The sequence below is a fragment of the Ambystoma mexicanum genome, chromosome 6p (genome assembly GCF_040938575.1).
Source record: "Ambystoma mexicanum isolate Mex_15411 chromosome 6p, UKY_AmexF1_1, whole genome shotgun sequence".
NCBI classification, from domain to species: domain Eukaryota; kingdom Metazoa; phylum Chordata; class Amphibia; order Caudata; family Ambystomatidae; genus Ambystoma; species Ambystoma mexicanum.
Genome location: NC_090935.1, coordinates 782764588 through 782908766, shown reverse-complemented (window position 1 = coordinate 782908766; position 144179 = coordinate 782764588). Strand labels below are relative to the sequence as shown.

Here is a 144179-nt window from a genome sequence, read left to right as displayed (position 1 = left end):
GTGGCAGGCCCACCCGCACAATGAACGCAGACACGAGTTGCCACTTCCTGGGGCTCTGCTGCTCTGCCCTCGCAGCGCCAGCAGAGCCTGTTTTATTAACTGGGCACGTGAGCGTCATGACACAGTCACGGCGCTCACGTTGCCCACAACAACTAGACCCCCACACAACACTTGTTGTAAATAGTTACTCAGTTCATATATTTGCATAGCTTTCATCAGTGGCCAAAGGTGGGTCATTTGGAGTAAACCCTAATAAAGGAGCACAGCTCTGCAGAATGCTGGGAGTAGTAACCAGAGATGCGCTCCTACTTACCGGATAAGCTTCATGAAGTCAGAGTGATAAAGCGAAGGCAGTCTGCACATGGATGTGCAGTCATTTGCATACATGGACCAAGTAGTGTGATTCAGATTATGTTGCCATGTAACACATCGTGTGACCTTTTATTGTCCTCTGCCCAGATCTGTTGAAGCAATCCGCTGGTGTAGTAGCTAGTGGAGCGCTTGTGAATCATGTCAATTCACTGCAAAGAGGCTCGATCTCTTTACTGTAAATTGTAAACCCTGCCTTAGGCTTTCCATGAAACACAGGCTTACGAGGTCAACTTTTGAACTGATGTATCTGTTGTAAACCTACAGCCAACCTTTTTTTCCCAGTTGTCCTGGTAGGTATTCAGTACCCTACGCATGATGCCACAAATCGAATTTGGGTCATGCGCTCTGTGCTGCTTTGGTCATTAATTTCAGGATATTCGCCTAATCAAACCCTGTAAAGGGAATTAACTGGATCCAGGGCTTCGGGACATTCTTGGACGGCGCTTGTTCAAGCACATGTTTAATCGCCCATGGTAAGAGAACAGATGGTCTGACCGAAAGCAACATTGTTTAAAATGGCCGCGACCTCATGCGAGAGTTCCCTGAGTTGGCTGGACATCAGAGCCGAAACGCACGTCTCGTGCGATGTTGAAGGGCAGCCTATCGCTTGTTTAAGCTCATGATGAGTGGCATGAAAAAGGAACATTTAAAGCAAGCTTGTGAGTATTGAGAAATCCAATCTTCCGTTTAATGTAAAAAAAGTATTTTCTGTAGATTTTGAATCGGTCAGAGAGGTGCAGGGGGGCCCCCTTTGCACATTTGGCCCAGCAGCTTCCCATGCAGCATTCCTAACGGAGACTGCATTCTATGGAAGCAAAACACACCCAGGCTTGTATAGCTCATTGGGCATGCGTGCTGGTTTACTACTGCCAAATGCGAAACCACATATCCAAAGTACAGTAAAACCAACCCAGGCGCTGAACCTCAGCTGCTTGCTGCACTGGGCTGGCTTTGCTCCTCCATAATGGGTGGGGGGTCAGCGCCACAGTGTCTCTCCTAATGGACAAGCCGCCCCTGGGACATAATACCTGGTCAAAATTCGACTCCATTTATTCACTATGGAAAAAGGCCAGAGGGAGAAAGAAGTGCAGAGTCAGTGCAGGAGGTGTAGTGGAAAGAAAGGCAACAGAAAACAACCAGGGCAAGGTTGGGGAGGAAGGGCAGAGGTGGAAAACTGTTGCTACAAGCATTGGAGAGGTGTATAAATTGCAGAGGCACAAATGCCCTGTTACCTCATATCGAGCTGAGTATGTATTGGATAATGGAAAAAAGGACTAACTGAGACTAGTGAGCAATATTGTTGAATCCTTACAAGTACAAGGAAAAGAAATCAAACTCTCCTATAAAATTATTAAGAATTGCATTTTAATTTATGTTTTGGGTTCCTGGATAGGTAGAGAGTGTGCCTGGGAGCAAAGTTTATTTGCCACTTTAGAAGAGTCTAACCATGAATTACAGGATCACTTATGTGTTTCATTTCCGGTGGTAAAACGTCCTCTTTCATTGTTCATATATTGCACAAAAATAAATATAGCCTCTCCCTTTTAATGATTTTTCCAGTTGTGCTTTGAAATATATAGCCAGTGTACATTAATCCTATGCCAAAGCCCAGCTTTCACCAATAGCAAAACATTGCAACCGCTTGCTCTCCTATATCTCCCGATGCTGTAACCCATCAACTGATTAGTCAAGCTTCCCCATCAAAATGGCACCAGACGTCCAGTTTGACAGTTTCCACATGGTGGCCACGTGCTTTTCATTCTCCATCATATGGCGACATGGAGCACTATGCAAAACATCTGGCCATATAAAAGGCCCCGTACATTTCCCCTTTCTTTAGGGAATGCGCTTGGCTGCTAGAGGGCTGATACAGACTAGGAGAGAGCAGGTGCCCCTTTCCTTTTGGGGTGCAGTACTGGGAGCTTTTATCTTACTTCGGAAACCACAGCTGTGTGCCCCTCCTCCATTCCAGAATACTTTTCCAGGTCCTGCGCTATAATGATATTGCAGCAGCAAGGGATGCTGTCAGGGGAGTACCATTTAGTGGTGCGTAGTTCAGCAGCCCCAATCCGCATTTCAAAGTCCACATCCACAGTTCAAATTGTTTATCCTAATTTGCGCACATTTTCATATTGAGGGTCATCTGGGGAGTCTGGGATTGGAAGCAAGTTCCCTGGCTTCCAAAAGACATATCACCTCCTACAATAGTTTGACAAACAAAAAAAAATTGCTAGATAAATATATCTCACTTCCAACGTTGCCACCCCAAAATCCCGAATGTATTGTGCTTTGTGTAAAACTTATTGAAATAACTGCCCTTGTTTGATCTGAGGACAGGGGGATAAATGCTTTTAGTAAATTGCGTTCTCTCTTTACCATTTCTATGGCTCACAAATGAAGTTGCCTTTAGTGGGCTAAGAAAGAAGTGCATCTCCTTTGAGCCTGCTACAAGCTCGTCCTGCTACCCACAATACCATTGCTCATCCAGCTCCCCCACGCCACCTCCGGCACAGCAGGCACTCGGCAATTGGACACAAATAATACACAGGAGACCAGAAGTGGAGAGAAATGGGCTGTCATGCAAACACACACCAGTGCATTGGAGGGCGGCATTCTGCTGTGCTCCTCCCAGGCCTGGCTCATCCTTACGTACAAATGAGGTAGCTGAACCCATTTTCTACCCATGACACAGCATGTATAATGCACCTATGATTAAAAAAAAACATGTCGCTTTCGCAGAACAGGAGGAACAGGAGCAAAGTACATTATGCAAATGCAGACGGTTTCTGCTAGGCAGGCTCTGGCAGCCTTGGGATTTGAGCCAGCAGCTTCATTTCTGTGTACATTGTCAGAAGGGGCTTGGGCCTGAGGCATCACACATTACACAGCTGAACTCTGCTCTGCAACCTCGCTTGGCAGGGGTGTTCAGCTGTTAGGCCAGTCTCTTCTGCAAGTCTGTAGGCCAGTCCCATTGCATCCGATGCATCTCAAAGAACCCAAAAGAAAGTAAAGTATCAAAAATGTTAACATATGCCAAGTTTTTCCCCTCTCTTCTCATTTGATTTATGAACCACTATAATGGCTGTCCAAAACCTTTCACTACTTCTACATAAAGCACACTGCAATACAACTATTCTGATATATACATACCCAATAAGGAAGCAAAAATAAAAAAAATAAACATGATCAAAACAAGACAACTAATTTATGTCTTAATTCTTCTAAAACCAATCATTCACTGTACTGTATTGCATAGACACCTGTAGGGTATTTTGTTTAGATTTGGGGCCTGGCGGTATTTTCTTACCGCCAAAAATAATGTTAATTTGGCAATGACTACTCCTTGCATTTAGATTGGGTTTGGCCTTATTTCCTTCTAGGGGCCATTCCTTATTTCAGTACAGAGAATCATTTAGTGATATACATTTTGTTGGTGGTATTTTGGTGAGCATAATTTTTCTGTTTTATTTGTGGCCCCAATATACAAACCCCCTTCTTTTTGCTTAGACTGTTCGTGTGATCTCTAGAGGCCTCGGACCTACATTCAGAAATACCACAGTTTTCACATATAACATTCTCAATCACCTGTGGTATTATCACTAATTTATTTACATTAGCGAATTATGTTTCCATAGGCCTCTTTTGCTGATTCATGTACGCTCAGCAAGAACTATTGTATTATATTCCACTCAGAAACCACACTCACACACTGAGTGGAATCACGCACACAGTTATTTATAATCAGTAAGTCTTATTTTTAGACAACTTATTCTTTCTGTTGTTTTATCTACATGGGAAAAATGAAAAATGCACTACGTAAAAATCTTCCCCGTATTTTATCTACATGGGAAAAATGACAAATGCACTACCTAAAAATCTTCCCCGTATCACAAGTGCTATTGCAGATGCACTAAGAAAAGAGAAAAACAAAAACACTACAGGTCTGCTTTTATGTATTTTTGTGTATTATAAACAGTTGCATTTCAAAACACCATCTTACCCTTTTGTTTTACAGGAACAAACAGAAAAATGTACAGCAGCAGAACGATATTCACTTTGCATCATCTGTAACAAAAAGAGAAAAAAGAAAACATGCAGCAAAAGAACAATATTCACTTTGCAATATTACAGCGTGTGAATTAAACACAGGGGATTCCCTATTTCTATGCTTCCTGCCTGAGAAACATTTCATCCGTGCAGCATACCCTCAATCTACTTTATAATTACCAGCTATTTGTAGCTCTCCAGCACGCGAAATCCCTTGGCTTGCCGCCCCCAAGAAATGACCCAGGGTTGCCCTCGTAAACTTGCAATTTGAAAGGCACAGCGAAAACACACAGTTTTCAAGCCGGTGCCAAGTGAGACCAGAAATACCCAGTCTCTGAAGGTCAGCAGCCCAGCTGAAACAAATTCCTCACAGCAGCTCAGCCAAAGCGATCTCTTCCCAGCAGCTCAGCAAAAGCGATCTGAACTTAATTCTGTCAGAGCTCGTCCAGCAAAACTCTGTTGCTTACGCAGTCTGTCTGCAGATATACTTCCCTCCAATCATATTAGCAGAAAGAGCATTAGGTTGCCAACCATGTGTCACAAACAATGGGATCTTCATACCGTAATAACTGTTTCTGTTTGATTTCCTGTTGCCTTTCCGTCCTTCACATTTCAGCGCAGCCAGAGAAAATCAGAGAAAAATGCACGTTTAAACTGAATCTCAGAACAGGTCTTTCATGCCTGGTTTTCCACATGGAGAGAACATTACAATGTTATTTAGTTAGTACTAGTGTTAGTATTTGTTAATTAAGTCAGTCAATTAGACAACTAATGTAGTCTCCTGTAAATGAGGCATTTCAAATGAGAGAAAAAGAAAAAATATATATTCTGGTGCTTTTAAATTTGCAACATGTCTCCATTTGCATACCCATATGTTACACTGGCGACATATGGCTGGCTATATATGTACCACATTATAGCAACATGTGATCACATGCAGTGGCGCTGTACTCCAAAACACAATAAATTAAACTACATACCCTCCTTTTTCTGAGAATTTGGCCATGGTCCAAGCCACAATTGGAAGAAACCCAACTTGATCCTTTTCTTCTTTTAAATCATAGCAATTCAATAAAATGAATATTCACCCATTTTACAATAACTCACTGTTCATCCACAGTAATATCAAAATTCATCTCTGAGTCCATCAGTCCTCATAAAATATTTTACATATTTGTTCCCAATTGAAGTGTTTATAGTTCATTGTCCTGTTCTTATACTTGAAGTCAATTATAAAACAGTAAAATAAAATAAATAATTAAAATAAAGAGTTAAAATAACAGATTAAAATAATTAATTAAAATAATAAATATGTGGAACTCCATACTCCAGGATACATCGGAATTCATGCACCAACAATGCTGCAAGTTCATTGTTCTTCTACTGTTGCCTGCCCCTGAGACGTCCCGATCAGCAACATCCCATCATCTGGTTCACTTGGAGCACTCTTTCATCCTGGAACTCTTGGATGCTTTTTCCATAGGAGTCATCATTTTGGCATCCCGGTTACTTTGTCTTCACCTCCACCTGAAGGCAGGTGTCATTTGATCTTCATCCAGGGGACTCCAGGACTCCATCGTCCCCCGTGTTCTCCGGTCCCGTGACCTCCGACTAAATGTATGTTAGTATTCTAAATTAAATAGAAAAGAAACAAATTAAGTATATAGCACAATACTTATTTCCCCCATTTCCCAAAAAAATGTGTATGTATATATATATATATATATATATATATATATATATGTTCATGCACTTTATAAATCACTTCGCCCTCTTCCTCTCGCCTTCTGAAATTAAGCACATGTTAGAGAGAAAACAAACATACATAAAATAGCATTCAACATTTAACACATTTTAATTTTGTAAAATAACTCCATTAGTTCCAGCCCCCATTTTTTTTAAATATATATTTATAAGTCACAGCATTTGTGTTCCATTACAATAATCAATCACATCTATTTTATTTCTCCGTCACTACCCTATGACTAGACTCATTTATTTTCTTTCATGTATTTAAATGGCTTTATCTTTTGCTACACGCTCAAGCCTCTTTACCTCCCGTTTTAGGGTGCCATGGTTTGATTTGGTTTACGTGAACAAACAATTCTGTTGCTGTTTCACCTTCAGTTTTCAAAATTTTGTACACTACGGGAGAAATCTTATCTATAATTTGAAATGGCCCCTGCCAGGCTGCCAGAAATTTAGAATTTTTCTGTTTACCTTTTCCAAAATGAAATTTATACACCTGATCCCCCACACAATACTCTTTCACTGATGTCTTTTTTATCATAATATGACTTTGCACTGTCAGTAGCCCTTTCTAGATTTCGCTGCACAAAAGCAAATGCATGTTGTCAATGCTTCCTCAGCTCATCCATGTATTCATGAACTGTAGATGCGCTTACAAGTGTCTGCTCATGTGATCTGTATAGGAGGTGTTGCGGCTACACCATCTTCCTATCTGTCAAAACTTCATGGGGGCTAATACCTTTTGCCTTGGCAGGAGTTGATCTGATTGCCATTAAAACCAAAGGTAAACGTAAATCCCAGCTGGAACCTGCTTCTGCTACAAACTTCTTTAATGTGTCCACAACAGACCTATTACAGCATTCAACTCCCCCAGAAGAAGCAGCTCGATATGCAATATGTAATTTTCTTTTCACTCCGAGTATTTGCCATACTTTACTCATTAGAGCGCTTGTGAAATGACTTCCCCAGTCTGATTCTATTCTTTGTGGTAGCCCAAACCTTGAAAACACATGATTCACTTGTAATGTAGCTGCTGTTTGCACACTACAATCTGGTGCAGGAATAGACTCAATCCATTTTGACATCAAACATACCACACTCAAAATATACCAGTTCCCCCTGCTCGACCTCTTTACAGGCCCTACATATTCTAATTGCAAATCTGACCATGGAAGAGTTAAGCCTATTTTCATTAATGGGGCTCTATGCATTGGCGGAGCAGGTTTAAAATGGGCACATGCTAGACATCCTCTAGTATAAATTCCACATCTTGGGACATATGTGGCCAGTAAGCATAATCTTTCAGTATCTCCAATGTTTTTTGTGAACCTCTGTGGCCTGCAGTTATTACATCATGCGCATGGTGTAGCATTAGCCCTCTGAATTAAAGGGGTACCACCCACTGTATCTGTCCTGTTATGGACTCTCTAATCATGAGTCCATCCTGTAGTCTAATTCATTTTTTATTCTTTAATAGCACCCTCAACTCTTCTTTTCCCATACAATCATTTTCTGTTAAAGGATTTTGTTCAGGGTCTATCAAATGATTATAATAGATTCCCAAAATTGGAACATCCTTTTGTGCCTTAATCAGATCTTGATCTGGTGTATCGTAACTCCATTGTACCACTGGTTGTTCTACCTCTTTTGGCGCTTTAGAGTGTGTTACTGCATCAATTTGTATTTCACCAAGTAAATGTTCAATAGGTAGCAACTCTCCCATCACAACCCCAATTTTAGCCAGGTGATCTGCCTTATCATTCCCCTCCTTTTCCTCTCCTGGAGTTTTTAAATGTCCACAAATTTTTCTTCAGTATATTGTCAAATCATTCTCTGACACCAATGTGTCTATGGCTTGTATCATTTTTCCATGTTTAAGGGGCTTCTTGTTGTATGTTATCATTCCTCTCGCTTTCCAGCTAGGTAAATATTCCACAAAGCTATTTCGTGCATAATCAGAATCAGTTACCAGGACAATTTCACTAAATTTATTATCAACTGCAGTAGTAATTGCTTTATAAATGGCTGCCAATTCCGCTACTTGACTGCTCCTAGCTCCAATTCTCATCCCTATACTGGGGACGCCTTCACATTTCAACCAGACATTTCCTATTCCTGACACTAATTGTTTATTACTGTCATTTTCAATGTGGAAAGCACAACCATCAACATATACAGTTGGCAAATCCTTGCATGTCTTTTCATCAAAAGCTTTGTGTGGTGATTTCCCAAATTCCTGTAAACTAGATTCTACTTCTACTTCGTTTGATACATGTTCAGCTGCACAGTCATGTAGATCTGCCAAACCTTGAGCAACTGGGCTCTTTTTATTTTGGCCATACCTCACTTCTTCAGGAAAACCCTGCAATGCGGGCGTCCATGAAGTGATTCTGGACTGTGCTAGGTTACCTGACCTAATTCTTTTACTCTCTAAAAACTGCAAAGGTTGATGATTTGTCTCAATAATCACCTTTTCTCCCTGAACAATGGGGCAGAAATGCTGTAGCACCCACACAGTGGTCAAAAGGGCCTTTTCACATTCACTGAATTTAATTTCTACTTGGGAAAATGCCTTGCTTGTATAGGCAATGGTTTTGTGATTCAAATCATGGTTTTGTGATAACACTGCTGACATACAATGTTCAGAGAAACCTATTTCTATAAAGAAATCCCTATCCTTTATGGGGTATGCTAAGCATGGCGCCTCTGCAAGACATTCCTTTAATTTAGCCACTGCCTCAGACTGCTCTTTTTCCCATTTCCAGGGTGTATTCAACTTTAGCAGTTTAGTCAATGGTTGAGTAATTTCAGCATAATTTTCAATGAATTTCCTGTTATAGCCTGTCATTCCTAATAAACTTTTTACCCCTTTCACATTTTTATGGTCTTTTAGTTTTTGTATGGCCTCTATTTTCTTCTTTTGTGTGTTTAATCCATGTTCAGTCACTTCATGGCCTAGAAAATTCACTTTTTTCTTTCACCATTGTGCTTTCTGTAAAGATACTTTGGCGCCTGCTTTCTGCAATTGTCCAAGAACATGTCTTATTTCATCAAAATGGTTTTTCAATCTCTCATTTTTTATCAGTACATCATCCACATAATCTATGGTACCTCGTTCCGCTGCATCAGGCATGGCCTTTCTCAAAAATATTCCAAATTCACTCCCACTATTGACATACCCAAATGGAACTCTAACCCATGCGTATTGAGTCTTATCAAATGAAAATGAAAATAAATTCTGAATCTCCTCTGCCAATGGCACGCACCAATATCCAGAGGTGAGATCTAACGTGGTAAACACTTTTGAACCATGTACCTGAGCTAGGCCTTGATCAATGAATGGCAGTGGCCATCTGGATACTGGCACTCTTTTATTTAATTCTCTTAAATCTGCAATCTGACCATTTGACTTTAACACACCTAAAATAGGTGTGTTGGAGGTGTGTTGGATGTTCTATGAATGGACCTGATGATTCCCCGAGACTCCAAATTTTATATTATCTCTGCCAATGACTCTAAACATGCCAGTGCTAATCTATACTGGCGCACAAATACTGGGCTTCTACTACACCCTTCCGGTAGCGTGGCTACATGTAAATTAGTTAGACCGCAATCATAAGCGTCTCTAGCAAATACATCTTTAAACTCCATAAATATTTTTCTCAATTCATTTCTATCCTCATCGCTGTTGCATGCATCTGCTGATAGAATCTGCTCTTCTACCATTTTTGAAAATTCTGGAAAAGCTTCCAGTAGAGGAATCTCTGTGCTTTCCTCTAACTGTGTGGCTGTGTCTCTCTGTAAAGCTGCCACTTTTAAATATTTTGGCATATCAGCTTCCACTTCAATGGGCTGATTTTCTGTTTAATTTTCATTTAAGTTAAATGTTATGCAATCCTCTTGATGACAGCACACTGTCTCATTTGAATCATAAGGGTACACAGAATGTATTTTAAATATTCCTTTGGGCTGAGAGTTCAGGTATTCTGGCAACTCACCTTTGGCATCTACATACTTTTCAGGTATGTTTCCAATCACCATGTTATTTAGATCTGCAGTATAATGTGATTTTTGTATGGCCATTCCTAATGAATAATTTTCCTCTAAATGAACATCTTGACAACCTTTATTATTCACCATAATTTTTACAGACCCTTCACCAACATCTATCAATGGAATGTATTCATTACCAGGCCTTGCTGTTTATGGATTAATTTAAGCACACAAAGGCATCAGAATCCTTCATCTGCTGTCCATTTTTGCACTTCAGCGTTATTGCAAACTGCTTGGTGAATGCAGGGATAATCGTACCCTTCCTCAGTTGTAATTCAATTGCATATGGTACCAGCTGTGCGCAATGATAAGCCCTTCTTTTGTCTTCAAATTCAGGTGCCGGCCCACCTAGACGTGACCATATCTTTTGATTAAGGAAATCTAACACCATACACATTCTGTGCATGATATCATTGCCCATGTAAAAGTCATTTTGTGTCCCACTCACTATCCAAACATTATGGACAATTGTTTTTTTTCCAATACTAATTTTCAGCATGCATCTGCCTGCAATTCGGTTTTCAAAGTCTGGACTATCCAAACCAGAGACATATTGGTTTTTAATTCTAAATTTCGGGATGTCCTCCCTCTCCATTATTTTTTGCAACAATTTCTCATTAATGAAACTCCTTTCCTGTTCAAGTGCTAAAATGGCTTTTGTTGTTTTAGAATAGTCATTTATACCAATGTGAACCCATGGTTGCTCATCTTCCATGTGTATTTCAGCAAGAGTGGTGATGTGTTTTTCTGTGTTTGTTTTAGGAGCAGTATTCTGTTTGCATGTTTTCTCTTTTAAATAAAAACATAATGTGTGCTCATCTATGGCAGTTTGCCACTTTTTCCTTGGGTCCAAGTATATTTTTTCAGATTGTTTCTCATCTTCACTCTGCATTTTGTCTTGACGCATTAAGATAACAGTGACGCTAGGTATGCAGCTATTCTGGAGATATACCTCCACTGCATCATTTGTTTTGGAAATGGTGTGACATTCATTTATATTGCTGTTTTGTGATTTTAGTTTAGTTCTTAGGTCTCAATGGTTTTTTGGTTAAGGACCACAGTACTCCATTCACCCCATCTATGAGAGGAGACAATCTTTTCAGGCAATCTGTTCCCATCAGAAATGGAATTTCACAAATAGATGTGATCAATACCTCCTGTTTCATTCTGTTCTTTCCTATCTTTATGTCAACCTCGGCAACACCTATAATAGGCACCTCCTCCCCGTTAAAATTATGCACTGGACCTTGATTTTCCTTTACTGTGATCTGATTCTGTGGGGATCTCCCTTCATTAATACTCTTTACCAATTCCTTAGACTTAATTGTGGCCTGTGCGCCAGTGTCAATCAATGCAAATGTATTGCATTTTTCTTCTACAGTGATGGGAGCATAATACCTGTCTTCAACTTCCTCTAACACACATAAGAAATGCAAATTCTTGCTGATTTCAGGGCTCACCTTTCTCAGGCCTTTTTCACTATTAGCTAAGCACATTGGTAAATGGAAAGAGATTTTTCCCTCCTTTTTGCACATTTCTGTGTGAGAGACTTTATTCATTTCTCCATGTTCAGAGGTTTTTTGGAGTGTGGCCACTGTTCGCCCATCCATCCAGGTATCATCAGAGGTCACATTACAATCCTCCAACTGAACATGTGTAACAACATCACTTAGCAATTTGTCATTGTCTAATTATGTGCATTTGTGATAATTTAGTGTTGTACTAATAAACAAGGGGGTTTTACACTTTGGGGAACACGTCATCTTTACCTTCAAGTGTTTACCCCCATGATTATATATGGTCTCGAGTCCCTACTTTCATTTGATCTAACTTGGCTCCAGGTGATGGAGGGCAAATTTTGGCATCGGATATTGGGATTGTGTCCGGGAGTGCCAATGGCACTAATAAGACTTGAATTGGGCCTTCCTTCACTGAGAGCCACGGTACTTAAAAGGAGGGCAGGGCTATATCTCAAGATGCTCAGCAAGCCAACTAATCCCTGATTGATGGTGATCCTCCAGGAAACAGCCAAAAAGTATACCACCTCGCCTTTAATCAAAGAGATGGAAATGTTTTGGGCAGATATAGGCTGGACGCACAGAGGGACAGCCTTTACTAAGGAAGCTCAAAATGCTCTTGGGAAAAGGGTAGACCTGTGGGACTGGCTTGAGAACTTTGCACATTTGAGCACACTAAAGTCCTATCATTTCATAAAATATAGACTATATACTTTTATGAAACCTCAAGCGTATCTTAATCTCTGCCCCACAAAACTGCTCAGACGTTTCATCATCCTGTTTAGATTAGAACAGCTGCCAACTTGGAGCAATGTGGGAGTTGGGGATAATATCCTGGCCCTAGAATGAGTTTGTCGCTTATGCAAAGTTACAAAATGCCTGGAAACAGCCAAACATCTCCTGACGGAATGCCATTAATTAAATCACATAATATTATCATACCTCTCGGAATTTACACATAATCCTTCAACTATATGTGAAATTCCATTCTGGCTTTATTGCACAAATTCTTGTAATATGCATCTCCTTATTGCACTCTATAACATCTGGCAACAGATCAAAGTAAGATTGGGATCTCTGATCTGAATAAAGTGAGAACGGCAAAGCTCAGAAAATGTATGTTGATATGGACCTGGTATAGGTCCTGTGTTAAATCGCTGGCTCCTTAAAAATTCGATCTAAACAATTTTGTGAAGTGTTGTGTATTTTCCTTGTCTTCTCAACGTTCAATTGTTATCCCTATTAGTACATGTCTTCAAGTGTGTACAGAATTGTGGGAAAATTGGCAAGATTCACACTCTTTCTGATGTAATGTGAGATCTTGTATTAACGGTATATTTAAATATTTGATTGTTTTTTATTTCCTTATGCATGACATTCTTTTAGGGTTTGTTTTTGCCTGATTTAGTTTTAATGTACTAATATATATATATATATATATATTGTTTCTTCTTTTTAATATGTGTAAAGTTTGAATTTATTTTCAACCTATATCACATTAAAGAATAATAATAAGTGTGGTACCAGCCCTTTTAACCTCTTAAAACATATGTGGCTCAAATAATTCTTCAGGTGATTGACCTGTACCCTCCTTTTGAGTATTCCTTTTTTCTGCCTGCGTTTGGTTATTGTTCTGATTGCCCAGGGAAGGAGGTATAGCATTGTCACTTACTCCCTGTTCACTGGTATTCCCCATGCATGAGTCATTTTCCTAAATCTGTCTCTTTATTCTTTTGGAATTTCAGGTTTTCCTGTTTCATTTGTATACATCTTCAATGTTTTATTTTGCTCTAGGTTAAACCCAACTTCTTTCATGAGGGTCTTTGCACTCTCTGTTACATGTTCTTTTACCGGTCTCTTTATTTTTGAATCTTTTGACATCTCAGAGTCATTATGGAAAATCACATCAGAGCAATCTGTTTTCTTGGCACTGCAGGTATTATAAGTACTTAGTCACTTTTCAGAAACCACCCGGTCATTCCTATGGCCTTCTGCCCCCTCCTTTGATGACTGTTTTTGAGCTGCACAGAGCTTTCCTATTTGCTCAGCTAACATTTTCACTTGGGCCTCGAGACACTGGAATCTTTCCATCTCTCTAGAATCCTCTCTCTGTGGCCTAGATCGATATTGGTTGTTTTCCCCCTGATTGGATCTATTCTGGTACCTCTCAAGGGAATGATTTCTATTGGGGTTGTTCCTGAACTCTTGATTCATATGTGGAGGGGATCGGGGTGCACCCATCCTTTGCTTGTAGTCCCCTGGTGGGTAATCATTGTACTGACGTGGAGCGTAATTCATATTCTGCCTCATGTCCTGTCTCTCATTTTGTGGGTACTGTCCCCTATGCTGATTCCCATTATCAGTAAACCGATCCACATATCGGGGCCTGTCCTGATTGCCATATATCATGGTATTAGGATCAAGTCTACTTTGTGTCCCCAATGTCTGGTAGGGACCATTATTTCTTTGATCCTGACTTTGTCTCTGATTATTATTCATTCCTGACATATCAGGCCGATATCCTGCCTGGGGCCTGTCTCCATAGTACCTAGGGCTAATGTAAATCTCCCTGTTACTAGGATCATGTGATTGAAACATTGGTTCAGGGTGTGATGACTTTTGTTGATTAACCCTTTGTTCAGGTGCCAAATTATTTTTACCTGGACTTTGAGCAGACTCAAGGGACATTTTGGCTGACCTGATTTCCATCACTGTTGCTGAGGGTTCTTTAGATTTAGGTGTAGTATATTTCATTTTATCACTTTCTCTACCCTGATGATAGAGTACCTCATATAGTTTTGTGTTTTGGTGTACAATCCATTCAAGGGATTTGTCACGGTCAAATTCACGGACCAATTGGGATATTATGTCTTCCTGTAGCCCATAGAAGTAGGCAGTTTTAAACTCATTGGAATTGGGGTCAAAAGATACATCAAAGTGAGAAAAAGCTCTTTTTAAGTCTTGTAAAAACTGGCGAGGGGATGTATTAGGCCCAGCAGTGATTGTGTAAGCAACTTTCTTTGCCTCCTGTAATGACTGGAAAGGAGAAAAATGATGCCTAATCTCTTTTTCAAACTCTGCCCATGCCATATTCTGCTGTTCATTTAATCCTCTTATGATACTGGCTGTGGGAGCATCTAGGGTTAAATGAAAATACTTTAGTTTAGATTTGGAGTTTGGCGGTATTTTCTTACCGCCAAAAATAATGGTAATTTGGCAATGACTACTCCTTGCATTTAGATTGGGTTTGGCCTTATTTCCTTTTAGGAGCCATTCCTTATTTCAGTACACACAATCATTTAGTGATATACATGTTGTTGGTGGTATTTTGGTGAGCATAATGTTTCTGTTTTATTAGTGGCCCCAATATACAAAACCCCTTCTTTTTGCTTAGACTGTTCGTGTGATCTCTAGAGGCCTTGGACCTACATTCAGAAATACCACAGTTTTCACATATAGCATTCTCAATCCCCTGTGGTATTATCACTAATTTATTTACATTAGAAAATTATGTTTCCATAGGCCTATTTTGCTGATTCATGTACACTCAGCAAGAACTATTGTATTATATTCCACTCAGAAACCACACTCACACACTGAGTGAATCACGCACACAGTTATTTATAATCACTAAGTCTTATTTTTAGACAACTTATTCTTTCTGTTGTTTTATCTACATGGGAAAAATGACAAATGCACTACCTAAACATCTTCCCTGTACCACAAGTGCTATTCCAGATGCACTAAGAAAAGAGAAAAACGAAAACACTACAGGTCTGATTTCATGTATTTTTGTGTATTATAAACAGTTGCATTTCAAAACACCATCTTACCCTTTTGTTTTACAGAAACAAACAGAAAACTGTACAGCAGCAGAACGATATTCACTTTGCATCATCTGTAACAAAAAGAGAAAAAAGAAAACATGCAGCAAAAGAACAATATTCACTTTGCAATATTACAGCGTGTGAATTAAACACAGGGGATTCCCTATTTCTATCCTTCCTGCCTGAGAAACATTTCATCCGTGCGGCATACCCTCAATTTACTTTACATTTACCAGCTATTTGTAGCTCTCCGGCATGCAAAATCCCTTGGCTTGCCGCCTCCGATAAATGACCCAGGGATGCCCTGGTAAACTTGCAATTTGAAAGGCACAGCGAAAACACACAGTTTTCAAGCCGGTGCCAAGTGAGACCAGAAATGCCCAGTCTCTGAAGGTCAGCAGCCCTGCTGAAACAAACTCCTCACAGCAGCTCAGCCAAAGCGATCTCTTCCAAGCAGCTCAGCAAAAGCGATCTGAACTTAATTCTGTCAGAGCTCGTCCAGCAAAACTCTGTTGCTTACGCAGTCTGTCTGCAGATATACTTCCCTCCAATCATAGTAGCAGAAAGAGCATTAGGTTGCCACCCCTGTGTCACAAACAATGGCATCTTCATACCGTAATAACTGTTTCTGTTTGATTTCCTGTTGCCTTTCCGTCCTTCACATTTCAGCGCAGCCAGAGAAAATTAGAAAAAAATGCACATTTAAACTGTATCTCAGAACAGGTCTCTCCTGCCTCTTTTTTCACATGGAGAGCACATTATAATGTTATTTAGTTAGTACTAGTGTTAGTATTTGTTAATTAAGTCAGTCAATTAGACAACTAATGTAGTCTCCTGTAAATGAGGCATTTCAAATGAGAGAAAAAGAAAAAAATATATATTCTGGTGCTTTTAAATTTGCAACCTGTCTCTATTTGCATACTCATATGTTACACTGGTGACATATGGCTGGCTATATGTGTGCCACATTATAGCAAAATGTGATCACATACAGTGGCGCTGTACTCCAAAACACAATAAATGATACTACATACCCCAACCATCATCAGCCATTATCCAGGGTGCATCTAAAATAGCAACAACAGTTATAACTACATGTCCCTCCTTTCTAGCTCTGAGCATCCCTGTCACTCTAACATCCAGCACCATCTCCTTCATATGTCTGTCATATTTGTGTGCACTGTCCAAGTCAGCGTTTGTCTTACTTTCCAGTATATAGTCAGCCTTTAGTGCCTCCCAGCCCCTATGTGCACCCGCAGTCAGTGTCAGCAACAACGTGTCAGTGCTTGTTATATTTCTCCCAAATAACATCTTGCATGGTGAATACCGGGTCACTACCCGCTCCACCACTTATAGGCCATGGAGAACAAACGACAGCCAGTCATCACACTCTGTGCCTTTCAAATCCATCTGCTTGCACTGCTCCTTCGTTGGCTCCACTTTCTGTTTTTTCTTCGAACAAGTAACAGAAAGGTCCATGTGCTCCTGCCAGCCCTCTTTGGCCATCGGCCAACAGGTCATCTCTGTTGGGCACTGAAATGCACTGTCTTGCTCTTTCTCTGCATTGATATATGCATCATCTGTTCATCCTCCCCTTTCCGATCGGCCAGGAGCCGCTCACATTTCCTTTGACCCTCCTTCTTGCTCTTCTGTAGGATAATCTTCACCACTTCAAGCTCTGGGCCCGCCGCCACATGCCACCACTTATCTTCTTTGGATGCTATTAGCTGTGGCTGTAGGTCATTGTCAGGTGTCATTGGCCACTCTCGCTCAGATGAATTTATCTTCTTTCTTCTTAGAGCCAACACCACTGATTGCAATTCACCCTTCTCTGCTCTTTCCCCCAAACACTATCGAGTCATCTTGCCACGGACCACCTTCTTTAAACATGGCCCTGTCAATGTTCTTCTCTGGTGCACATGCCCTCAAAATGTCCTGTTGTCTTTTAACAGTCTCTGACATGCAGTCATGTAGTTTCCCTGACACTACCCCTTCCACTGGCATTTTGTTCACTGCCCTGTATAAGGTGCAAACTGCACAGTCACCCGTCCTTCCAAAATACAAATTATTTCTTGCTCGTCTGTCTGGGTATATCTCCCCACATACTGTCAGGACCTTGTTTGTGTGTCCCAGAATGTGGATTGTACTCTTATCAGTGGTTGTCACCACAACCATTGGAACTACCAGTAACCTGCCTCTCTCTCCCTGCAGCCAATTATTTGCCAAATGTGTCATTGCTCCCCTTTTTCCTAAAATGTCCTCCTTCCCCTTTGTTGCACATAGTTGCCTCCCCCGGTAACCAGCCAGCCTGAAATATATAGAGCCACCCCCCACAGCATTCTGCATCAACCATCCCACTGCTTTTTTCACTATCAGCCATGCATCATCAGCCATATTCAGAACGTACACCCACCCTTGGGTGGATCCTAACTTTTCCTCCACATCCACCTTCCCTTCCACCACCCTCTGGCATCAGCCGCCATATTGTGACGCTCATGAAAGAGTCTCTGATCCCTCCCTATCATCATCCCCTTTGTGATATCTTTGTACTCTGTTTGTAGTTCAGCACTATGTCCTCAATCCTTCCCTGCAGTACCATTTGTAACTGCTGTTCCTGGGCGACCCCCACCTCCTTATTCTTTTGTACCAACTGGGGGACCACATCCCAGTTATCCACCATTCTCCTCAACCTCTCCAGCACTACTCTCAACCGTAAGTTATATGACAGATCAGCCCCCTCCTCTTGCCTGGTCACTGTACCGGCATCTGCCATATTGTAACAGAAAGTGTAATCTGTAACTGTATCTGTAACTAATCTGTAACTGGTATCTGCCCTACTGCGGGTTTACTCAGGCTTCTGACCTCAAACTCCTACTCCCTGCCATTTTACAGCATCGACCGTACACCATATCTCCACGACAGGTGCTCTGACTGTATCACAGATACCCATGAATGCTCTGACCTGATTGCAGTCCTGTAGTTGCCCATGCAACCCTGTACTGTATCACTGTAGCACTCTGAGGCACTGTCTCTGTATTATTCCTAGAGTCCCTAAAGTCACCAGACTCCCTTAGTCAAGCGTGAAACAGGTCACACCAATGTAAAATGTTTCCTGCTTAGCTGTCGTTAAAGGGCAAGTCTAATTAAGCAATAAACTCTGATGGGTGGGGGCATTTCCTGGTCAGGTAATTCCCAGGGGCTGAGTTACGGTGAGTCTCAGGGCTTTACCTGATCCTGTAATGCCCCCATCTAGAGGGGTGTGTAGGACGGGGCATTTTGATCACTGTAACCAAAAGCAGGCCCACCCTTAAAGAGTACATACACGATTTGTCCGTAAAGCAAGTTTATTGTACAAATGGCCAGGAGGGTTTAGATGACATCAAAGAGTCAAACTAATCTGTCTCCCCGAACCACACAAAGAAAACACATTTTATACAATTTGTAACAGTTAAAACACTCAACGCCCCACGCAATATTGGTTAAACCTATACAATGTAACCATATTCCATTTAGTTCCCACACTTCTTATTGGATGCATTAATTTAAGCAACATCCTCTGTAATTTATAATTGCATGTTTCATATTTACACTACACCCCTCTCTGGGGCCTTTCCATATGTGTTCATAGCCTCATCTCCTAGTTTCACATTTCACACAACTTACAAACAATTTAAATGATCACATGTTCCATCTGGTTAGAAACCTCTATCCCTACCTGTGGCGCACACAGCTATTCTATGAAAATACCATGGATGTGAAGAGGAGGGGAATGAACATGTTTCCTTTTGATCTATTGTTGTTGGTTTTATCGCCCAAACATGTTAGTGTCCAGATCTCACTCCAAAGTATGCGACTTACCATTCCAGCCCACATGCCTCCAACCCACACCTTGAGAACTCTATTGAAAATCCATGATCTATCGGTGCTCCTTTCCACGCAATCAGCCTGCAACATGTTTAATTGTCCAGCCTTAAAATCCAGCACTACCAGGTGGCCGGAATCCACCTGTTATTCAGTAACAGACATATATATATTTGCAAAGATTGCATCTCCCCTTCACAATGCATCTAGGCCATAAGAAAGGCCTGCTTGAAACCGACCATCACATATTCATCACAACTGCTGCTGTCCTTCCCAAACCTTGTAAAACTAGTTTCTTAGTCACACAGAGTTCAATTGCCCAACCCAGGTTTTCAGCCAGTCAAATTCCTAACTTGTCAGAGAACTCTGCTGCAAAACAGATCTGTGTATTCACACTGTCCAAAACCTATTTCCCTAGAGACCCTTCTGTATGTGTACCTATACATGTATGTTCAGGACTACCACATCCCCTTACAGTGATTTTTCCCATTGAAAATCTCCTACCTTGCCTGCATTTGTCCCTTGCATCATGTGTCCCTTGACCCCAGAGACAACTTTCCCTTTGTCTCTGCCTGCCCAGCTCTTGCCGTAGTACGATTGGTCCCTGGTCTGTACTTATGGGCCAATCCCACGCCGGCAGGTGGACGCCGGCCCTCCTCCCCAAGGCCCGCCTTCTAAAGCCCTGTTTGTTTTCCCTGTGTGCCCACTCTACTTCCTACTCTCACTGAGCCTGCATCTCCCCCTCCTCTGGGGACCCGGACACTCTCTCGAGGCTGCGCTCGACATGGGGAACTACTGCAGATTTATGGACCCTGCATACATGCGTGAGAGCATGCTGCACCAACAACAATCGAAGTTCGTTTTTTCTGCAGTGTGCACATTCCGTGAGGACACAGGCTGAAAACATCCTGCCTGGTGAGTGCACCTCCCGGATCACTGTGACTTTTGCCTTTGTTGTGTTTCAGCCATACTATGGCTGATGCTAGTTACCACCTTCCAAGATGGCAGTCAATACCAACTTTCCCTTTGTCTCTGCCTGCCCAGCTCTTGCCATAGTACGATTGGTCCCTGGCCTGTACTTATGGGCCAATCCCACGCCGGCAGGTGGACGCCGGCCCTCCTCCCCAAGGCCCGCCTTCTAAGGCCCTGTTTGTTTTCCCTGTTCATTTTACCGGTGAGGCCCTCCCTTTTCATTTTCCTGCTCCATATTCCTCCCCTGCCCCCGCTTTGCTCCTTTGTTTCTCTGTGTTGCTCCCCTGTCCCCCCACTCCCCTCCACGCTCCGTGTTGCTCCCCTGTCCCCCAACCCCCCTCCATGCTCTGTGTTCTCCCCTGTCCCCCCACCCCCCTCCATGCTCCGTGCTGCTCCCCTGTCCCCCCAACCCCCTCTCCATGCTCTGTGTGCTCCTCTGTCCCCCCACCCTCCCTCCATGCTCCGTGTTGCTCCCCTGTCCCCCCACCCCTCCCATGCTCTGTGTTGCTCCCCTGTCCCCCCACCCCCCTCCATGCTCCGTATTGCTCCCCTGTCCCCCACCCCACTCCATGCTCCGTGTTGCTCCCCTGGCACCCCACCCCCCCTCCATGCACCGTGTGGCTCCGCTGTCCCCCCACCCCCCTCCATGCTCCGCGTTGCTCCCCTGTCCCCCTACCCCCCCTCCATGCTCCGTGTGGCTCCCCTGTCCCCTCACCCCCCTCTATGCTCCGTGTGGCTCCCCTGTCCCCCTACCCTCCATGCTCTGTGTTGCTCCCCTGTCCCCCTAACCTCCCCCTCCATACTCTGTGTTGCTCCCCTGTCCCCACCCCCCTCCATGCTCCGTGTTGCTCCCCTCTTCCCCCCTCCCCACCTGAATTGTCCCCTTGCCCCCTCTCCTCCTCTCTCCCTTTTCTTCTCCTACCCCTCCATATCCCATGCCTCTCCCCTGTTATTTGTCTTACGACCCTCTTGCCCTCTCTCCCCTGTTCTCCTTTGGTGTGGTCTCTCTCCCTCTCTGCACTCTGCTACCTCATATCCTTGCTTAGACATGCTTGATGGCTGCATGTCTTGTCTCCCCCTCTATCACCCCTCTCCCCTCTTCCCCCCTCTTTCTGTCCCTCATGCCATTGGCACTTACTCCTATCATGTGTCCCTTGACCTTTGATAGCAGCCTGTCTGTCCATCCTCCCCATCCTCTTGTTTTTTCACTTGCACTACATCAATTGTCATCATGCATTAATGTTACTGCTTGTTTGTTCTCATGTTCTTTCTCTACCCCTCCCCTCCATAAATGTTTCAGCACTTGCACTATCAGAAATGTAGCCAGGCGTAGTACGATAGTTATTTTCACATTCTGAATTGTTTCAAGGACTTGTAATGTAATGTAATTTTGTTTCTCCCATGTTCCCACCCTCCTTGAAGCGCTTTGAAACACATTGTGTATTGGTGCTATACAAATAAACAATCAATCAATCAATCAATCACATGTAGAGCTCTTTGCTACCTGGTTGTTAAGCGCTATGTGGCCTGACACACCTATATTGCATTTATATTATATCAGTAGTTTTAACATTTGTCATGCTGTGCACATGCAATTTGAAAATGTATCAACTAAAACACAAACACTAAAAATAACGGACATCTCATTCCCATTAGCTACGCTGGATTCATGCTAAATTGCATCATTGTGTCAATATCGCTGTCACTGCAGCCACCAATATGACACGCAATTCAAACTTCTCTTTACCCGCAGGACCCTTATCAATTACCCAAACAGGTGCATTGCTGTTTGCATCCCCGCATGCTTACCAGGGTGCTAACAGTTTGTTTTTTAAATATGAGAAATGGAACGTTTGCCTTTTCTCAACCTAAAAAAACACAAATCAAGATGGCCTCCATGGTCAAATGAGAAGGGCACTACACATAGTCCCTTCTGTCTTTCCATGCCAGCATTGTTGCAGTGGGTAATCCTCGGATCACTGAGTGTTTCAGGCGCTGGCGAGGGATGCGGCAGCTGCAGATAAGTGAGACGTGGTTGGTGAGGGGAATGGAATTTGGCAGATGGGGATGGAGGAAGAACATACAGGCTCATTTACCTGTTGTCTTGCAGGGAACATGGCAGCTTCTCGCTTCTAAGGGGGCTCCGAATGTGGGAATTAACATTAGATCAAATCTGCCTTCCAGGCTCCCGGATTGCCTGTGTAGCAACCTAGCATCGTTCCGGGATCCTAATATTTAGTCATGATACTGATTTTCAGAAAACCAAACAAATGGTAAATGAGCCTAACAACATATAAGCAATTTTTATAGAAAGAACCTGGGCAAACCGAGTATGGCGCAAATTTTGGAAAAATGAGCGCAACAGAATATTTACCTGCAACATATTAGGAAAGCATTGGGAGCCCCTATATGCAGAAGAGCCAGCTCAAAGCTACACATCTGCAGACGTGTTCGCATTAATGCTATCACTAGTGCTAGCAGCGTCACAGGGGCTAACTGCCAAATATTCCAAGAGCTGAAAAGAAGGCTTGTTGCACAAACAATTGGTATTATCTATGCCAATCAAAGCAATAGGTTTGCCAAGCTGCACACAGACCATGGGCACATAAATTACAACATTAAAGAATCCAAATACTACAAGTGTGCCATCAGCAGTTCGGTCTAAAACAGTGCTATAACTTTATTTTTCCAAACCTTTTTATGTTTTAAGTGAAGGGGTAGCCTCTACTTGAGTAGCCTCCAGTTAAGAAGAGAAAGGGTTAATTTCATCATGGTCGTTTCAATGACAATGCAAAGTGATTAACCAGGCATACCTTAAACCACATTACCACTATATTCAGGCTTCACTAGTGAGCTGGTAGATTGCACTGGTGTATCAGTATGATGGAGCTTGCGTTTCCGCTTCCCCTTGCACAGCTGACTCTGCAAACGAAAGTGTCTTTAATTCCCAAAAATGCAAAATTCAATTACACTGGTGACTGAACTAGAGGGATAGGCCTTTGACACATATTAGTTCACCCTTGCACTAGGCTTTTTTGTCCAAGGTCAAAAGAATGGAACAAGCACAAAAAGTAAATCAGGTTGCCAGCGTTTTGTTAGAGCAATGCACACCCATTCACAATTATGCCTATGAACGAGGTGTTTCACTGGTGCAACCTGGAAAGGGAGAGCTGACAAACACTAAAGAGGGGGGGGGTGCACAATATAAGAAGATAAGAAGAGATAAGGTGGAGAGTGCAATAAAGTGTTTTGTGTTCTGATTGACTTCATGCCCAACATTGAAAAGTTTGCTGGTGGAGTCTTTTCTCACTCCTTATCTTTGCCTCTCCTTCAGAGCCACTTGGACCAGCTGAGCGTGGCGGTGAGTGCGATAGAGTGCTTTGTGTTGGGTCGAGGAGGTGCACAGTGTCTCCCTGTAACCTCCTTCTCTGAGACTGTGGACCGATCGCCTCCCAGCCAAACCTGGAGGTCTCGGGCATCCGCTAATGTGCTCCTGGGGGCCGTGATTCATCCACGCTAGCCCAGTACGTGTCTTAATCATTGACTTTAAAGTGTCTTTTCTTGAATACAGAGTTTTCTCGTCTTGAATACCGAGGTTGGATTCAGGAGGGAGACTGTTGTGTAGTACTGCCTTTGATCTACCCATCTCATCCTGCGGTTGTCGAAGCTTCACTTATTTCAGACCTATATAAACATTACTGTAATTGGTGGGTTTCTATTTGACTGACCCGGGAGAGAGACGGCTGGCGTTATCGCCTTTGATCTCCCCGTTGAAATTTAAACCCGGACCTTTTATTGAACTACTTTCTCTTTAAAAATATATCTGCAGATGAGTGGTGGTTTGTGGTATTGGGTCAGCAATTCCAGGCAACACAGACCTTGAACTACCTGATAGTGGGGGTCTTGTACTGACCCACCTAAATCATCAAACTGCATTCTCTACTGTGCGTTTGCACTGACTGCAGAGTCAGGAGAGTGACTGTTGGCATCTTAGCCTTGGAGCTCTTTGTCTCTGCTGTTATACTGATATTGAAACTTATTATCCTGAATTTCTATAAAACTATGTTTTCCTGTGTAGAGTGGTGCGGGTGACTGTGGGCCTCTGAGCGTTTCAACTTGATGCATCCTTTAAATGTCTTGCGCTCTCACGAGGAAGCAGAACAAAGCAATTGTGTAGATTTCGACAGAAAATAACTGTGTGATACAACTTGCTACTGCCGACAGGGTGTCTAAACTTGTAAATTTGCTGATGTGTAATCTGGCAACAAATGTGGCTGACGGGCAGGATGCCTCAGAAGCATCGCTTGTGCAGGTCATATATAATGATTTAGGAATCCTGGTCCCTGATGGGGATCCTCAGGGGGTGGTTATTCCATGTGAAACGCCTGTGTAGTCTGCTCCTTCTATTGTGGGTGACAACCACCCTCACAAGAACACAAAAAGGAAATTGCAACTACAAGGGGTTACTCCTGTCGCCGGACATAAGATAACTGACTTCTATCCCTATACTGGATCAAGTACTGAGATCAGGCGGTCTAAAGTACATGTTGCTAGCATTAGGTCTGACCTGGAAAAAAGCATAGATATAAGCAATCTAGAGGAGGCTGGAAATATAGGCTGCTGTTCTTCTGATGTGACCCCAAGACCATTTTCTGAACAATTCATACCGGGAGGGAGGTTAATCACGACTAATGACATGGCTTTGGATGATGGTTTATCATCAAGGGAGAGTGAGGATACTCCTGGCTCCCCTTCGCAATTACTGGAGTTGCTCTCCTCTAGTAATCTAGCCCAAGGTCCTGATAGTAGAGTGGAAAAATGATTGCACCATATTTTGAAGGAAGCTGTGGACCATATTAAGCTCACATCTCCCTCCATTTTGGCTCTCAACTCCATTCTTAGTGCTCGGGTTGAGATTTATAATAATAAAAGGGAAGAGGTGAAGGCCCACACACTCATTTTAAGTGAACTAAATGTTAAAACTGACATTATGAGTAGAAGAGCATTTGCCTCAAAACCCCTAGTTCCCATGAGGTGTGATAAAGCTGCACTGGTTACCTGGCCACCCTCTGATCTCGGGCCCAGGTCCCCTCCCCTGCCAGTCGCACTCCTGCACTGCCTTCCTGGCAACCCGCACACTTAGGGACTGTTTCTGTATCCCTACAGTTCCTCTACCAGCACTTGACACCTGATGTGTGCACTCACCCTTGCACTTGCCACCAGATGGCCGTACTTCACTTATTGTTATTATCCTTATCCCATGTACTGCACTTTCCCCCCTCCCCCTTCCCATGCACTTGCGCAATCTGAATGACACCTGGCCTAGCAGGATTGTTGTTTGTTTTCCCTCTGTTCCCCCTCCCTTGCCTCGTCGCGCCTTGAAACACTTGTGTATAGGCACGTTATAAATGCCATATCATATCATATCATATCATATAGTACACATGTTTTGGAAGTGTCCTTACGTAAAGTAAATCCCCCAGCTATTTCACAACTCATTGCCTCAGATGCAAATCAAACTTTGGTTTCTAGATGTTCCAAAAAGCAAAACAAAAATCTAAAAATGGTAGAAGGCAGCAATTGAAAAATAACTCAAGAAAATTACCCCATAATGTACATCCCAGTGAAGAATTTGAAAGTGAGGATGAAACCCAGGTTGTTGGGTGTGAAATAAACAATAGCCCTCTTTTCTATAAAGACTTGCAGCAAGACAATCCAGACAGAACCGGCTGCTGGGGCTTTATCTTGCATCAACTTAACGAAAATTGACACGGGATGTCAGCATTTGCAGATGATAAATGGCCCTGAGACTCCTTGCAATAAGAAGAACTTGCTCCAGATGATCCCCTGGGAGGCACCTTCTCAATTGCAACTGGGTAGTCACTCAACTAGAACTGCATTTCATGCGGTACAAGGCAATGTAGTGGATCCTGGGAAAGTTCATACTATATCTACTCAAATGCTTAGTGATGGGGGTCATGCTGACATCGCTCAATTGACATTGATTGATTTGGAAGCTGATGCTATTCATTGCGTCTGATGGTGTATCTACTGCTAAACTGTGGAATCCATCATGCTCTAATGAAAATACTACAGTTCGCAGATTAGAATCAGCTCCCCAGTTCATCAATTTTGGAGCCAACGAGGAATGGGGGACTATTTTCAGCTGTTCAGTGCATAAATCCTCTAAAAATGTTCACTCAGAAAAGATAAACAAGAGGGTATATCTGTGTAGCTCTGCAGTCCCAGGTACCTCGGTTCAGTAGCCTGACCAACTCCGAATTGGCCCACCCCCTCCCTTGGGGGAGTAAGAGCCAACAACAGTGAAGTAGGGGATCAAGATCTTTTGATATGTCTGCTCAACCTTCAGGGACAAAGAAGCTCAGGACCCGAGATAAGCCTTTCTACTCGATCAAACCTAGAGGGTGCTGGATTTGTATCAAACGGCTCTAGAAATCCAAATAGCAAGGGGATTGAAACCAAGATGGAATGAACAATGTACTTTGAAATTAGACCTCATATAAATATGGATACAAATAAAATTCCCACTCTGAAAAAAATGTCTACCAGGGACAATGACTTTGTAAGCTTCCCCTTGGAGTCCTGTACTTATCTAGCTGAAGTGTGCTGGAGATCAGCCTTTGTGAAAAAACTAGTGCTGGAAGAAAGTACTGAGTGCATGAGTGCGGCTGTCTAGTGTATGCAGAAAGGAGTGAGATTACATAATTACTTATTATGGGTGAAAATGGTTTGGTGTCTAAGGCTGGCAATGATTTGGATTGTAAGGCAAGATTGGTAGTACTCATCTCATCTCAAGATTCAACATGTTCAGTTCCCACGACTAACCAAGCAGAACAAGAGTTGTTGAGCCAACTGGTGAAATTACTGAAAAGAGAACTCGCTGACACTCGGGATCCTGAAAATTCTCTATGATACAGAGGGTATTACAACTATTCAATTTATATACCCGTGGCTTTAAGAGCTTTATGAAATATGATGAAACCCATATTTTTGACAACCAAGATATTATCCTCTTTCAAGTGAGATGTCTTACCTAGAACATCTTTGTAGATGGCTTCACTGTTATACAAAAGATGGCAACAACATGAAATGGTGGGAGACCCTCTGGAGGCCTACTTGTTGCTTTTAGAAACACTGCAATAAACGGTGTTAGAATTATTTTAAATCATTTCCCTAGTATTCTTGCAGTTGAAATTATAATTCTTGGCAGGGGTAAAAGATGAAGTGTCCTTCTGATAGATCTCTACTGGAATAAAGCTGTTGTGGATTTTGAGTGTTTTTGGAACAAATCTTGAATCTCTTGGGCACGTGGCTTCTCACAAATGAGCAACATGTGAACATGACAGGTGTTCTAAATGTTCACTGTCTCAACAAGGTATAGGTAAAAATAATCCCTCAGGTAAAGATGGGGTGGAAATGGGGGGACCTGCTGAAAGCTCGGAATTTGTATTTAGCAAATGAAACTGTGGGAAAGGATCTGAAATGTCAAGTCACCTGGAAAAGGGGTCCTCAGTCAACCTGCATTAATTATCTCCAAAACTATGTTGGAAGTGTGTAGGGCCTTTGAAATCAGGAACAATACTCCGAGTGATCACAACATGCTGTTATCTTCATTCTCATTTGATGTGAAACAGCATTTGTCAGAGACGCGAATGCAAACCTAATGATTAATCCAGCAGCAAATAGAATCCTTAAATTTTCTAAGGGAGTTGCTCCTTTGATACGTACTAACACAGAATCCTTTAAAGCACAGAAACAACCCTTATGCCAAGCCGTTAGACAATGTCTCTTGTCACATAGATCAATTCTGCTCCAAAGAGATGGCAAAAATATGCTCACAACCTTGGTATCTAACCATGCTCGTAACTTCTGGTCATTAATAATTTGAATAAGACACAGGCTGATATCCATAACACTTGTGTTAATGAAGCTAGCTGGCGTGCACACTATTCATCTATTCAGTGTGACAGTGGTCCAGCGGCAATGGAAAATATGCTATTGATTAATTACGCTTGGTCACTTGACTTCGATGAGGAAGACATCAATCAGTTGATTCATAAAGCCTCCTCTTCTAGGGCCTCAGGCCCAAATGGTTTGACCAATGCAATGCTAAAGACTAACTTTGGGCTCTAGGCAGCAATCGTTTCCAAACACCTGGAAGGAATCAGTTATCATTCCAATGCATAAAAAGTGCGACCACTCTGACCCTCCAAACTATAGACCTATAGCATTGTTGGATGCGGATAGTAACATTTTTCCATCTCTCATTTTGGAGATTCTAGAGTCTTGGATTAAGAAGGAGGGCATCTGACGGGATTCTTTTTTACTTTGGGATCTAGTAGGCTCCTTTGGTATTACTAATAAGTCTCTTCAGATTGTGTTTTGGGGTTTGTCCCTGCCACTTTTGTGACGAGCCTTCGGCCCTCCCCTTTTCTCTGCAGGACACCTTATTTTGATCATTGACTGGTGTTAGCTGTACATGTGTAGTGCCGCATTGTTGAAGAGCTTTGGGGAGATTTCCCATACCTTATACTCTCCACGACCTGCTCTCTATTTATTCAGGCAGGTGAGTGTTTTTCTTTGGCACTAATGGTCGTGACCATTCTACTTTGCTGTTGTCCATCTATTCAGTTCCAGTGTTGTGAGCACTGATTTTGCTATTTGGTAAAAGCTTACGTAGATGCTTTTCTTGTATTATAGACATTGTAGGACAGATTGTCCTTCCTACCCCAACTGAACCATTGAAGTTGCGAGCCCCCACGAGCATCTGATAAGGTAAATCTCCCTTTTTTGTCCTCTAGTTCATCAAGTTAGAACTCTACAAAGTGATATAGCTATTTTTTAGCTGACACTTTGTTTTTATATTGTTTTAACCCTACATGTGCTATGAAACTGACCCAGATCAAGTCTGTGACTCTGTAAGAACTAGGTTTTTCGTTGAAACTGTTTTTCTCCTGATGAATGTTCGTTATCTATGTTTGTGAACAGAAACATGTTGAGACAGCTCTCTGGATTGAAAACTGAGACATTATAAAATGGCTTACTAATCCAAATGGATTTCGGTACACAGCAGGTTGTCCGAGGTGTACACTATTTTTTCTTGAATTTGTTTTAGTTCGCATTCACTGCCTATTACGCATTCCTATGTTTTTCTGTGAAGTTTTGTAATTTCTGTATTGTGGACTGCTGAATTTAATTATGTCTTTTAACCTTCTTGATTTATTATTAAAAATTGTGTTATAACTTTTTAGATGTGTTTGGTCCCCTTCTGGTCAGATTATTTGTGATCAGCACCTGTACTTCTAGCTCTGCCTCTTATTTTTATGTTGATATAGATCCACCCGGATTTAGACAGAGTAGACCCTTCCAACTTTCAGTTGGACAGCAGTCTACCGGGTTTCCTCCCTGATACCAAAGATCAAAGCCAATAACTTTCCCCAGAAGGTAGTGGTGGCGCATATTTTTTGGGCAGTGAGTTTTTCAATCCAAATGTGATTTTTTTGATCCAAATGTAAATCCCAGAAGTAGAAATGTGAGTGAGGGGCCTAATTACCTAAAGTGATATATGGACTGACTCATACCCCATTCTTTACCAAGGTTACATCCAACTGCAGAAAGGAAGGGTTTCACTTTCTAGGTGTGAAAAGATATTCAAGGCATGGGATGTGTTACTACTTTTTTCTAACACTGCTACATTCAAACTACAGGGGTTCCTGTCTGCCAGTTGATCCCTGCTTCTTTGGGGTTGGGATGCAGTTGGGTTTATTTGCATGTAATTCAAATAAATTACATGTCAACACTTGCCAGTGCATGGTGATCACTTCACCTTCTTTTCTCAATCTGTTTTCCCGCCCGTGAAGCCCACAGCTCTTTCTCAACCTTAGTACATAATACAAGCTCATTGCCCCTCTGTCTGTTCTTCTTCCCATGGTCCAGTAGACCCCTGGGTCCTTTGGAGAAGGCAAAACATTGAACAGTTATCTATCAAACTATTCCATATGTAATCATTCCGTGAGTGGCATGCATGACACCACTTGCACTTCCTCTTCTGTGAATCTTTGTTCTGCACACTTTGCCTTTTTCCCACTTGCCCCGATCTATACTGCAAACCTAACAATACTCCAATGTCTACAGTGAGAGAGCAACTGAGAGCAAGAACACGGCCCCTTATAGCCCAAATAAGAAGATTATGCGCACACTTGAGTAGGTTATCGGTACTCAAATTTGATTTGACAAAAATAGTACGAGCTATAACATATGATATGGATATCATCTTGGCAGATTTGAAAGTACATTTAAATTCTGTTCAGGCTCAATTTGGAAAAAGGTACTTGGCTTCGCTTCCTGAATTACACATTGTGTTTTAAGACATGAACTGAGTTTGATTTCCTTGAGGACTGTTGTGTTCTGGAAAAAACAGAGTTTTTAAACTAAGGTTCTTGAGCCTCCTCCCAACTCTTTGTTTATAGATCCCAATATAGCTTGAAATGATGCGACCATCCCTTCCCTTAAAAGCTTCAGTGAAAGCATGCATGCACTTTTGAAAACAATATGGTCTGGTGGCGACGAATTGATCAGGCCACCAAATAAAACAAAGAAACAATGTTATACTTTAGATTGGAGGCCTACTATTGAGAAAGTAGGTAATTACTCAACATGCTCTGAGTATGCAATATTTGCAAAGAAACAGAGCAGTTACCCAGGGCGGCTCGTCCATGATGGGTGAGGGGGCATCGACCCACCGGGTCTTGGCCCCCTCTCCCCCTCTCACCCATTATGGGGGAGCCAGCCCAGTAAAATACAAGCACTCCCTCCGCTGTTTTTTTTCAGCTGAGGGAGTGCTCTTAACTGTGAAAGGGAAACTTTGTTTTCACAGTTAAATTGCACCAGCCGCACAAGCTCAATGAGCCATGCCAGGCTGGGGGCGTTTGCTCATGGCTCATAGGAAATGATGGCTGGGGAACTGCACGTATGTATGTGCAAGGAGGCTCTCCTGCACCTCCTTGCATATACAGACAGAGCAGGCTGGAGTGGGGCATCTCATCACCCACTTCCTGATTCCTGTTCATGCTTGCAGGGGGCTGGGGCACTGGAACCTCCGGACTCACGGCAGAAAGTAAGTGTGTTTATGTTAATCTTTTTAATTGAAGTTATGTGTATGGATGCGTGCATGCTTGTGTTGTTACGTGATCGTATGATGATGGATGATGGATGCTGGTGTGAATGAGAGAGGGCTTTCTGTGTGTATGTTGTGTAAATGTGTGTGTTTGTATGTTTATTATTTAAATCTGTGTATGGATGCGTGTATGCTAGTTTTATGATGAGTGAGTGCATGATGGATGCTCGTTAGAATGAAAGAGTGCTTGCAGTGCGTATGTTGTCTAAATGTGTGCATTTGTATGTTAATTTATCTATTTAAATATGTGTATGCATGCTTGTGTTTTGAGTGACTATGAATGAGACAGCGAGTGCTTGCTCTGGGTAGGTTGTGTAAGTGTGTGTGTTTGTGCTGTTCCAAGATGATTTTGGCGAGTGGGGGTAGGAGGTTTGTACAACAAAGGCATTTTAAAAATACCTTTGTTGCACAAACACCTTCCCCACCAGGCAAAATCAGCTATCCATCCGAGGTGCTGTGGGGCCCAGGGGGACATTGATGCTATTTTTTTTACTGGACATCTATGATAGAATGATACAATACCTGCCCCAATGCCCCCCCCCCAGCGCCTTACATACAAACATAATCACTTTGACTGTGCGCGTGTGTGGTGCTGTGAGGTCTAGGGGACAGGCACTGTATTTATTTACTGAACATCTATGGGCCTCATTACGAGGTTGGAGGTAGTCATGGCGCTATTAGCGCCATGACTACCTCCAATACTGGTACCGAGTCCGCCCTCATTCAATGGGGACTTACCGGTCTATTCCGACCTTTGCGGGACTAGTAAGTCCCCATTGAAAAAGCCATTCCCCATTTTCATTTGAGCCCCCATAGGGCTCAATGGGAAGGGGGAGGGCGCTAATAGCGGTACCGTTATTAGCTCTGAAGTCCCTTAATGGGCCCCATCCATGATGCCTGGTAAAACCAGGCGTTAAGGAAGGGACCCACTAAGGGACCTCCGAATAAGGCGCAAAGGGATTACTGGCACCGATGTCCTTAACGGTGCCCGATATCTTTTGCGCCCACCTCGTAATGAGGCCCTATGTCTAGTAAAAAATACCATACCTGCCCCCTGGCCCTCCAGCGCCTTGCATACACATATAATCACTTTGATTGTGTGTGTGTTTGGCACTGTGAGGCACGGGGGACAGACATGTTATTTTCTTTACTGGACATCTATGATAGATGTCCAGTTAAAATACCATCCCCGTCCCCTAGATCCCCAGTGCCTGGCATACACACATAACCACATTGATTGTGTGTATGTGTGAGAAGCTTGGGATCCATGGGTACAGGCGTGCCATTTATTAACTAAGCTTTCATGGTATGGCCAGTAAAAAAAACATGCCTGACTGCAAGGCGCTGGCACACCATGGAGCAGGCATGGCATGTTTTACTGTGCATGGTTGATAAAGCAAACATGATACATGTTTTTATGTAGCTATACTTGCATTTTAATGCAGACAGTCTAGCCATTTCTTATTGTGGTGTGACATTTTGTATTGGGCATCTTTGGTAAAGCAGTGTTATTATGAAGCAAGACTGGCATTTCTTATGCAACCAGTCAAGCCATTTCTTACGGAGGCATGACATATTGTATTGGGCATCTTTGATAAAGCAAGAAGGATCAGTGGTATTATTCTTACTGTGGCATGAGCTTTTGTATTAGCAAGCATAAGTTATTGTTATGTAGCTAGAATGGCTTTCAATGCAGCCAGTTCAGTAATTTTGTATTGTGGTATTGCCATTTTGTACTGGGCATTGTTGGTAAAGCAAGCATGATAAGTGTTATTATGAAACAAGACCGTCACTTTTATGCACTTAGTCTAGCCATTTCTTATTGCGGTAAGACATTTTGTATTGGGCATCTTTGATAATGCAAGCATGGTAAGTGTTATTATGTAGCTCGACTGGCATTTTAGCACAGCCAGTTTGGACATGTTTTCATACTTTGGCATACATTTTTAATGGTAAAGCCAACTGTAGTATGTTCTTATGTGGGGATACTGCCATATATTGGCAGAACAAACATGGACATGTTTTCTTATAGTATCATTACTGGCATTATGCACAAAGCAAACATGAGTGTGTTCTTATATGGGAATAATAGGGTATAATGATGCAGTCACCATGAAATGCACGGGCACAGCCAGTGAGAAAATGTTAAATACTGGCTCATATTGTGGGAAAAGGCACCATGAAAATGTGTTGGAGAAATGCTCATGGTGAGTTGCATCTATTGGATCTTTTTCATGAGTTACCCTACCAAACCCAATTGCAAGCAGTTTGGCATTTTATCCTGTTTTTCTAAAAAGTGTGCTCTAAAATGCCCCATTTTCACCCAGTATTTAATAAATATTATCGGGGGGAGAACCACCCCAAACCCCCCCCCCCGTTGTGTGGTATGGGCTCCATCCTCAAAACTCGCCACCAAAAAATCCCTTCCAGCTTCTGCCAGAAAGAGATGTCAATGTTCCATCCAGATTCTGACCCAAAAGTGATTTCTGGGACAACCTTTAATGTGTAAAAGGTTAAAACGGGAGCAAGAGTAAATTTGCTGTAGTTTTTGTTTAACAGCTGAGCTTGAATAGTGAGTTTTATCATTCGATTTTCAATTTCAAGTTTCCAATGATGTTCATGTAGGGACTTGTTGAACGTGATCCCCAAGTATTTGATGGAGTTGACTACCCCAAGGTTTTTCCCGTCAACTCTCCACGTGAAGGCTTTCTGTTTTTTAGATTCTCCTTGACCAATTATGACAATCTTTGTCTTCTCAGTATTTAAGGCCAGGTCATTGATGTTCATATAATCTTGTAAGTTCGCTAACTGCCGTTGAAGACCTATTTGGGTATGATCGAGAAGAACCACGTCATCGGCGTAAATAATGCATCCGATTTCATTATGATTTAATTTTGGTGGAAAACATTGTACATTTCTTCGATGCTCTGGTAGGTCGGAGATGAATAAATTAAACATTTCGGCTGCCAGCGGACAACCTTGTTTTATTCCTTTACACGTGGGTATTTGCCCGGATAGAGCACATTGGTCGTTTAGTCTAATGCGAACAGTAGTTGGTGAATGTAAAGCTTTTATTGGGTCGATTAATTTGCGGGGACAATTCCAATTGCTTAATTTTTGCCACAACTTATCGCGATTGATGCTGTCAAAAGCACCTCGCAAATCAATAAAAGCCAAGTAGAGATGGATCTTTGCTTTGAGGGTTTCCAATTTTAAGACATTCTGTAGTATTACATTGACTTCCACGCCAACACCTCTGGTGAATCCGGTTTGTCTAATGTCGAGAATGTTATTGGCCACAGACCATGCTGCTAACATTTGGTGCAAAAAGGAGGCAAAGATTTTTCCTATAGTGTCCAGCAAGGCAATCGGGCGATTGTTGGTAGGATCGGCCCGATTGCCTTTTTTATATATTGGCACAATGATTGCTTCTCGCCAGGAGTCTGGAATCGACATCGATGTAGACAGTCGCCGGAACAACAATTCAATAAAAGTGGCCCATTGTGCCTCGTTTTCCTTGAGCATCATGTTCGATATTAAGTCCGGGCCTGCAGCATGCAATCTTGTTAAGGCCCGAATTGCTGTCTCTATGTCATCCCTGCTGATGCAAAGATTCCATGAAGACAGGTCAGATTTTGGTGCTGTCAAGGTGTTTGAAGGTGAATCACTAAAGATGTTTGAGAAGTGTTGTTCCCATTTTCCAGCGTCAATTACATTCGACATCATAAAAGCTTGCCGAACATTGCCTGAATTTAGAATTGGCCAGGTTTCACGGGTGTTCTTTGTTACCAACTCTTTTATGAAGGCCTCAGCTTTGTCTTGCTCGATTATGATTCTTTCAGATTTTAGCCAGTTACAATATTCCTGACGACGCTGGCAAATTTTGTTTTGGATAATCGAGCTGTTATTGATATTGTGTCTGTTTTTTTTTAAGGCACGGATGTCACGTCTCATGGCCTTTTTTGCTTGCATTAACATCGTGGAGGCTAGATGTATGTGTTTTATGCCTGAGTTGCAGTTCTGGGCTTTTGGTATGACAAAATCACATAGTAGAGGAGCATAATTCACCGACAAAGCCGATTCATGGAGAAATGTTTGACTCATTTGCTTGATCTTAGGTGCGTCAATCCTAAAACGGTTCCCTCCTGCATTCACAGAAATTGTGGGTGTGTATTGTTCGCAATTAGTGTGCCATTCCACAGAGCAAGTTAAACGAAGAAGATTGTGGTCGCTTAAAGGCGTGTCAGTTATTGCCAGGCTCATCTCTCCCTCGAATAGATTGTAAGAAACCCAAAAGTAATCGATTATTGAGTGTGCTTTATGGTTTGACCAGGTTGAGTGAGGTGGTTGATCTCCTTGAACTTTGCCATTTACCATCTGACAGTTACGGTTTCCCAGTGCAAGACTCTACTGATTGCTCCGTGTAGATAGCTCATCGTCTGTTAACAGTTTGTAGTTTCCAGAACTAATGTCGTAGTTAAAGCAAGTGCAGTTTAGATCGCCGGCACATGTGATTGATAAGTTCTTATAGTTCATAAGAGCCTTGTCAATGATTGAGGTAACCGTATTTATAAAGGTCCTTGTGCTGATTTTATTTGCATTCCAGTATCCATTTAAGACCAGCAAATGTTTTCTTGTGAGACGGTTTTCATTGGCAGTTTGTAGCAGGGTTCCTTGAACAAATGGATTCGGGTTGAATGAGTCCACAAGGCGCCACCACGGATTTATTTTAATCAATGTCAATAGGCCAGAAGATGGTCGTCCCAATGTGTTTTTGATGGCTGGATTTAGTAAGGATACGTAGCCATCCCTGATAGGCGTGTCGCTTAGCCATGTCTCCTGTAGACAGATGATGAATACTTTTTCCAAGTGGAGATCACAATTATTAAATAGGTGATTGAATCCCCTGGTGTTCCAAGATATAAATTCCTGCTTGCATTCAGATGGGATAACTAATGGCTAGCGCCGCAGCGCTGTGTCATGGCGATTTACGCCTTTTGAAGCTTGCGTGGAATATTCTCTTATGTTTTTTGGGATTGTTAGCCAAATGTACAGGATCAGTATATGTTTATGTTTGTTATTATTTTATTTCTAGAGAGAGATACAGAACCTTTGGCCTTGACCATGCTGGTGAATCAGTGATAGGAGAAGTCATATATATTTATATACCAAAGAGAGGAATGGTGCAGATCAGCTTGTGGTTTTGACTTGTGCAGGGTGTGGAGGGTCCAGGGTTATTTGAAAGGTAAGCTCTAGAAGACATCCATATATTGCATTAGGGACTGGGGGGAGAGGAAGAGAAGAAGTTGGCAGGAATGAATACCAGACCCATGGACCAGTGACAGAGATCCATGTCTTTGCGGTAAGTGTGAAGAATTGCATTTTGCAAGGATGTAGAAGCCCTGGCTTTTTTGATTTTTATTAAATGTGAAATGATGTGGGTAATTCTCTCTCAGAGAGGGAGATCTGCTGATCAGGCCCACATGTCCACACACTCCATGCCAAAAGGATAGTGTACACCTGTGTTCTGCTGAATCAGCATCCTGACATGCAGCCCCTGCTGCCCTCTAACAGCTGTACTAACATCCAAGCCATTCCGGTGCAGGGGATGCATTTAAGATAAGCGCCCTGTTCCCAAAACCATATAAATATAAGTTGCTATTCTGATGGCAGTTGTAAACTTTAACTATAAGCATTACCTGAGTAAGGGTACAATGGCTAGCATCTCTCATACCTATTACAGCCACATGCATTTGATATCATATCTGTGTCAGCACTAGGAGCTCAGCTCAGCTGTGGAGGTGTAACATGTCTTCTGGTCAGATGGCCTGACCCTACCAAGTGACCGAGCAGGAGACTGGGTGGCTCTTTTGATCGTTTGTGAGGTCACGTAACCCCTCTCCCCAGTGAGCCAGCCTCCCAGCAGAACCTGACCTGGGAAACAGGAATCAAAGGGCACACCCATTCCAAAAGGACTAGCTTCCTACCACAGTACTGCACACCAAAAAGGGTTTTTGATGCTATTGACAAGGGAAGGGGTCAGAGTTAGTTTAGACAAAGAGAGCTCAGACCAGCAGGTGGAAGATGTTACCATTGTGTTTGCTTTTTATATCTCTCTTCCATACTGTCCCCTCCACGTCCTTTAACACAAAGCACTTTGGGTATTATGTCAGTTGGAAAGGTACACTTGTTCCAAGGCCAGGGATTGGCCACCTACAGTAGGCTTGCTTTAGTCCAATCACATGGAGTTTTTTTCCATTAAAAGAAAGGGTCTCCCACTCCTTCTTTGATTCACTCTGGAAAAAACAGATGAGAAGGAATTAATTGGGCCTTTGTTGGGAGAGTTGACTTTCCAAAGCCTTCTACTAGTGAGATGAAGACTTAGTGTCCATGGCAGAAGCAAGCTCTGTTCCCTACTCACCCCCAGGGCACTTTAGGGGTGCCCTGTTGCTGGAACAAGATGAGTATCTCTGCCAGCCCCATTGCTGCATAAGACCTCATCGTGCTGAAATACTCCTGAAGGTGTAAACCAGCCTCCCCTACTTGGGAGCCTGAGAATAAGGAATTAACTTGTCCCTGGGTCCTCATTGTGGGACTCACATCATCCTGAGAGCCAACACAGCCAGGATCCCCGTTTTGCATTCCTTCAAACTCATCAAGCTGCCTTTAAACCAGGTTTGCTGCAATTCAAACCTCAAAACCCTTCAGTACACTTTTTGGCACTCAATTGAACCTTTGAACCTAGGTGTTTACAAGTTCGAACCAGTTCGAAACTGCAGCGTGTCCTCATAGACTCAATCTTCTCGTTGCCTGATATCAATGGATCATTGCCATATTTGACAAAAAAAGCTGAAGTCATTCTTCCACTTGGATCAGCAGTTACAGAATGACTCGACCTACCTCGACCTTGAACCGCTGCTTCATCAAACTGCACACAGGAACATCAAGATCACTTTTTTTAACATTGCTGACCATTGGCTCGACCCACTGGAGCATCAAGCATGAAATCTACCCGACCTTCATCGCTTGAACATGTCCTTCAAACCATTCTGAGCAACCGCAATCAAACTGACTCAACGCCACTTTTCCACTTGGGCCAACACAACTTGACCCAACCAAACTGAGTTCGATCCACTCTCACAACAGCTCCCGACCTGGTTGGATGTTGTTGAACCACAAAGAAGGTACTATTCACCCATAAGTGCCCCCCCAAGTCCATTTTGGGTCCTAGAGACTGGTTACGTCACATGTACACTCTTTTCATCGAAAGACATATCCCTACTAATGGTTACTCTGGCTGATGAATTTTATTTCACACCTGTATTTTTGTCCCGGGGCTGCATTCTCTTTCCTTGCATATTCTCGGTTGTTTCCACGGGGATGGGTCCTGTACATTATTTTCTATGTAGTGCTCTTGCAGTTGATGTGTTTAATTAAAGTATATATATTTTCTTTTTTTTGAACTTTGTTTGGACTGTTATACTTTGCTGTTTGGGTTGCCTCTGAACCACATTCACACCCCTCTTGAGGGTAGAGTCTTCCCTTGGCCCCATGTTCCCACAAAAGGCCAAGAAGGCATGTCCCTTAACTGTGTCTGTTTTACCTTTATGATTGGGATCACTGTTGGTGTGTAGGAGTGTATCGGCTGAGCAAGTGGTTTTACTACGACTCACACGTGTACTCCTGCAGACCAGAAGTCATTTTTCGACAGAGCAAATGACAGGGAGAAGGTTGGTATTTGATGATCTCTGTAGCTGTATGGGGGCGTGGCTGCAAAGCTTCTTTGGGCTGGGTGGGGGTGTGGCGGTGGGTCCCTTTGTACACCCTGCCGAGTATACCGCAGCATGCCCCGGCATTCACTCAGAGACAGTGTTGTCACTTCATTAATGGCGGTATTGGTAAGTGTTTCTGAAGGTTGGATATCAGAGGGACGGCTGTGTTTTGAACATTGCATGGCTTCTGGATGTGAAAGAAGTGGATGCTGGCAGAAAGGTCATGCCCATGGGCTCGGTAAGAGTTAATTGAGATATTCTGCTACTATAGGGCCCTATCATTCAGATGTTGATGCTCATGGCGTCAACCTGGATGATGACTGGGCTGCAGACTTTCTTCTGGATCTACTTGCCTGAAAGAGATTGTGTGGGGCAGGGCGTGTTGATTGCATTAAGTTGATGGCGGGGGTCTAGGGCAATGATCTTGGTTTGGGAATCTCTGAGCATGACGCCACTGGAACTCATGCAAGTCTTGATTGCTGTTTGGCTTTTGGAGGTGGAAGTGAGGTGGCTGTCATTGCCAGACACACATAGGCATACGTCTGAGAAGTTTAAGTGTGGGTGTAAACTAGAAGGTAAAAAGCAGGGGTGACAAGGAACAGTCCTGTGAGATGCCACAGGAGCAGAGGCGTTGCTAGAGGGGAGCTGGGGGTTTAGTGGGCTATAGCCCCAGGTCTTTTGGTTGCAGCCCTGGATAGAATTTCATGGGATACAACCAAGAGGCTAGCTAGCCCCCAGTCCCGACAGCCCAGACATTAGCGTCTGTCCAGATCTTGCAACACCCCTGCACAGGAGTCTGTCACGAGGGATGGGGGGCGGACTGTTCAGGTGTCTGAACCTCATGTTCTGCTCTCCTTCAGACACAGAGGAGGAGGCCCCACCCAGGGCGTCGTTGATACCCATGCCACTGATTGCAATGGTGGAGTAGATTGGTGTGATCCACAGTCTCGGGGATGAGCATGGCTAAGCCATCTACTTTAGCCATCAAGGCGTCCCACACTGTGATCAAAGTGAGTTTGGCCCCTTGGTGTGTTCAGAAACCTGGCTGGCCGTGGTCTTGCAGTGAGTGGGACTCCATGCCGGATTGCAGTTTGATGGTGACACATTTTTCCAAGGTTGTGACCTTCTATGGAGGGGGCGCGCTATTGGCCTGTAGTTTCCTGGTCTTTGGGGTCCAGCAAGGCCTTCTTTAGTAGTCAGATGATCAAGAAGTATTCAAGGTGTTTTATGCTGATCCCGTTTACGGTGGCTACTGGTTGGCACAGTTGTTTGTTTGCATGTGTAGAAGCTATGGCACATGGGTAAGGACTGTCTGAGGGTTTGGCTGTCTTGAAGGCGTTGCATTAGCGTATCAGATCTATCAGTCTATTAAATATACGCTACGTCATTCACTAAATCGGCCATCTGGCCGCGTGTCCTGAGGGTCCACTTAAGTCTGCTCTGGCCTTTCCAGGCGACATGATTTTACTCGGATTCTGGGACTTGTAGTTTGCATTTTCCCATTCTGGGTATGGGCCCTCAACAGCAGTGGGTTTAAAGGAAATCGGACTGCGGTAAGGTGGCCTTACGACATGGGGCCAGACAGTTTAAAACATCGCACGTCGTTTTCACTCAGAAGACCATTTCAACTTCTAGGATCCCTTCCCTGCGCAATAACCATTCTTTGTACGAATTCCCGCGAACAGATTTCGAGCAAAAATGAAAGCATTCAGAATTTTAATACCTGCGAATGGCTCTAGGGGGTGCTATTGTGCTATCATGTTCTTTCTAAATAGGCTCAACAAAGGATTGCACATGTACCTTTAATTACTCTCAGCGTTTTGGGAGTTTAGTGCACTGTGCTGATAAGCTCAGCAATGCGGTTTGTCCCAGTAATGTTTCAAGGTTTCTGATAGCGTTGAGCAAGCTATTGGGCGTGCAACTCTCATTGGCCTGTGCAGAAATGGTATTACTAAATTTAAGGGGCCTTCAAAATGCGCAGTGGCCGCTCGCCATGAATTAGCCTTTTGTACGGTACATCAAGAAATGAACAGGATTTAGCAGTCGACCCTGCGTGTCTTTTTTGTTCGCAACACACCGACAATCACCTGAGACTGGGGGTTGACACTCCCAGGACATTGCACACTAGCCATGGGCTCGTGGACGTGGTAATTGAGGGGAGGGGCAAATGTTTCAATATTACAAATGCAGCCCTTTTCTGGTACCACGGCCAGACATTATTTTGTTGTTAAATAAAAGCTGGAGGATAACAAGGTCCCTAATTTCCACCTGAGTACCCTCTTCCAATCCTGGACTTTAGTTTATGCAAATAATTCATGTCAGGTTCGTATACCAACGATGGGCAGTTAACAAGGATTAAAACCGCCGAAACACAATTGTTTTCTCTAAATGAAAGCCCAGTTCTGGAAAAGTAGTTTTCCAGTGAACTAGTCTTCCAAAGCTATCACCAACTGAAAGTGCTAGAGTGAAAATATACCATGTCCACTGAAGAGTGTCTGCTCTTAGCATAAACTGAGCGCTTTATGTCCCAAACCCTACCATTTGCACCACGGGGCCACCCAGGGGTCCACTCGGAACCAAACGAGGCCTTGGAAATAATGTTGAAAGCGGCCCCAGATTACACATTTTCAGCAAGCCCAACCCTTTTCTTATACGAAAATCTGGAAATAAAATAGGTTGCCACACAAAAAAGGCCGAGTGAAGAGGACTACAAGGAAATCAGAGGTCTTGAGAGTGAGCCAAGTCTGGGAACTCCCACAGCAAGGCGCGTCGCTGAATTCTGGAGAGTTTGAAGGCGTTGCCATAGCATCTCTGGTTGACCCAGATAGATGGCATTGCAATAATCCAGGGAACTCATGATAGATGCAGTCACAATGTTGGACCTACATGTGGTTGGAAGAAATGGTAAGACTTTTTTCAAAACGTTCAGATTTGTATTGTTTATTTATTTATAGAGCGCACCAGGCCGTTAAGCAACTGGGCACTTGCAGGAAGTAGAATCTTAGGTTACAGGTACAAAAATATTATACATTTCTTATGTTACAGGATCACATATACCACATTTCTTATGTTACAGTGTCACATAGCTTACAAATAGGATATGTTACAGTTTCAAATATTTTACATTAAAATAAACAGAAGATTCGGTATAATTGATGCTTTAGCAGTCACTGCTGTGAAGCCAGAGTTTGACATTACCTTTGAACACATGGAAGGAAGGAGTATCTCTGAGTGAGTCTGGGATGGAGTTCCAAAGATGAGCTGCTAGTACTGGGAAGCTGGCCCCTCCAGTTCTTTTCAGTTTGAAGTTGGGGATTTTGATACTATTTGATTGGGCCTTTCTGATGGGTCGTTCAGAGGTCTACTTTGTGAATTTCTCTGGGAGGTATGCAGGTGCTTTATTATTCATACAGTTGTGTGTAATATTCAGAGTTTTAAGTTTGATACAGTCATTGATGGCCAACCAGGTGACAGCTCTTCTTTGGTCAGATATGTGTTGCCCTTTAGGAATGTCTAGTGCTGCCCTAAGGGCATTGTTCTGCAGGGTTTGGAGTTTGTTGGTATTGTGTTAAATGGTGCCTAGATACAGTGCATTGCAGTAGTCTAATTTGGAGAGGATGAGGGCTTGCTCTATGATGGTACAACTGTCTGTGGACAGGTATGGTTTGCAAGCGTGAATAGGTTTGCAGGTGTAACTAGTTGCTGAGGCTGCAGCATTTACTTGCTTATCGTGGGTGAGAGCTGAATCTAAATAGAATCCTAAGGTTTTAACTTCCTTATCTACCTTGATTTCGATGCCATCAATAGTGATGGAATTGTACAAATGGGATAATTTGTTGAGTTTACTGGTGGACCCGATGATTGAGAGCTCAGTCTTATCGTCGTTAAGACATAGGCCATGTGTGGCCATCCAAGTTTGTATGATTTGATAGACTTTATTTATGAGGCTGGTGTCATTGTCATAGTCTCCTTAGATTGGGATAAGAATCTGTGTGTCATCAGCGTAATTGGTATATGAGACCCCTAGTTTGTCCAAGATATCAAAGAGAGGCTTTGTAAAAATATTGTACAAAGTGGGGGAAACACATGACCCTTGAGGGACTCCACAGGTGATGGGGACTGGATCCGCTGCTGATGTGAGAAGACTCTTATGGTTCTCTTATCCAAGAATGAGTTTATCCAGGCAGTGGCTTTTGTGGAGAAGTTGGCAGCTGATTTGAGTTGGTTGCAGAGAACCTTGTGATCTACCAGGTCGAATGCGGCTGATAGGCCTAGGAGTAGGAGAATAGAGATGTCTCCTCTATCTTTGCGCTCATCTAGTTGATTTTTGAGATCAAGGAGAGCCATTTAGGTTCTGTGTCTCGGTCTAAATCCTGATTGTCTTGTCCCTAGTAGGTTGTTGATCTCTAAGTAAGATTGGATCTGTAGATATGCAGCTTTATCTAAGATTTTGAGGAGGAACGGGACAGTTTTTATGGGCCCATAGTTGGTTGGGATATTAGGGTCCAAGTTTGCTTTTTTTAGGAGAGGTAATATCCAAGCATCTTTGAGGTTGGTTGGCACAGAACATGATTTGAATGATGCGTTGATAAATGATGTGACGAAAGGAGCTAGTTCATGTGCAGCGTCTTTGATAATAGGGGCTGGACAAGTGTCACCAAGGCATCGTGAAGGTTTAAGAGACGTAATGATATTCTTAGTTTCCAGAATAGAAATGGCTCTAAAACTGAATTGGTTAAAAGGTTTGGTTTGGTTGGCGGCGAGTTCCTGAAGGATGGTTTCTTGCGTGGATGTTGTGGAGGGAGGATTTTTTTGGCTATTTTGTCTTGTAACATTGTGATTTTGTTGCATAAGACATTTTGAATGTTTGTGCACCAGGTTTTGTCTTTGCTACAGGAATCTATGGGTGCAATTGGGGATTCTAATTCTCTCAGGACGGAGAAGATTTCTCTGGTATTAGAATTTGCTTTTTTGATTCTGTCGTTGAAGGTCTTTTTTTTGCCTGAATGATTTATTTTTTGTAACTGTTGGTGAGGGCAGTAAGGAGGTTTTTGTTGTGGGGAGAAGGGTTTTTTCTCCAGCAGGCTTCTGCATGTCGTTTCTCTTTGCGTAGGGCTTTTAGCGTTGGGGTGAACCAGGTATTAAGATGGGCAGGATGTTTAGATTTGGTGAGCTTCAGCGGAGCAATGGCGTCTATCGCTGAGTTGATGGTGTTATTGTACAGGTCAGCTAGATCATTAGGGTTGGTGATCAGGCTAGAATGATTATGCCACCTCCTTTGGAAGCTTCTCTGTCTTTTCTAAAGATGGTAAAGTTCGGGGGTATGGCTAGCATTAGGGCAGGGCCAGCAGCTTTGTGCAGCCACGTTTCCGTAACTGCTAGGAAGTCAAGTTGGTTACAGGTGATGATGTCAGCAATTTCAGAGGCGTGGGCTATTAGATATCTAACGTTAATGAGACGTCCCTTGAGGTTATGTGTTAATTTTGGACTATCGCTAATGTGGACCTTGTTGGACAGGGTTTCAGAGGATTTGGTACAGGGTATTTGATTGCAGCTAAGTTTCAATTTGAGCGTATTACGCCTGGCGTGTATAGGCAGGTGGGCAGGTGGTGGCTTGGGTAGTCTGGTGCCTAGTCTATAGTTCCTTAATACGGTAGCACAGGCCTGATTCAGTTGAGTCTGGGTAGGGGGAGCGGGCTGTTGGGGTGCCAGCTGTGTGTACAACTTTCTAGTTGGTTCCCTTTGTGTGGGCAGATTGTGGTGGGGGGCTGCCATAATAGATAAGGCAGAAAGTGTAGAGAGAATGGCTAGGTAGCATATGGGTGTATCAGATATTGGAGATGTCATAGCGGTGTTGGTAAGTAAGATGGCCTATAGAGGACAGGTATGTAGTGATGTTCATTCAATGGCCGTGTAACAGCAAAGGGTTTAGGCTAGTGCAGTTTTAGCAACAGTCAACATGAGGTGCAGTCTGGCATCGATCAACAAAAGGTTACTTTACGATAGTATGGCAGATAGTCATATAATAATAGTGATAGTATCAGCCTAGGGGCATATAGGGTGGAGTAACAGCATGTGGCTCAGCTAGTATGTTACAGCAACACTCATTATGAGGTCGGGCAAGTATAACATTGAAGTGGCAGGGTAATGTTACAACAGAAAAGCAATCGCTATGCTGGAGCTATGTAACTGTAAGTGGTGCCTAGAGCTACCGTATTAGAGATGATACATTAGCGTTCATGTGCTACAGGTAAACCTACACAGGTAAGCCTGATCAGGACAAGCTAAAGGGTGAGGGCAGGAGCAGAATAGCAGTGGCAGTGAGGTAAGGCAGTTTGAAGCGAACTCGGAGCAACTTACTACTATAGGCTAGAACATAATTGCAATAGTAGTGAGCTAAGCAATTTAAACAGACTAGGATCAACTTTCTGCTGTGGGCTAGAACAGGTTAGCAAAAGCAGTGAAATACAGTAATTTAGAACAAACTAGGAGCAAATTACCGACTGTAGGCTAGAGCGGAATTGTAGTGGTGGTGAGATGCAACAGTTTTTAAAGCAAGCTACGACAACTTTCCTGCAATGGGCTGAGTGGAGTGATACTAGCAATGAAATACGACAGTTTTAGAGACAAATTAGAAACCACTTTCCTACTGTGGGCTAGTTTACATTTGGCACTGGTTGGACAAGGCAGAGGCAGCATAGCAGGCCGGCTTGAGGCTTGTATGCCTACAAGGTAAGATCATTCGTAATCATCACAGTAATCATTAACAAGGCAGTTGGCAAAGTCGGCAGGCCTACCTAAGTACAAAATGGTAGGACAGTCAGCTGAAACACTAGACATGGAATAATAATATCAGGGGGGGCGCCTTGCTACGTCTCACTTACCAAGGCTAGCAAGTTAAACAGGCGGCAGATGCGAGACGGGAGTGGGGGGATCTGCCAGGGTGTCTCATGTGTCTGGGGTACAGTGTGGTTAGCTAGAGACCTTGATTAGTGCACGCTTCTAAGTACAGTAGATACTTACTGCGAGAGTGCAATCGCTAGGATTTATAGATTGCCTGAGTGGCGCTTGGACAAGGACCACAATTATTGCATTAGTGCGTGTAAGAAACGCACTGCAAGAACATTAAGGATACAGATAACAGCTTAATATGCGACATGCACTGCTTAGACATTAATGAGTAGCAGATATAGGCATACAAGCAACACAATGGCGGTGGTGTCTTCGGGAGTGAAGAAGGTGGTAGCAGAGCGGTAGCAGATGATGAGGTAATGTAAATGGCCAGGCCAGCGAGGGCTAGGCGATTGCCGAGCAGGCGGTGCCATTTATGGCATGTTGCTGGTAGATCAGATGTTAGTTCAGTAGTACATGGAGGTGGTGCAGACAATGAGGTTGTGGGCTGCAACTCACCGAAAGGTAATGTAGAGGTGCCAGATGGGGACTGCTCAGGCAGGATCTTCAGATGGATGGGGCAAGCGGGCAGCGTGCCACCGCCGAGCGCCGGCTGCGCTCGGTCAGCTCAGTCAGCAGTGTCCTTAGATCCTCGGCCTTGGGGGACGAGGACGGCTCTGCCTGCCGGCGGCTGCTGATTGGATAATAAGCATGTAGGTGGCCAATCAGATGCGGGCATCAGCCGTGATGCAGAATGATAGAGGAAGTCGGTCGTCTCACAATACGGCGGCCATTTCCATGTGTAATAACCCTCGTGGTTACTAATGGCGCCTGTGCCGTGATTTTGCAAAAATGCTGCAATTTTGAGGAAGATGCAGATTGGCAATGCTAAGACAAAGCAATGCTATAAAGTAGCATCAGCTACCCACATGGTGCAGGAAGAAAATCAAAGTTGGGCCGGATCATGTTGGGGCAGAAGCTTACCTCCACAGAGGCTGGAGGGGGCTGCTTCTGCAGCGTGAGCGCAGGGCGAGCTCCTGCTTGTGGCGACGGATGTGCACTGGGTTCACCAGCTCAGTCAGCAGTGGCCTTAGATCCTCGGCCTTGGGGGACGAGGCTCGCTCTGCCTGCCGGCGGCTGCTGATTGGATAATAAGCCTGTAGGTGGCCAATAAGATGCGGGCATCAGCCGTGATGCAGAATGATAGAGGAAGTCGGTCGTCTCACAATACAGCGGCCATTTCCATGTGTAATAACCCTTGTGGTTACTAATGGCGCCTGTGCCGTGATTTTTCAGAAATGCCGCAATTTTGAGGAAGATGCAGATTGGCAATGCTAAGACAAAGCAATGCTATAAAGTGGCATCAGCTACCCACATGGTGCAGGAAGAAAATCAAAGTTGGGCTGGATCACGTTGGGGCAGAAGCTTACCTCCACAGAGGCTGGAGAGGGCTGCTTCTACAGCGCGAGCGCGGGGCGAGCTCCTGCTCGTGGCGACGGATGTGCACTGGGTTCACCAGCTCAGTCAGCAGTGGCCTTAGATCCTCGACCTTGGGGGACGAGGCCAGCTCCGCCTGCCGGTGGCTGCTGATTGGATAATAAGCCTGTAGGTGGCCAATAAGATGCGGGCATCAGCCGTGATGCAGAATGATAGAGGAAGTCGGTCGTCTCACAATACAGCGGCCATTTCCATGTGTAATAACCCTTGTGGTTACTAATGGCGCCTGTGCCGTGATTTTTCAGAATTGCCGCAATTTTGAGGAAGATGCAGATTGGCAATGCTAAGACAAAGCAATGCTATAAAGTGGCATCAGCTACCCACATGGTGCAGGAAGAAAATCAAAGTTGGGCCGGATCATGTTGGGGCAGAAGCTTACCTCCACAGAGGCTGGAGCGGGCTGCTTCTGCAGCGTGAGCGCAGGGCGAGCTCCTGCTTGTGGCGACGGATGTGCACTGGGTTCACCAGCTCAGTCAGCAGTGGCCTTAGATCCTCGGCCTTGGGGGACGAGGCTCGCTCTGCCTGCCGGCGGCTGCTGATTGGATAATAAGCCTGTAGGTGGCCAATCAGATGCAGGCATCAGCCGTGATGCAGAATGATAGAGGAAGTCGGTCGTCTCACAATACGGTGGCCATTTCCATGTGTAATAACCCTCGTGGTTACTAATGGCACCTGTGCCGTGATTTTGCAGAAATGCTGCAATTTTGAGGAAGATGCAGATTTGCAATGCTAAAACAGAGCAATGCTATAAAATGGCATCAGCTACCCACATGATGCAGGAAAAAAAATCAAAGTTGGGCTGGATCACGTTGGGGCAGAAGCTTACCTCCACAGAGGCTGGAGAGGGCTGCTTCTGCAGCGCGAGCGCGGGGCGAGCTCCTGCTCGTGGCGACGGATGTGCACTGGGTTCACCAGCTCAGTCAGCAGTGGCCTTAGATCCTCGACCTTGGGGGACGAGGCCAGCTCCGCCTGCCGGTGGCTGCTGATTGGATAATAAGCCTGTAGGTGGCCAATAAGATGCGGGCATCAGCCGTGATGCAGAATGATAGAGGAAGTCGGTCGTCTCACAATACAGCGGCCATTTCCATGTGTAATAACCCTTGTGGTTACTAATGGCGCCTGTGCCGTGATTTTTCAGAAATGCCGCAATTTTGAGGAAGATGCAGATTGGCAATGCTAAGACAAAGCAATGCTATAAAGTGGCATCAGCTACCCACATGATGCAGGAAAAAAAATCAAAGTTGGGCTGGATCACGTTGGGGCAGAAGCTTACCTCCACAGATGCTGTGACCATTAGTTTGATCCGTAGGCTCTTCACTATTGGACTAGGCTCTAGCCAATACTCACAAATCCAGGGCTGTCCCACAATATTAGATCCAACCAGGAGGACCTCCGTTTTATCTCCATTAAGTTTGAGCCAATTATAGGACATCCAGTGTCCGACCGCAGCACAGCAGTTTTTCTGTTTGTTAAGGGGATCAGATGATGGCAGATTCAGGCGAAAAAGGATCTGAGTATCATCCGCATAAGAGTAGAAATGTACTCCGTAGATGGCAATCAGATTAACCAGTGCCTGCATATACAAATTAAACAAAAGAGGAGAGAGAGCGGAGCCCTGGGGAACGCCACAGTTCAAAACAATAGGCATGAAAGTAAAAGGAGGAAGAAAAACTGTGTGAACCCGTTCAGACAAAAAGCAAGAGAAGCATTTCAGCGGAGTGTGGAGATTCCAGCCTCCTGGAGACATTGAAGCAGCTTCTAATGATCCAACAGTATCAAAGACCGTAGAGAGGTCGAGAGTCAGAGCTCCCACCTCTCTGCGGTCCTGAAGCAAAGCAATGTCATCCATGAGAGCAACCATCACGGACTCTGTACCCAAACCTGGGCAGAATCCAGACTGAAAAGGGTGGAGAGAGTAATTGGATTCCAGAAAGGCAGAAAGTTGAAGGGTCACAATAGATTCCATCAATTTCATGAGAACCGGAAGCAGTGAGATGGGTCAGTAGTTTTCCACTATTGCAAGGTCAAGATGTGATTTTTTTTAGTAGTGGGGAAATCACTGCATGTTTAAGGGGCTTAGGAATATGCCCTGTGGAGAAAGAGTAATAGATAAACAGATAGGTAAACAGAGAAATAGAGTTGTTGGAAGCCGCTTGGAGAGTATGAAGGGGAATGGGAACCACAGGAGAAGCAGTGCGAAGTTTCAACAGTGCAGAGGAGACTATATATTGTCTGTCACTGGACTGAAATGGAAGGCACTAGGTTGTGTCTCTTCGATGGCAAAAAATGAAGCAAGGGGTTCAGCCGGAACCAGCCTCTCTAGATTCATCAGTTCTCGAATGTTACAAATGTTATCCCTAAAAAAGGAGGCAATGCAGTCACAGTGAGCCTGAGTTTGCAGGATATTTAAGGGAGCATGTTTAGGAGTAGTCAGTTCGTTCACTGTGCTACTCACGATGTCGGGGCAGAATTTTTGCGTTCTAAACTCATGCCCTATATTCCTAGCAGACTACTACGCTCGACAAATCAATCTCTGCTATGTGTTCCACTGTTTTGTCGTGCCAGAACGTGAGGACGATCTTTTACAGTCCTTGCCCTTGAGCTCTGGAATGCCCTACCATCTGACCTTTGATATCTTTCTGAATAATTCCCTTTCCGAAAAGCTTTAAACACCTGTTTTAGCCCTAAATGTTTAGTGGCTTCTCTCTTACCCTAGTGCCTTGATACCTCATGGTCTTTGTTGCGCTTTATGAATGCATATACAATACAATATAATCTCCAAAGATCCCTAAACGCCAGTCCACCCTTGGAGCCACACGTCTCTTCACGTGGAACGCCCAGCACACTCTTCTGACGGGCCTCAAGCACGATTTCCAAATGTTTAACACAAAATGCACGCAGGTGCCCAATTTCCATGCTTTCTTACACATGCTACCGAATAGTCCTGTTTCACAGATGTTATTTGCATTAACGCTCTTTCCGTGAAAATTGATAAGCTTAACTGGGTCAACTTGTTCCCCATTAACTGTAAAGCAGTCTGCTCTGCTGCCACCTCTAATCAGTGAATTGATAATTCTCTGGAAAAATTGCTTTACATAAATAGTTTCTTTATTCTGCTGGAACATTCAATCGGTCACATAGTTCTGGATTTGCCGCATGCCAGGGGTCAGTAGCTCTCCAGTCAGGGAGTTTCGTTGCATTGTCATTTATTGATACTATATAATGTTAAGAATATAAAAGAAAGAAGTGGCAGCTAGTGTGTGGTTGGTGTCTGGCCGCCGCCCTCCCTTTTCGGGGTTCTGAGTCCTGCAAGAGTATATCCATGTGCATTATGGAGCAGCTGCCTTTTACTTGCTCCATAATGAAAGGGACAGGGCGCTCTGCATGGAAAGTCTTTGCATTTGTGAAGAAACGAAAAAACGTTTCTATCCGTAGCAAAGGCAAAGACTAGTGACCCCTGTCGCCCCATGGAGCTGTGCATCTGCCTTTGCAACACAGCACTTCCTCTCACGCATGCGCAGCACTGTGCATCGCACAATGGAGACACAAAGCCAGTGGTATTTATATGGCAGCTTTCATTTTATGTGGTGAGCGCTGACAATTGCAGCTCTACCGGACACGATGAAGGTCTCCTCTCTGCTTATCTCAGGCTCGGGGTAGGGTCAGAATTCTGACAGCCAGCCTGGTTTGGCAGTGAGTAGAGGAAGAAATGGAGGGAGGACCTTGACACCTCACCTCTGCACACTACCTTCGCCGTCAGCGGACTTTAAACTGGACCTTGGGGAGACAGAACAAACCACGGGGGGCAAAAGTCAGTGTGAAAAAATATGTTTGTGTGGGATATGAATGTATATTTGCGCAGTGGTGGAAATTGAAAAAATATGGTGGGGGATCCCACAACACAAGGGCTGGGGTGGGTGAGGAGTTTGGGGGGGGTGGTCCCTGAGGGGGCCGGGCTTGTAGTGGACATCCAGCAATTCTGGAATACTAAAAAAAAACCTAAAAAAAAAACCTGTCCAACTGAAAGGAATCAGTTGTACATGTAGTGAGCATTGTGCATTATTCAACAGTGCCAAAGCTACGGAAAAAGGCAATGCTGCTGTCGCGGGCGCTTTTTTCTTTTTCTTTTTTAAAGTATTCCAGCTCGTTTCATGGGCTTGAGCGGCTGACTCTGGCTGGATCCCGAGATCCGGCTCCATTTCTGGTGCCGGATCTCAGATCCGCCGAGAGCCGACCCAATGACCAGCACTGTATTTGTATATGTGCAAGAACAAAATTGAATGAGTGCGTGTGCAGGTGGGAATGTGTTTGTGTTTGAATGTTTGTATGAGTGAGAGATATTTTGAATTAGAGTTGGCGCCTATGCATTCGCATGGATATATACATATGTGCGTATGTGTGTGCGAATGTGGGTGATCTTGGTGGGAGTAGGTGCCCCCCTAGTGCTCTAATTCCTGCCTGGCCACTCTGTAACTGAACCGGAGGCAAGGTTATTGTGTGGGAGTTAGTGGGAATAGCGGCAGTATTGAAGTGAGACCATGAACTGATGTTTTACAATGACAATGCTGGCCATTAGTGGGCACAGCCAGCATGACAATGGGCCTCATTACAACTCCGGCGGTAGCCTTGCCGGTAAAACCGCCAAGCTGCCGCCAGTTGGGATTTTTTCTGGCGCCTGGCTCCATGGAAACACCAGGGGATTACGAATCCAGTGTTCCTGGAAGTCAGACGCCGGAAAAATGTAAATCCCCATTCCCATTGAGTCCGTAGTGACTGGCATGCTCGTAATGAGGCATAATGTGTTTTTAAAGTAGCATGCCTGAGACTGCCAGGGGGCGCAGAGCATGACAGACCTGTGAAGCTCGCGCTCCGCCAGCACCGCAGGGCCTAGTGTGCCATTTCAATCCCCGGCCAGCAGTATGAGATAGAGCCGAAGAAGACCTGTTCCCGCGTAGTCTGCCCCACTAAGTGAGCAGGCCCAAGGGCCCACCCCTACACAGATTCGAAGCGAAGCTCCCAGAGAGGGTTATCAGGAAGACACCCGCAACAGAGCTTAATATGTACCAAAACCCCAGGGGCAATTCGCTCCACTGCGCCATCGGACCCCCAGAGGACCTCTGAGAAGCCCGAAATACTGAGGCCCCCCCGCACCCAGAGAGCATATCCAGAAGTCGGGCGTTGGGGGTGGCGTCCCAACGCACACAATCCCGAGCAGAGGGTGCCGTTACACAGACCCAGCCAAGACGAAGGGCCGCACGGGCCCAAGGGCGAAGAGGAGCCCAGCCCGGGCCCCCCACTACAAACAGCACGCCGGAGCAGGAGAGTGGAGGTGAGCGCCCTGCAGGATCCCAAGAGCCTCCTACCCTTTCTGTGACAGGGACCTGCCTTTAGAACTGGAAAGCCTGAGCGACGTCCCACACACGGCAGTGTCCACAGAGGAGGAGCCAGGACCCAGAGTGTTGGCTCCGCAGGCACGAAAGACACACACCAGGCCCGGCAGTCACCCAGCGGGGCCTGACCCAGAGGCAGCAACCAAGAAGAGGTGAGGAGACTGCGGGGGGGGCAGCGGGACAGAGAGGACACTGTGGTGAGGGTCTACCCCCCCTCGGCTCGACCCCCACAGGGCTATACTACGGCAAACCACTTACCTAAGAAGAGGGATGACGCAGTCCGATCCACGTGAAAAGCTCCACGCTTCCCCCAGACCTGACAGCAGAGGCCCACCCCGAAAAGCAGGCCCCGGTCCCAAGTTTTGGAACTCCCATAGAGCCCTGAGTTAACATTAAGGCCTACAAAAAGGAACACTGTACCCTTGAAACGAAAAGGGGCCGGGGCCGCCGAGTGGAACATTGGGACTCTGTCAGGAGAGTCCTGATAGCGGCACCACACCAAGGTGCATCTAAAGAGCATAATCCTGGAGCAGGCTCCATCCCCAGGGCAATCCTCTCACTCCAATGCTTTCGCAGGTCGCTCACAGCCCCGAGCGAGACTCACAGAGCCACCATGCCCGCAGGAAACGACCCTCCCTCCGCAGCGCTCACTAAGGACGACCTCAAGGACATTCTCCAAGAGATCAAAGCAATCCGCACTGATATACAGGCCTCAATAGTAGATCTCAGAGGGAGAGTGGATACCCTGGAAGAAAAAATTGAAGGAATGGAAAACAACCACCTCCAGACCGACCTGCTGGACATGAAATACGAGGCAAGGCTAACAGACCTAGAAATGAGGGAGGAGGACATAATCCTGAAGGTGGACAACCTTGAAAATAGGGAACGCCGAAACAATCTGCGCATTATGGGCATGTCCCAGCAAAGAGGGGAGACAGCGGCCGACGTGGGGAGGAAAGTCCAAGGTCTGATAAACCAACTCTTCACATTAGAGGGGGGCAAGGAAGTCCAGCTGGAAAGAGCACATTGAGGTGGAGATTGCGGAGGGGGAGGCCCAAGGACCATCGTGGTGCAGTTCATTCGCTATAGAGAGAAAATGGAGGTTCTGGAGAAGGCAAAAAGGCTGGGGAGCTTGATCTTCGAAGGAGATACAATCAGGATCTACCAAGACCTGTACCAAGACCTGTCCACCCTCACCCGCAGAAGAGAGTGCCGTCCACTCACCCAGTGGCTCACCAGTCAGTACATAAGATACAGGTGGTCATTCCCATTTGCCCTTTCCTTTGAACGAGCTGGCGTAGACTACAGAGTGACTAGTGGCAAGGAGGCCTCACAAGTGCTGCAGGTGCTCAAGGGAGATGCCCCAGAGGAAGGAAACAAAGAGGGCATACATGCATTACCAGAAACCAGGAGAGAACCGAAGGGCCAATGGTCCACAAAGAAGAAGACAAAGGGCAGGAGAAAATTCAAGAAACCAAACACCCCAATGATGAATGAAGGAGAGGACTAGGTGAATAAAGACACACCATCAGGGTGTGAAGGGCAATAGTTAAGCAATCCCGGCCGGGGACATAGAGTTCACCAGGGGAGCTGCAGTGGACGGACGTACATTCACCCTGGGGAGGGAGTTGGGGATTGGGGTTCTCGGGCTCAGCATGGATCCAGCTTCAAAAGGGAACAAAGCAGCCCCCACAGGACCAGGAGGACAACAAACAAAAGGCAAAGACTCAATGGCAGACAATGAGAGGAAGGGCCGGGTCGAGACACTCAGGATGGGCTCTCTCAATGTTAAGGGGCTTAAATCCCCAGCAAAGCGCTCCCTTCTGGGGAGGGAAATGAAGAATGCGGGAGTAGATGTTCTCTTCGTGCAAGAAACTAGAACAGTGAAGGGGGAGGAGAGGGCCATCCCAGGATCGCAATGGGCCAGACCTTCTGGGCATCCGGCCACACAAAGATAGGCGGAGTCGGAACCATACTACACAGGAACCATAAGCTCACTGAGGTAACTTGGTGGGGAAGGGCGGATGGGAGGGCCATGGTGATGTTGGGCAATTTGCACAACTCCAAAGTCACCTTGGCAGCCATATACTGCCCCAACATGGGTCAGATGGAATTCATTCAAGAAGCCCTGAAAGAGGTGATGGCCAAAGCGGAAGGGCTCCTTCTCCTGGGTGGGAAGACCATCCCACTAGGCAGTAGAGGGGGACGACCACATGGGGGGTTCCAAGACCTAATGTGGGAGCATGGGTTGGTGGACATATGGAGGGAGCTACACCAATCCGAAAAGGATATACTTTCTATTCTGCAGTCCATGGCACTAGGACGAGAATAGATTATGTTTTCATGGAGCACCAGTACATGAGCAGAATAGATGCTTGTGAGGTCCGCCCAGTCAGCTGGTCGGACCACGACCTGGTTTGGTCAGACATTAGCATATCAGGCCTGAAACCCAGGGAATCCCTGTGGAAATGTAATGACTCCCTACTTAGGGATGCGGTTTTTAAGGAGGAGATGATAACGGCAATCAGAGAATATTTTGAGCTGAATGATACTGGAGAAGTTAACCGGGAGATAGTATGGGAGGCGACCTGGAGGGGTAGGTTGATTAGTGAAGGGGCATCCAAAAAGAGCATTAGGACCCTCCTGGCTCACAGATTGAGGTCAGAGATACTTTTACTGGAGAGGTCGGAAGGGAAAGGGGAGGAAGAGAAGGAGAGGGACCTGGGCATTGCAAGAGGGAAGAGACAAGAACTGAGGGAATTGGAGATGGGCAAAATTGTAGCTGGAAAAAGGCAACAAGGCCGACACCATGCTGGCAGCTGAACTTCGAGGCCAGCGTGCGGACAGATGGGTGGCAAGAATTGAGAGTGGTGAAGAGGGGGAAAGATTGGACCTGGAAGGCTAGCGGAGAAATTCGCCGGTTTCTATGAGACCTTATACGGGAGGGAAGGGGAGCCAGAGAAGGAAGTACTGGAGGCATACCTCAATGGGGTTACCCTCAAACTCCTTGGAATCACAGAGGAGGAGGTACTTAAGGCGATATCGGGCCTGAAGCTGGGCAGGGCCCCAGGGGAGGATGGGTTTACTGCAGGATTCAATAAGGCTTTCTCGCGCCAACTGGCAGGTCTATTTTCTAACATAATGACGACGAGGAGGGCTTCCCCATCCTTTGGCAAAGCATTAATCACAGTGATTCCAAAAGAGGGGAAGCACCCAGCCGACTGCTGGTCCTACAGACCAATCTCTCTCCTGAATGTGGATGCAAAGCTATTCACCAGGATCATTGCTATGAGGCTGGACGGCCATATGCCGGGGCCTATCCACTCTGACCAGGTGGGTTTTATACAGGGGAGGCAGGGGGCAGACACCCTTCATAAAACTCTGCATCTCATGAGGGAGGCAGCACCGAGGTTGGATAACCCGGTCCTGGTGGCCATCGATGCTGAAAAGGCGTTCGACCGGCTGGACTGGGGGTTCCTACATGGGGTACTCGAGAAACTGTGTTTTGGAGAGGGGATCTGGCAAGCCATTAAGGCCCTATACACAGCCCCATCAGCTAGAGTCACAGTGAATGGGCACTTGTCATGCATCTTAGCCTTCAAAGAGGGACTTGGCAGGTCTGTCCCCTCTCTCCGCTCCTGTTCGCATGACCATGAAGATACTCGCAGAAAACCTCAGAGGTTCCCCGATGGTACAGGGTATTGACGTGGGAGACCGTACTTTTAAACTCGGCCTTTATGCAGATGATATTTTGTTACATCTGAGGGGGCCCTCTAGGTTGGTTCCAGCCGCCTTGCAGGTTATTCAGCAGTTTGGACGTTTCTCAGGTTTCAGGGTAAATGTAGGCAAGTCAATGATCTTTCCCTTTACATCAGACATGGATAGAAACCTGGTTGAATTGGCTCCTTTGGGCCTCCAAATCTGTACTGAGGGGATAAAATACCTTGGGATCAATATTGTTAGAACCAACGAGGATCTGAGTCAGGCAAACTAACCCCCACTGTTCGATAAATTATTCAGGGACATGGAGGGCTGGGGGAAGGGGCAATATCGTGGATGGGAAGGATAAATGCCATAAAGATGAATCTCCTCCCCAGGGTGCTATATGTCTTTCAGATACTCCCACTGAAGGCTCCAGAAACATACCTCAGAGAAGCCTAAAAGTGCTTAACGAAATTCATATGGCAAGGCCAAAGACCTAGAATAAGATACAAGACCCTCACCCTCCCTAAGGAAAGAAGGGGGTCACCCTCCCAGATCTGCAGACCTATCACAGAGCAGCCCAACTAAGGGCACTGGCCCCCCACCTTTGAGAGGACCCCAACAAACAATGGGTCTACCTCGAAAACTTTCACCTGCGCCCAGTCACAGTAGGTGAATGGTTGTGGGTTCTGTTGAAAAAGCTTCCAAAAAGAATCAGGGACCACACAATACTAGGAACAATGTGGAAAGCGTTAGCAGGGAAGAGAAATAGAGAAAAGGTGACCATGTGGCCCTCGCCACTGAGCCACATTTGGTCCTCGCCAGTGCTAGAAGAAATCCCAGGCCATGAACATTACCAGTCTGGTTCAACGCTGGACTATGTAGGGTCGGCCAGCTGGTGATGGAGGACACCTTCATAAGTATCCAGGAACTTGAGGAGACATTGGGCATTGGCAGGCTCTCTCCGCTCCTATACCTACGGCTTAATGGAGTCCTGATGAAGCCGAAACTAAAGCCATGCATACAAAGAAAGCTCACCCCCGTTGAAAAAATCCTAGACACCCATATAGAAATGAAAGGACTCATCTCCCTCCTTTATGGAGCACTTATGACCCCCCGGGAGGGAACAACCAAAAGCCTTAGAAGGAAATGGGAGAGGGACCTGGGCTGTGGAATTGGGGATAGTCTCTGGGGCCGACTCTGCAGCAGGGCATTTAAGACATCGATCTCTTGGCAATATAAGACACATGCCATCAAACTCCTCCACAGGTGGCAGTACGACCCGATCACACTCTCAAGGATGTTCCCGGGTGTCATCCCTGTGTCTTGGCACGGATGTGGGGAAAAAGCCAATTATTGGCACATGTGGTGGTCATGCAAAAAGGTCCAAGCTTACTGGTCAGAAGTGCTCAGCTGGCTCAAGGAGGCGGGAGAGGGGTTTACCCACAAGACCCAATCCTGTTAATATTTGGGCTACAGCAAAGGGATGAACACTGGGAAAAACTCCCGGACCTGACACACTCATTACTTTTGGCAGCCAGAGCCGGTCGGGCCAGAACATGGAAGAGGAGAGGAGAGAATGGGTGGCAGTGGCCAAGGACATCTATTTTATGGAAAGAATTACAGCAGCGATACAGGGCTCAAGTGTACAGATAGAGACTGATTGGCTACAGTTCATGGAGGCGTTTGTCAACACGGAGGACACGCCCTGAGGACCACATGGGCCCTCGACCCAGCCTGAAACCCACCTTAGTACAGAACACATTGCCCTTGATTTAGGGGAGTCGGTCAGCCACCGACAGTCTTGAGCCCGGTCGGAGCTGCCCAAAGAGGTTTACCATGGACGAGCGGATCCTGTGTCCCGAGACAATGGGCTCGGGGGCGGGGAGGGTGGTTGAATACATCAGGGAACTATGGCTTCCTTTTGGAGTTATTGGGGGCATGTGCCCAAAGTTGTTGCTCTGAACAAGCTCTCTGTTATCTTTAAAAAACAATAAAATTGAATTAAAAGAAAAAAAAAAAGTAGCATGCTGGTATATATTGGGCACAAGCTGCACAAGCATATTTTATAGTGGCATTAGTGGTCTATATTGAGCACAGCCAACATGAACATGTATTCTTTTTCTGGAAAACTTTATATACCGGGCATAAATCAGAAATGCGTCACAGCCTCATGCACAAAATTACACATCATTCATACCTTATCAGGGCTGCCACAAGATGTGGTGAGGCCTGGGACAAACCATTTGGTGAGGCCCCCTTTCAATTTTTTGCACTGGGCCAGAGGCTGCTCCGCAAACAGGAGACTCGAGAAATCTCCCCTTGAGTTTGTGTGGAGGATCCCAAATATGGTTTATTACTACAACTGCAAATCAGCTATGGAAAAGTTAGATTTCTCTACTGAAGAAAGGTTTATGCCAGACTAACTTTTGTATCATATGCATCAATACATAGGTTGGCACTATGCATGTGGTGTGTGACGCCAGCATTAAGGAGCACATTGCAACTCTGTGCGCATTAAAACAAACACACATCATACACAGTGACAGATGACTGATAGATGATGTACAGTGGAGGCTGGTGCATTTCTGAACTTAAGAAGCTTAAAGTTTTGCGCCAATTATGCAGGATCAACTGAGCAAGCACAGTGAGTGAGCCCAAACCAAACAAGGGATGCTTGAGGGGGATTTTCACTCCCAAGAATGTTTGAAACATTGGGTTAAAATTATGCATTCTACAGCACTTTCTTTGCAAAATTGTGTAGAAATCCATACAGTTTGCAATTGGTTTTGTATGGAAGCAAATGGAAAATACCAATAGTTGCAAATCACAAACCGTGAACAGAAACATTTTCCAAGACATTTCATGCCACCTTTCCACACAACATATGCTAGCATAAAAATATATTCATGCTGGTTGTTCCCATGTATGTCCATGCAGGCTGCATTCATATATGCCAGTATTACCATGTACGGACTCCCCCCAGTAAAAATACCATGCAAAGAAAGTGTGTCCAGGCTGACTGTGCGCTCTAAGTGTTATTACTGGCTAGATTGGCTTAAATTCAATGTGGGCCAATTTAGCCAAGAAGTATGTTTGCTTTATCCTTGATGCATAGTGCTGTGTACCAAGGGTAAAGCAAAAAGAGCTTTGGCAATGGTAACAGCTTGGGATTTTGTGTAGGCGTGGGAAAGGCACATCTGTATTGGTATTAGCTGGCTGTTAATGGTACCAGGTGCAAAATGGTTTGAGTACCTGAGCAGCTAATAGCAGTGCCTGGCAAATGCCTAATACTTATGTACAAGCCAAAACTGTTGGCTTTGCGAATGCTTGTTTTTAACAGGACTTCAGCGAAAGACACAGAGGGTGCTTTAAAATCGTGTGGCTGAAGGCAGGCCTGATCAAGAAATTGTTTTTACACCAGTTCTGAATTTACAACGCCAATGAAGTCATGAACTCTCAGAAGACTCTCTTGAGAAAACATTTGCAGGCACATTGAGGGCAAAGTTTGATGGCAATGCTTGATTAAAGCTAGCCCAAAGATTTCCAATGAGGAGGTGTTTTGGGTGGGAAGGGCAGGAACTGGGTGAGAATTGCCATATGGATTAGCATGACCATGAGAAGTCAATGGGTGGGCAAATAACTTAACATCTACTAGCTTTGTGTCCCTCCTCAAATGCAATTTCTTCCTATCAGTACTCAATACTGTCATTAGGAAGGATCTTCCCAGATCCACGATCTGGGAAGAAATTACTCACCAGATCCACAATATGGGAAACCTATGTGCCATATATGTTTATTTTAGAATGCTGTGGTGTGCTTGTGCTTTAAACTATGTTGGACAGGGATTTGAACCATGGTTGCTAGGTTCAAAAGTGAGACACCTCCCCACAAGACCACTTGAGGGTCTGAGCGGGAGCCCTGTGAAATCCCCTGTCAATGTTGCACTGTACAGATTTGGAACTTGTCTGATGATATTAGTGCCCCTCCCCGCTGAAACTTTAGCCTAGGTGCACCTCTGAAGCCATGAACCCACCCCGAAATGAAGTGGCCCACAGCGCGGCTACATTTAGGGGTGGGGCTGCACACAAACTCACAAACAACACTTTCAACCATGCATTCTTCCACCAGTCACACAACTCCTGGCATGGATGCATACATAAAACCAAACACAGCATTGACACAAACATAAACACCAACATGCATGTATGCATTCATACACATATACATACTAATTTAAATGCATAGATATTTAATTGAAAATAAAAAACACTTACCTTCTTACCTCCATGCACCCTTCAAAAGCACCTGTGCAGCCACGGAGGACCGTATGGCCCTCCCTTCACTCAGACACGTAGACATGCTGCCTGACAGGAGAGAACTCCTCAGTCAGCATGTTCACGTTGAGCATCTTGAACACTCACAGTAGAGGAGTCCTCTCTTGTCATTCAGCATGTCTACTTTGTCAGCTGAATAATGGGAGGCAGCAGAGCTCACTTCTGAGCCCTGCTGTCTCACATTATTTTGCTGTTTGTTGCAGCGAAATCATTGCAGGGGCAGAGAGCAGACAGCACAGTCCCCCGTGTGAATAAAGGACATAGGTGGACTCTGCTGCCTTCTACTTAGGAGAGGGTGCCGCGAGGCCCAGTGCAAGAACAAGGCACGGGCAGTTTGCCCATCCTTCCCCCCTCTCGTGACGGCCCTGTACGATATTCTCTTAAAATCACATTTTTTAGAAATACATTTTACAGTATAACTAATCCGACATAACATAGGTAGCATGGCAATGGTTCGTGGCCTCCTGCCTATCTCTCACCAGGACATTGCACACTTGCCATGGGCTCGTGGACGTGATAATTGAGGGGCGGGGCAAATGTTTCAGTATCACAAAGGCAGCGCTTTCCGGTACTGGGCTTTCTTTTTACAATTGGTTTATATCAAGTGCCTGCGTCCTCAAATGGTTCAAATTGAAGTTAGCCAAGACTACCAGAGCCAGAACGTATTGTGGTGTTAAATGAAAGCTAGAGGATAGCGAGGTCCTTAATTTCCCATGCATGACTCCTCCAATTCCACCCCCCTAAACTCTGTCTTAATAAGATTCATAGGCCATCTCCCCCCAAAGGAAGAAAGTCCTATTATCGTGAAATTCTTAAGCAGCATTGGCTTATGAAAGTGCTCTTCTCCATCCTTTACCAACTCATAGAAGGGAGACCAGATTCTGAGGCACTTCTGGTAATTGCCACTCATCAGGGAACACACATTCTCCATAGCGATAACTTCCCACCACAATGTCACCACAGGGCCCTTTGCGGACCTCCATCCCTGTGCCGTAACTAGTCTCTCTGCGGTGAGTAAATGCGTAGGCAGTGCCGCTTGAGTACCGCTAGCAAGATGAGTATCTTCTGTGTCTGCACCTAGAATCACCAGTGCATGAGACATTAGCAGCTGAATGCCTTTCATTTCTTTGATAAGTCCCAGTATCTACTTCCAAAGTATTTGTGCCTTGGGGCAAAACCAGCACATATGACCGAGATCTCCCTTCCCACTGCAATTCTTCCAAAAAATCGGTGAATATTGGGCAAATATCCTGCTGATATGCTGTAGGGTTTAATATCATCTAAAACATATTTTGTAAAACGATTCCTTAAGGATGACTTGTGAGCCCTCCACCAAATTTGGCCCCATTCCTCCTCTGAAGTATGACCCCCAATTCTTTCTCCCATCACTCCATATACGGGAGCCTATTCCCTTAAGTTGCATTATCCAAAATTTGATAAAGTCTTGAGACTCCTTTTCAGTCATCTGCCTCCATTGTGATTTCTAGCCCTACCGGATCTATAGTCGCAGCTGCTTTCACTTCTCCGTGCGATATCCAATGTCTTATTTGAATATAACACCTTGTAGAAGATCTGTTCTTACAATGGAACTGGGAATACTGCACAAAGGCAGCATGGAAATGTACTGTTAGGGAGGCAAGATGGCATATATTTAGAGCAGTCAGCATGAACATTTGTTCTCACCAGTGACACGCTGCACATATCGATCACAGATAGAACTAACGTCTGTTTTTATTTTGGCTTGCTGAGAGATATTGGACAAAGGCAGCATTACACATTTTATAGTGGCAAGGCTAGTATATATTGGGAACAATCAGCAGGAAAACATGTTTTTACAGTGACTTTCTGATGTGTGTGTAAATGAGCACAAGCTGCGCGAGTATGTGTTTACAGTGGCCATAATGACATAGAGCTGCATATTATGCAGTCAGCAATACATTTTTTCCTCAAACGGATTGCTGGCATATATGATGCACAAGCATCATTAACATGTTCTAACATAGCAATCCTGGAATTCAGCAAAATCAGCATTAAAATGTGCCATTATAGTAGAATGAATACTGGCATAGGTTAGGCATGTTCAGCATAAACATACTACAGTGGCAATACTGGCATATATTGTTCATGAAGGCCTTGTGTCTTTGTTCATGCCATGCCTGGACATTATTTTCTCTGTACTGCTGGTGAAGTGACATCTGTTGCTTACAGAATACAGTGTACATTGTGTAGTTTTTTTTTTAACAAAATGTTTAAGAAATGTGTGATTTTAAATGCATAATGTAAAACCATTATTCAAAATTCTCATTGAGAGAACTCACCCCCAAACATTCCAAATAGTTCAGCCATGCTAGATGCGCTCACTAAGAAAAATTTGGGAAAAACATGTATACGACTTTATCTGACAAATTCACCAACTGCCACTGAGCTCAATTCCCAGAAACAAGACGGGATTGTTACTCAGCCTCCCATGGCACAACTTGTTAATTCTGCTTCTGGTCTTTGATTCACCACACAAAGAAGTGATAAAATGCACGCTCCCACCCATTCGAAGGCAGGTGTGCAATATACATGCTGGTTTTGGGGGCTATTGCCATCACAAGATCAAACATAGCACAACATTGTTTCACCGCACAGATGTCAACGGGGCAATTATTATTTAATGTGCTTTTAAAACTGTGTGCATGGTAAGGCTGATTTTGATTTTGTTGCACATCTCTCGTTGTACAAGTTAGTGTGCGTACACATGGCATATCTTGAGCATAAACTGTACCGGTAGTGTGGAATGTACAAAACTCTTGGCATTTTATCTTTGCATTTCCTATATCTTTTGAGCTTGCTGGTTCACATGTTTTTCAGCTGGTTTCTGGGCGGGTGGTAACTGCTTAGTCACGCTTTCAGTACAGCAATATTCGCTGAGTCACTGTCTGCAAAGGGCTGGTAAGCAGATCTAGCACGGCTATCGTGGCCTGGCCAACACACACCCATTGGCTCTGCTCTGCCTTCGAATAACTCTGTACTACTCCCGCCCTTCTTTACCACAAGGAACTGTTTCATATACGCTCAAAGTTACACCACGTTTACAAAAGACATTAGTCACCACTTTGAATAAATCAAGCACAGCGCATTTTATCCATTCACAGAGCATAACAATAATTCGTACCTTTCGCATCCAAGAGGTCCATAGGCATATTTCTAAGGGGTCATATAATGATTCGAGAAATAAATAAAAACAGTAAGGAATAGTCTCTGCCTCAGCATTGTTTTTTTAATATCAGGGGGTAGATTACAGAATCTTTGCACTGGTACAACTGCACAGCTTGCACGTTATTAGCACTAGGGCAAAGTTTGCCCTATTTCTAAAAACACTTGCAAATATTAGAAAACCATTGTACAATTACAAGTGCATTTTGGCATGTTATAATCAGTAGGGCAAAGTTTCCCTATTTCTAAAAACACTTGCAAATATTAGAAAACCATTGTACCATTACAAGTGCATTTTGGCATGTTATGATCAGTAGGGCAAACATTGCACTTGTGCAAAAATGATACATTTCACAGTATTTTTGCACCAGGGCAGAGTTTGCTCTAGTGCTAATAAGGAATGGTATTAGCACTAGGTCAAACTTTGCCCTGTTGGAATAAAGCTTCAAAAAAGTATCATTTCTGCACTAGGGCAATTTTAGTCCTGGTGGTTATACCATGACAAAATGCACTTGTCATGGTGCAATGATTTTTAGAAATGTCCAGGTGTTTTTAAAAATTAAACAGTCATTGCCCTAGTGCTAATACTGTGCACCGTGGGAAAGTTTCTGTAATATGACTGTTGGTGTTTTAGTGCACTTTTTTTGCATCAGATGGAAAGGTGTGTGTGTAGCAGAAACGACATGACAACACTGATGACATCACGGCATGTCATGTCTCGTGCTTTCAGACCCTGATGTCATCAAAAGAAGCGGTGTCATGCGTCCACCATTGACCCTGATGACAAGGCATCCTCTGGGTGTCTCCTTCTTGCTGTTACATTTAATCCACCAGCTGTGTTTTTTGATACTGAGGCTTGAGCCTCATTACTCCATCTTCTCGGGTTGAGGATATAGTCGTGGGTTAGGGTTCTTCTTGGTCTATGTGGTCTTGTGACAATAGTACTGGTTTCACAGGATCTTCGCAGTGATGGGCCGCGGGTAGCTGCCAAAGGATTTTGCAGTGGTGGCAGTGAATCTTCTGATCAGAGGGTTTGGGTTCTGATCCAGTCCTTGGCAGAAGTTCTTACTCAGCTTCTCTAGATGTTCATCCAACATCTCAATGTCCAGGTCTCTGTGAAGTACTGCTAGATTGGAGCTCCAGATGATATCCACAGGGCCTTGTTCTGGACTAGCTGAAGACGCTCCCGGTCTCGCTCATGGCAGGTCATCCATGCTGGGAAGGCATACGTCAGGGTAGGTCTGATGATCGCCTTTTAGACATTGATCTTTGTCTGGAGTTGCATGGACTTGGTCTTCATGATTGGGTACAGCGCTGCCATCTTTCCTGTTGCTTTCTGCTGAGTATTCTCGATGTTGATTTCCCAGTTGTGTTTGCTGTCCAGGGTCACACCGAGGTAGCGGCTGCTGCTCTCCCATGTGATGGTCTCCCCGTTGAGGCTGGTGTGCGGGTGCTCATTAATCTTCTTTCTGGTGAACAGCGTTGCAGCTGTCTTGTTGGTGTTGATTTCGATCTGCCAGTCGCTGTACCAGGTTGAGATGGTATCCAATGAAGTTTGCAGGTTCTTTGCCAATTCCTTTTTTCTGAATGACTGGGATATGACTGCAACATTGTCCGCGTACAGTGCCAGAAGAGGTTGAACAGGAAGGGTACGAAGTTCGATCCCTGTGGCACGCCTGCTCGGATGGGATGTGAGGAGGCCATCTCAGACGGCATGGCGACATGGAAGGTGTGGTCCCCCACGTAGCTTGCCATCGTCTTCACAAGGTAGTTCAGAAATCCCAGACCAATCATCTTGTGCAACAGTCCCTTGTGCCAGACTCGGTCGAATGCTTTGGCGACATACAGGAAGAAGATTCCTGTGGACCTCTTGATGTTGAATCCGTGGCTGATGGTGTCCACCATTCTCAGCATCCTATGCAGCAGAGACGTCTTTATGGGAGGGCAAAAAGGGCACTTGCCCTGGGTCACACCGTGGAAGGAAACCCTGCAAGGCTGCCTGAGCCAAAGAAGTCTGTTTCTATTGTTCACTAAACATAAATAGCACAAGTCAGGATATTTTATGGCATGCTGCTAAGGCTAAACCTATTGCGTGTATGTCATTGACAAGTACATTCTGCTCTGATTAACCCACCCTGTAATCATGTGTTGATACCACATATTATTCCCCAGGTGAGCTGGATTGAATAGATAGGTATTCATCCCCTGATCATCTTCTTCTGCATCACTTTTGTGTCATCTAACAATTCCATTATCCATAAAGATCAAAGAAATTGTCATCATTCATACTCAGAGCAGGGAAAATCCTAGGAGCCCTTTCTTCCAAAGTACAATTAGGATAATAGAGACTATGAAATGTAAGATACAGAAAGACAAAAAGAATGCACATGCATATGTTTATCACACATAAGAGTCTGGTAAAACATTTAGTCTGCCATCCCAGTACTTGATGAACTCGTGCTCTTTCTAAAATCACGTTATCTTCCTCACAAATCATTTATTTAATACCAATATTCTATTGTCCGTTCTACAATTGTAATTGCACAATGTTCTCAATTATAGCAATGAGGAGCCTTCTTATCGCTGGGCCATTTTTGGGATTTTGTAAAAAGGTATGAATGCCAACGTCTCTTCTAACAAGAGTAGGAACAACTGAAGGATAAATATAAAGATAGCAACCACAAGCTGATGTGTAATACTGTTGACAGGTGACATGTTTTTATCAATTTAGAACAAATATGCTCCATGAAATGAATCTGGATACAGGTCCCTTTTCCAATTTCTAATAAAAAATGGATGTTTCAGCATGATGTCAACGTAACATTTATTTCTTCATAAATATTTCTAAAAAGTTTGTTTCAACCTCTGGAATTCCTCTGTAAGTCTTTTGCACTTCCTGCTAAAATATGTAAGGAGTGTCCATTGAATTTCAGTCCAAACAAAATACATGTTAATCACTTGCTGCTTTATCGTCCTTTTTCTTTATCATCGATCGAGTTTGCATATGCATAAATTCTTCTTCTTGTCTTGCTTCTGGGTCAGAAACCGTTCGATTGGGGGTCTCACCTTTATAAACCTTAACATCACTCAGATGCAGCCAATATCATCTTCCTGATACCTTAACTGCAGAAGGGGAGACTTCCTCAGCGCAGAATGGTCCATTAAGTCTAGGGTTGTGCCACTTGCAGGGAAAATCCTTTATCATATGAAATCTCTGACAAATAATTTTAGCAATGGCAATAGTTCACTTGGATTCTTCACTGGATTGTCCTCTTCCATGTTCTTAGACCTCTCCCCTCAATGATTGACTTGATCTGAAATGAAAGAAATACTGGCAGTCATACATGTCAAATAATCATGCATTTCAACACCTAAAACCTTCGCTACACTGTGGGCCTCACTCCTGACGCTAGATGGAGGCGTAAGAGGCGTTCTTATAAAATGACCTGTCACTAACTCTTGGGGTGTGAGGTGGTGGTCAGCACCTGGCTGGTTACAAAGGGCATATGAAGCTAAGGGTAGGCAATATAGCCACGCCTTTTTTAATGCCAATTTGATCTTGGCAATCCTCTCTTTGAGCAGGCCATTGAGTCTCTCACATAGTATGTTTGCTTGTAGGTGATAAGCAGAAGAAAACTTGTGTTTTATGCTTAATAAAAGCCCTATCTGTTCAAATAACTCATTAACAAACTATGGCCCATTATTGGATCTTAATACTACACACACACCCCACCTTGGGAAAACTTTGCGCACTAAAAATGTTGCTGCGCAAGTGGCACCAGGGTGTTTGCATGGACCAGCTTCTATCCACCTAGAGAAGGGACATATCACCACTCGTAGATACCTGTATCCATTACATGTCTGCAGCATATCGACACAGTTGATATGAAAATGATGAAACTGACCATCTGGTTGAGGTATTACTCCTCTGATTGTTCTCAATGTATGCCCAGCAGTAAACTTTTGACAGATGATGCAGTTCACCATGAATTGTGCAACGTGCTCTAATAAATTGGGAATGAAACAGTCTTCTGCAATTGAAGTAGCAAGACTTTCTGTGGTTATATTTGCAGAGTAATGCAGCTGTTCAAGGGTCATTTTCAATAATTCCACTGGCATCGCTGGCTTTCCAGTGCTTTCCTGTCACCATAATGCTTCAGTGGGGGATAAAGAACACCCCCTCCATTTGCATTACTCATTTTCATCTAGCAGAGCTCTTCCTTGAATCTCTATTAGTTGTGTAATAGACAGCATATTAAATCCTTCACACACTACCATGTTCCTAGTCAAAAAGTCTTTAGGATCTTCAGTATCAAAACCAGAAATATCTGGGAAATATATAACTCTTTTGCTTCTACATCTGTGGCTTCATTTCCGCAAGAAATAAAGTCTTTTTGTTTAGTATGATATGCACATTTTATGATCCCTATGGCCATTGGGAGTTGTAGTGCCTTTATGAGCCTGTCCAATAAGGACGCATACTGTACTAGGGAGCCGTTTGCACAGAGATATCCCCTCCTTTTCCAACATGACAGCCCTGCATGAATGGTTGACATCACATAGGCGGAGTCACTATACACTATCACTTCCTGTCCTTCATATTTCTCAAGCGTGACAATAAATGCTACTAATTCTTATGCTTGAGCTGAAAAATGAGATGGTAGCCTTGCACTTGTCACCACCTCAAATTTGCCATTTTAACCTGTGTCTTACTACTGCAGCACCTGAATGCCTCTCCTCACTAGTCTGGTCAATTTTCGAATAACCGTAAATAAAAAGGACCTCCCCTCTTGCCAAAGGATTATTTTTCACAGGGGTATATCATCATTAAATTCAACATAATTTGCACAATCATGCACATGATCACCTTTATCTACTCTCTCTTCCTAAATATCTTCCCTCTCGAGCACTTCGCTCATCCGCCTCTAACTCAAACAGCCTTCCTGCCTCCCTGAAACTTGAGGAGAACCGTCTCCGGTTCCGGAAGCACCTCAAGACCTTCCTCTTTGCTTCTGCTTTCTCTCCCCTGCTCTCCTGCTGAATTCTTGACAGTAACTGCACTGGTTACCTGGTCACCCTTTCCATCCTGGTCCCTGTACCTGCCTCCCTGGCAACCCCTGCACTTGGGGACTGTTTTTCTGTATCCCTGCAGTCCTCCTACCAGCCCCTATCCCTGCACTTACCTTGCACTTGCCACCTGCTGGACGTTTTTATTATTTATTCTATGATCCATGTACTGCACTTTTCCCTCTCCTTTACCGCTCGCACTTTTCCCTTTCCCCCTTCCCATGCATTTGTGCGATCTGAATTACACCTGGCCTAGTAGGATCATTGTCTGTTTTCCCTTTTTCCCCCTCCCTTGCCTCATCGCGCCTTGAAACACTTGTGTATAGGCGTGTTATAATTGCCATATTATATCATATCATATCTACAGGTTCAGCTACACACATGGCTGGGTTCACTATTTCACACTTCACTATTTTAATTGCTGGATTGAAAATTATTACTTCATAAGCCGAAGCTCTTTGCAATGTCAAAGTACCCTTGAGTTTCTTTCTCTAAAATAGCAAATAAGGTGTTCTCCACGTAAAGAGTCATAGAACAGCCCATGGTCAAACTTGTGGCTTTCTAAATTTCGTATATGTGGCAGCAGCCAAAGATTGTTCGCAAGTAAATTGCCCTCTCATAACTGGATCTAAAATCCCAATATAGTAGGCTAAAGACTTATACCCCAACGCTGTCCTTTGTGTAAGCACTGCTTTCATGACTGACCCATTTGTGTGTGAAAAGAAATTAAACTCCTCGCTGTAATTGGTAAACCCTAAAATTGGAGCTGTACAGGCTTTTTTCAACTCCTGAAATCCTTCTTCCATCTCTTCATTCCACTCCATTTTTTCTTTACCAGCTCGTGCCTTCATTAACGCTTGCAAAAGCGGCTTGGTATATGTCAAAAACCCAGGCTATGCAATAATTGTACAAGCTAAAAAATGGTTGCATTTGCCTTACTGTGTTAGGTTTCGGCATTTTCATGATTGCCTCAGCTATCTTTGGTGTCACTTTCTTTCCTTCATGTGAAATTAGCTGACCTATATACAGTACTTCTTCCTGACAGTACTGCAACCTCTCCTTGTCCACTTTATATCCCTTTTCTGCCAAAATAGTAGTTAACTGAAAAGAATCTTGCCTGCACTCACCCTCTGTTTTACTACAAATCAAAATGTCATCTACGTACTGAATTGTCATCCTCATAAGTTCAATATTACCAAGATCCATCTGTAGGACCCTATTAAAGATCGATGCGGACCCTTGAGGCAGCCGAGTATGTTTTAGTCTTTTTTGGCAAAATGTAAATTAAGTTAAGTCTTGTGAGTCCTTGTGTAATGGGATCAAGAAGAATGCGTTTTTTTAATCGATCACTGTGAAATACTTCGTCTCGGTATCTGGTCTTTTCATCGAGTGCAAATCCATCGAAGTCAGTTCCATCAAATTTTATTCAATGAAAATCATTTCCATCAAAATGACTTTGCTTTGAAAATAATTCAATGGATTTCGATGGATTTTAGGGTTAGGGCAAGGGTTAGAATTAGGGTTGGAGTTAGGGCAAGGGTTCGAATTAGGGTTGGGGTTAGGGTGAGGGTAAGAATTAGGGTTAGGGTTAGGGCAAGGGTTCGAATTAGGGGCAGGGTTAGGGCAAGGGTTAGAATTAGGGGTAGGGTTAGAATTTGAATTAGGGGTAGGGTTAGGGCAAGGGTTAGAATTAGGGTTGAGGTTAAGGTGAGGGTTATAATTAGGGTTAAGGTTAGGGCAAGGGTTAGAATTAGGGTTAGGGCAAGGGTTAGGGTTAGGGTTGGGTCAGGGTTAAGGGGGGATGGGTGTAGGGGTTGGAGGTGATTGGGAGGAACCCCCCAATATCCCAAAAAAATGTTACAAGGAGCTGGCCAGTGCCAAAATGTCAGCACTGTATAGCTCAATGTAACGTTTTAACATAGAAAATGTAAGCATCGAAATGCTATCTTTTACATTTAAAAGTACATATCCATTTGATGGAAAATTTTCGATGGATATGTACTTTTGATGTTAAACATAGAATTTCGATGCATTTATTTTCGATGCATATTTTTCGATGCATTGTCTTTTTTATGCATCTTTTTGATGGCTTGACCATAAAACCTTCGCCTCAACTGAAATACTGCACAATATTGTACCAGGATTAGGAACTAAAGGAAACTCAGCTTCTACAATCTCTTTAAGAGGCCTTAAATCCTGTATGAATCTCCATGAACCTCCTTTAGATCTTGTAATCGGATACACCGCAGTATTGCACAATCATCCTATTGCACTAGTATTCCCTGATTCATTAGTGCTGAAATGGTCTGAAATATGCCCTCACCAGCTTCTCATGACATTTGGTACTGTTTTGCTTAAGGTAAAATCAATCCTGGTTTAACTTTTATTTTAACGTTGCCTATTTCCTTCAATAAACATACATCATATGGGCCTGTAGTCCATAGCACACTTGGCTGTTTTTAACTGCATTAATGCTGTTTGCTGTGGGATTTCTCTTTTTTCAATCCCTATCCAATATCTAATGCTCATAAAGAACACTACTTCATCATCGATACATTCATCTCTGAACATATTTTCATCTCTTATGTCAGTCAATAGGTACCCCTCCTCCAGAGCTATCACGGTTCTCCATTCTTTTCCTTCGTCATCCATTCCCTCAAGCATTGATATTTCTCCTTGCACTATAGCTGTGTCCAATTCTATAGGGATAACCTGTTCTTCTTCTTCATCCATAGGTATTTGTGGTCTAAATAAAAACTCATCAGATAGTCTCACAATCTTTCCTACTAGGCCTACAAGTCCAGGTACCCATGTTAAAAGAATTCTCACTCCATACATAAAAATCTCAGGATCTCCTGGAACTCCTCATAGAGCCACCTGCCCTGTGAATGCCAGTATGTACTCTACTATGTTTAAATAATGTATCCCTGGGGTGGAGCAGACTATTCCCTGATCAATGAATGAAATGGTCATGTTAAGTTTTGTCATCAGATCTCTTCCCAGAATATTAACTGGCATCTGTCGTGAATATAACCACGCGACAAGCATGTTGCATTCCCCTATGGAGAAAGGAAACTTATTAGTAAAAGGAAAAAAATGTAGCTCCAGAGAACCCTCTGGCATTCATGGCAATCCCTGACATTGGATATTTTCCCTCCCTAATACAGAAGCGAGTCGCTCCTGTGTCTAGAAGAAAAGAAAACGGTTTGCCTCCTATAGTCACATTGACCCTTGGTACTTCTTGGGGGTCTGGTGTCACAGATAGTAGTGAACACATCAAGTCACCCTGTGAGCTCTCCTATTGAGGGTATAAATTAATTCCCGTCCCCGTAAAGGGATTCCCTCCTACCACAGTGATAACTCCTATCTTTGGTGTCAGTATCTGTCCCGTGTTCGCATTTGATTGTGTTTGCGTAGGTGCTTGTTGCAATTGCTCTTGCGTTGGGTGCATCAGCATCGCCCCCTGCTGTTGTGCTTGCTGTATTTGCAGCACTTGTATTTGATAAGATGTGTGATCCTGGGCAAGACCCTCTTGTGTCTGCATGCTATACAGCAGAGGGTAAACTGTCCCCCCTCTCGTAAATTGCCCATTCTGTTGTGTGTTGCCTCGATTCCTACATACGCGTGCAATGTGCTCTGTCATCCCACAATTCCAACATATTGGGGGTGGCCCCCTGGAAACCCATCCATTACATTCTCCCTGAGTATTCTGATTCCCACATTGATTGTTCTAAAGTCTGCCTCAATTATTTTGAAACCGCTGCCCCTTCCTCTGAACCCTGTACTTCTACCTCGTGGCCAAAATCCATACCTGTGATGTTTCTGCTACTTCTTGCATGGCCACTCCTTCTCTACTTGTCAATACTGCCCCTTCCATGGCAATTATTTGACAATTTTATCTGAGCTAGCTTGGCTTGCTCAATCTTTCAATTCTCTTCCTTCTTATTCTTCTCTTGCAACAGTCAACAATGATGTACACTAGTTAACTGTATTTCTGCCCATGGCCTTGCTTCTATCCCTACCTGTTTATTCATATGCCTCTGCACTGGATCAGGCAGGCCTTGACACAAAATATGGTAAAATAATGCCACTATTTTTTCACACGGCTCGCAAGTTTAAATCTGCCATTTCTCCTGAATATCCTAAAGGTATGTGATAGGATCTTCATCTTTCTTCATCCTACGTGCCATAATTACACCCATGTCCGATGTGTCAGGATATTTCACCCTCAGAGCTCTTGTAATGTCAGCCCTACAATTATTAAATGGCACTCCATCATGTGCTATATTTTGTGCTGTCACACCAGCATATCCTGCTCGTCTTCAAATGTCATCCACCCTTTCTCCAAGAATAGCTGCAAATAGACCCTTTATAGCTCCTATGGCCAACGTATTTTATCCTGTCATCTTCTCTAGTTCATAAACCCATTTCCCAGCCCCCGAAGTTAAACTAGGGACTTTACATTTTAATTTGTCTTTATAAATCTGAGGCTATGGAAAATATTGCGACCTCGCTCCTCCTTTCTCTAGTAAGGGAAACTGTGAATTCCCAGCCCACATTTCGATCCCACTACATGATTACTTAGTGCAGGGGTAATTGTTCCTATTTGCTTGCGTGCTGGTAGTGACCTTACCCTACTTACATATGGTGGAGACGCTCCCTCCTCACTACTCTCTACTTAAGGACAATGCATGGTGTTCGCTAGTGAGCATATTTTCCTCTTCAACCCATGATTTCAATATTGGGGATTGTTCATCACTTCCTTGTGTCCTATACTCATTATCCTGTCTCAGTTGTTGGTATACCTTATCGATCCATTTCCCAATACTTTCCCCACCCTCTCTTCCTTCCTCCCGTGCTAGCCTAGGCATTTCTGGCATTATTCCTCCAATTGGAAGAATGTCTTATCGTATCCCATTTTATTGGTTTGCTTGGCCTTATTTGTTCATTCAGAATGATGCTCGCATCAAGATCTCACAACCGTCTATTTTGGTTTACTCTTCTTCTATTTCCCTCTGTTCTTTTGAATCTCTTCTTACTCTTTCTTCTTCTTGTCTGTGTGTTTCCCTTCTAGTCCTCTCGCTCCCTTCTTCCTCTTCCCTTCTCCTCTGCAATCATTTTTTTAATCTTTTGTGCCTCTTCTTCCACTCTTTGGTTGCTTCTCCTCGCCCTTTCTTCAATCTCTCTCTCCCTAGTATCGAATGTCTTGGTTCCTCTGTCCGTCTTTGTCTTGTTACTATCTGTATATTTGTTACCTTCGCTGCCTACTTTTCCTTCTTTGCTCATCCTATCCTAATCTTTTTTCTCGTTCTTCATCCATCTTTTTTTGTCAGTCCTTGTCTTCTTTTTGCCTAACCCCCTCAATGCTTTTCCTATGTAACAGAGTAATATCTGTCCTCCCATCCACTCATTTTGTATGAGCGTTACCTCATCCATTCTGTCTTTTTCTCCCTTCCATCTCTTAATCTTTCTATCTATGTCTGTCTAAATATTCACCCTTTCCCCTTTTTCCTCTCTGTCCCATATGGACCTACACTTATTGTCTCTTCTTTTGCTCTCTTCTGGACTGTCATCACTACTATAAGCACTTTACTTTAAACAATGTTACTTCTAATTTGTTCCTGTTATTTCTCAACTTTATCCAACAAACAATGCGCAAAACAAACATATAATACACACAAATAACCCCCATGATCACTGTCTCATTACTTATTTTCCTTTATGAGAAGAGCTATACATCTCCCGCCTTCACTTATTTCACCCTATACAGGATGTAAGACGTCACCTGTCAGGGTCCTAACTATGCGATTTCTCTCTACAATACTCCCGTTGGAGTGTGAGATGTCTTCTTGCATTTTCCTTAAAATGCGATTATGCTTTAGGTGTTACTTTTATCTACTTCCCATTACTTAAAAGCATTACAATCCGACCCCTTTATTTTTCCATTTCCCTCAATCTACTTACATTCGTTAATCAACCCAAGTCTCTCGATTCTTCTTGCAAGTGTATTTATATCAACTGCTCCCCACAGGAAACTCTGCGATCTTCCAGCTAATGGTGGAGGATGCGTGATCGTCCGAAACACTGGAGCAAAACTAGTTTGACTCTTTAAACCATCCGCACAGATACCACATAAGATTAAGGCCCTTTAGGAACGTGCGTATGTAATGGATGTGGATCAATCCAGAGTAATTATAAATCCAAATAATGGAACAAACTCAGGAAGATGGCAAAGTATTGTTTTATTAACAATTATCTAAAACAGGGAGGTTACAACGAACATCAACGGACGTATGCTCAGTTACTCAATGGTCTTCACACAAAATATAGATTTTATACCAAAAACTCCATCATAGTGATGTCATACTGCGTAGCAAATAATAAAAACCTATCAGGGGTCGAGATTGGTTAAGGGAGGCATCTAAGTGTACAGCTCTATAAGGGCTCGGATTGTTATTGGCTGCCTGTTATCAGATGGACAACTTATGCCCACCTCTAGAAAACATGTAATTTCAGAAACATTAGATACATAGTTTCTCATTGGTCTTTGAACTATAAGGTCCTTTGTTATATGGACTACTATAATTGGTTGGTACGCTTGTGCCATGTCTGGAATATTTGGCTCATTTAGCAACACAGTTGGTACACTTGTGCCATGTCTGGAATATTTGGCTCATTTAGCAACACATAAACCCAGACCCAGGTGTAAGGAGATAGGACATGAAACTATCTCACCACCCAATTAGTCTTCCATCTCTCATCACCCATGCCTTCTGCCACAAAATTATCTTTGTACTTCGCCTTGTAAAGTATCCTTGTTTTGCAAAGGTACGGGAGTGAGTGCACTCGATTTTCGTGTCTGAAACCTTTAGTTCAACGCTATTTCCATCCTTTGCTCATGTGACAGGAGACCACGATCTGGTCCATTTTACAGCTTTTAAATGCTCTAAATGAATTAAAACTTGGCATCTCATGTGTATTTGATTGCACCTTGCTGTTAGAAGATTCATCCTCTGAACACTTGTTCTTCTTTATTGTAGATAGATGACCTTGCCTTATAAAATCTTCACTCCAAGCCAGGCAGCCTTGCCACGCAGCTCCACGAGCCCGCTTTTCTTGCTGCAACATAGTTTTCCATTGCTGCTTCATGGTTCTGGCTTATTAAATTCTTTTTAACAATGGCCACTTTCGGTGCAATGGTGGCTTTGCCTGCATTCTATTTACTACTTATAGCTAGCTTCTATAATGACTTAATCTGCGTTGAGTTTCAGCATCTGTACATTCATTGAACTATTTGTTTTCAGCAGCAACCTGTGCACGTGCAATCTTCTTCTTTTACATTTAAGAGTTCATTTGATCCTTACTTCACCATTAGCCCTCTAGGATCCATACATCATCTTCAGCCAGTGTCTCGAGACATTGTGCACACTTTCTGATGACATCACTAGCTCTTCTTCTTTGTTTCTTTTCACGTTCCTTCAGGGAGTTCCTCCTGCAGGATAGCATTACTCTGTGGGTACATTCGATAGAGCTCTCTAAATGGGTATCTTCTTCCAAATACTCGCTGCAGTATTGGCACAATGGCTAGTGTCAAACACAGCACACTCTCATGTCTACAGTGTATGGGAGGTAGGAGGGCAGGATCTCCCGTGGGTGTGTACAGCTGCTCCTCTACACTGGGGGCCTCATTACAACCTGTCAGGTTGGACCGCGGTGATTCCGTGACGGCGGTAACAAAGTGTCCGTGTCCACAAGGTTGTGGAAAGACCATCCGATTACGTGCTGTCGGTCGCGCGCACCACACGGAGGCGGAAACGTTGTCACCGCCATCACGTAAAAAGCCACGGAAATGGACATAGCGCTGCCACAAATAACGCAAAAACCGTGTCCGCCTCCGTCGCCACAGACACGGGACCGGAAATACCATGATCGCCAAAACAGGAAACAGAGAGGCGGCCATCATATAAAGCACAATCCATTGCCATCCAGAGTCAGCACAAGCAGAATCCACACTGTGAGCAGGCAAAAAGGACCACCAGCATGTCTGCCAGGATTCCAGCTCAGAGGCAGCGCAAACAGCGCTTTAGTGAGGCGGAGCTAACTGTTCTGGTGGAGCATATAGTGGAGCATGCAGAGATGCTGTTCAGTGCCGATGAACGGCGTGCCACACAGCAGCGGAGGAAGGAAGTGTGGGCGGAAGCAGCACGCAAGTGCACTGATGTGGGCGTGACTGTGAGGAGCATAAAGGACTGCCACAAGCGGTGGGACGACCTCAGGCTGAGGGTTCGGAACCTGATCTCCACACACCGCCAACCAAACAGTGGGACAGGTGGAGGACCCCCTTCCCCACTGAGGCTGCAAGCATGGGAGGAGCGTTGCAGCAGTGTCCTCCACCTTGAGGGCATCCATGGGATCGGAGAGGCTGAGTCAGGAGTGAGCTCACCTGGAGATGCTGGTAAGTGGTGAAACATGAATGCCACATGAGAATATGATGATGGCATGACTGGGCCAAAGGACCCATTAACAACCCCCCCCCCGCCACAAGCAGTGCATGACTGGGCCAAAGGACCCATTAACAACCCCCCCCCCAAGAAGTGCATGACTGGGCCAAAGGACCCATTAACAACCTCCTCCCCCAAGCAGTGCATTACTGGGCCAAAGGACCCATTAACAACCCCTCCTCCCCAAGCAGTGCATGACTGGGCCAAAGGACCCATCATCATCCGTATGGCAACCAATATCACAACAATACATACCCCCAACAATCAGATGCATGTAACTAACACTATTGAATGAACAACCTGTATGATGCATGTGATGCACCCATCAGCCACCACCACAACACTAATTTGCATGTCCTCTGTGTCCCCACAGCCGTGTCAAGTGACAGTGATACTGCACAACAGGCCAGGCAATCTGCACCGGCACGTGTCCAAGCAACCGCCCCTGCACAACAGGATGCTGCCAGCAGTTCGGCATCTCTGCCCCCAGTACCAACTGCAACAAATGTGCCGGCCACCACCATCAACATCCCCAGCGTCTCCACGCTGCCTGAGTTAACACAGATGCCACGGGAACCCATCGTGCCCACCCGAACCAACACAGAAGGCAGCTGCACTTCAGAGGAGGCGGCCTGTAGTGACAACAGTGCCCCGGCAGAGCATTCTGATACTGGGCCACAGGGGGAGATGCCCACATTTGATGACCTGGGATCCTTCCATCAGCTGGAGTTTAGTCCCACATCACTCCGAAGTCCCATGAGGTCACCCACCCCATCTATGGCAGAGCTTAATTCCTGCATGCAGCGGATGGAGGAGCAGCAGGCTACCCTCACCCAGCTGGTGGAGAGGCAGCTCGAGGAATCTAGGCTGCAGAGGGAGTGCTACAGCACGTCAGTGCGTCGCCTATCAAGGTCCATTGGACGCTTTGCCAGCACTATTGTCACCCTGGCACGCCATGTGCGGGTGGGTAATGACAACACCTCCAGGCTCATAGAGTCCATGTTGATTGGGCAACAGGCAAATATTGCACGTATGCCATCTATACCTGATTCTGTGCCATCCAATACCACCACCCACCCCATCCAGCTCCACTACTGCCAGTCCAAGGAGGCGCTCAAGTCGGCTAACGGGGCTCTCGGGCAAGGATGCACAGGCTCAGAAGCGCACACGGAAGTGATGGCATGTGTGTGGGGCACTGCAGGACACACATGGACTCGAAGGGTGTGAGGGGTGGGTATGTTTGGGTGGTGGGTGGGCACGGGTGTACAGCTTCCCTAACCATTGCACCTCCTTCCCTGTTGTTAATTCATCAATATATCATCATTTGAAATCAAAACATACATGTGTGGACATCTATCATTTCATTTGCAGTACAACAAATAATTTATTGTCATCACCATGTCCATGCATTGCTGTGAATGTGCTGTGTCTCAAAAGTAAATGCAAATCAAATTATCCCGTGCTCTTTGGCCATCAAGTGCACCCCCAGGGGGAGGTGGTGCCATCCCATCCCCATCCCCATCTCCATCCCCATCTTCTTCATCTGTGTCTGGGGGCATTGGGATGTTCCTGCGCAGGCAGAGATTGTGCATCATGGCACATACGAGCGTGATTTTACACGTCTTCACTGGGCTGTACAGCAGTGATCCGCCAGATCTGCTCAAACAGCGGAACCGGGCCTTCAGCAGTCCGAATGTCCTCTCAATCAGTCCACGTGTGCGGACATGTGCCCTATTGTATGCCTCTTCATGCCTGTTCCTTGGTCTCCGTACAGGTGTCATCATCCATGGCGTGAGTGCGTATCCAGCATCACCTACATGGGAGGTAGATGGGGGGACATGTCAGTGTTTGTTGTATCATGTCTTCATCTGATGCTGTGCTATTTTGTATCATTGTTCATTCATGCATGTGTGCCATGCAGTGGTTGTAAGTGTTTATCGGCCATCACAGTGGATGTAGCCAAATGGATATTGACCTACACATTTACGTGCATGTGTACTCTGCCCTGCGGGTGACATTTGATTGTGAGTATGGCATAGTACAGTGAAGTGCACACATGGCAGAGTCACTCCACTGTAATGAAGTAGTTAATACAGGACATCTCATTTACAGGCATCATGTGCATTGGGAGGGCAGTGTTCAATTTGTGGGTGGGTGTTTGCAGTGCACAAGGTGCATGGGACAGTGACAGTATCGGCTGTGTGTGTCATGCGGCAGGGTGTGTACTGGCACACTGTGTTGACCAGTCATGTCTTCCTTTGTGATGTTTGTGATCTGCTGTCTATTTGGTTGATGGCAGGGGGGGTGATGCATGTGTGTTCACAGCGGCACACTCACATTACTCATTGGCCTGAAGACACACACACCACTTCAACAGGGTCGGAGCATTGTCAGCTGTACTCACCTAATAGACATGTGTTTTGTCCAGCATAGCGTTCCATGTACCGTGGCAACGTGGAATTCCGCAGTACCATTGAGTCATGGGTTGAGCCTGGGAAACATGCGCAGCAGTGTGTAATCAGTAGCATAGCATCACATATCATCTGTACATTCAACAAGTGATACTGTTTCCTATTGCGGAACACCATCTCTCAATTGCACGTGGCACTGTCAGCTCAATGTGGGTGCGGTCAACTGCACCTATGCAATTTGGCATGCATGCTATGGCATGGAAGGCCAACTTGGTGGCAATGACCTCGGGAAGGGTACGGGTAGGGCTATGTGTTCCGACACATGGCGCAACAGGGCATCCAGTACCTGTACCAGGATTTTTGAAAAACGGGGTTGTGATATGCCATGCAGCTCACCAACCGTGTGTTGATAGGTGCCCGTGCCAAGGAAATGCAGCACAGACACAACCTTTAGGAGGGGGGGGGTGGCGGTGGGGGTATCTATGTGGCTGCTGATGTATTCCTCAATCATGGCAGTCATGTACAGGATTGTTGGACGGTCAAGCCGGTATAGTGTGTGGATCTGTCCTGGGGTAAGGTTCCAGGGTGAGGCCCTGATGCGTGGTATTGCCGGCTGCCTGCGGGGTTGTGCCGGCTGGACAATGGGATTTGCCATTGGTGCAGGGTTGGCTGGTTGGCGCATGCGCCTCCTTCGCCTCCACCTCCTCCTCTGCACCATTACTGCCATCATGTGCAGTGCTGCCTGTTGGTTGAGTAGGCCCAGTCCAAGTGCTACTAGAGCTGCTGCCTGCATGGTTTTGTGTTGTGTTGGCCTGGGTGTGGCCCTTTTGTAGGCTCTCACTGTGCTGCTGGGTCCAGCTGGCACTGTTTAACGTCATGTTCGCGTTGGCGGCGGTACCGCCACCGTGATCACGGTTTTAACGCCATTTTTCTGGCAGTGTTTCCGTGTCTGCGCTAGTTGTGATGCTGCAGTGTTCCGTATTGCCGGTAACGGAGGGGTTTCCGTGGAGGTGGACTTTACGGGACCCTTAACTCCGCGGTGGCGGCTGGGGGAGGTGCTATTTCCGGGACCGCGGGTCATGATTGGGCGGACGCAGAAACGATGCCGGTATGGTTATACCGGCAGTGTTAATTCCGGACCGGAGCGCTTGTAATGAGGCCCTATGTCTTGTAATTGCACAACCCTACGAACTGCTGCATCTCCTTTACTGTACTGAGCTGTGGTGTGTTCCTCACTGCTACGGCTCTGTATGGCATTGCTTTTCTCCTTGCTGAGGAAAGTATTTGCCCTAACTAAACTACTTCCTTTTGGCAATACTGTAACTTCTCTTTGTCCACCCTGTATCCTTTGTCTGTGAGGAGTTTTAGGAGGTTGATTGTGTCTTCCCTACATGGGTCTTCTGTTGTGCTGGAGACTAACACATCATTCACGTACACTAGCACTGTGCTTGGTATCTGCATGTTTCCTAGGCCCATCTGGAGGACATTATTGAAGACACTAGGGCACTCACTGTACCCCTGTGGTAACCAAGTGTGTTGGTATTGCTGGCTGTGATAGGAAAATGCGTTGAGATAACAGGAATCTGGATGCAATGGCACTGAGAAGAATGCATTTTTTTTGCAAAATTGGAAAAAAGAAGAATGTTATTATTTTTTACCAAAAACATTGAAAGAATTGAAAATAACCCAGAGTGGGTAAGAGGGTGTGTGGCCCCCACCGATAGCTAACTAGTCTAGGTCTTTTTTCTTACCTCTTAAAACATGTAATTTCAGAAAACATTAGATACATAGTTTCCCATTGGCCGTACAAGCTATAAGGTCCTTCGTTTTACAGAGTAATACAATTGGTTCTGGAATATTCAGTACATTTAGCAGCATGCAAGTCCAGACCCAGGTGCAGGGAGATAGGACATGAAGCTACCTCACCACCCAATTATCCTAGCATCTCTCATCACCCATGCCTTCTGCAATGAAATTGTCTTTGTGCTTGGCCTTGCTGAGTATTCTTGTCTTTGGGAATGCGCAGGAGTGAGGGCACTCGCTATCATGTCTGGAATTCCAAGTTCAAACTCTATTTCCATCCTTGGCTCACGTGACAGGAGACCACGATCTGGTCCATTTTTTTGCAGCTTTTAAACACTCTAATTAATTAAAATTTGCCATCCTTTATGTTCTTTTCATATTCCTTCAGGGAGTTCCTCCTGCAGTTTGTTGTCACTTCAGAGATACATTCGATAGGTTTGTCTCAATGGGTACCTAATTCCAAAGACTTGCTGCAGTATTGGTACGATAGCTGGAGTCAGGCAAGGCACGTCACGTCTCATGTCTCCAATACAGGGGAGGTAGGGGAGGGATCTCCTGTGGATGTATACAGCTGCTCCCCTACATTCCCCCCTCTGGTCGAGTCAGCGACCACCTCCTCAAGTTTTCCTGCTTCTTTGCCTCTACTCTTGGAGAAGTGTTTCTTGGGTGTCCATATCTTCATCACCCCCCTCAGGGTGCCTGCTGTTTTAACATGTTCATCCACACTCAGGTCATGTAGTTGCATTGTCTATTCTGGATACAGTTGACCCAACGTCACACGTAATTCTTATGTTCCTTTGGATACCAGAATTTCATTCCTTCAGGTGCCACAATACTAGCCTTTATGTAGTCTCTGATGGCATCATCGGTCAGCACCTTGTCTTCCGGTTTGTCCTTTGCATCAATCATGATCTTCATTCCCACTGCTTTCTTTGCCGTTTTCTTACATTGTCCAATTATTATTATGATCATACAGAATCCAAATATGATTATCACCAATCCTGTTCCAAGGAACTTGAATAAGTTAGCCATCCAATAAGGGATCCATGATTACAGGAGTACGAACCAACTGTCATCTCCAAAGGCTTCTGTCTCATCCATCATTTTTATGTGTAGATCTGTCAGCGTCGATATGGCTTCCATCAAGGTACAGTTCTCGCCGTCATGAGATAGTATGAATGTGCAACATGATGGCTTTTTCAATAAACATAGAGGTAGGACTACCAGGTAACCATGACTACCTGCTAGCTTTGGTGACTAGCCTCCTGAGCTATTCGGGGAGTCATTCCCTTTGAGTACAGAGCACTTATCCTCTGGCGGTGATTAGGTGGAGGGTAAGCGATTTGAATTTTTGAACTTTTTGTGCTTATTCCCTAAGCACCCTTGAATAAGTTTGTAAGAGATGGGCAACGAGCGTATATTTACCCTAGGTCCGCTGGGATGTGTCCTTGCTCTTTTAGGGTCGATCGAAGGATTCCCGCTGAACTGTAGCATTTACGAGTTTTCCCAAGGTATACAAGTATGGGTTTTTTCTATACCCCATAGTAACACTTCCGTGGGTGTCATCTTCGGGTTCGGGACATTACTGTCTACCACCTTACCCTCTACCTTTCGGAGCGATGCATGGCCCCCTTAGTAGTTGTAACATTGTGGAGCCTTTATTTATCTACACTTCTAGCATAGCGGTTTTCTATCTTACCTATGATGAAACGATCCTACCCCCTTTTTCTGTTCGGAGATCCACCTCCGCTAACCTTCGTACCTCTGAAGTATCCTGGTGACATCCACTACTCACTACTCATTACTTGACTTCTGCAATTTGGTCTCCTTTTCGGTTGTTGTGTGTGTAACACAATTTTTGTTTTCCTGGAAGCAACTTATTATGCTTATAAGGTAATTTTTTATCTCTTGCAGGATTGACCACGGGGTCTTCCTCCTCCTACTATTCCAAGTAGCGAGCACCCACAGGCGTCATTTGAGGTGCTAGGGAGTGCTCACTGTTATGTGCTATATGTCAACTGTAACTGGGTTACGTTAATAATTTCCTCCTGATGAATGTTCCACACTTGTTTTAGGAACAGAAACATGTCGAGATACCTCTCTGTATTTTAACCAGAGATTCAAACTTACGACACATTGATGCTTACGAAAGTAGGGTACTATATAATCTGTTTAATAGGTACCCACTTGTGCTCTCTCAACACTTTGGTTTTATAACTAGCCGAACTAGTCTGTTACGTAATTCCTGTTTTAGTTTTTGCTTTGATGTTTGGAATATTGTATGTTTTGTATTATGGACCACTTTATTTAATTGGTTGTTTTAACTTCTTTGACTCATCATTAAAATTATATTTTAATTGTGATTGGTCCCCTATGTGATAAATTGTTCTCTGCACCCCCAGCATCTACACTCTAGCTTTGTCTTTCTCTATATATATAGGCTATTGTTTTCCTGGACATAGACAAAGTATACTTAGCTATTTGTTTGCAGCTATAAGTATACCAGGCTTCCTCTTAGTATAAATGATCTTTGCACAAACACCTCCTTCCATTGCATTAATCATGGTGAGGACATATCTATTCTGGAGGGTCATCAGCCTTATGAGCCTCAATTCTTCTTTTATGGCGTTAAATCCTTTTATCATGGAATTGATTGTTTGTAGCAAATCCCACCTGGTGATCTGTAGCCATTTGGCATTCACTGCTGTTTGGATTCCAGGCATGAACATAGATGTGAACATCACCGCAGTTCTGCTGAATTATTTGTGTTCATCGGGAAAGTTTTTATAAACTGTTAATGATTTTTGTGAGAAATAATTTGATCTCTTCATCCACCAGAGTTCTATTGACCTTTTTCTTCTCTGGTGATTGTCCACTTTTGTAAAACCTTCAATCTTCAGGTCACTCTGTGGAATCACCAATGCTGGAACATGGATATATACCAAATAACACTCTCCACCCTAGTTCCTGGGTAGCTTCATATATGCTCTAAAGCCGCAGACCCAATAACGATCCATTAGGGCAGCTGTCCCTCTCCTGATTCCTGGAACATCAATTGTGTTTTGCACCCTTTATTATGTCCAACATAATTTTTTCCTTTGCTTTGGAAGTATATTGTCACATTAATCAGTGGGACTTCAGACACCAGACCTGCTTCATCTTCCACCCATGTGAGCAGTTTGGAGAACTTGGCCTAAGACTTCAGACACTCCTCATTCACCTTTTGTACTCATTGCACTGCTTCCTTCTTCAGCAGATGAGCTGCCCAGGACACCATTTCATCTTCCTATCCTTTGTTTGTACTCACTCATCCATAGATCAGCATGTGTGAACATTCCCAGCATCCAGGCATTCCAGTCCTCTCAGTCATGTCAGAACAGTTCATTCTTTTCATCTCATCAACAATCACCTTGTCTTGTCCTGCAGCATGATACATGAGCATCCTGTCTGTCCATCAGTCTCTTTCTCCATTTGTGGTGTCTTGATGTAATCATCCTGATATGGAAATGGCTGTCTTGATTTCCATCGGAAGGTTGCCCAGTTCCCTTGAAACTTTCCTGTAGTAAAAAATGTGGCTAGATGACTTTGCATTGTGCACTGGAATCTCCTTTGAAATGAAGGTCTTTACTGTATTCATGGCATAGTGGATGAGAGAGCAGACATAGCAATTCTCATCAGTTGCTCTCTCCCCTGAACTTATTCATGTCCTGGTACCACATGTTATTCCCCTGGTGAGCTGCATTATCAAGATGGGTATTTATCACCTGATTATCTTCTTCTGCATCCCTCTTATATCCTCTGACATGCCCATAGAGGTTAAAGAAATTATCATCATTTGTACTCATACCAGGAAAAATCATAGATGTAGGTTTTTCAATAGGACCATTAGGATAATAGAGAAAAAGAAAATACACATGCGTATGTATTTCAGGTATAGAAGCCTGGAAAACATTTGGTATGCCATCTCAATACTTGTTGAACTTGTGCTCTCTCTATAATCACATTATTCTCTTCACAAATAAGTTTAATGTAAATATTCAATGTTCACATTCGCAGTTGCACAATCTGCTCAATTATCGCTATGTAGAGTCTCCTTATCATGGGCCAATTTTTAGTGTCATGTAGAAAGGTATGAATGTTGGCATCTCTCCTAACAAGAGCAGGCTACGACTGAAGTATAAGCACAAAAATATCAACTACGAGCCAATATCACTGTCAACTGGTATCATATATTAATAATTGAAACAGATATTCTCCTAAAAATGAATCTGGGTATAGATCTCTTTTCCAATTTCTAATCAGGACCTGATGTTTCAGCATAGTACTGACACAATATTTATTTCTCCAAAGAATTTCTAGAAAGTACGTTTTCAGCCTCTGGAATTCTGCACAAGTCCACGCAATTCCTGCTAAAATGTCTAAGGAGTATCCATTGAACTCCAATCCAAAAGAAATATGTGCTAACCGCTCGCTATTTTATTGTCCTTCTTCTTTGTCATCGATTGAGTCTGCACACACAGAAATTCTTCTTCTTGTCTTGCTTTTTGGTCAACCGGCTCTGGAGGGAGGGTCTCGCTTTTGTAGATGTGTACCTCTCCTAAGTTCAACTAAGCTTTTATTCCCGATACCTTAACTGCAGAAGGGGATACTTCCTCAAGACAAAAGGGGTCATTAAACCTAGGCTTATGCCACTTGGGGGTACATTTCTTGATAAGGATTAGATCACCAACATATAACTTTGGCGGTGGCAATAGTTCACTTGGATTGGTTACTGGACCGCCCTCTTCCGTGTTCCTTGACCCCTCCCTCGGATGCTTGACTTGATCTGCAATAAAATAGACACTGATAGTCATACATGTCAAATTATTGTGCATTTAATCACCTAGAGCCTTCGCTACACTCTGGGCATCACTCCTGAATCTAGATGGAGGCGCAAGAGGTGTTCTTATGCGACGCCCTGCCACTGATTTATGGGGAGTAAGATGGTGGTCAGAACCTGGCTGATTTCAAAGGGCATATAAGGCTAGGGGTAGGTAAAATAGCTATTCCTTCTTCTTGAGGAGACTGTTGAGTCTCTCGCATATCTTGTTTGCTTGTGGATGATAAGCAGAAGAAAATGTATGCTTTATGCTCAATAGAAGCTCTATTTGTTCAAATAGCTCATTAACAAAATGTGGCCCATTATCAGATCTTAGTACTTCACACACACCCCTTCTTGGGAAGACTTTGCACACTAAAAGCTTTGGTGTGCAAGTGGCATCAGAGTATGTACAATAACTGGCTTTGATCCACCTAGAGAAGGGACACATCAAGACTAATAGACACCTGTATCCATTATATGTCTGCAGCATTTCACCGTAATTGATATGCAAATGTTGAAACGTACCATTCGGTCGAGGTATTACTCCTCTGATTGTTCTCAGCATATGCCTAGCAGTAAACCTCTGACACATGAAGCAATTCACCATAAACTGTGAAACGTGTTCAAATAAATTTGGAATAAACCTCTTGCAATTGTGGCAGCAAGACTTTCTCTGGTTATCTGTGTGGGGTAATGCAGCTGCTTAAGTGTGACCTTCCAGTGTTTTCCAACATGACAACCCTGCTTGTACAGTTGATGTTAAATAGGCAGAGACACTGTACACCGACACTTCCTACCTTTTGTGTTTTTCAAGTGCAACAATAAGCGCTACCAATTCTGCCTCTTGTGCTGAAAAGTGAGACGGTAGTCTTGCACTCGCCACTACCTAAATTTCATAATTTAATCTGAGTCTTACAACTGTAAAGCCTGAATGCCTCTCCCACTAGTTTGATCAATTTTCAATAAAGAGGATTTCCCCTCCCGCTAGAGCATTTTCTTTCACATAGGGTATATCATCATAAAATTTGAACAGTCATGCACATGATCATCTTCTTCCATAGGTTCACCTACAAACGTGGCTGGGTTCACTATTTTACATCTCACTACCTGGATTAGAAATCATTGCTTCATACGCTGAAGCTCTTTGTGACGTCAATGTACCCTTGGGTTTCTCTAAAATGGCAAATAAGGCACTCTCCACGTAGATAGTCATGGAACAGCCCATGATAATACTTGTGGACTTCTTAAGTTGCAAATGCGGCAGCAGCCAAATATTGTTTACATGGAAAATGTCCTCTCATAACTGGATCAAAAACCTCACTGCAGTATGCCAAAGGCTTATACCCCAACGTTGTTCTTTGCGTAAGTACTGCTGTCATTAAGGATCCATTGGTGTGTGAAAACAAATACAATTCCTTGCGATAGTTGGGAATCTCGATAATTGGAGCTGTACAGATTGCTCTTTTTAATTCCTCACATCCTTCTTCCATTTCTTCAGTCCATTCTATCTTTTCCTTACCGACTTGTGCTTTCTTTAGTGCTTGCAAAAGTGGCTTGATATATGAACTGTAGTCGAACACCCAGGCCCTGGAATAATTGCACACTCGAAATTCGTCCGAGCTGGAGCCGGCCCTCCTGGCCACTGCTGGAGCAGTGGTCCACAGCTGCCAACCCTAGTGTAGAATTGCATTAAGGTATGTCACCTCGAAACTAATGATTTCAGCCCTGTTTCTTGGTTATTCTTAGCGCGTTAGGCGCGGTAACCATTAGCATTTTTTTTTATTTATTTATTTTTTTTTCATTACAATATTTGTAATTGAAATGCACGTGTTTTCTTCACATGTGCAAGCTAATGCAAGCTGTGGCCATCCATTTAATTGAGGCATTGCCACCTGATCGCCATTGCAACACACGTGCTGGTAAGCACTCCAAGATGGCTGCCCGTGCCATTTGAATTCTCCCTTTCACTCTGCTTCTTCATCCAGCGAGAGGCGCCGGCTGATTGGCTTCTGCAGCCTGCCTCTCCACCAATCCGACGCTGATCTGAGCCAAGCCCCTGGAAAGGCTCCGTGAGGCAAACCAACAGTGCCCAGGGATCAGGACACTCGAAATTCGTCCGAGCTGGAGCCGGAGCTCCTGGCCACTGCTGGAGCAGTGGTCCACAGCTGTCACCCCTAGTGTAGAATTGCACTAAGGTATGTCACCTCGAAACTAATGATTTCAGCCCTGTTTCTTGGTTATTCTTAGCGCGTTAGGCGCGGTAACCATTAGCATTTATTTTTATTTATTTATTTTTTTTCATTACAATATTTGGAGTTGAAACGCACGTGTTTTCTTCACATGTGCAAGCTAATGCAAGCTGTGGCCATCCATTTAATTGAGGCATTGCCACCTGATCGCCATTGCAACACACGTGCTGGTAAGCACTCCAAGATGGCTGCCCGTGCCATTTGAATTCTCCCTTTCACTCTGCTTCTTCATCCGACGAGAGGCGCCGGTTGATTGGCTTCTGCAGCCTGCCTCTCCACCAATCCGACGCTGATCTGAGCCAAGCCCCTGGAAAGGCTCCGTGAGGCAAACCAACAGTGCCCAGGGATCAGGACACTCGAAATTCGTCCGAGCTGGAGCCGAAGCTCCTGGCCACTGCTGGAGCAGTGGTCCACAGCTGCCACCCCTAGTGTAGAATTGCACTAAGGTATGTCACCTCGAAACTAATGATTTCAGCCCTGTTTCTTGGTTATTCTTAGCGTGTTAGGCGCGGTAACCATTAGCATTTTTTTTTATTTATTTATTTATTTTCATTACAATGTTTGTAATTGAAACGCACGTGTTTTCTTCACATGTGCAAGCTAATGCAAGCTGTGGCCATCCATTTAATTTAGGCATTGCCACCTGATCGCCATTGCAACACACGTGCTGGTAAGCACTCCAAGATGGCTGCCCGTGCCATTTGAATTCTCCCTTTCACTCTGCTTCTTCATCCGACGAGAGGCGCCGGCTGATTGGCTTCTACAGCCTACTTCTTCACCTATCCAACGCCGGGAGGCGTAAGCCAGGGCCATACCCCCTGCCCATTTGAGGCTGTGAGTAACTTATATTTGCCTTAAGCTATATTACCTGCTCTATCCTCCCAAACGGCTCTCCTCACTGCCTTTCTAGCACATGTCATGCACTGCAGTCACCGCACGGGACGTTCAGGTTGCCTAAACTGCCATAACATTGCGCCACTATAGCTTGACCCACGTTCACCATACCCTGATGGGTATCATTACTACGCTTATTATGCCCATTCACCCTCTGGCATTTTACATTGTTGTGCTCTTTTTTTTTTTCTTTCTTTCTTTGCTCATACATTTTGATCTTGTGGCCCACTGAACTTTAAGCTCATCCTGCTAAATTCGAATCCAGGTACCCCTGATTTATGCATTCAAATTGTGTCCCATTGCATTATTAGCCAGTGTCTTTTTGGCTCCTCCTGCTAAATTCAAATATAGGTACCCCTGAGTTATGCATTCAAATTGTGTCTCATTGCATTGTTAATGCACCGATTCATGTTTGCATGATTTGATCTAGACCCGTACCCACGATAACTGCCATAGCTGTGTCCACATACTTAGACCCTAGTTTTCTTGGTGCTCATGGTTCACCTTATTGTGTTGTGCCTTATGGTGCCTTATGGTCGCTAACGGACCACTTTAACTGTGTTGTGCCTTATGGTCGGTAACGGACCACTTTAACTGTGTTGTGCCTTATGGTCGCTAACGGACCACCTTAACTGTGTTGTGCCTTATGGTCGCTAACGGACCACTTTAACTGTGTTGTGCCTCATAGTCGCTAACGGACCACCTTGATTGTGCTGTGGCCCTTCATCATTAACAGACCATGCACTCTAGTTTATACTGTGTTTTGTGAATATCATGCCCTTTAACCATAAGCACAGCCCTGGCTTCAACTAGCCACCTGCACTACACATTGCGTCACCCTAGCCAGACATCTTAGCGAAACAAGGGAACCACACCAACTACCATGTGCAGAAACTGGACCTCCCTGACCCTCCTAGTTACAATCATGACCTTTGCTACTTTTAGTACTCGTCCCCCCACAGACAGAAACCTGAGACTCAGGGCAAGGTTACCTTGCATATACGAACCTAAAAGAAACAGTACTAACAATACTGCTAGATTCCCATCTATACAGACACACATGGATAAGCAAACACTAACTACGTTACCTTTAACTCTAACCCTAACTCCTACTCACCTCCACCAAAAGAAACGCCGGAGTCAAAATAAACATACAGATATACTTGTAAGTCACCCTATTCCCAAGAACACCCTATCACTTACTGGAGCCCTTATCAATGCCAGATCCATGGTAGCCCATGCAATTGAAATTGCTGACATACTAAACAACAGTAGCATTGACTTCCTTGCCGTAACAGAAACCTGGCTCCATGAGGCAGCAGGACCTTCACTGATGTTAGCCATACCTGACAACTACCAGATCCATAGAGTAGACAGGCCCAATGCTAAAGGCGGTGGCCTAGCAATCATCGCGAAAACCACTTTGCCAATCAGACTCACCACCTCACCCCCCTGTGCTTCCTGCGAAGTACTCTCAGCAAAAATTCAACTTTCCAATAACCGCACGCTATCCATTCACTTGATATACAGGCCCCCAGGTCCCCTGGGAAACTTTGAAGATGACCTTACCACCCTCATAGCGAACAATACCCAAAGTCACTCGCAAACGCTGCTGCTGGGCGACTTTAACATCGGCTTCAATGAGCCAGACAACAAAAACGCCCTCTCTATAACAGCTATCCTAAATGACCAAGGCCTCACCCAAAAAGTTCTCTCCCCCACACATGCTAAAGGCAGAACCCTTGACTGGGTATCAGAACTCAACTGCAACATAGTCATCACTGCCATTACCCCTCAACTATGGACTGACCACTCTCTAATAAATTTCACTGCCACACTTGACCTCCCCAGCCCTAAAACTATCAAAATGATACCACCACTCCCTACCAGAAGTAAAAAAGACATTACTACAGAAAAACTCATCCCCCTCCTCCTGCCCACTATTAACGGTCTGAAGGACAACACTGACCCAGACATACTAGTAGACACCTTCAATAAAGCTATGTCTCACGCACTTGACACCATTGCACCTGCAAAACTACGCAAAGCCAAGCAAGAAGCCCACCTCAATGCCTGGTTCACCCCCCAGTTTAAGGACCTTAGAAAGCAGAAACGAAAACTCCTAACTATCTGGCGTAATTCGCCCACCAATGATAACAAAACTAAGCTAACCCAAGCTACAAAACACTACAAGTCAGAAATTATCAATACCAAAAAAAACGTATTCAATGACAGAATTACCAATGCCAAATCGAATACCAAGGAACTTTTTGCCATCCTCCGGGAAATGGAATCCCCTATCCAACCAACTGATACGGTCCCAAAGGACAATATATGGTGCACTAATATACAGAATGCCCGTTCAAACAAATTCTCCACCCTCCAACTTAAAATAATGAATAAAAAAGACACCCTCTCCCCTACTGATCAACAAGTGCCTCTAGCAACTGAACCCATCACCATCCCCCCTTTTAGCTTTAAACCCATCTGCATCATCGACACTGAAAAGGCTATCCTCTCACTTAAGCCCTCCAACTGTAAGGGCGACAGCTGCCCAGCGCAAATAATAAAGGACGCTGCCAGAGACTTAGCCCCCTTCATCTCGAAGCTTATCAACTCATCCTTCAAATCCAACACAGCGCCAGCCAACTTAAAAGAATCCTGGGTCCTCCCCCTTCTCAAAAAACAAACCCTCGATCCATCTATCCCGACCAACTATAGGCCAATCACCACAGTACCCTTCCTACTAAAAATTATTGACAGAGTAGCCTATCTCCAAATTCAAGAATACCTAGAAGCTAATCATCTACTAGGCTCGCGCCAATCGGGCTTCCGCCCACTCCATGGCACTGAAACAGCCCTGATAGATCTTAAAACTAAAATGGAGGAATTTAAGGATAATGGGAAAATAGCGCTGCTACTTTTACTGGACTTGTCAGCAGCTTTTGATCTGCTGGATCATGCAGTCTTATGCAACCACCTCAAGCTGGCTGCCAACTTCACAAGAGATGCTATAGCTTGGGTCCAATCCTTTCTAGCCAACCGGACCATGAGAGTGTTCTCCCCTTCCACTTGTGCCGACCCCATCCGAATCACATGTGGAGTCCCACAGGGCTCCTGTGTCTCACCCACTATGTACAACATCTTCACCAAGCCATTGTTCGACAAGTTGGACAGACTGGGCGTCACCTACACTAATTACGCAGATGACACCCAGATCCTCATACCCCTTTCGGGCAACTATGAAGCGGACTTGGCTCTGGTGAATAAAATTTACATCCTCATTCAAGCATGGATGGCCACTCATGGCCTCTGCCTGAACGACGATAAAACTGAAATCCTGCTCCTTGGTTCAGGCCACAACTTATCCAAACTCACCACGGACTATGCCTCATTTAACATCGATAACAACACTATTAAGGTTATGCGCGAGGTCAAAACTTTAGGTTTTTACCTTGACTCAGCTCTTACCCTCAAAAAGCAAGTGAACTCCCTCGCCTCCTCAACCACCTACACGTGTAAACTTATCCGTGCCGCCAGACCCTTCCTGTCCAGTGCCAGCTGCCTCACCTTGGCCAATGCCCTTGTCATGTCCAGACTGGACTATTGCAACGCCTTATACTCAGGCGCAAACAAGTCAGTCACTGACAAACTCCAGAGATTACAAAATAACGCTCTCAGAGCAGCTCTGAACATCCCACGCAGAGAGCATATCTCCAAACACGGACAGAAACCCACTGGCTAAAGATAAAAGACAGAATCCTCCTTAAAACTATTTCCCTCACCTCTAAATGCCTCAACAATCAAGCACCCCCATACCTAGCGGAAAGAATCAACTGGAGACCCTCCAACCGACTGACGAGATCTGCCAACACCTTCCTACTGGAAGTCCCTAGATTCAAACTTACCACAGCGGGCGGTGTGAGCTTCCCAGTTAGAGCTGCACAATCATGGAACACACTCCAATCCGACCTTAGACGCCCTCTACCCTACACAAGATTCAGATCCCACGCCCTCAAATGGCTGCACAACAACGACATGCAACGATCCTCATCCTAGCGGTAATGCTACAACCTGTTAAGATGTTATTCTTACGCGCTTAACCTTTGTTATTCTATATGTACTGTATCACCCATTGTAAGTAACCATTGTTTTTCTGTAATAGACTGTGTCAGGCATTGTAACTAAGCTTCAAGTCCTCTTGTATTGCTGCGCCCAGATGCCCACGGGCTTGGAGCGCATTACCAAATAAATAAACAAACAAACAAACAAACCTATGAACTACTGCCTCTGCCTCACTCTGCTTGGCTTTGGTGTCTTTGTGATAGCCTCAGCTCTTTCAGGTGTTGCCTTCTTTCCTTCATGCAAAATTAACTAGCTTATGTATAACACTTTTTCTTAACAATACTTTAATTTCTCCTTGTCTACCGTGAATCCCTTGTTTCCAAGTATAGTCATCAACTGAACAGTGTCTTGTCTACATTCATCTTCTGTTTCACTGCAAATTAATATGCTAACTCCTTTCTGAATTAACACACTCTTGAGTTCAGAGTTACCTTGATCCATCTGTAGGACCCTGTTAAAGATTGATGGGGACACACAATACCCTTGAGGTAAAGGAGTATTTTTTAGTCTCTTTTGTCTGAACATAAAGGTCTTGTGAGTCCTTATGCAACGGGATCGAGAAAAACACATTTTTCAAATCGATCATCGTGAAATACCTAGCTTCAACTGTGATACTACACAATATTGTTGCAAGATTAGGAATTAATTGAAACTCAGCCTCTACAACCTCATTAAGAGGTGCAAGTCCTGGATAAATCTTCACAACCCCCCTCAGATTTTTTAATTGGATACATTGCAGTGTAGCACAGGGATATGATGGCACCAGGATTCCCTGATTCATGAGTGCTGAAATAGCCTTGAATATACCTTCAGCAGCTTCTCGGGACATAGAGTAGTGTTTTGCTTGTGATAAAATCGCTAATGGCTTGAGTTTTATTTTAACCTATCCTATTCCCTTCAATAGTCCTACATCATATGGACCCGTAGTCCAAAGGACAATTTTCACCTTTTCTAGGTCTCTGTGAAAGAATGCTGGTCATTGTCGCATTATCGCCATTCGCTGTGGGACTTCCCTTTTCTCGATCTTTATCCAGTATGTAATGCTTATAAAAAACTTTACCTCATAATCTATACGTTCATCTCTGAACATATCTTCATCTGCTATGTCAGTCAATCTGTATCCCCCTTCAAGAGCTATCACTGTCCTCCATGCTCTGCCTTCATCATCTACTCCTTCAAGCATTGCTATTTCTCCCCATATTATAGTTGCTTCTAATTCTATGGGAATAGTTTGCCCTTCTTCCTCATCCTTAGGTACTTGTGGTCAAAAATAAGAATTCATCAGGTATTCCCACACTCTTCCCTACTAATTCAGGTAGCCATGTCAATAAAATGCTCACCCTGTACATGAAGACTTCTGTATCTACCGGGACTCTTTGTAGAGCCACTTGCCCTGTACATGCCATATAAACTCTCTCATGTATAAATAGTGTATTCCTGGAGTGGAGCACAATATTCCTTGATCAGTGAATGAAATCATCATGTTAGGTTTTGTCATCAAATCTCTTCCCAGTACGTTAAATGGCGTCTGTCGTAAATGTAGCAAGAGGACAGACATGTCACATTCCCCTACAGACACAGGTAATTTATCAGTAAAAGGAACTAAATTCGTTGCTCCTGGGAACCTTTGAGCATTCATGGCAATACCTGACATTGGATATTTTCCGTCTCTTATACAGGACCGAGTCGCCCCAGTGTCTACATGAAAAGAAAAGGATTTGCCTCCTATCATCACACCGACCCTTGGTTCCTCTTGGATGTCTTGTGTAATGGATAGTACTGAACACATCTAGTCACCATGTGAGCTGTCCTGTTGAGGATACAAATTGATCCCCATTCCTGTAAAAGGGATTCCTCCTAGCACAGTCACACCCCCTACCCTAGGTGTTAATATTTGCCCTGAATTCACATTCTGTTGTGTTTGCATAGGTGCTTGTTGTGACTGCCCTTGAGGTGGGTGCATTTGTCCTGACCCCTGCTGTTGTGCCTGCTGTGCTTGCGGTGCCTGCGCCTGATAGCATGTGTGATGCTGGGCAAAGCCTTCTCGTGTTTGTGTACTGTATGGCAGTGGATAAACTGTCCCCCCTCTTAAAGGTTGTCCATTTTGTTGCCCATTCCCTCGGCTCCTACATACGCACACAATATGCCCTTTCATGCCACAATTCCAGCATACTGGGGTTGGCCCTCTGGCAAACCCTCCTTGAGTATTGTGACTTCCATTCTGAGCATTTTGAAATCCACCCTGGGCGTTCTGAACTCTGCCTCCTCTTCCTATAAAACCTACATCTCTACCTCGTGGCCAAAACCCATACCGACTTTGATCCATCAGGTGTGCATTATTCACCTGTGACGTACCCCTTATTTCTTGCATTCCCACTCCTTCTCTGCCTGTCAGTACAACCCCTTCTAGAGCAAACTTTGACAATTTCTTCTGAACTAACTTAGCTTCCTTCTTTCTATTCTCATCTTTCTTTTTGTTCTTCTCTTGTAATAACCGGCAATGATGCACAATAGTTAATTGTATCTCAGCCCATGACTTCGCTTCCATCCCCACTTGTTTTTTCATTTGTCTCTATACCGATTCTGGCAATCCCTGACACAAAATATGATAAAATATTGCCACTGTTTTTTCCAATGGTTCAGCGTTTTAAGCTGCCATTTCTCTTAGACATCCTGAATGTAAGCAATAGGGTCTTCTTCTGCCATCAATTTACGTATCATAATTGAAACCCATATCTAATGTATCAGGATACTGTTCCCTGAGAGCCCTCCACACACCTGCCCTGCAATTATTAAATGGCGTTCCATCATGCGCTGTGTTTTGTGCTGTCACGCTCGCATAGCCTGCTCATCTCCAAATGTCATCAACTCTCTCTCCAAGAATAGCTGCCAGGAGACCTTTTATGTCTCGTATGGCCAGCGTATTTCCTCCTGTCATTTATTCTAATTCATATATCCATTTCCCAGCCCCGAAGTCAAACTAGGGAGCTTGCATTGTAAGTTATCCTTTCCCATCTGAGGCCATGGAATAAATTGCAGCCTTGCTCCCCCCTTCTCTAGCAAGGGGAACTGTGATAACCCCATACCATAGTCACAACCCACTATTCGTTTAACTATGGCAGTGGTAATTGTCCCTATTCACCTTCATGCTGTTAAGAACATTAATCTATTTACATAAGGTGGAGATTCCTCTCTTAAACTACACGATCGTCATGGGGGAAGCTCAGGATATGGTACAGGATCTGGTGTTCTTTTCTTAGGGTGTTCCACATCTGACCAACATACCTCTTTATCCATCTGTTGACTTCCCAGGGGGACGCATGCACCAGCTCCCTCTGTCTAACGACCTGACTCTCTTTCCTCGTCTGACATTGCTTGAACTCACCTAGTGTGACTATAACCCCTCTTCCCTTTCTAAATTTAATCTGCTCAAAGGCAGTATTCAGCATTCATCACTAAACATGTTTTCCTCCTCATCCTGTGATTTAGGTACTGGGGAATGATTGCTGGTCCCTCGAGTTCCATACTCGCTTATTTGCTGATATATTTTATTGATCCTTTCTCCAATATTTTCTGCATCATATCATTCCTCTTCTAGTACTACTCTAGGTTTTTCTAGTGCTACTTCCTTTATCGGAAGAATCTCTCTTGTTGTTTCCCACCGTATTTCCTTGCTCTGCCTCATTTGTTCTTTAAGAATGAGACTGGCATTCAGACCTTGCTGCCTTCTATTCTGTTTTATCACTTCATCCACTTCCCTTAGCTTTCTCCCAACCCTTCTTGCCATTTCTTCCTCTTGCCTTCTTTCTTCCCTTCTCACTGCCTGTCTTAGTTCTTCTTTTCTCCTTCTCTGTAATCCTTTGTCCTTCACTTTGTGTTTCTTTTTCCTCTCTCTTCCTCTCTGTCCTGTCTCTTTCTTCTATCTCTTTCTTCCTAATGTCAACCTTCCTTTGTTCCTCTGCACGCTTTTCATCTTTCTCTTGTTCTCTATATATCTGTTCCCGTCAATCCCTGCTTTTTCTTCCTTGCTCATCCTCCCTTAATCTCTTTTGTCGTTCTTTGTCCTTCTTTATTGCTCATCTTTTTCTTCTCTCTGCCTAACCTCCTCAATGCTCTTCCCATCTTACTTGAGTAATATCTGTCCTCCCATCCATTTGTTCTGAACAGTGTTACATCATCAGCCCTATCCTTTTCTCCTTTTCATCTTTTGATTTATCGGTCTATATCTGTCAATATATTTGATCTCTCGGCTCTTTCTTCCTTAGCTCGTACAGACTTACAGGTATCTTCCTTCCTTTTGCTCTCTTCTGGACTTTCATCACTACTGTAAGTGGGGGTTCATATGTTGGGTTACTATACACTGCCGCTGCATTTAGTTCCTTTAAAGGATGAACTCCTATCTCTTCTATATCTACGCTCTTAATTTCGGACAAGGTATGAGGAGCTGAGGGCTCAATGTCCTCCCCTTTATGCTGATTAAGCATCCACTCCTTCGGTGGTGGATCCTCTTTCTCATCTTGGTACATTTCACCAAAGTTCTACAACTGCCAATATTTTCTCTAATTTCTTCCCTGTGTACGCAGTGTGCACATATGTGGTCATATGTTTGAGCTTGGGTGCATGCCTTGGTAGTGTTTTGCAAAGGTGCATGAGAGGGGTGTACTCCATAATGACAAATCACAATTGACTGCCGATACTTACCAGATTGTTAATAAACTCTCTATCAAAAGGCTAGTCGGCCACCACTTTTAATCTCAAAACAATAAATATGAGCAAGCAGCATCAATCAGCACTCAATCTTCTTTTGTTTCAACAACCTATCCGTCTTCTGATTGGCGCTAATCATTTATTGGACCTTAACTGCAAACACTGTCACTTCCAACCTTCAGTTTATTACTTCCCAAAACTTTACACAACAAATCATTTTCAAAATAATGAGACAATACATATTAATAATCCCTGGGATCACCTTCCCTTCTTTTATAACTGTTCAAAACAAGAGATATACTTCCCACGCCAACAATTGTATTAACCTATACAGTGTTGACTGTGCGTATTCTCTCTCTTAATATTCTGTTTGGAATTTGAGATGTCTTCTTCTATCTCCTTTGAAATAGGATTACTTAGGCAATCCTTTATCTCCCTAAAATGTCCTGTTACTTTAAAAATATCACAATCCCACCCCTTTATATTGGCATTTCCCTTAGTCTACTTACATCCGTTAATCAACTCCCGGCCTTCGGTATTGAAATCTCCCTGTAGTATTGGTATGATAGCTGTTCTCAGGCAAGGCACAGTCTCATGTCTCCAATACAGGGGAGCTGGGGGTGGGATCTCCTGTGGGTGTATACAGCTTCTCCTCTACGAATCTCCACAGGGTACATAGCCGTGTTGTATGGTGAGGTGGATGGTACTATGATGCCTTGTGCAATTAAGTCGGTAAAGTGACAAGGGACTCAGGCTACCCCAACTTTTCGGCACTTACTGCTAGTTTTTCACAACACAAAACAGATCATCTAGTTTGATCTGTACATGCAGGAAAGATCACCAATGTAACATTTATACAATGAACATCTTTATTTTTCTGGATTGGTTCATAAAAACCTACATGAGGCTGTTATACATGTTTTACCATGTTAGACCAAATACACTTTTTGGTTTGCACACATTTTGTCATATTAAGCATTCATATCACAAAATTGCAGTGTGCGTTTTACACAGTGAGAAGTTAGTACTAGTGGGGACTTAGAGTATGGTTCCCATAACCAAACATCTATCTGGTTGACACTATTGGTGTTTCTAGCATGAACTAATGCTGTTAGCGTTCTGATGCTCTCTTCAGGACTGACGGAGAAGGGCTGTGGTGTGTATCTTGCTTGGCCACGCCTATTGTAGGTGGTGAATATAAAAGGTGAGAGAATTTAAAATTAGAACAATGGTGTCCTTGTGCTAGGTCGTGGATACCTGTTGTGTGTGAAATGTCTTACCTGTACTGATTGTTTCAGTACCTCAAGTTGGAGAATAATTTCTTATTTTCTTTCTTTCTTGGGTGGTGCCTTCTATGCGCCATAAATGATTCAACCTCTCTCAGTAGTTGGATGACTCATGTGGCTTCTAGCCTGGTTTGCTGAAAATTGATGATAACACAGGATTAGAAATCCATATAATTGTTTTTAACATTCTGTCTTGGCTTAGTCATTTCTATTATTTTCATTATTTTAATGCTTTACTGTGGGGAGGGCCATGTTTAGTAAAACGTGCCCTGGACTCATGTATTGCCTGTTGGCTCGACAAGGCAGGTCCATACTAGTGGATTAACTAACCCATACTTGTGCTATCATTGATGGGTTCTTGTCTGCTGTCAGAGGGCCATGTTTTGTGAAACCAATATATTGCCTGTTTGGCTCGGCTAGGCAGGTCCGTGTGGGTGGATTCATTGACCCACACTTGTGCAATCATTGATGGGCTCTTGTCCCGGCCGCTGGCCCGTAATGGTGCTGTTTGCGGGTCAAATATAATTCTTAAAAAGGAAACCCAACGCAGGTTTCAAAAAGTGAACGCTGGCTGCAGGCTTGCTTACATACGGCCGCGGTGTCTTCGCTGAGCTGTTGGAGGCTGGATGGTAGTGTCCTCATTTAGTGCACATGCGTACTAGGAGCGTGGTCTCACTTGAATGTTTGGCTGCTAACTAGGCAACAAAGCGCTGATTTTTGGTGCATGCGCATTATGGAATAAGTGCGTGAGTCAGTCGGTGGTCTGATGCTGCCTGCCACTTGTGTCTACGGCTATTGCTCTATGTAATCTGGGCTGTCTAATGCTACCAATGGGTCGGGGAAGTGTCATAGCTAAATGGTACGTGGTGAAACTCAGACCTATGTCTGATTGCTGTTGTAAACACCAACATGCATCGTCCTTCATATTGTGCAAATACATCATTATCCAAAAACTCAGTATGCCCCCATTCATATTTATACACATCTTGTCATCGATCATTCAATTTCTGATGATACTGCACCAATAATCTTACATTGTAGATATTTGGGTGTGGGAGACTTCAGTGATTACATTGATACATTGACATTCCCCAAGACTATTTTCGTTCTCTCAGCACTTGTTCCACACACTAGTTGTTTTGATATATATTGTCTTTTGAGCATGTCTATTAATTGTGGCTGTGCCTGCTGGTGCCTATGTATTTCTTACTGGGGCTTGTCTGTCAGGGATATCAGAGTAGTCTGTATCTTCTCTGATATGTTTAATGGTAGTTGGGTCCATGACCAATTCTGCTTCAGAAGAACAGGTTCCATTCTATGGAAACGTTGAGTCTGTTCTTGACTGTTTTTAGACGATAAATACATTTTTGCTCGTTTTTTCTTAACTCCAGGTCCCGTTCCCCTCCTCTGGCTTTGGCACTGATGGTTTGGATGATGAACCAGCACAGTTCAGTGTGTTTGTGTTTCAGCTTTGTAAAATGTGCCACCATTGGTTTGTCTTCAATAGAGTTTTTGAGACAGGATCTGTGTTCGCAGATTCGCTGCCTAATCTCGCGTTTGCTCTTCCCTATGTACAATAGGTTGCAAGGGCATTGTATGCCACTTGGTATGGCAATTTGTGAATGTGAATATAGAGCTCTAACACAGACAAAATACAACACACCCTGTAAAGGAATGCAGAGGACAGCCAGTTTCAAGAAGGAATACTGACAGGAGGGTAGTCATAAAGTATTGAATCACAATAGTTCACAGATACTTGGTTTCAGCACAAAGGGAGCAATGGGTTGTAAAATGTCACTAGGGACCTTTGGAGAAGGACCAGGGGAACAGAACCACAATGTACCATGTGCTTGTAGAGGTTCTTGGTGCTCAACAGCATCAAGCAAGTTTCTGGGCACTTTGCAGCTTCTGCAACAGAATTTAGGATGGAAGACAGATGCGGGTATCAGGCAGCAGGCAGTTCGGCGAGCGAAGGCTGGATGAACGGGCTGCATGCTGGCCTACACAGCAGCACAGGGTCAGGAATCATTGTCTCAGTGCTGGTTGGCAAGTCTGAAGCAACGGTCGAGGTGTCTCAGATGGTGTAGTGACTGTGGCGTGGCAACAGTCAGTGGTGGAGTTGGTTGCAGCTCGATGGGCTCGACTGCCTCGAAAATGTCCTTAAAAGTGGACGCTGTTTGATGCTTGTCTGTGCACACCTCAAAACTTCCTCTAAGGCAGACAGCCCAATGCTGAGGAGAGTGTTGCAGGAAATGGCCTTGTCCTTTGTTTTGTTAATCTCTGGCACTTCCCCCCCTAGGATGCTTGCTTGCAGAGCCTTGCAGGGCATGCTGTGTGCTGGCTGGGTACCATGGTCTGATTGACAGCGTACCATCGAAACCGGTCGACCATATCAGTTGTGGCTCAACCACAACTCAACAGATACTCCCGATACAGACAGGGGGCACAGTGTAAAAGAATTGAACTCACATGCAGTGAGCCATTTTTTAGCAAGCCCCATAGCTTTGCACTTTGTGTTTTTAATGAGTTTTGTTTCTTGTTATTGTTCTTCTTTTTTGACAACCACCAACATGCAGATAACAGGAGCCATTAGGGTGATTAAACATTTAGAGAAAATCCTATGACCATAGCTACCACATGTTAGTTGATGCAGCCTGGTTCTTCTACGAGATCTAATTATACTCTCGAAGAGACCTTTACCTTCGGTGGTTGACTTTTGGCTGCTTTTTTAGCATTGAGTGTGATCCAATCGTAACAATCTGCGCACATTGTATAGTGTCAGGGACAGCCTCTTGACCTTTTCCTCTTAGATAGGCGTTGCACCATCCGCACTCTAGGGACAGGCACCCCTGCTAGGGTTAGGGTGTTCTTCCTGAGGGCCAGATTAACTCACTATCTTGTTTTTCCTTTGTGGATATTATAAAGTTCTGACAACCACTTTACTTGATTTTAATACACAGATATTCTTTCTCCCAAAGAACCGTTTCTTTGTGTACCAGAACTGTTTCTTAACGGTTAGGGAAGGCAGTAGTACCCCAATAAACCCTGTGGTTATTTCCTATGCCTTTGCACGACAGCAGCTGAGAGGTTTGATCCATTGTGAATACATTCTCGTCTTACGCTGGCAACACCATAGTTTAGGTTATAAAACACATTACATAGGAAAATGCAAAACCTTTTTTCTCTGTGCTAATTGACCCTCACCATTAACTTGTTTAGCAAAACCCTTAACGGCATACCACACTTGATGTATTTTCATGGACGTAGTGAGGGAAAATGTGAGAATGTAGGATTGTGAGTATATAGCAATTGGTAAGGGTATGCATGGTGTTAGTGGGATACATAAACAATATTGAAGATGTGTGAATGAACCTGAGGAACTGCTACATGTCTTTTTACTACATCTATTAGCTTTGTTCTGTCTGTAAATATAATAGCTTTCACATGTGCTTGTGTATTTCAACTAATGACCAGCTATGTAGGGTCCATTTAAATATTTATGTTGACTTTACAGGGCGTTTTGAATTGGTGATAACTTCATCGCAAAATGCCCAATCAAGTTGCGATATTTAGTTATATGGGCCCTACATACCTATGAATTGCTTCTAAAGCTTCAAATATCTAAACAAGTGATCATATCCACTGATAAAACAAAACTAAGAGACATGGAAAAATTACTTACGTTCAGCCCATTGGGCAGACATGTTTGTTCCAAGCCTATTAGCAGTGTTATGTGTGCCAACACTTCCTAGCCAATTGTAACGAAACAAACAATGCAAATCAGCACAATTGGATGATTGGAGAAAACACATAATTGTACAAATTGAAATCAGCAGGGAAACAAAATAGCCCTTTTAAAACCGCATTCAGCAAATCTCCTACTAACATACATAGCTCTATCGCCCCTAACAAAATGGCTTCTGTTGTGGCAGGGCTTTCAGCAGGAAGCCTGACAAAGCACCTGATTGACACCAGGGCCTCTCTCTCAATCGTATCTTCATGAGCTGTGGCAGCACGAGGGCAAGACCTGCTGCTGACAGACATGACAGCCTACTGGTTTTGCATTCATCTGTTAGCTGGAGTCTACAAGTATGCTGGGAAATTTAAGGTATATTTTGGCTAATGATTGCGTGTGGGGGGTGACCTTAGGTGTGCCCCAGAACCCTTCACTCTCACTGCATATATGATGCCTAAAAGTAAGCTAGGCATGTTCCAGATGAAGTACAGTATGCGCTGGAGCATGTGGAATTGGTCATTGTTCTTAATGGGCCGGATTTACAAATGCTTCCCTCAGGGGTGTTGCTAAGTCTGGAAAAGACCCGGGGCTACGCTTATGTTGGAACTGTCGGGACTGGGGGCTAGCTAGCCTTTTGTTTGTAGCTCTTGAGATTCTATATGGGGCTACAACCAAAAGACCAGGTGCTATAGCCCCCTAATCCCCCCGCTAGCAACGCCTTCTGTGAAACTCTGCGGGCGTGTGCCGTTCTGCCCGCCAGGTTTCATCCTGGCGGGTGGGACTCCAACTCACCACCGCCATATCTCTTCCAGCCCCAAAGGGCCCTGCTGCAGGGCAGTGAATGGGAATGGAGAGGGAATAAGGGCCGGATAGTGAAGGAGAAAGGTAGAGGAGGAGCAGGTGGCATGAACACTAATGGGACTGGAGAGTGGAGGATGCAGAAGCGTGAGGGAGAGTTTGAGAGCTAGGGATGGCAGAAGATAAGGTGATTGAAGGGAGCCAGGAGAGGGTAAAAGGCTCAATGGGTACAGAGAATGAACAAGTGCGGGTTAATTGATCAATAGTTAATAAGGCAAAACAGTGAGGGTGAAATGCAGACCAAAGAGGATGAAAGGGAGATGAAATAGAGAGCTGGGGTTTCAAGAGTGTAAGGAGAATTTGGAATAATGGAGGTCTGAAGAGTCAGGGGAAAATGAGGGAGAGCAGGAGAAAGGGAGGCAAGTGAGTGAGGAATGGGGAGTGGAGCAATGCAGCAATATAGTCAAAGGGAGTCTTATGTGGGTAAACGAGGGAGGGAACAATTGAGTGAAGGAGGCAGGTAAGTATGCAAATAACAGCAATACGAGGAAGAGCATGGGATCTTAATTAAAAAGAACCGTTGGCAGAAATGGGGAAAGAAAAAGGCAGAAGGTTTAAGGGAATGAGGAACGAACAGGGGACAACATAGTGGGCAAAAAGAGCAGGAAAGCGTGGGATAGTAGAGAGGAAATTTCTAGGAAGGAAAAAAGAGTTGGACAAAAATAATGTTGTATGGTTGAAAATGCAAGGAGCAGGGAAAGGAGTGAAAGGGGAGCATATTTGTGATGCAAGGTGGGCAGGAGCTTGCCCTAGCTGCCCACCCATACTCCATCATAGCTGCAATAGATACATGAACAGGTAAACAATTGGAATTCTGCCACATAGATAAGGTTTTATTGAAAAGAGCCAAAAAGATACACATGGTTGACAAAAATCCCCTTTTTTTGAGTTCTCTGTGTTCGCCTAATACCAGGTTGGCAGCTAAACAAGCCCAGATGAAGCCCATGGTCAGGGAACAGGGCTGGGTGTGTCTATAGGATGGCCAACCATCCCGCATTCTATTGCACTATCCCAATTTTATAGGCCATGTCCCGTGTCTATCCCCCACAGCCAGAATGGGACTGGAATATGCCTTGACTTTTCTCCTCTGAAGCATGATCAGCTGTCCAAAGTCATCCCAGCTCACATTTTTCATGTGACAATTAAAAACGCAGGGATGCACATTGCCTTCCCCACTTCTGCTCCAGCCGCCCCAGGTTTAGCTTTGTAACAACCTACCATTTCAATAAACATGTAAGAGGTTGATGACCACGGCACATGGACTCCTGGGTAAGGACTGTTGTCCCTTAAAAGGTGTGTATATTGGTGATAATAAATGGTTGGGGGTATAATGCTGCATGCTGTGTGAAATATTGGCTCAAGCAGATTAACATATATTGCATTCTCTTTCACTGTGAATAAGTTTTTTGTAAAAAAAAACAAATGATATTGCTTTTAGGTCCACATTCCATTGAAGGCTGCTACTGCAATCTTGCATTCAGGGTTGCAAAAATAAAGGCATACCTGTCTTTTTGTTTGACCTACTGCTATAACAATGTTTATAATGTCAGGTTGGTTACTTATGTGCTTGGTGTACTTTTCAAAACATTGATAGAAAACTTAAAAAAATGATTTCGTCTATGTAGTCAAGAGCAAAGCAGTCTTTCTGCACAGCAACATATTATTTTCTTTCATGGCATTAAATATTTACTTTGGCTGCGTGCATATTATCGGCTGCCCTTTTCTAGCTGCCGTCACCTAAACTGAAGACTTTTAAAGTGCAATTTGCATCAGATTACAGATTGGCTTTGATAGCCTCCAGCGGCATTTACACCACTTTGCTTTTTACTCTGGTTGAATCTGCATTAGTACCTTGCGAAAAGAGCAATTACTAACTTTTCTGTGGCCGCTCTGGATGCCTGCCCCGTGGGATTAAAGAGCATTCTTTTGTATCCATTCTTATTTAAGCAGCCCAGGGTGCTACAGACTGTGTCCACCCCTAACCATAGACAACGGGGCGTAATCGTATTGAAATGTGCCCTCATGCACCATGGCAAATGTTCAACCGAGCCCTGTAAGTGAGTGCCAAGACTGCTTCTACTTCTCCTCTGCCTGACTGCCAGCAGGGAGGGATGAGGGTTTGTGTGTTGTGGCTAATGTGAAGAATTTGGGAGTGTTGCGGACCAGGGCAGGGCAGGGCCGCTCACGCTTTGTCTATCATCTGAGTGCTAAATCTGTCTCTGAGAGTCGGGGCAAGGTTCAGCGTGTGCATAGGTGGAGGTTTTGTATGCTATCTGAAAACAGTTCTAAACTGCTCTTAAGGTGATATGGAGTATCTACTGTTGAATATGGCAATAGTGGTCATAGCTCCATGATTTGATTCATGCACACAAACACAGCAGCTGATTGAATATGTGCACACTTACACAGCAGCTGATTGGATGTAGTCACACCATAAAGTAAAGTGAATCAGATAGGATGCATGCACTATGATTGGATGCATGCACACCAGGAAGAAACAAGATAATCAAATTACAATATATCCAGCCTAATAGCCCATGCTACATAGGCATATTTTGACCAAGCTGGCTTTGCCATCTTTATGCCAAAATCAAAATGAATGTGGAAAGAATTCATTTTTTCTGTGGTGGGGTCGACTAGACCTAAAAACCTAAAAACTGTGGTCTTGGGTTGCATTTGTGGGGTGGACCTTTAATCACCTTAGCCAAAAACAGGCCCACCACTTAGGAAGCAAGTACACGGTTGTACACAAAGCAGGTTCATTGTACAAATGCTCTGGGTAGCATTTAGCTGGTGTTGCAGGACCAAACTAACCCATGTCTCAACAATGCAACATCAGTTGGCAGTTTATATACTTTCTTGCTGCAAGAAACACTCCCAGATACATTTTATTACTCTCCAACCACCAAATAGGATTGGACAAAACCTTTTCAAAGAAATGCAATATTTCCCCAATTCTTCCATTTTCATTGGTCAAGCTTATCTTTATTATTACCTACAGATCATATTTTGAAACACACCTCTTCTTGGGATTGGTTGTAGTAGGTCCTAACATCGGTGCATAGTTTAAACAGTACTATTGAAAACATAATTCATTGCTACCAATAACTGGCCTAAAACCTTTAATCTTTAAGTATGATTACACATGGTAACGTTGAGTTATTTTAGCAAATAGAGGAAGGTCTGCCAAGCCATTATTTCACTTGAACTATAGATAGCCATCACCATTCCACAGACTTTTGGCACCTTTAAAAATACCTTCTAGGTTGTATAGATACATACAACCTCTAATGGCCTGGAAAAATACTTAACCGAACAAATAACTAATGCCCTCTAAAGATTTGAATACAAAGAGAAAGATAACATCTGTTCCCTTTCAACCGTTCCAATCTATAAGGCTCCCCCTTTATCACACAAATTGAAAATCCTGATTGTCTGAGATTTGTCTGCATTATGAGGAGATGAAATTTAATTGTATAGCCCCTTTTTTCTCTTAAAAAGAAATACTTGCATTTTTTTTGCAATTTTATTTGTGATGGCACTTTGTATGTAAATTGTGTATATAAATGTAGGCAGAGTTGCAGTTGAGTTGCCTGCAGTCTGCTGGTCTGTGAGGGAAGACTTTTTTCCCTGTCTTTGCTGTTTCGTTTTGTGGAGGAGGAGCAAGCCATAAATACTCTGGTAGTCTGCAGTGCGGGAGCGGATTTGCGTTGAGTGGCCTGCAGTCTTCGCAGTCCACGTAGCCCAATGAGATCAAGAGGGCAAGAAGGTAGGAAGCACAGAACTGCACTGACTTTTCATCTTGGCCGCTTCCCTTGTAAACAATTGTGAATGCCGACAGCCGCTGCGCACCTTGAGTGACTGTGGGATATTACCTTTGAAATCTTGTGTGCTGTTTTTAGGTACCCTTAGAAACTACAGTCCTTAGAAACTACAGTTTTTGAGCCAAGTCTTCTGTGTCTTTTACATTGTACCCAGGTGTCATGCTGGCAATGGCTCATGGTAAACAATCCACCTACAATCTTCAGAAAACTAAAAACAAATGCCCTGGCAAATCAAATTGATATAAATGGGGTGCTTCCATAGCATTCCTTGGCAGACGTTTCCATTAAATGTGAAGAAGTTGTTAAGGGAAAGTCTAGGGATTCAAATTGTGTGGAAAAAAACCCACTACCTGTCCGGCCCAAATTACAAAATATTTCCGCTTTAAAAGTGCTATAACTACCAGAGCGCTGGTGAAGGTGGTAGCAGTGGAAGAGCATTTGAACATATCTACAGGAGTATTATCTTTGGGAGCCACTTCAACTACTACATTTGGTGAATTGACAATACTTTGCTCCTAAAACTGTGCTATCAATTAAGTGCAGGAAATCGCCTGTTGGAGGGGGGGTGGACTACCATTTTGTAATCTGAAATCCACTAGAGTCGGCCCTTTAAATGGTGCAGGGAGCTCGCTAACTGCGGTTCCCCCGGCTGCCCTGTTGGCAGAGTCAGCCCCATTTGCACAGGCCCATCTTCACCCACCTTTTGACCTGGAGGTGCGCCCTCACAAAAACTAGCTGCTACATCAAATTTGTTTTGCCAAACAAGTAATTAGTGCTTGAATCAGGTGGGATTAATAGTGAGATGCTACAACCATCTGAGGGGGATATGGCCCACTGAGCAAGGAAAGATGAAATAACAGTGGGAGATCTATCAGATCAACTGGAAATAGGGATGTTGTTGGACGTCCTGAATTTTGCATTTATAATACTTCTTAAACTATGTGTAAGGATTCATGAAGAAGTTTTAAAACAAAACAACCATATGACTTCACTCCAAGATGATCTACAATCATGTTTAGAACTGGTCCGGAAAGGAGGGGTGGTGCCGGAAAACGAAGTTCCAGGGAGATCCCTGGTAAACTCAACAGAAGTCCAGTTGATCATTATTCCTTCCCAAAGTCCATCTACCAGGCACAGTGTGTTTGAATTGTCAGTTCAATCACCACTCTGTTACCCTACACATAAACAACGTCTTAAGCTGAACAATTGGAACAAAGCAGTGGTCTCGAAGGGAGAATCTATCGTGTTACCTGAAGCTGATTTATCGCCACCTCTGAATTCAACAGTAGCATCAGGGGGCAGTCAGAGAAAGCTAACGAGACGGCGGAGGAAAAAGGGGACTCAGCAGAAAAATGTACTCCAATCTAGTGTGTGCACTTTGATCAGTTGGCTTCTCAAATACGACATGGCTGCCCCTTCACTGCCTGACAATTCAAATAGAAGCCCGTCAGTGGCAGCCACTGAAGTTCCCAGAGTTACAATTACTATTTCCGAGACAGCCACCAACACAGGAGGTAGTGTGGGGCCGTTTTGGAGGAAACTGTGGTATGTACTGCACAGGAACCAGAGGCAGACGTCAGTGGACCAAGTTTAGATCTTAGAAAGGTCACCATAAGGAAAAATTAAAAGAAGGGTCGGTGCCCGCATATACATAGAAATGAACTACTCAAAGTGTGCAGTAAAATTCCACTACGCATACTGATTTTGATTTCATAGAACCTGTGAAAGCATGAGGGTGCCTCAAAAATACATTGTGGCTTACCTGTTACGGCCTCTCTAATTCGAGCTCAGGCCAAGTCATTGGAATTATTGGGGTGTGAACTAGATAAGACTTTAAATTTGGCAGAGTCTGGTTTGTGCTTCAATTGCTGTGCTAAACCCCATAGCCCTGTGAGGGAGGTCTTGCAGACATAGCGTATCCCTCATCCAGTCAAATTGGACAGTGCACAGGCATGGCAGTGGCTGAAGAGCATGTTTGCAGGAGTAAACGGTCCCCAAAACTGAAATGTATCCCTAGACTCTTGGAACACTAGAGGCCATTCTCATTATTTCCAAAAGGGTCACTCAGTGGATCTCCTCTCAAAGCAAGTGATCTTTATGCTCCAAGAAACATGACTAACAGAGCAGTTTCTGATGGGTGGTTATCAAATCCACCAGGTAAAAGCAAAGTAGGGCCCTCTGGGGTGACCTTTCAGAGGGATGCTGATTGGTGTTAGCAATGTACATTATTCCTGTTGACTTTTTCCGAGAAATTTAGAGGGGAACGTGTTGGCAGTAGAGGTGGTTTTGAAAGGATCTCCAGTGTGGAAATGGCTTCTAGTGATTAACATCTATGATCCCCGGGTACCAGGTCCTTGGAGGGACAACTTCTGGGAGGACCAAACAGTTTGGAAGCTTCACAAACAGGTAATAGACTGTTTTGGTCAGAAGCAAACATTGCTAGAGCATGCAAAATGGTGCATCATGTAAAGCAAAGATTGAAGTTTGAACCATTGTCCGGTTCTGTGAATGAAATAGAACATTATCTATGAGTGATTGCTCATAATACCGGGGAAATGAGGGGTAAGGCAATAATAGGGTTGGGCAAAAGACCTATCCATTGTTACGTCCCGGAAATTAAAGTAGCAAAATGAGCCCTTAGACAAAAATAATGAGTCAATATTAAATTTTATATCGCCTCACCTAGAGTTAAATGTGAAATCTCTAGGCTAAAATGCCAGTATAGAATCTGGCTTAGAAGGGAAAAAAAGAGGGCAACATTGGAAACTGGCAGGTGTTCCTTGAAACGCTATTAAACGGCAATACAAGAAGTATGCGGAGCATATTATCCTCATTCAGGAAACCCTCTGAGTTGCTGATCTTAACCCCGATTTCAGAAGGGTCTTGGGTAAACTTCACAGAACATAAAATGTATACAAAAACTGGTGACTCACAGCATAGCAGACCAATCACGTCAGACTGGCCCATTGTGTTCAATTTTAGAAATATCTGTGAACACCTTAAAAATCTTTAAAACTCTAGGGTGCCCGGCCCAAATGGGCTTTCAGCAGCCACACTGAAGGGGGATGTTGCATTATGGGGGGAAGTTTTGTGCCACTTGTTTGTAATGGTCTATAAAAACAGGACCATTCCGGATTCCTGGAAGAGATCAAAACTGGTCCCAGTTTTTAAAACCGGTGACCGTTTGGCCCCTGAAAATTACCACTTATTGTTGATGCTCGTCATAAATGGAAAGGTATTTGCCTCCTATGTTCTTGAACTTTTGCAGGGTTGGGTACAAAGCAGCAACATCCTCCAAGCTTTTCAGACAGGCTTTTGTGTTCGGTCGGGCACAGTCCACAACATTAGAGCTCTGGACACGATAATATCCCAGGCAAGGTCTTCTCCTAGTAGCTCAATGTATATTGCTTATGTGGACTTTAGCTCTGCTTTCAACCAGGTGGATCGAAAATATCTTGTGGTGGAAAATGAGAGACTGGGGGTGTGCGAGTTGGCTCTTGGAAGTGATTATGGCCCTGCATGCAAACACTTCTGCACAGATTCGGCTGGGTAATAATGGCAGCTTTTCCAAGCATATGAGAATAAACAGGGGGGTTAAACAGGGCTGCATATTAGCCCCGCTACTTTACAAGATTTATGTGTCAGATCTGTTGGCTAGGCTGATGTAAAAGGGGGTGCGTGTTCCAAAGGTCAGGTATGTCTCTATAGTTGGTATGTTGTATGCAGATGATTTAGCAGTGTTTGATCACATGTTGACAGGGTTTAAGGCTATGCTAAATGAATTGGGTCTGTGCACAAAAGAGAATCAACTGACAATAAATGGAAATAAAACTAAGGTAATGTTAGTGTAGACAAAATAAATCAACAGAACTAAGCTCATGACAACAGTCGGAACAATTGAGTACACTGACACCGATAAATATCTAGGGCTCGAAATGTCTGTGAGTCTGGGATACCGGGACATTATAGAAGTCAACTTCAGACGGGCGAAGCAAATTACTGGTCTATCAAGGAGATTTATGCTTGAACACACTAGCTTTTCTTTGAAAGGAATATTGGCTCTATGTAGGCAGTGGCCATGCCCAACGATTTTATATGGCGTTGGGAAAACTGAAATGGCTGCAGAGGGTACAGTCTTGTTTCTGGAGATCCATTTTGGGCATACTGCGATCTTCCTCGATGGAATATGTGCGACTTGAGTTAAGTTGGATATCCCTGAGAGTGTAACTGGTGGCACGTAAGGGCATCCGGATTTTGAAGTCAAAGCTGGCACCCCGTTGCCCTCTTTTGACGAGCCTCAGCTTTAGTTATGAGGTAAAATTGATTGGGAATTCTAGGTCACCTCATGTCAAGTTGTTTGGTGAATTATGTAATAGCATCGGCTGGTCGCCTGATTACGGACTATGTTCTGCATTTGAAACATTAAAGGGAGTCTTTGTCAAGCGGTTGACAAAATGAGATTGGCAAAGTAATTATGACCATCTATCTTCACTAAAGGATTATGCGAGTGTGGTACTGGTGGTTCATCGCTGTATGAAACATGAGCGATAGCGAATACTCTGTCCAGACCTTGATGTTCACGATTTCCACATGAAGTTACGCACAAATCAGCTACCAGTGTTAGCAGTATGTGGTGCGAAATTAAATTTACCATGGAAAAAGAGATTTTGCAGAATCTGTAGGTTATCACGAACCACGAGTCAGCCAAACACATACTCACAGAGTTCCCAAGCCTGGGTCTGCTTTACAAGGTATCCTTGGGGCCCTTTCTACACGATTACAACTCCATAAAATCTAGTGAATTCTGCGTCTTCTGTTTAAATACGGAATCTTTGAGGGTCATATTAGCCCTATGTAGAGTCTGAAGAAGGGCCTTTCCCCTCCACGATACCAAAATTTTGGTGTAAGTAAATATGTTTGGAAAATTCCTTGAGAATATGGCTAAACCCTTGCTACTACCTCCACATAATAAAAAGTACTAATAGAAAATTGGAGCATAAAAGCAAACTTGAAACTTTGCACTTTTGAAATCCCGCAATCCAATGCAAGGTAATTGCAGTTTGTATTTGTAGTTCAATATAAAGTATATGCAATTATTTTAGATTTTAGACTTTAGACCGAAAAGTCTACCATCTTGAATGTGCTATTTTAAGGAACATCAGAAGAAAAATGAGTAGGAACCTGTAACTCTAAATTGTATTTCTTTGTAAATAAGTAGATTTAGTAGATTTTGTGGGTACTTGGATACCTAAGGTTAAAATGCATGTAGACATTTGTATGTGTTCTTGTTCTGTTTGTATAAAATGGCTTATGTATTGAGTAATATTGCTTGTAAAAGTTTGCTTTGAACTATGTACAATTATAATAAATAAATACAAATAAAATAAAAAATAAAAATATACATTTAAAATCTGTTTTTATTTGTTATGCTTATATGTGGTGTTTAAGGTTTATATTTCAACCAAATGCACAATAAGGATTTTGGACAAAAAAGAAACTCCTAAATATCTTTGGGCATTTAGCTTATCCCGTGTTTTACCACTGACCAGAATAAACAAAAAACCTCTTTTGGTCATGCTCTCAAACATCAGGAGGGATTACTCATTTACCTGCCTTCTGTGTCTGAAAACCTGTGTAGAAGTCAAAAAGTGCATGTTGCAAGAGAGCCCTAACCACTATGTTATGATTCATTGTAAAAGGGCACTAATGTTGAGATTAATTAATTGCCCATGTATTTATATTAAGGTAAATGTCTACCTTTACATTTGGCAGATTTGATATTTCATCTTTCTGCGGGCATGCAAGTTAATATTGTTTCAGTTCTGAATGAAAAGTAAACAGCGCTCAGTTTGCGGCACCGCAGTCATCAATATGGCACTTGCAACATGAATTTCTCATAATAGAAGGGACCTTCTTTGACCACCCTGACATTCACCCCTTTAGTTAATACTTTAACTAACAAATCATAATCATCTTCTTGAGGAACATCTCTACAACCATCTCTCACCCCGCTTTCAATACGGGATACTCCTCCAATTAATCATCCTGACTCATCCCCCCCACCATTTCTGCAATATACCCCCTTTCACACAAGCATGCCAATTTGGTGGGGGAAACAAAACATCCTCTGTGTGAGTACTCATATGGGATGAAGTAGTGTTGGCCCTAGTCTTAGACAGAGTTATGATCATCACGGCCGCACCTGTTGGTACCTGGGCAGAGCAACAACATAAAACAAACTGGCAGCATCTAAATCTTTACACCAAGGCTCCGCCCGAGAGGTACCCATGCAAACAAAGAGTCTAGCCATGAGTCATTGGTGATCCAAGATTCAGTTTCCATGACCTCTTTCGGTTTATGCAGAGCAGCGATAGTTCTGGTGAGCATGCCATTCTCTGTGTCATTTGGAGGCACAGATGTACAGCAGGTACTCCCTATGTTCTGGCATACTCTGCCCTCCATTGCTGTCAAGTATATATATACTGGTTTTGCAAAGTTATGAGCCAGAGTGCCCACAATTCTTCCTTGATGGCACTAAACACTGACTTGGGAGTGTTTACAAAGAGCAAGAGTGCATACCTGGTCACCTGGAGCCAATTGGCATTTGCCACTGCTTGCATGCCAGGTGCCAGGAGGGAGGAAAAAAAAGGTTTCTCTGTGGCTAAACAACCAATATTGATCAGGAATGTCTGCTAATGCCTGTGAGGATGCCGCTGAGAGGCAGTTGGACCTTTTCAAGAAAAGTCTCTGATTTGTCCTCATGTGGTGATGAAGGGGATGCAAGGGGCACAGGGGACAAAGCGGGCACAGATGTAATTTCAGGCATTGGATGAGTCAGAATCAAATGCTCTTCAGCGATTACATTGGACGGGCACATGAAGGGGTGAGAGACTGCACACACCTCGTTGGCTGGAGTCAACTGCCTGTATACACGCTGTCCACAGATTTAGAAATTGTTGAGAAGGGCAGCCACAACTTCAGCAAAATCCACAATTCGCAGAGTGTTACTGCAGTTCCCATTTGTGGCAATGGGCCCTGTGCCATTGCCCTTAAAACATAGAAAAACATGTGTAAGTGTTTCTGGTTGTTTGAGCAGCGCCAGATACTGCAAATGATATTTCCATACTGTTCCGCACTCTTTGTTTATTTGTGCCACCCTTCATTCCGAGGATCCCCTCATTCCTCCAGCTGTGCAACTCTTCACCCCTTGCTCCCATCAATTTTTAGAAAAAATATCTACTTCCAAAATCAATTGAACTATTTTTGTGCTCCACTTGCCTAGCCACTGAACAATCCTCATCACTGGGCATAACTGATGCTGTAATTGACTACCCATAAAACTGCCCTCGAATTCTGCACAGGGCTAAGTGCACTAGGCATAGCACATCTGCTATCTCCATCTCATTTGGAATAAACACCCTAGAAACGCCAGAAGCATGGGGAATGAGAGAGCAGATTTAGCAATATCCTACGGATCTCTCTCTTCCCACCTTCTTCATATGGCTGTACCATACACTGTCAACTGCGAAACTATGTGCATCCATTATGGGATTTAACTTATCATCATCATTACTGAAAAAAACCATTGTCAACATTTTGTTTTCTTCTTAACATTTTCTCCTCATACTTCATAAGATTAGACAATTCTAATTGGTTTCCATTTGTCATCTTCAGACATGATAACCCAAGGACCAAAAAAAATTATTCCTTTTCTTATAGAAACATTATTTAAAGTCCATATCTCCATTCACACCCCCCTCACACTGAACTGTTGAGGCGTACTTCTATGCCTGCTCCGGCTCCTGCCAGATGGAGGGTTGCCAGTATCGCTTTGAGTGTCTTTTAGTTGGATCCAACTCTTATTGCTCTGTACCTGTACGGCAGCTGGAGTCACGTAGACAACTGTGTGTGGACCATGGAAATGCTGCTCTTTACAGTAGTGCACAAATGTGCGGATGTAGGCTCTATCCCCGTGGAGAAGCTGTATCTTGTGCTGATCCTCAGTAGTCTTGCCTTTTTCTCCTGTTTATTGGCGAGAAGACACAACCTGTGAAGATATAATATTAACACTTTTCGTAGCCAGAGACCATCTTTAAGCCATTGGGAGAACGGGCAAGCCATGAAAATTACATATTTGAAGTTACTGTACCTCGTAATCATGACCACAACATTGATAGGGAGCTCCTTGAATGGACCTGAGGGCCTGGGTAAGACCCACCTCACTAACCTCATGGTACTTCTGAGATTAAACTCCTTACACACTACACAATTCCCAACAAATCTACTTACCTGTTATTTTAAGTTAGGCATAAACCAATCCTCCTGGAGCTCAGCTGCGATTTGTCATCGAGAAGTGATGGATAATGTAGTTGCTCTAGGGCCAAAAGATCAGCTCTACAGGCACTACTACCGCACTACTACCTTGCCCTTCATGTCCTATCTCCAAAGCAAATCTGTGGGTCTATTATTTGGAACACCGGGACTGTGGTATACAGGGTTGGTAACTGTACTTATTTGGACACGGTACCCCTTTCCTGGGAATCTGTGAAGGAAAATATGCTGCTTCCTTATTAGTGTGAGCAGAGCACTTCACCAGACCTATCTCTACTGGCAAGGTTAAGGCTTCAATCAGCTGGGATAGCAGCAAAGCATGCTTGACAGGGGCCTCGTCAGACCTCCTAAATCCTCTTCTCTGCCATCTTGATAGCCCAGAATGGACGATGGGAGTGACATACTCAGATTCAGAATAAACAGTGACTGCCTTCCCCTTAACCATTTTTAGCACCTCTGATAAGTGCCACCAGTTCCACCTCTTGTGCAGAGTAATGAGAAGGCAACTGTTTCTTCAGTAGGCCATGGTACTCCCCATCCAGAAGATCCATGCTGCGCCCGTATGCCTCTCTCCCGTCTCTCAGTGCATGGCCGAAGACCCATCAACAGAAATCACCACACACCATTCCAAGGCATCTGCTTTCAAATTTACCCTCTATTCTTCTTCTTCTTCTTCATACATGGTGCAATCATGAACAATATTCTTAGTTTTACTGTGACTGGCTCAGGTACATTTTGAACTGTGGTAGCTCTCTCTGGCATTTCCTTCCTTCCTGCGGTACATCAAGTCGAAATAAAAACTCAATCGGTACCCACCATGTCTGATTTCTGATACCCGGGACCCAACTCAACAAAACTATCAACCCATAAAGAAACAATGATGCCTGAACGGGAAGCCCCTTAATCATACTGTCACTACAATAGGTCTGAAAAATGCACTGCTTCCATTAACTGGGGTTGAGCATGGAATACCTTCCTTGAAGAAAACAATCGATATCCACAACTTTCTCAGGATGTCCCTTCCCAGAGGATTTGCTGGGGTACCCATACAATACAACAAAGGGGATGATACATTTGTATTACTCACCTTGATATGAAGATCTTCAGTAAAAGCAACCGGCAGGACAGCCCCAGAGAATCTCTGTGTTTTGCCTGACAAGGGGACCTCACCTTACTTAATACAAAACGTGGTAGCTCCTGTGTCAACCATAAATGAAAATATTTGGTCACCTACCTGAACACCTGTTCGGGTTCCTCTTCAGGATCGGTGGTAATGGACAGGAATGGACACATCAGAGATCCCTGTGGGTTGTCATACACATGGCACATATTAGCACCTAGGAGAGAAAAATGATTTTGCCTGAAAACACTTGCTCCAGTGTAGTGTGCAACTGCTCCATAGGGTAAAGGATTCTTGTCCCATGCCTGCACTGATGCTTGTGCTTGTGCTGGCATGGTTGATGGGATCCCAAAGGTCTGTGCAGCCCCAGTTGCTGGGTTCTGTTCAACCGGTGCCTGCTGCAATTGCACTGGACCTCGGATATGTGGCAGAGTCAGGGCCTTCCCCTGTTGAGCTCCCATGTTAAAGTACTGAGGCCATTCACATCAGTGCTGTGACACATGCCCCAACTTACCACATGACCAACACTGAATCCCTTAAAATCCTCCATAATTGTTTCCTGTTGGTCCATTAAACCGGGGATCCATTCCTCTAAACTGTTCTTTCTCATCTACTACTCTTCACAATCTATCCTCTATCCTCGCAGGAAGAGGCCTAAGCTCCTCTTTCACATTTCCAATCCTTTCTCTGCTAAGTATCGATGTCACTCTTTCTTGCTCCTCCACCCTTAATCTAGCTGCTAACATAACAGTTGGGGGAGTTATCCGCTTCCTGCTCTCTACTGTCATCCTCTCTGCAGCCCTAACCATTGAAAGAGCTACCCTTCTATTTTCCTCAGAACCCCAGTTCTTAGAAATTGTAGCTGATGGAGGTATTACATGTGTCCGTCTTGCAAGCACTGGAATGGCTGCTGGGGAAAATAGTGGTACAAACTCAGGGTCTGTGTACCACGATGCCGGCGATAAAGGATAGCACCGATATAGGGGATGGTGTAGAAGAAATTCCAGCACCCTCCTTTTTTCAGCCCTCCCCCCCACAATTTCAACATTATGGCCCTTGACGGAGAACAAATAAGGTGGCTTCACCTTATTTAAACTGGCACTTCACAGTTGGCCCCCAATCCGAGAGGCTGAATAGTTCAAACAATGTTCAGAAACCTTTTAGGAAAAAAGATGTTTTTGTCTTCTTCGGTGGTAAGTCTTTATAAACATATACTGAATCGATGTATGTATATCAAGAAATGTTTTATTCACATTCCTGATATGTGTACTTGAAGTAGCGCTTATTTACAATGTGAGCGATCATCACAGTCTGCCATAGGTGTACATTTGCCAATGCATTTCGGAAAAACCTTCGTCAGGGCTGTACATGGGCAATATTTCGCTCAATAAAGCTATCACTTCTCTGATCAATGTTCAATATTTGCAAAACAAACATGATTTCTAGGCAAAAATTAAACAAATAACATCATGTTCAAAATATAATGCAGCACATACCATTCATTCTTGTTACAGTCGATTCATCACGAAATGGAAAAAAGAGAGTACATTTTAGTTTAGGTACGTTAAAGTCTACAATATCTGTGTATTAAGAAATGATCTATGAGCTTGTCATACCTGATTGGGTGTAATTCACATTTTCAAATGCTTGTAAAAATGCTTGAAGCAATGCTGCCCCTGCTGGGAGATAAACAAACCCTCAGCTCGTGTCACTCTCTAAATTATATTCACTACAGGAGCTAGCACCGAAGCGCGAGCACTCACCTCATGTCCGTGTTCTGATCCAGCTGCTGCCGTGTGAGCCGCGGGGACGCGTGCTTGTGCAAACTGGAAGCCTATTTTCTGCGTCGCCATGGAGATGGCACGAGGCGCCGTGGTCCAGCTGGAGAGCCGTAGCACGTACATCTCGCGCCCTCCCCCGGGTGTGCACCCTAGGGCGGGGATGTCTCCATGGCGACACAATGCAACTTGAGAAGCTACAGTAAGATTGGAGTGTATGCAAATAGAGCTCTCAATGCTCTCATGACTCCGTTGCCGAACGCTACCTGCAGACTGTGCAACCTCAGTTGTGACTGTAGAAAAAGAGTGGAAAATGACTCCTGTTAGATTAACAGAAGTTTTATAGCGTACCAAGTGGGATAATAAGCACAAAGCATATTAGTCAAACATATAAAAATCTATAGATCGTTCCTGTTAGATTAGGGCAATTAGTAGAGAGAGCTAATTCCGCCATGAACGGAATGAGTGCAAGTCATCAAAGAGTAATAAGCCACTCATGGTGGACCTGGGCAGTTTTTCAATGTATAAAGGCTTAATCTGCACAAAAGCAGAATGGTGTAAGGCACAATGTGGAAAAGTGCAAGATCATGTTAAGTGAAGTCACACATTATAACTAGGCTTCGTAGGGTTTTGTACATGTATACGTTGGCATTTACAGAAAGCACATGTAATTGATCTCTTCGTTTAGCCCCTTTGGTGTCAAGGAGCTAAGACGGTTGATCCAAAAGGTTGCTCGTTGGTCCTTTTTCTTCTGGAAGTTCTCATGAGGATCTCTTCTTTCTACTACCTCCAAAATTACAAACTTAATCTGGGCCAAATTATGTTTTCTGTCATGCCAGAGTCTGGCCACTGCCGAGTTTTTATTGTTGTTGTTCCGTATATAGGATCTTTGTTCGTTCCACCTGGTTTTAGCCAACCTAAGTGTTTGACCAACATAGTACCAGCGCAGGTGCATTTTATTACATATATCACGTTGTGAGAATCGCACTTAGCAAAACTTTTTAATTTGATTGTCTCTCCTGTGTGTGGATGGTTGAGTGATTCGCCTTTCATTACGTAACATTATGGCCCTTCCCGCTTTTTTCTTGCATCCTCCATAATTCCAAGATGTTTAACCGCTTTTCTAACTTCGAGCCCTTGTGCTTTGTAGTATGCAAATTCTCCAGTATCCCTGTATCTTAGAATCCCTGAGAAGGCCAAGAATGTATCATTTTCCCCTTAATCTCCTGCAACCATGCCCTGATATTTTAAAGTTTTGGCCTTATAGCTGGGCTTCACATGGCATAAATGATTCAACGGAGTCTCCATATTCCAATACAAGTTATCAAAAAATAGTTTCACAAAAAATCTGTTACTAAACCTAACCTGCGGCATGAAGAAACTTTCACCCAAGAGCTCCCTTTTTACCCTTTTCCAATTCCTTAGTCGCCATTCACACCGTACTCGCCTGTACCACAATTACCTCACTTAACTTTTTACTCCAATTCTACTTCTCAGTCATCCACAGAATACAACATTTTATCAAAAACTCTCACCGGCCAATATTTCCGAGATATCCCCGCCACTCGAGCATAGGAGGGGCCCAATGCTTTCCACTACTTCAACTCTGCTCTCGTTCTCTCTTCTTTTACTAGTATGGCCTTCTCTACTACAAAACCGCCTTTTTCTGACTACAGGAAGTTTCCCATTTGATATTTTGACTAACCAAGAAAATCGAGGTGAGGGGCTGTACCCGCACAGCAAATACAAAAGAAAGTCAAGACTTACTTCAGAAAAGTATCTACAGTTCGACTTACCTCAAGATACCACCCCATCTTCAAGTGAGGGCTCCAGCCAACGGAACAAGCAAACCAAAGAGTATCAGGAAAAGCTTCATAATGGGGGTGCAGTGTAAGATACCCCCTAAAACTTCTTAAATAGCAAACTAAGTAAAACATATATCAAAAGGATTTACAACACAAAACATTTCAGTCACTCTATCAAAAAACATCCACTTTTCCAAACCCTGCAAACTCAACTAATCTCACACCCAAGTCAATCCCTACCACCTAACCCCCCCGAAAAACTTAAATCAAGGAAACAACCCCTTTTCTACCCCTATTTCCCTCTCTTGCTTTACATCCCCAACCGTGTACTGATGTGAAACTGAGGTGCTCAGATGTGGTGCTTCATCAAATCGTTCTGCACTGCTAGACTGTGGCACCAGTTCTCCGGGGAGCAGACACACCTTTAACCAATATTGCATCCACATACCTCTTTTTTACCGTGCACGGAAGACTGGTCTCCAACGTCTGGTGCCGCAGCTGAGAGGTGTGGACAGAAGACTCACAATGTCTCTGAATGCCTGGGCTCCTACCTTGGATCACCAAATGTGGGGGGTGGAACTTTAATCACATTAACCAAAAACAGGCCGAGGACACTGACAGATAAAGCAAGTTTATTGTGCAAAAGCTCTGGGGAGCAGTTAGAGGGTGTTTCAGGAGCAAACTAACCCAAGTCTCAACAATACAACATCCATTGGCATCACACATATACTATATACTATAACAAAGCTAGACATATTTACGCCAACTACAATACCATACTGCCCCAATACATTGATAATTTGTTGAAAGCTGCAGATACCCAATAACAATGCATGGATGGCACTGTGCGATTATTACAATTTTTAGCACCCTTGCCAGATAAAGTGTCCCTAAAAATAATTACCATTCTGCAAAACCCAGGTTACCTATTTGGGACACCTATTGTCAAAAGGGGAGCGTAGATTCCACCCTCAGCGTATGGAGGCTATAATGAAAATACCTGTCCCTATCACACAGAAAGATATCAGAGGGGTTTTAGGGATGATTTCATTTTGCAGGCAGTGGATTTCCAATGTTTTACTTTTAGCAAATCCACTATTAGAGCTAACACTCAGTAGCACTCTGGTCCCCTTGCCATGTACTGATGCTGAGCAAGAGAGTTTTGATGTTTTAGAATCTGCATTGTATAATTCACACGCTTTGGGCACTCCCGATTAGACTAAACCATTTACATTGTGCATGAAAAGCAAGGCTGTGCGTTATCTGTATTATCTCAACAGCAAGGGAAAAAAACAGACCATGTGCGTATTCTTCTTCTACATTGGACCCAGTGGCAAAAGCATGTCCAAATTGTTTAAGGGGTGTAGTGGCTGCAGCTATTTCCATGACGCAAGCGGATGCCATAATATTGGGACACCAAGTTACATTGTCTGTGCCACATGCAATCGATATTTTATTGAATAGAACTAAAACACAGAACCTGGCAAATGCCAGGTTAACTAGATATGAGCTGACGTTATTGGCTCTAGATTTTGCTATACAACGTTGTAACACTCTAAATCCTACAACTTTACTACCCCTCCCATCCCATGAATCAAAAATAATGCATGATTGTGCATTAATAACAGATATTGAAATGAAGGGACGGTAGATTTGGTGGATACTCCAATTGATAAACCTAATGGTATATTATATATAGACAGCTTGCGCTTTAAATTAGCAGAAGGTACTACCACAGCAGCATATGCCATTACAACATTGAAAACCATTGTTGAGGCTTGTCGGGTAGCACAAGCAGCTCAAATTATTGTCTTTACCTGAGCTTGTGAGGTGAGCTCTGGTCTTGTAGTTAATATTTACACTGACAGTCAATATGTATTAGCTCACACCTTTGGCCGCTTATGGGATGGGAGAGGATTTTTAACTTCACATGGGCCAGAAATATAGCATGATACATTGATTTTGAAATAATTGTATGCACTGACCCTGCCAGGGAAACTAGCCATCATCAAATACAGCACAGACAAGGCCATTGTAACTGATGTGGCAAACGGTAATGCTTTTGCTGACCAAATTGCAAAGGCAACTGCACAGTGCCCTGTATCTCTTATGTATGTTACACACATGGTGCAGCCAGAGAATATCATATTTAATAATACCCTTGAGACAGTGTGAACTATTCAGGCTGAGGCCACTGAGCAAGAGCTTCAGGATTGGAAACTGTATGTGAAATGTGTATATGGATGTTGGGTGGACTCTCATGTATGAGCAGATGGCATGCTTAGTCTGCTGACTACAGTATGGAGCAACACTAAATTAAGATGAACATCAATTGTGTATTGTATAAACTGTCATGTCTGTGCTGTACATAATGTTAGCAATGGAGAAGGTGCACCAAAGGGACATTTTAGACCTTCATAGTTCCCTTTTGAAGCCCCATAATTGGACTTCATTGAATTGCCTCCATGTCAAGGAAATAAATATGTTTTAGTGATAGTATGTATATTTAGCACATGGGTAGAAGCATTCCCCTTAAAATACAGTACTGCATTAAATACTGCTAAAATACTCCTAAAGGAGTATTTACCCCAATTTGGACTGCCTCAAACTGTTTGGAGCAACAATAATGTGCATTGTGTTAATACTGTAATTGAATTAGTGCACTCAGGTGTTGGATTGTCTCTTAATGAAGTAGTCATGGGCCGCCAAGCTAATGTATGGGGCATGCCAAATCCAGATAGACTGAGCACTGTCCCTTACCCTTTGTTGATGTATTATTGTAAGAAGCTTGCTAAAACATTGTCCATTCTCCACAAACAGGTTGCTGATAACTTTCCAAAACCACTGAAGGAACCAGGACAGAGCATTCAAGTGAAGCGTACACCATCCTCTTTGCTACCTGCCCCTTTCGATATTGCATTGCTTGCTAAAGAGACCCAAAAGCCCCCTCCCAGTGGCAGGACTATTGATTTCTGTACTGTTAAGACAAGTCCCAAAGATATTGCTGAAGCAACAGTGGGTCCACGGTATAACTTGAGACTCAGGAAACTGTGAACCAACAGCTACTGAACTACTAACTGTAAAGATGAATCTCTTTGCATGAGGGACAGCTACCAATTGGTCGTGACTGCCATCTTTAATTAGACTACTTTCGGGTGCAGTAGCACAAAGAGACACTCCAAGAAGCAATTAAGCTCTGTGAAACCTGTCTTGTTGGAATTTATTTTTGCTGTTTTGTTTTTCTCCATACACAAGCTATGCTAAACCATGAGTGGATGGCTATTTCAACCCAGAGAGGGTCTGTGCATCTCCATGCTTCTATCAAAAAGAAAAATGATATTGGTCCAAGGGATTTGTATATGCAGTACTGTTAGGATTGATTGTTTGAGTGTTAGGTGGGTGGTTACTGGAATATTATGTAGCGCCATCCTTCTTTGGTACAGTAATCAGTGTCGATCCAGAAGGATGATAGAGAAAAATACTTTTGTTTAGAGTATTGAGGACCAAACACACTTCCCTACGGATACATTAGATATTGGTGGATCTTTATGGTCCTTAATGACAACATTTGGGTGGAAACTATTGTCAGTTATTTTGGTTTCATTGGCAATTTTCCTTTTCATGTGTCTTTGTATTAATTGTGTGCCTGCCTTGTGCCAGACAGCAGGAAACTTCAGAATTCACCACTAATGTTTTTATTATACAGGAGAATGTTATTAGAGATATGCTGGCCATTTATGTAACAGATTGACTTACTTAATGATATTATATTGTGATAACAGAACTTATGTTCAAAGGACCGATTGTAGAAAATTGTAAAAAATTGTAAACACCCTGTAAAATCAATGAACATTAGTTCTATTATCTGGTTAGTTCTGTGCACACGGTTACAGTTTGCTTGCTTTGCATAAAAAAGAAATCATTTGCTCTGTATATACTCATGTATTCTTGGAGCAGGCTACAGGAGTAGAAATAGCCAGGTGACAGCTGCATGTAGTAAACTGAAACCCTGGCCCAGTGCTCACATCTAGCCTGAGGAGTTAATGCCTGTCATAAACCAATGAGCACCAAATGTATAAAGGGTGTTTGTTCTCATAATAACTCCAGAAGAGGCACTGACGAAGTAGTTGCTTGTCGTCCCGGCCCCACTTAAGCGTGTTATGAATAAACTGTTTCTATGAAGCTTTGAACTCTTCTGTGCTGGTGTCTCATTAAGCTGTTTATAGGCACAGGCGGGTATTATGAAAAGTATTGCCCACAATGTTATGTGGACTCTGCACACATATGTTTAGCAAAATATAAAGTGCTTCTCACTGGACAATTCCATCATAACTTTGCTCCAAGATTGGATTGCAGATTCTGATCAGCATGTCAATAAAGAGTATGCTTCCTCGACACCAACCATTCCTGTGGGTGCCTGTTCAGAATACACCTACTCTCCAGAAGGCACTGAAAGAACAATATGCATTAATAGTTTTAAATACTTTTTTCACTTGTCAGAATTAGCTCATTTGAGACACTGGAATTCAAGTGGTTCATGGTTCAATCTTTAGTGTCGACAATGGTGGCGTGTATGTATGGGTGGGCGGGTGCCGCCCCCTCGCTTGACTGCCCCCCTCAAAGCTGGGGTGTGTCCCCCAGTTACTTTTGTTTTTGTTTTTTCAATGTGCAAAATATGCACAGCACAATGATGAGAGGGCAGCGGGGCATAGGAAGATCAGCCGCGCCACCTGTCATCATTGCGCTACTAGCATAGGAGTACACTAATTGCAGGGGGTGGGATTTCCGGTCGTGCCATGGATGATGTCGGAGAGCTAAAGGTCCGAGGTAAGTGAATATTTGTTGTGTGTCTTGTGTAAGGTGGTTGTATGTCTGCATGCATGCACGTGGGCTTGTTTCAATACATTTGTGTCAATATGTCCATGTGTGAATGTTTGTTTTTATGTATGCATGCATGACCGCTGCATGTATGCATGGGTGAATGAAAGTGTGTATGTTGTGTGAATGTATGAATGCGCACACGAATGAGCGAGTATATGTTATGAGAATGAGAGCATGTGTGTTCCTGCCCTGCATAGATTGTATGAGGGGGGAATCGCCCTCTTCTTTGGAGGGAGGGATGCTACTGGCAGCATTGCATTAATACTGGGCATCAAGGGTAAATCAAACATAATAGGTGCAATGACATAGGTAGAGTGGCATACTTAGGTGCACCAAGTCAAGCTATACTTTCTTACACTGGCATGGTATTTGTTATTGGGCATCAAGGGTAAAGCAAACATGAAGACTATTACGTAGCAAGACTGGCATACTTGGGTTCAGCCAGTCTAGCTATACTTTCTTATGTGGCATGGTATTTGTATTTGTTCCCGGGCATCAATGATAAAGCAACCATGATGAGTGATATTACATTGTTATTTTGTATATTTTGTATTTATTGGATATTTGTATGCCGCCTATACACATGTTTTTCCAGGTACCTCAAGACAAGATGGGGTGGGGGTAATAAGAGAATAAAAAAAAATAGTGGTTATATTGGTCTTGTGAAAAGCGCACTGTGCAAGTGCTTGAGAAGGATGTAAGTGTAGGGAGTTAGGGGTTAGGGGAGAAGTGCAGGAAAGTATTGGGGGGGGAGGCAAGAAGGCAAGTGCCAGGGGAAAAAGGTGAAAAGGGAGGATGTGTGTAGTGAGCAGGGTGTACCAAGTTGGGTTAGTCTGGGAAAGGGAACCCAAGGGCAAGTGCTGGTAAAGGATGCAGGGGGAATGGTGGGGAGTGGTCTGGCCCCTGTATGACTCTGAAGGGATCAGTCAACAGTCATAGTGTCAAAAGGGAGAGGGAAGGAAGAGGAGAAAATGAAGGCCTTTAGAAGTTTCTGGTACTTTATAAAATCAGGCTCAAGTTGGAGGGGGGCAGGGAGGCCATTCTAGAGGGAGGAGCTGACGACAGAAAGGGATTTACCTCCACTCTCTGCTTGGAGAAACATTTGGCCTGCAGAGAGTTGGAGCCAGAGGACCGAAGGACTCTCGTCAGGAGGTATTTAGGGAGGAAAAGCTGGATGTAAAGAGGTCCCAGGCCCCAGATGGCCTTGCAGATTATGCAGAGGGTCTTGAATTTGATTCCTGTCATCACCAGGAGACAGTGGAGAGATTTTAGGGCAGGGGGGATGCACTCCCTGGACTTGAGGCCAAGGATAAATGTCGCTGTCCTATTATGTATTAGTTGGAGGGGGCAAAGGGAGGAAAGAGGCACATTGAGGAAGAGACTGTTGCATTAGTCAAGCCTAGAGAGAACCAGAGCTCTGGCTACATTGAGCTCTGAGAGAAGGTGATGATAGGTAGAATGCCCCTGATGGGTGAGGGCATGGGACCCAAGGAGTCTGTCAGACTGGCTTTCATTGGTGCAGCCAGTGTGGATGTACTTTCTTACCGGAGCATGGCATTTTTACTTGCAAAAGCCAACAGGTTAATATATGGTAATAATGGTATCTATTGGTGCAGTGTGCATGGGTGTGCAAGGTGACAGCTTGCATGAACATGGTGTTTATAATTGCACATATTTTGGACAAAGGCATCATGTAAATGTTTTGGAAAATGTATCTGTGCACTGTTGGTGACTCAGATGTATTGGATGTTTTCATGTGCTCCTTACAAAATCGATTGTAAACTGTGTGGATTTTTACTCAATTTTCACAAAAGTGTGCAAGAGAATGCACCATTTTAATCCAATATTTATATTTTACTTTTGGTGGTAACCCTCCCCAGACATCACTGGTTTGCTTGTTCTCACTTACTACGCTCAGTCACTCACACATATTCAAGGCAAACATTTACGTCCCTCCAATTGAGAAATTCACCAACTGCCACTGAGTTTATTTGTCATGTGTTGGGAGAAAGATGTATTTATTTTTTTACGGCAGTTATATGTGTTATAAAGGTTGTTGCTGTGAGACTGAACATCCTACATTATCACTTAAGAGTTCATGTGTACTAACCTATCCTTGATGATTCTTAGTACAAACACTCATAAGAAAAGAGACTGCTGCATTTGGTCCATGTTGGACTCAATGCTCCACAGGGTTGACGTACAAAATGCACCCTTTGTCTGCATGCAATTAAATTGCATGGGTAACTTTGGGGGTTTACCGGGCTGATGGCAGTCTGATCAATTTCAGAGAGGTACAGTAGTTCTTACCAGTGACATCCATGTCAACTCAAGCTCAGAATCTGGCAGCCAGACATTGTTTCTGAATGGAGTGAATGTGACCCACATGTAACAAATGAAGGTGACAGTTCTGCTTTTCTCCAAGTTATAAGGCCACAATGGTCATGACAAAATGAGACTTTTTTGTGAATTAAATTAAGATTCAATGCTGAATCAACATCGGGTGATTTTGCCTGGAAAAGGATTGTGAAAACATTTCAAGTTGTAGACCTCACTGATTCAATGACTGCCAAATTGTTTAAATTGTTGCAACCTTTTTATTTGTGTAGTGAAATTGTCACTTGCCCCAATTCCCTATTAAAGTGGAGGTTCTGCTACAATTACTGCTAGAAAAATTGGGAACATGAAAGAAGATGCTGACCTAGCAACTGTTCATCGGGAAGCCATGCTGGAACCCAAAATCCTGGAAGACGCTCCTAAACATGGAACTGTGTTTGAGGACTGCAGATCCAATTGTATTTCTACAAGTGGCCATGATGACTCCCTTGATTGATTCTGAGTGACCAGCCTTGTAGCAGGTCTTAATATAGCCAGATTTATTTGTACAACTGGCAGTGGTGACTTCCTTGATTGATTCCCAGTGACCAGCCTTGTAGAAAGTGTTAACAGACCCAGATGTACTGTGACAGAGTCAGATTTCTTCCTACAATTGACAGTGTTCACTCCCTTGATTGCTTCTTTGTGAACAGGCTTGTAGCAGGTCTTGACCCTTCTATACACCAGTAGAATTGCTGGGTCTAATCAGTTCAGTAATCCTGAGATCGAAGGTCACTGGAAAGATGCTGAGGCTGACTGGGAGCTGATCCAAGCATGAGAACGATTACTGCCTAGGTTTCAACATTGACTGTACTACCTTCTTGTAGCACCCAAATTCTGAGAAGTGGCTCCTTTCCTGCTTCTTGCTGATGGAGTCCATCTACACCCCTCTGCTACCAGTGATGAACCAGGCACTTGATAGCCTCAGCTTGGGATTGACAAAGTTGCCTGACATTACCTTGGGGAAAACTTAATTCTGTGGGCCTAAGCATGAACATCGAAATTTCACCCCCCCCCCAAATAGACTTTGAACTCCTGACCAAGAGGACTACAGAAGCATGGAACCACATGGTAGCCCAAAAGCATATGCTGCCTATTCTCTGCATTGTAAATGACTTAGCATGAGGACCAGCTCATACAAAGTCAATAAAACACCAATTGACTAAAGGCTTTTATCCTAAGGTAGCCCAATATCATGAATGAGAGAAAAAATTATCATTGTCCTTGGTGTTCCCCTCAACACCATGTATGCAGAATAACAAAGCCTGCTAAGTCTACAAAGTCTGACTTTGCAGTTGATCCCAACCCTAATAAGTAGTGACCCTTGAATATGTCTACTGAGAAATGTGTTGATATGTCACTCTTATTACTAAGTGGCAACCGCAGATCTAATGTCCCCACCCCAGAATTCCGGAACAAAAGACAAGCTGTGTGTATCATCGAAATTCAAATTTATTTCAATAAACAGAAAATCAAAGGTGGTACTCTTGCTTTATGCAGGGGAAGTTTCCACAAGATATCCGATATACATTACATGAGCTTGTTTACACAATTACAATTGGCATGGCTGTGACAACCTCACCAGTTAACACACAGAGATTTAATCACCATAATGTCTAATTAATATATTGCTGACATTTATAATCCTAAATAATATAAGGGCCCCTCTTAACTGTATTACCAATTCTATGACAACAGTTCTGCTTATTGCCCAGTGTATTAAAACTCCTTTCAGTTAGAAGGTACATAAAACTACTTTCTGTTGATGAATAGCAAATTTAAACTTGTGCTTTCTCCAATATCTAAAACAAGTATTGGTATTAAAGAAATGTTGCATAGAAAAATTAAATTTATTTGCACATATGTACACCAATTCACTGCTCTGTGCAAATGTGGGGTTGCAACTTTCTAATATGTGCATGCAATTTGAATGTACACTATAACTAGTTGCATCATAATTCTGCAGGATTGGGTTAGGCAAGCAGTGTAATGAATTCAGAATGCACAAAATATCAATTCACCCACCCAACCTAGGAGAATGGTTTTGGGATTTTCTGATGGAAGAATGAGTACCCCCAACCCCTTCACTTCACAAATCAGATCACACTAAAGTTCAAGAGTGATGTGTGAATGAAATTGACATAATCATAATTATGTATTGGCGTTGAAGTGACACAAGTGACCACCTTCTAATTCCCAAATTCTTTTAAAGTATGTATACATTTCGAATATCACAAATTATCAAGCAATAATTCATTAGGCTATGGTGTGATCCACCTTGGAACCACTGCGCAATGCTGACTATAGCTGTAGAAATGCTTTTGGATACAATTGAGTTAAATTTTATTTACAAAGAACCACTCCTGGGTTAAACAAAAGTCCTATTCATTTTACATTGTGCAAACAGCTCAGAAATGTATTTTTGGTTTGGTTTGAAATGTTATCGCGCTTGGTTATAATTGCCGTGAGAATTCACAGTGCATTTGCCATTTCAATATCAATGCATTTTAGGGGCATGAACCTCCCCTAGAAGAAATCACCTCCCAAATTCCTCCCACTCCAGGGACTTAGCAGGGCAATGAATCTATGGGGCATTTCTAACTGCATTTGGGGAATCTATATACTCATGTTGAAATATTCTTTAAGGCAATGAGTCAGAATGGGCCATCAGGAGTTTTCAAAATTTTTCAAAAGAACTTCCAGTCAGCCTCTTCACCTTCTTGGAAAGAAGTTCTGCTATTGGTAATATTATCCTCAATGGTAGGGCCTAATTCACCAGTTAAGATCCAGGTTCAGTACTCATCCCATTTGGAAGAGGGGTATCCCTTCTTGTATTATCATGGGTGATACTCCCTCGCTTTGTCGTGGTTATGTCCCACATTTTGATTGGTTACGTGTTTCCATTGGCTTGCTTCATAGTCATACACTCCTAAGAACACTGCCCACCCAGTTCTTATATTTTAATCATAACATTAATGCATTTGAAAAAAGAAAACTAACACAGGGGCTATTTGCACTTAATACTTTTGAATGCAGACATGATTTTTTATTCATTAGTTCATTGCATCAAACATATCACCTAAATGAAATATGGATTTCTGGGATGCCTGAGCCTAGACAGCCATCTGGGCATGCGGCACAAAGGTGTGGCACAATTATGATATGGTATTAATTTTGATAATTTAAATAATTATTTAAAAATTAGACTATTCAAATTAGGTTTCATATGATAGATGAATATGTCTCAAGCATAACACATATTTCTGCTTATTTCTAAATGATTTGATTGTGAATTAATATGCAAAATAAATTTTTAAATGCATGAATAATATTGGTTCACATGGCCCATTGCATTTCTGGGCATTTTTATATACCAGTTTTGAGTTTACTTTCTTGGGATTGTGAAACAAATGTTAGCAAGCCTCTCAGACATTCTTTGAGTTTCCTCTAGACCAACCATCTGGTTGTATTTATTGTCTTAACTGATGTCAAAGCGGACACTTTAAATGAAATAATGTATCTTCGAAGTCCGGCACTGGGAAAACAAAGTAGGTTGACATTGGAGCAATTCTGATGCTTATCAACCAGCACGAAGATGAATTTTGCCTTGGAGGATTTTTAAGCTGCATTTATGATATATTCTGCCTATGATGAATTCACAAGGGTGGGGACACCTCATTACATTGGAGGGTTGGTCCAAAAGGTTTTTTGTTCTGGGAATTTCATCGTTTTTATGATATGATTTAGATGGCTCATCTAAATCTCTTGAAAGCATCGTCCCCCCCAGCAGGGTTGAACAAGAGTTTAACTTAAAGTCCTATAATCATGAGCAGAGCAAAGCATACTTTTTTCTAGCCCATGTGATAAAACTATTGATAACTTACTGTTAAGGATTCCAATCGGGCATCCAACAATGGACCAGGACACTTGGTGCTCAATAGGAATGATTTGTCTTTAATTTCAACAAATTCAAATTGAGCCGGTACCTGACCGGTCTCACACCCCCTTTTAGAAATACCCCGGGTCACAATGGACCATGAACTAGGCATGTTGGGGGAAATACAATATTTATTTATTTTCAAATTCACAAAAAAATCACACCATTTTTAATATTGGGCAGCAATCACCCAATAATGGGTGATAATGGAAATGGAAGCAATGCACTTGGTTAACCAGCTAGTAGAACATATCCAAAGCACAACTGAATAGAAACACTTTTTGAATTAGGATAGATAGCATCCAAAGTAAAGTTTCCCCCTGCAATGTTCCCTTAACCCACAAATAATCAAATTCGTAGTGGATCGAAATAAGCAGCAGGTAGTCCCAAAATAAGAGGCAAAAACGGATTTTGCAAATGCCTAAAATGACTCTTGGATTTTGATAAGTAATTAATTATATGTGTGTTTAAATAAGGATATACATATGTTTTATCACAGTATTAGGGATGTTATATCACTATCAACCATAAGGTAAGGTATCACAAAAGCATACTGTCGGGGGTTTCTCCCGGGGTCGGCTGGGCCTTCCGCGGACCTCTGGGCTGGGAGGCCCCAACTCCTCCCGCGTATCCCAAAAATGAGTATGAGACACACACACAAGAAGCAAGGTGGTTCTGCTGTTTATTGAATAATGGCAGGGATGGGTCTAGGATCGTACGCGTCCGTCCAGACTCTCGAAATTCGTGGGGCTCGCAGGCCCCTTTTTGCCTCAGTATGACACGCTACTTGCGTCACCTGGGAAAGTTAGCAAAAAAACCTATCGCCACTCTGGATTGGTTCCTCGAGTGGTAGGGTTAGTATAGCATACGTATAGAGAACGCTGTCAGTGGTTAAGGGTCAGTCAGGTGGTATACTTGGGTTGTCCCTTCTATTAGATACTTGAAAGTTGTTACATGAAAAGCCCTAATGATTGGCTAAGGTTAATGGCGTCAGTGATGAGTGCCCCATGTTCTGATTGTTCCACTCGCAAGCCCCCCAACCTGGGACCATCGTTGTTCCCAGCTCGCGGTGTACCTGTCATTTGCAACAATATGTAACTATGTGTTTGTGCAGACAATGCGTGGATTTGCTCATATGCCTGAGAGCAGACTATTCCCATTGCTGTAGGTGTCCATTGGGTCATTTCATTGTTGCAGCCTGTGTCTCAAACGTGGGACCCAGGCGACTTCTCCCTCCTGGGTCTGGCACCCTGTCAGGTTCGGCTTGGTCACATGAGGTGAGACCGTGGTTGAGGCAGAATTCTGCACATTTAATGTTGTATTTTCCACTGTGTGTCTGGCTTAGTTTGCAGGTGTGACCTTGGCTTCGGCTTGTGGCATGCGAGTTGCAACATTGCCCCCTTGGTTGTCAGTTCTCGCTGGGCTCATTCTGCAGGGTCAGCAATTGTACTCTTGCTTGTTCAACGTTTGTGGAGGCTCTTGCTTGCGGCCTACTTGGGCCTGGTGCATAGGTGGGGATGTTTAATGCACGGCACTTTAAGTTGCGGTATCACGTTGCTTCATAGGCAGTATCATGTCTTCGTTGTATTTTCATCACAATGCAAGGGTTAGGAGAAGCGTCAGCAAGCATTTTAGATGAGTGCTTTGTGCGTCTTGCGTTTCTACATTTTGAATAACCTATGTGAAAAATAATAAAGATGTGCGTCAGTGGGTGTGTCTGTCACCTACGTCATAGCACTGAATATGTTCTTCGTGTGGATTGGTGTGGGGGTGTCCAGTGTGCATGGTTGCACGGGTGTTCTGACAGTTGGCTAGGTCGTCATGGCATCTCTAACGATGTGTTTATTTACTGTTGAAAGTTTTAGTCGAGTTCATCCATGCCGCAGGTGTCGGCTTGAGCAGGGCAGGCTCGTGGGCAGGCTGATGGGCACATCCGTATGTTCCTGTACCAGGGTATTTGGTCGTCTGGTAGGTAGGCAAATTCATCTTGTGGCGGGTGTCTGGGTCACGATCCTCTAGGCCAGGGGTGCGAGGAGATTGGGGGGAGTATTTTGTCCCATTCTCCCACTTCAGTCCACCCTCTGGTCGACTTGTCGACCACAAACATATCCTTTTCCTTATCTCCTCTTACTCTCCATATTTTAGTTACTCCTCCCAGGTGTCCATAGTGGTTGACATGGTCCTCAAATGACCAATACATATACACACAGCTTCCTCCCGGTGTGCAGTATGCCCATTTCCCGATGTAGCTTCTCGGGTTTCTTGGGTTTTCAAGCTTCACGGATGGCGGGTCCAGGTGGTTGGTGATGATCTGTTTGCGCAGTTTTTCTCTTTCCTTTATTATTGTGTCTGTGTCCTGGCCATCATCAGTTGGCATCAAGGGGTGCATACCAACCATTTCGATCATTTTGTCTGTAGTGCGTGCTTTCTGGGCTTTCCAGAACCTTATTATAATCAGTGCAGCTCCAGCCAGTATTACACATCCAACTATAATCTTCAGCCCGTCCGACAGCCATGATGGCATCCATGACCATAACAATGAAAACCAGCTGTCATCCTTCTTCACTCCTTTACTTTCTTCCATCATTTTGGAGTGCATCTGGGCCAGTTGTGATACTGCTTCGGTGAGTGTACCATTGTCGGCATCGTTAGCAGGAATAAATGTGCAGCATGATTGTCCTATCTTTGCGCAAACTCCTCCTTCCATTGCTGTAAGGAGATCTAATACGTATCTGTTCTGTAGTGCTACCATCCTCACTGCTCGCAGTTCCTCTTTTATTGCATTGAATCCATTTACTGTAGAATTAATTGTCATCATCAGCTCCCATCGGGTTATCTGGAGCCATTTTGCGTTTGCATAAGCTTGTAGTCCAGGGTGTATTATTGACGAGAAAAACATTGCTGCTCTGCTGAATAGCCTGTGTTCTGGTGGGATTGAAGTGAGTGCTGTTTCCGACCTTCCCCATAGGTAATTTCCTGTCAGGGGTTCTCCTTGTCTCTTTTTCCTAATCAGGACATTATTGTTGTTGTTGTTTTCGTTGTCTGACCCCCTCTGAGAGTTTACAGATCTCTTCTTCCTCTTGTTTCCATCATCCATTTTGGGGAAGTTCACCATGTTCACATGTTTCTGGGGCACCACTAGTGATGGTACATTAATGTGTACCATTGTGCATATACCGTTCCACAGAGGGGGCAGTGTGTGGTATGCCTTGTTTACGCAGGCCCAGTAGTGGTCCATTAATACTGCTGTTCCTGCTCCCCCCTCTGGTAGCTCTAACACGCTGGCACAGTTGGTGTTGTATCCCACATCCACTTCTCCTCTGTGTTGGTAGCATAGCTTAGGTGCAGACAGCGGCAGTATGCTCATTGGGTCTTCATCCTTCTCCATCCATGTCAGCATGGGTACGTACTTGCCCCAAATGGTCCAACATCTGTTATTGTGTTCATCAATGGTGGCAATATTTTCTCTTGTTACCATGTTGCTGCCAACCACTCCTATGTCCCATTTATTGTTCATGTATGCCTTCCCCGTTATTGTTACCAGTGGTCTTTCCCAACAGCCTTGTGTACCAGGAACTTCGGTGGCGTACCAGTCACATGGTAGGTATTGTAGTGTTACTTTCTTCGTTTCTCCCTTTTCAGGACCACTTGTCATGTATCTGAATGCTTCAGCATGCAAACTGCTCTTGTGGTAACTCAAATAAGACTTGAGGAAATTGTTTTCGTATGGATATGTGTCTCGCGTTTTCCACACCAGTCTCACCACCGTTCCTTGAAATTGCCCTCTCGTTTGGAATAGTGCCAGGTATATTATACATCGTGCCGTCTTTTCTTCTATTTCTGTAGCAACGAATGTTCGAGAAGCGCTCACGGCGTATGGGATCAATGAGCAGACATAGCAGCTGTCTTCTGTTGTCTGCTTACCTATTTGGGTCATATGCTGGTACCACATGTTGTTCGAGACGTGTGCTGAATCTGTTATGTAATTATCAATACCTTTATTATCTGAGTATGTGCTGCGTTTAACTCTACTTCCCTTATGTGGAGGGTTGCTAGTACCACCTGACGTAACACCTGTTGCAGCCGTGGGTGGGGGTACGTTAGGTTTGGGTGCAGCCAAAATATTGATAGCATAACTTTTCTGCCATACAGAGGCAGCCAAAAAACCAGTGATCACCAAAACCCCTATCATTTTTATTACAAAAGCTAGTCTCACTTGCTGCAGTCCGGCAGCTTATTCTAGCAACGTTAAAGTTGCCCGCCTGAAAGCCCTCCCTATCAGGTAGTCGTTCAGTGCCCAGGCGAAGAGCTGCTCCCACGCCAATCTAAGCGATCTGTCTCTTAGAGCAGGTAAGTGCTGGTGAAGATGGGGCATTGATTGTTCTATGGCCAAGATAAATGCGGTGTAGTAAACACGTACCCTCCTTCTTTTTAGGTACTTTGGCCTTTTTATGTGATATACAAATTGTTGTGATAGGGCTTCAGGGTAATTATCGTCTGAGGGTAGCATCTACTCCTGGGCAATGTACGCTGTTAGTTACCTATTTTCTTAGCAATACAATTACACAGGGTACCTGCATGTGCGAGAAAGAAAAAAGAAAACATACAAGTGTTTACATGTGTATATGTGCAAAACAATGTCCTTCAATTGGGTGGTGGCTGTAGTGGGCAGGGGGTTTGTGGGCAGAGGGTTTGGGGCTCAACTGGTGGAAGTCTGTTTACTCTTTGATCTTGTGACCATGGGATGGGCGGTATGCAAATCACCAGTGTCTATTTCAGTACTTGTCCCTGGGGAATTTGGGGGGTGACAGGGTATGGAGACACTGAGGTCGTCAGCTGTGGTAGACGTCTCCTTCTCCGTAGGTGACGCTGTCGCTGCTCTTCCAATGGCCCTGTCGGTGACGCTAGGGCGGGTCTGGAGTTTGCACATCTTCACGTCGTGTAGGTGATTCCAAGCATGCTTATCCTGCAACTTTACTGCTCTCGTAGATACCTCCTCTACCAGGTGGGGACCAGTGAAGCGTGGGCTGTTCCACTTTCTATTGAAATTGCGGGGTAGCACGTGATCACCTTTAGCAATTTTGCACAGTTTTTCCTTTTCCAATTCTTTGTCCGCGTCTTCTTGTTGATGACTCTTAGACCCGCCCCGCGTGCGCTCGAGCTGTTGAGACACAAACACTACACTAGTAATCAAAGAAGACACATATTGGTACATTTCATCACCAAGAACAGTTGCAGTGTTTTCATAGTCTGTGAATGCTCTTGATGTTGGCATTAGAGGAAGGCGCATTTGACGTCCGGTCACCACCTCGTGAGGAGTGAGGTGGTGGTCAGAGCCTGGTCTATTCCTTAGCTCAAATAGAGCTAGCGGAAGGCAATACAACCAACTCTTCTTTGTTGTTTGCTGTATCTTTGCGATTGCCTCCTTCAATAGGCCATTCAGGCGTTCACATATACCATTGGCCTGCGGGTGATATGCACACGCAAATTTATGCTTGATGTTCAGTAAGGACTTGATGTGCTGAAACATTTCATTAGCGAAATGCGGACTGTTATCTGACCGCAGTACATCGCACACTCCCCACCTGGGGAAAACCTCTCTCACTAGAAATTTAGCTGCTCTGAACGCATCCGCATGTGAGCAGGGTCCTGCCTCAATCCACCTGGAGAAGGGGCATACCACTACAATCATATACCTATTACCTTGACATACGTTGATCATATCAAAGTAATCAATATGAATGTGCAGGAAGGGTCCCTCTGGCCGGGGTATAGTACCTTTTATCACTTGCAGCGTGTGACCGGCCGTAAACTGATGACATGTGAGGCAATTGCTGATGAAATTTGTTACATGAGACTTTAACTCGGGGCAGAACCAGTCTTCCCTAATTCGTGCTGCAATAACTTCCTTCCCAGTATGAGCTGGGTGATGGAGCTGGCTCAGAGCGGTGTTCAATAGTGCCAATGGCATTACCATCTTTCCAGTGTTACCCTGAAGCCATAGTGCGTCAGTTGGCGACATTGTACATCCTCTTTTTACCCATATTTCTTTTTCTGCCATTGGTGCAGCCGCTTGTAACTCCATTATCAGTGTGGCTGGGAGGTGGGTGTACCCTTCTTTCATCAACATCTCTTTAGCTATCCCCCTCCCTCTCCCTCTCTCTGACTCTGGGGGGTTCCAGATCTCACCAAAATAAGCAGCATACTTTGCATGTGTGTCTGCTGCTTCTTTCCCTTTTGAGATATGATCTTCTCCATTAGTGTGTGCGGGACATTTAACCAAAGCTAGTTCTTGGGGATTATTTATTACTTCAATTAACTCAGCTAATAAGAGAGCATGTTGCACTGGGGTGCCGTCAGCTCTCCTAAACCCCCTTCTTCGCCATTTTGTCAACCCCGAGTGGACAGTAGAGGTGACATATGCGCTATCAGAATATATAGTAACTCTTTTGTCAAAGCTTTCCTTCAACGCCAAGATCAGTGCAACCAATTCTGCTGCTTGAGCAGAATAATGTTGTGGTAACTGTACACATTTCACCGCCACACACACCAAGTCCTCTGTCATTTTTACAGCTACTGCCCCAGTTCTTCTTATCCCATCACTCTGGTCTATTGTCGATGACCCATCAATGAACAAGAGCTCTCCTCCATTTAGCGCATCCTCTTCAACTTTTCTAGTACATGAGTACATTTCAGTAGTCTGCGTACAATCATGAGTATAGTCACCTTCCTCAATAACTTCCGCTATAAACCTTGCAGGATTGACTGTGCTGCATCTAACAATGGATAGTTCTGGTCTAGATAAGATGATCTCATAACCTGACGCCCTCTGCGTGGTTAGTGTGGACTAAGGCGTGTTCAATATTGCAAATAGTGCATGCTCCACAAATAGTGTGGTTGGGCACCCCATTGTAATAGATGATGACTTTTCTACCGCGAAGGCAGCTGTGGCGAGGCCCTGTTCGCAAGGAAAATGACCTAACATAACAGGGTCCAAGTGACCGCTGTAAAATGCTACTGGCTTGTATCCCATGCTTGTTTTTTGAGCCAACACTGCTTTCATTACTGCTGAGTCGCAATGTGAAAAGATAAAGAACTGTCGTTCATAATCTGGGGTGGCCAGTACCGGAGCAGTTGATATTGCGTGTTTCAATTCGTCAAAGGCCTCTTTCATTTCCATTGTCCACCCCAATTTTTTCTCCCCTTTGTTAGCTTCGCTCAATGCTTCAAGTAGGGGTCCTATGTATAAGCTTTAATCAAATACCCATGCTCTACAGTAGTTGCACAATCCCAGGAACTGCTGCAGCTCCCTCACTGTTTGTGGCAATGGCGTGTTTGATATAGCCTGTGCTCTTTGTGGTGCAATCTTTCTTCCGTGTTGGGATATCAGCTGACCGATGTATAATACCTGTTCCTGACAGTACTGTAACTTTTCTTTATCTACCTTGTAACCCTTTTCAGCCAATATTGTCAGCATCTTCAATGAGTCCTCCCTGCAGCTTTTTTCGCTTGTGCTGCAATTTATTATGTCGTCAACATATTGCAACACTGTACTTTCCAATTCAATGTTTCCCAAGTCCATCTGTATTACTCTGTTGAAAATTGAAGGTGACTCGCAGTACCCTTGTGGTAACCTGGTGTGTTTCCATTTTGTGTTTCTGTACATGAAGCTTGTCAGGTCTTGTGAATCTGGATGCAGGGGTATTGGGAAAAAGGCATTTTTGAGGTCAATCACTGTAAATCGTGAGGCCTCTGCTGGAATTCCACACAATATTGTGTCCGGGTTTGCTGCTATGGGGTATTCTGCTTCCACTATGTTGTTCAAGGGCCTGAGGTCCTGGATGAAACGCCAAGACCCTCCTTTAGCTTTGCGCACTGAATATACGGCCGTGTTACATGGTGATTCTGATGGTACCAATATGCCATTATTTATAAGGGCCGTTATTGTTTCATATATGCCCTCATCTGCCTCTTTTGATAGTGGGTATTGCTTCACTCTAGGGAGTATTGCACCTTTTTTCAGTTTTATTCTTACTCCCCTGATGCTTTTTATGCACCCCACGTCATAGGGACTAGTAGTCCACAATGATGCTGGAACTTTTGCCATATCCCCCTCAAAAAAGGGAACTGGGGTGGATATGGGTGCTTCAAGTGCCATTGCAATTTTCTGTGCCACTTGTTTGTATGTCACTCTTAGCCATATATCTACACTCATCATAAATACATTTCACCCTCTTCCTTCTCTTCTGAAAAGAGCTCCTCGTCTGACACCTGGGTGAGCCTGCATCCCTCAGCTAGTGCTATCACTGCCCTCCATGCTCTTCCTTCCCGGTCTTGGGCATGTACTGCGATGTAATCGGAAGTTGCTATAATGCTCTCCATGCTCGCTGAAATCACCTTTCCTTCTGGTTCATTGGCTGGTGTTTCCGGTCTGAACAGATAGGCTGTTGGCCTCCTCCAGATCTTCCCTTCTATTCCTGGCATCCATGCGAATGCCATGTCTGTTCCATACTGGAACAGTTCGCCATCTACTGGCTCAGCCCTAATCACTGTCTGCCCACAGTATGCTTGCATAATTTGCCGTGCAGTGAGCATGTTTATTCCAGGGGTGGAACAAATTATGCCGTCCTCCGTGAAGGAGATTGTCATATTCAACCTGCTCATTATGTCTCTCCCAAGTATGTTTACTGGCGAGTCCCTTGAATATAAAAGCGGGACGGACATGTCATAATCCCCTATCGATAAGGGGATATTATCAGTAAAGGCAACCAACCCCCTAGCCCCAGAGAATTCTTGGGTGTTCATGGCCTCACCTGACATCTTAAATTTACCTTCCCTTATGCAAGACCGGGTTGCCCCAGTGTCAACAAGGAATGATAATTTTTTGTCACCTATGGTTACCTATATGCGTGGTTCCTCCGCACTATTAGGTGTTACCGACAGGATGGGACACACCAAGGACGTCTGTGGGCTGTCCTATTGTGGGTATAATGATTGACCACTTCCTGTGTAAGGGTTGTGTCCCAGGACCGTCACCCTTCCCAGTTGTGTTTGCTGTAGCTGTGTATTGGTAGAGGTTACCTTATGGTCTTGAATTTGAGTGGGCTGCTGTACTTGCTGCAATTGAGGTTGTTGTGATATTGCTACCTGTTGTTGTGGTAGTGAATATGTCTGTGGCTGTTGTGTTACTAACTGTTGCTGCATATTTCCCGGTTGCAGTGCCTGCTGTTGTTGGTGGCCCTGCTGTTCCCTTGTAGGCCCTTGTTGTCCCTGTTCTCCCCATGCTGGTGTGCCGGGTCTCATTCTACATGTGCGTGACATGTGTCCTAATAATCCACAAATCCAACATACAGGTGGTTCCCTGGTCTGCCATGGGAAACTCCCTGAATTGTCCTGGTATACAGGTTGCCCAGTGGGGTAGAAACTTCTGAATCCTCCACCTTGCTGTTGTGCATTATAGCCGTATTCCCTCCCCTTCATCATTCATCCCCTTCCCCTGTTGTAATTATAATATCCAGCTCCTGGTGTTGAGTATCCTCCTCCCATGTTAGTCGTGTATGGTGGGGGTGGTGGCGGCTGTTGTGCTATAATCTGTGGTGATTGTATTTGGGAGGGATCTTGTGCAGCTACTACTTGCATGGGGTTTGGTGCCATTGTTATAGGTGTAGTTATTAGTGCACCTTCCATCGTGTACTTAGTAAGTTTTTTCTGCACTAATTTAGCCTCTTCCGCTTTCCTATCCTCTTCCTTTTGTTTCATCTTTTCTTGCCATGTCCTACAATGATGTACTATCGTCAGTTGTATTTCCGGCCAAGCCTTTGCTTCCATCCCCACTACTTTCTTCAATTGTTTCTGCACTGCTTCTGGGAGCCCTTGTATTAGTAGATGATAAAATATTGCTGGTGTCTTGTCCCATTGCTCTCTAGTTCCCATACGCCACTTCTCCTGACTTTCCTGGATATAATCAACAGGATCTACGTTCTCACGCATCTTGCGTGATGTAATTGCTCCTATGTCAGATGTGTCTGGGTATTGTACTCTCAGTGCTTGCCATAATGCATGTCTGCAGTTTGCGAATGGCGCCCCGTCGTGTGATGTGTTTGTTATTGTGACCCCGGGGAAGCCTGCTCTCTTCCAGATGTCATCTGCTGCATCCCCCAATATTGATATTAAGAGACCTTTTACATCTCCTACTGCCAATTTCTGTCCTGCGGTGTGTTTTTCCATTTCATATATCCATTTCCCCGCACCTCCACTTAATGATGGGAGCCTGCACTTTATATTTTCCTTGTCTGCATGCTTCCAAGGGACGTATTGTGGTCTAACCCCTCCCCTCTCCAAGAGTGGTTCCCCAGAGTCGAGTCGTATACCCCTCCTCTTCTTCCGTGTCGTCTACATCGTCTGTTATGCCCATATTTCCCCTGCTCGTAACTGTTTCTCCTCCATCTCTTCCCCTTCTTTTATCATTTCCTTTATTTGATGTGGGTGTGTGTACTCGTTCTTCCTGCCTGCATCCAGGGAGATCTCTAAGCCTACCAGCGTAGGGTGTGTGTTCGTGAGGGGCGGGTGCGGGTGTAGGTGGGCATGTTGCACGGGATGAGTGTGGGGTAGTGGAGCATGTTGGACGGGATGACGAGGGTGTAGCTGCACGTGTGTGCCTTCCCACCATTCCTTGCTCTTCCCCCTCACTTCCCCCCAGTTCTTCCTTTCTTCTGCAGGCCCATGGTGATTCCCTGTTAGTCCGGGTGATTTACAATTTATCTAAGCTTTCTCTTTCCCTATTCCTTCCTTCTCTCTCCATTCCTTCTTCTTCCTCGCTACAAAAGTCATCCAGGAGCGACAACCCCCAATCTGTCTTTTTCCCCCTAATCGTTACTGTTTTTAAATCTATTAAATCCGTTCCTCCCGTTTCTTCTTTACCAATTGCTCCCCTTTGCGCTGATGTGTTGCTACTTCTGTGTCTCTGCGTACATATCTCCTTACTTCGCTCTCCCCTCTCCTATCTTCTCGTTCCCCTTCTTTTTTCTCTACTATCTCTCTACCGATTTCCTCTCTTTTCTTTATTAATTCCTCCATTACTTCACTACTCATCTTTTCCAATATCCTTTCCTCTTCTCTCTTCCTTTCCCATCTCTCTTTTTCCCGCTCTAATATGCTTTCTATCATCCTCCCTTCTTCGTATTTCTTGGTCGTTTCTGATAGTATTTTCCTCTTCCATATTTCCATTTCTTTTTCTTTCTCTTC

General features: G+C 43.9%; 1 long non-coding RNA gene across 1 annotated transcript; it reads left to right on the top strand.

Moving 5' to 3' along the window:
* The first annotated feature begins 31348 nt into the window (after nt 1–31348).
* Nucleotides 31349–125075, top strand: LOC138510976 (uncharacterized). Its single transcript, XR_011280506.1, has 2 exons — nt 31349–31535; nt 124562–125075. It is a non-coding gene; the product is annotated as an uncharacterized lncRNA (long non-coding RNA).
* Nucleotides 125076–144179: the final 19104 nt, after the last annotated feature.